This window comes from Lemur catta, chromosome 24 (assembly GCF_020740605.2).
Source record: "Lemur catta isolate mLemCat1 chromosome 24, mLemCat1.pri, whole genome shotgun sequence".
NCBI classification, from domain to species: domain Eukaryota; kingdom Metazoa; phylum Chordata; class Mammalia; order Primates; family Lemuridae; genus Lemur; species Lemur catta.
In genome coordinates, this window is record NC_059151.1 from 4886772 (window position 1) to 4996335 (window position 109564).

Here is a 109564-nt window from a genome sequence, read left to right on the forward strand (position 1 = left end):
ATGGCAAAGTAGTTGTGACAAAGACCATCATGGCCCACGAAGCCTAAAATATTTACTATCTGGCCCTTTGGGGGAAGTTTGCAGACCCCCACACTCGACCACTGGTGTCTGGTCCCCGTAGTTAGAATGCACGGCAGGACGCAAGGGGTACTGGCCTCTCTCAATGTCATTCCCATGAACCCATCTTTAGAAGTGATGCCTCCTGTCCCTGCAATTTTAGGCTCTGCTGGATGAGAGGTCCTGGATCCTCAAGAGTTGGGGGGACATGTCACCTTGGAATGCAGACAGGGTTCCATTGAATCTGACCCTTGGCCACTTAGTTGCAGCGGGGTTTCCACGCTGGTGGAACAGCAGGCAAAAGAGGTTGTATTAGTCATCCCTGTCATTCGGAGAGGCCAGCATCGCTGCTACATAACTGGGTCACTCTGTGTCCATGCTCCACAGCCTGACAGGGGCAAGGGAACCAAGGGCTCTGAGCCCTCGGGCCTGAAGGTGTGGATCCCTGTCCCAGGGGAGTCGCTTAGCCCTTACGACTTTCTTGTGAAGTAGTAGAGTAATTATCACCAGCATGTCCACATAATTTATCAAATTAGGTCACTAAAAATAAGGAGGCAGATACAGAACTTTGAAAATACATATTTACTGATGGACCTATAAAATGGTTTTATTCTAACTCTGTTTCAAAAATATCTTTCAGAATGCACCACAGGAAACTTGTTTGGATTGTGTGCATACACAAAGAAATGGCTTACAATATGAATTTTTTTTTTATCGTGGATATTAGTCAAAAAAGTTTGTTAAACACTGCAATGACTTACAGGTGCTCAAGCCAATTACCTTCTATAATCCTACTTCTCCAAAATACGTTAGACATAGAACAGCAAATGGTATCATAAAACACCATACAGTTCTGCCACAAAGGACTACAAAACAAAATAAATAGTATATATTTATCGTGTGAGTATAAATAGCAACTACCATTCATTTAATCCTGAAGTTTTATTTTATTTTAAACCAATTTGTTCCCTCCATTATAGATTAGCTCTGACATCCAAGAAAATAAACAAAACTTAAAAAAAAATACATATTCTTGAGTAAATTTCTACAAACTAACATCTTCTTTTCCACTTTATAGGAAAATAAACTACAGTTTTTTAAAGGTTCCTTAATTTTTAAAGGTTCCTTAATTTTTAAATGGTTAAGATGGTAAATTTTATGTCATGTGTTTCTTGCCACAACATAAAAAGCATATAAAAAGGGCAATTTTAATATAAAAAGAAGATAAATATAATAAGATATATTTAAATTCTCATTTATTTAAAAAGTAGATGTTAAAAATTTTGGCTGTTTTGTTCCTTTTGTGAAGTATATTATTTTGTGTATAAAGTATAAATATCTTTCTCTCTGTGTAATGAGGGAAAAGTATATACAGAGAACTGTAAGGCACTGTTAGGAAAAAAGCAGAAATTGTAACTAAAAACAACAAAAATTGATTATTAACCTTGATGGTCACATAATAACCAGGAAAAAAAGATAATGTGTTAACAGGATGATGCATTAATCAAATGTTAAACACTGTTCCTTTTTTTTTTTTTGAAACAGAGTCTTGCTCTGTCGCCCTGGGTAGAGTGAGTATAGTGGTGTCATCACAGCTCACTGTAACCTCAAACTCCTAAGCTCAAGAGATCCTCCCACCTCGGCCTCCCAGAGTGCTAGGATTACAGGTGTGAGCCACCGTGCCCAGCCAAAAACACTATTCTTTAAAGTTCAAAGATTAGGCCGGGCGCGGTGGCTCACGCCTGTAATCCTAGCACTCTGGGAGGCTGAAGCGGGAGGATCGCTCAAGGTCAGGAGTTTGAGACCAGCCTGAGAAAGAGTGAGACCCCCATCTCTACTAAAAATAGAAAGAAAGTAGCTGGACAACTAAAAATCGATAGAAAAAATTAGCCGGGCATGGTGGCGCATGCCTGTAGTCCCAGCTACTAGGGAGGCTGAGGCAGGAGGATCGCTTGAGCCCAGGAGTCTGAGGTTGCTGTGAGAGAGGCTGACGCCACGGCACTCACTCTAGCCCGGGCAACAGAGCAAGACTCTGTCTCAAAAAAAAAAAAAAAAAAAAAAAGTTCAAAGATTGAAATATGCTGACACCACACTGATATTACACTATGACAGGGCACCCACTGACAAGCTAAATGAATTCTAAGATGACCAGACACGGGGGAATTTACACTCTAGGGATGCCCCAGCCCACATAATTCTATAAGAATATTGAAAAGTATTGACTTCTAAAAAAGGAACCAAATGCAATGTGATCTCCTGAACTGAATCCTGGAACAATGAAAGAATATTAGCAGAAAACTGGTGAAATCTGAGCTGAGCCGGCAGTTTAATTAAGTCAGGTACCCAGGTTGCTTTCTTAGCTTTGACCCTGGTATATAAAATGTTAACACTGAGGGAAATTTTGCGATTTTTCTGTAAATCTAAAATTATTTAAAAATGTAAAAAGTCGGGGGAGACTTCATTTCGTATGTACCTCTGCACACAAGAATACAACACTGGGCTTTTGTAAGGTTCTGAGAAGAGCAGAAGGGAAACGCAAGTGTCATTTCAAAAATAACCCAGGGCAGACAGGGAGGAAGTCGTGGCTGCGAGGAGCCGGGAGGGGGCTTCCGTGTGCTGTGATGTTCTATTTTTTGACCTGGCTTGATGGTCGCACGCGAGGTTCATTTTGTGGTAATTCACTCAACTGCACTTTTCGGTAAATTACCTTTCAATAAAAAAAATTTATGAATACTTCCCTATTACTGGTAAAGGTTAGAATGAGGAGAAGAAATGGAAATAAATGAGGTGTATAAGCAGGGAAGGAAAAACCCTGCATAGGGACAGATGTAAGAGTTATTAAGTCGTATGTAAAATTTTGGGAGCTGGAAAGAACCTTTAAAATTACCAAATCCAGAAGTGGTCAGAGCTGTTTATCGAGGGAGATCTGGAAATCTCTATGCAGTGGGGCTGGGCAGAGCTCAGACATCTGTATTTTTAGCAAGTTTCCTCACACGATTTAGATGCCTACCCAGATTACAAATTATAAACCAAGGAACCATCCCAAGAAGATTAAGTGACTTTCCAGAGGGAGAATGTCCCAGAAATGGCACAAGAACTGTATCATCAGACTCCTGGTTTTCTATTTCACCTAAGTCCAAAACATCCAGCCAAGATTCCCGAAATATCATAATACCACTAGAAATACTGGTAAGTTCCATTAACCTTAATAAGCTTATCAAAGATTTTGTCTCTATCACAATGGCTTTTTTACGCTATGAATTAGACTGGTTTTTCCAACATATTTTAGATTTCATACTTCCAATACAGCATTAATACATTTGTTATTTATTAAATAATAGCAGGCCATGGAGTCACAGAATATTAAAACCGGAGGGCTGTTAACCTACCTATATTCATTTTAAAGACAAGGAAAACTGATACCAGAGATATTAGTAACTTGCCAGGAGTATCTAGACATCAATTCTCCTCTTTTTTAAGTCAATAAATTAGACTAGATTCCTTCCCCATGGTTACTATCTGGCGAGATGAATGTGCGATACGTAGTGTCATTCGTTTTTGACTTGGGCTTTTTTCATGTATAATTCAGTCCATTGTGATTTCTGTGAATGTTTCTGTTGAAAATAATTATTGCTGAACACCAGTACAATGGCAACTGAACGGAAGACAAGAAAAAACCTGATTGACTATGTAAGATAAATCAAGGTGCTCCTTTTTTATGTGAGGATAAATCCTAGTACATGAAAGGGGAATTTAAGAGTATTTTTTAAGAAATAACAATTTTAGGTAGGCAATTGTGAGGAAGATAACAATCATACAAGCCAAGGCCACGTGATTCCTCCACAAGCCCCAGGGTGAGAGATCGATGCCCTGACTTGCCAAATACTCTTCTCCCGTGCACCTGAAATTCAATGGAAAAAGAAGAAATTTCATTCTTACCATCTCTCAAATTTTACTCAAAACATCCACTGTTCCTTAGCTAGAGAAGGCTATAGGTTAACCAAGTCTTTAATGATTATCCTGTCATATATAATAGCTAACAGTCATTGTGTGCTTGCAATTTCCCCAGCTATTATGCAAGCATCTTGCACTTAATTGCTTAGTTAATTCCTAAAACAACCCAATGGAGTCGATATTATACACATTTAAAAGATGAAGGGACTGAGGTTTAAGGAACTTGGCCAAGTTCACAGAGTCACACTTTGAGCTAAGTTTTAGCCTCCTCAAATTCATTTGTTTCCAACCTATAGCGTGGTCTGTCTTCAAAGGGCAGAAAAATGTATCAAGTAATTTTTTAGTTATTCCTGATGGAGAAAACCTCAGGTTGAACAGATGACACCCATGACCCTCACTAAGATGATCAAAGCTCTCTGTATGTAGGGGCCGGGCGCAGTGGCTCACGCCTATAATCCCAGCACTCTGGGAGGCCGAGGCGGGTGGATCGCTCGAGGTCAGGAGTTCGAGACCAGCCTGAGCAAGAGCAAGACCCCGTCTCTACTAAAAACAGAAAGAAATTATCTGGACAACTAAAAATACATATGGAAAAAATTAGCTGGGCATGGTGGCGCATGCCTGTAGTCCCAGCTACTCGGGAGGCTGAGGCAGGAGGATCGCTTGAGCCCAGGAGTTTGAGGTTGCTGTGAGCTAGGCTGATGCCACGGCGCTCACTCTAGCCCCGGCAACAAAGCAAGACTCTGTCTCAAAAAAAAAAAAAATAATAATTCGAAATAGCAATTTGTCCTATTTTTAAGAATTATTTCTATTCTATGTGAACGTTTAGGAAAGGTTTAGAATTCCAACAACATTCTCTTTTCCCTCATTAATTTATGTATCAAAACGGAACCAATAACAACAATCACAGAAAAGGAAAGTGTCATTAAAAATTTTTAGAACAATATCCTCTAATTTTGTTAAAACCAGAATGTCTATGTTAATATTACGCAAAAATAGGATTTCCTTCTCAACTTTTGGAATACTTCCTATCCTCTCTCTAACAATGTATCCTCTTAAAAGAAAAAAAAAAAAGAAACACATATTTCCATAAAAAACCCCACAGAACTGTGTAGCCTGTGCTTTCATGACATCTCCCAAATGCACGAGGCAGACAAAGCGCCAGGGTCTTGGCAGCGAACATTCACTCTCTGTGCTACTGACACCTTTTAGCTCTTACTACTGGGTTGGGCTTGTAGTAGCCATGAGTTCATGGATGCCTATGTTTCATATAATCCATAACCTTCAAGACTGAAAGCTCTTGCTAAAATATCAAAGCACCTCATTTCAAACTCAAATGTTTTGAAAAATAATAACTCAAACCCACAATCAAAACATCAAAAGCACCCTTTAAAAGACCCAAAAGAGAGGCTCTTGATCCAAAGAGGATGAAAAATACATCAAGTAGGCCTGGACCCAACCTGAAGCTTAGAAGTAAACCCAGCTTAGACTTGTAGATGTGAGTGACAAATAAATGCTTACTGTTTAACATCAAAAAAAAAAAAAAAAAAGAAAAGAAAAAGAGAAAAGAAAAAGAAAGGCCCCAAACAAACAAGCAACACATAAGAAAGATTTCTTACATTAAATACGATTTTGACTATAACAGAATACCAAAGAGTTAGTTGTACAGCATGTTTACATGCATTAGTGCACAACAATTCACTTTATGGATGAAAAAACGTAGGCTCAGAAATATTCAGTGATCCTGGAAGAATTCTTGTCAGCTCCAAGCCCTATGGCCTTTCTACATCACACCACAGTTGTAGCAAACCCATTACGACAATGAACCCAGACTTACGTCGCGTAGCTACAGCTATCGTTTGCTGTTGTATTGAGTCCTGGGCAGAAGTTTTGTCCCAAAAATTCATTATGCTGCAAAGCCTATAACACACAAGTGGGAACGGGGCAAGGTAAACAGTTTTTAATTTCAGCAAGTTTCTTAAGAATGATCATAATCATGTCCTCCAAGTTTAACCTTGATTATTATTATTTCTAAAAACATACCAAGTTTCACATTCACAGTCTCTGTGACACCAAAGCTACTAAAGTTATTTTCCTTGGCAATCAGGGGACGTAAGGCTGGGATTTTGGCTTCTAATACAAAAAAAGTAAAGTATTTGGCCTCTGGCTATATTACGCCATAGCTCATAAGCACTGTTAATTCGTGGTAACAATCTTATGTTTTTGTTTGTTTCCATCAACACCGGCTGTAATTCCTGGGAGCTGGAAACTTGGTTATAATGTATTAAGACACAGACAGTTGTCTTTGGAGTTGATGAGCTTACAAAAGCCAATATGGCTATGAGTATTGCATGGTCTTTGTTTCTCCTCTATACTAATTTCTTTTTCAATATAAATTAGGTATTCTAGTCTCATCTCCCATCCTTTCATTTATTTTCTTACTGAGCTGAAACGCAACAATACGCTTCTCATGAATTAGCCAATCTTCCTTCTCTATGTGGTATCTTCCCTCATCTCCCTCAAAGGACGACTGACCGGGGAAAAGCCCAAATGATTTCCTGGCCTTGTGCTAACCAAAGCTAATAGGACATTCTCATTCTTTGCTCCTAAAAAGAAATTCCTAGATGGGAGACTTTCACAGCTCTTGGCTGGGGAAATGAGATGAGTGGGCTTTTTATTTTGGATGTTTCTAGATGGGGAACCCAGTCACCATGACAGACCGAGAAAACTTACCGTAAAGCCGTAGCGAGGAATGCTGAAGTACTGAAGCCAAGACAGCCAAGAAGCAATGGTTGTGAGATTTACCAGCAGACCTGAAAAAATCTACAAAAAGCAAATACCTAGAGTCAGAATCTGTCGAGTAATTTCACACAGAATTCCTCTCCGCGTCCCCTCTTCACCCTTCTAAACGTTTCTGCTAAGACCGACTCATTCTTGAAATATATTCCGCTTACTCTATACACTTAATCTTTCTCCTTGCATGTGTAGAACTCCATATAGCTAAAGCTGTTTATGGTTTCAAAGGAAGGACAATATATCTATAATATATATTCCATTTAATTGGAAGATCCCGAATTGTCAAGGCTGTGGACTCAGCTTTCTTTGTAACTGCACACAATGGAAGGCTAAGAAGTACTAACTGTTTTAATGATACAATAACCACTATGTGTTCCCACCAATACACCTGGCATTCTAAGAACCTAAACCAGAACAATTCTGAGCATCATACGCCCCTCCCTACTGCCACACTACAATAAGATTTGTGATTTACAAGGGTTTGCATTCTATATCCGTATGACTTTAAAGTTCAGAATGCAGGTTTAAAATAACCCAAAACCTAGAACTAATACACAGCATAATGTAGTGAGGTACAGCATAAAACAGGGTCAATTCCTTCACTTAAGGCTGCCAAAGAACTAATGCAACAGAGATGCCAGGAAGGACTGCTCGAGACTGACAAGAGACAGCTATGAGGCTCACAAAAAATTGTCCTAACTGCCACCATCGGGCAGTGGCATATGCGCGACAATAACAATGTTGCTTGGCAATGCATGCCCAGTGGCTCACGCCTGTAATCCCAGCACTCTGGGAGGCTGAGGCGGGAGGATTGCTTGAGCTCAGGAGTTCGAGACCAGCCTGAGCAAGAGTGAGACCCCGTCTCTACTAAAAATAGAAAAATTAGCTAGGCATGGTGGCACAGGCCTGTAGTCCCAGCTACTGGGGAGGCTGAGGCAGGAGGATTGGTTGAGCCCAGCAGTTTGAGGTTGCTGTGAGCTAGGCTGATGCCACGGCACTCTAGCCCGGGCAACAGAGCAAAACTGTCTCAAAAAAAAAAAAAAGAAACCCAGAAAGAAGCCAACTTAGTACTGTGTGGTGTGGGCTTTGGAATGTTCCAGTATTATAAAAACATTCCTTTTCAAAATACAAGAGGGGTGCTTGCTTGCCCTTTGGCCTTTCACCAGGCGATGATGCAGCAAGAAGGCCCTCACCAGATGTGGGCCCCTCAACCTTGGGCTTCCCAGCCTCCAGAACGGAAAGAAATCAATCTCTGATCTGTATAAATCAAAAACAAAACAAAATACAAGAGGGACCCAAGACAGACTACACATGCCACACACACACTTGGTTTACTTCTCATGGAACTTTTTTTCACTGTAGAGTAGTAAATCCAACCAAACCACTTCTGCTGCTGCTTAAACGACCTATCAGTTCTCTGAGACAGCATGAAAGTTATGTAAATTATCTGTCATTCTTATGAGGGAATCTGTAAATCAAATTTTTTTCTGGTTTTCAAAATTCCAATTTATCAGGGTTTCATAATATGTTACCAAGAAACATCTTTTAAAACCTCATTAGGGCCAGGCGCAGTGGCTCAAGCCTATAATCCTAGCACTCTGGGAGGCTGAGGTGGGTGGATCGCTCAAGGTCAGGAGTTTGAGACCAGCCTGAGCAAGAGCGAGACCCCGTCTCTACTAAAAAAATAGAAAGAAATTATCTGGCCAACTAAAATATATATAGAAAAAATTAGCCGGGCATGGTGGCACATGCCTGTGGTCCCAGCTACTCGGGAGGCTGAGGCAGGAGGATCGCTGAAGCCCAGGAGTTTGAGGTTGCTGTGAGCTAGGCTGACACCACGGCACTCACTGTAGCCCGGGCAACAAAGCAAGACTCTGTCTCAAAAAAATAAATAAATAAATAAATAAAAATAAAAATAAAAAAAACCTCATTAAGCCAGGCACAGTGGTCTCTTGTGCCTGTAGTCCCAGCTACTTGGGAGGCTGAGGCAGGAGGATTGCTTGAGTCCAGGAGTTTGAGACCAGCCTGGGCAACATAGCAAGACCTCATCTCTAAAAAGAAATTAAAAAAAAAAAAACACTTTAGTGACGACATGTTAACTAAAGTTACAGTGACTTCATTAGAACAGTAGCAAAAAAGTCTGGATAAGGGCAAAGAGGAAAGCTGGTATATTCTCTCCTATAAGCTGTATTTCAATATATGGCATCCTTAAAGCACAGAGTCCTGTGTACAGAATCCTCAAAGCAGATTTGACATGACAGGGGAATGTAAACGAAGAAACAAAGGGGGAAAATTTCCTTCTCAGAGTAGCACAGTTCATACTCACCATCATAAACACGAAACAGATGGTCATGAGAAGCGTTGCTATGGAAACCACACTCTGACCTGCTGCGATGGCCAGCGCCATGGAACTGGCCGAATAAGCCACCATCATAAGGGTGAATATCATGATAAAGAAAGCACCCGCCTGTGGCTTCAATCCTTGGAAAGAAAAAAAAGGGGTTAATCCAACTGCCTAGGTTACCATGTGTTTGGGGTTACTTCCTGTGCAAATAACACTGTAATATTTTCAGAAACTAGTATTAGAATGAAAATAAAAAAAACAGTCATCCACTATCCAACTACCCTGCATCATCAAATTCGATGTTTCCCTCCATGTAACTACGTAAAGTTATGCTATGGTTGTCTTTTTTACACTCAATGCATAAGCACTTTTCCACATAACACCTATACGCTTTCATGTATAATGATGAACAATTTCTGAGTTCCCGACATGGGGAGCTACAGGCAATACAACTGGCCAAGATTCCAGCACCTTCTCTTCTCACAGGAAACTTATCCATAGCACGTTCATTTCCCATACGTTTCACTGTGTGCCGTGACCGCACTAGGGAAGAAACTGGGATGGTGGGGGTGACATGGCCTCACGGTGGTTTTACTATCTGGGGGCGGGAGGGGGGCCTCCATCACCCGAGACTCCCTAGACAAATCACCACATAACTCTGTATTGAGAACAAAGCTAAATTAAGTTTCACAAAGCTACTTTCTAAACCATCATGAGCTAATACTACGGGTCACACAATCTGGAAACAGCCACAAGAACACCAATCAAAAGTACCTAGAGCCTATGTCTGATTGTTTACACACCTATTATTTGTAAAATGGAAGGTTTAAGCTCAATCAGTGGTTCTTATTCTACAGTGCTTTGGCAAAAAGAGATTATTTTGGGGGTGGGATGGGTAGCGCATGAAAACCTGAGCATCATGCACAAATGAATCTCTATAGCTATCAAACGTGTATTTTTATTAAATCAATAAGCCCCCAAAGTCACCATCTTTTTCTCTCATTAGAGAGAGGGGAGTAGGGAATACATATATACTTTTTGTCTCTCTATATACCCCTAAATATCATAGAGAGATAAATGAAAATATAGACAGGCAATAAAATATCCCAGCTCCTCCAGCATAGTCTCAAAGTTTTATAAAGTCTTTTCATGTTTGTGTATGACATACAGCATCTCTCAGTAAAATCAGTTTTATAAATAGTTTTAGAAGTTCAGTTGGAAAAAAATCTTGACAAAAAAATGTCCACAGTGAACAGCTATTTCAGAGAATGCACAGTGGATAGGTGATTCCTCATCTCATGGCTTGGTTTGTAGTTGGTTTGGGTTTGGGTTTGGTTTTTTTTTTTTTCAAACAGGGTCTCACTGTGTTGCCCAGGCCAGAGTGCAGTGGCATTATCATAGCTCACTTGCAACATCAAACTCCTCAAGTGATCCTTCTGCCTCAGCCTCCCGAGCAGGTAGAAATATAGGCCACTATGGCCAGCTGGCTCATTTTTCTATTTTTTGTAGAGACGGGATCTCACTATGTTGCTCAGGCTGGTCTCAAACTTCTGGACTCAAGTGATCCTCCCACCTCAGCCTCTCAAAGTGCTAGGATTACATGTGTGTGTGCCCAGCCTTTGGTTTGTAGTTTTGAGAACCAAAAATATGCAGGAGGAAATCTGTTTCACTTCAGAGGCAAGACTAAAGACACATCCTTTTTGTCTTGTTACTTACCTAACATGAAGTACGTTATACAGGTAAATATAATACTTGGTAACATCCTCATGGGCAGTAAATCAGATAACAGTTTTCCGAAGAAATAAGATGACACTCTGTAGTAGCCACTGATATATTCGTGTCTGTAGATCAGAAAGACATATCATGCATCCCAGATTAGTTTAAGAAGGCACAGACTAGAAGATTAGACTGCTTTAGTGCAGACTTCTGCTGCCACCAGGGGTCCAATACGACAGCTTCCCACATCCTCGAGGCTAACCCCACCACACCCTTCGCCATCTCAGGCAACAGCCTCTCTGGGACATCACCCCACGAAGCTCTGTGCTGTGACCCGTCTTCTCACTACAGAACTCCCTCTTGTCGCTCGTTCTGGTCCCCAAACACCCACTAAGGCCAACAGATTCTGCACATCCTGCCTCTCTGCAGAGAATGCTTCTTTCTTTCCCTTCTTCTGACACCAGCTGTCTTTGAAGACCAGCGCTTCAGTGACTCATCTCGGCAGTAACAGGGGCTTTCCTTTCCCCTGTGTCTGATGATGAAGAAAGTGGCATTGATATTCTCCAAGCCCCAGACCGCAGCTTCGGATCACTAAACTCGTTTTACTTCTTCTACTCTCAAGTTAAAAAGACAAAAAAGGTTTTCTCCTTCAATGACCACGCCTTCCAACCACACATCTCTGTCAAGTCTCAAATCCGAATCTTTCCTCTTCCTGACATGGTTTCCCCACCGTTCCAAACTTTTCCACCTCCTTCATTCTCTCCCTCTGTAATGACTTCTTTCCTGGGCTTAGAGATGTGGACAAATCTCATCCATCTTTGAAAACCACAGCAATCGAAAGCAGCCTGCTCCTCACGGTAAGGCTGGCTTCTGGTTCTTTCCATTCCCGGTGTGACAAGGGCTGAGCTTGGTCACCTTCCTTGTCAACGTCACCTCCCTACCTCTAAGGGGCTGCTTAGCCCACACTTCACCCCTGCCGAGCCCCCAGACTGCTCTTATGAAGATCATCAGTATTTACTAAAAACGAAGGATGCTTTTCAGGCCGGTTATCGCCTGCTTGCAGCACGGCGTTTGGATTTTCTGACCACGTCCTAACCTAGAAGCTCTGTTCCCCTCGTGTCAGGCCTCACACACTCATGATTTGCCTCCCCACTTCTGGCTGCTGCTTCTCAGTCCACATTTGTAACCCCTGTGCATTTTCAAAACATCATGTCATACGTGGTAAATATACACAGTTTATGTCACTTGAAAAAATGAAGTAAAATAAACACTGGCAATGCCCATGGTCCCATCCTTGGCCCGGTTCCGGATGTGACCAGTTTGGCCAACAGCCCCTGCTGCCGACAGAGACCTACTCACATAAAGAGCTTCTTCTCCACCACGAAGAGCTCCACGGCCGACACGCTGCTGAAACACTGGTTGGTCGTCAGGAAGAAGAGAACCCCGGCTCTGCCGTGCGAGAAAGGGGACAAAAGCATCATAGTCAACTGGACACTCTTCGCTTGATTTTCGACTCACAAAACTCCTGTACATGATACCGTGTAAAGTTCAACGGGAAGAAACAAGTGAAACTGTTCTGGTTAAAACCGAGGGAGACACGAGCCCCGTGCCCCTGGGACTCCGTATTATGACACATCTTCATTCACGGTCCTAGGCCGCTGTGTGAGGACTTGTGCCCCCCACCCACCCCTTCAAATTCCTGTGCTGAGGCCCAACCGCCAATGTGAGGGTATTTGAAGATGGCGCCTTTGGGAGGTAATCAGGGTCAGATGAGGTCATGGGGGTGTGGGGTGAGGCTCATGATGGGAACCGCCCTAGGAAGAGGAGGAAGAACACTAGAGCTTTCTCTCCGCCAGGTGAGGACACAGCAAGAAGGTGGCCTTCTGTACGCCAGGAGGAAAGCCCTCCCAGAACCCAACCACGCTGGCTCCCTGGTCTGAAGCAGTCCCAAATGATGAAGTACTGACATTCACCCCTGAACAAAACTTTGAGAACCTGGTTCCAGAGACGACATAGAAACATTTTTTTTTTCCTAATCAAAAGAATCAATCACTAATCACCCCAGGAAGGAGTAGATAAACCACCACACACAGGCTACTTTCATGCAATCCAAATTCTTACAAAAAATGGTAGCAAACTTAATGGTAGCAAAAATGCAAATTAAAATAAGATGAATGTCCTATTTCTCCAGAAAACATTTGAGGAAATAGCTAAAGCTCTTCTCTGGATTTTTCTACCAAGAAATGCAATGGCTAGATGTCCGGTCTTTAAAATTCCAGGTGAAGACAGGTTTCTCAATATTTTTTCCAAACGTTTCCTGCTACATGATATAGAAGGTCCACAGTCTCTAGATCCTGCAAGATATTCTGCTCTGGGTTAAGAAATAGCATCTACACAGGACACAAACCATCAATTTTCTAGCAAGTTTGGGGACAATCCAGATCCCAGTCCTCGGGGAAGATAAAAAGATAAACAATGACATAACTCTGGAACAGTGCTGTGTACTAACAATAATCTCATTGTAGAGCAACACTATCTGATCCTATACGGAAAAAACACTTCTTTTACTTGACAGAGGAATCAACTTTTATGCTTATCCTTTCAAAAATAATCAGCCTCTCCGGACATCAAAATTGATTTAACATAAGCTTTTTCAACTTTTCTCAACAGTAAAATGGGGATCCGTCCTCCCCCTCTGGCCCCTGGGAGTTAATCTAAGAATGTGGGTGTCAAACAGCACAGTGCCGGGCACCGAGTGGCTTTCAGTACATAAAATACAAGAACACTGAGGTCTGTGACATAGCTGGGCACCTGTGTTCAGAACATGACACAGACATTAAAGAATCTCATCATAAAATGAGATTTTTTAAAGGCCAATTATAACTAAAACTAGCTGAGGATCACAACACTAACATAAGTGCAGGTCATATAGTAGGGAAAGACTGCGTCCCACCCACACACCCCACCCCCAAGTCAAACAAATCAAAAACATCATGGAAATCAGCTCACAGGCTACAAAAGAAGCAATAGATAAATCAGACTACATCCAAATCAAAAATGTTTATGCATCAAAGGACACAGTGAAAAGACATCCCACAGAATGGGGAGAAATATTTGTAAATCGTATATCTGATAAGGGATTAATATCCCCCCCCCAAAATGTAAAGAATTCCTACAACTCCACTAAAAAGCAAACAATCCAATTTTAAAGTCAGCAAAGGACTTGAACAGTCATTTTTCAAGGGTCCAATGGATCTCTATTATTTTTGAAAAGGAGGAAATAGGAAAGACGTGTTGGTGAGGATATGGAGAAACCGGAATCCTTGCGCACTGTTGGTTAAGAATGCAAAATGGCATAGCCGCTGTGGAAGACAGTACAGAGGTTTCTCAAAAATTTAACAGAATTAATGTATGACCCAGCAATTCTACTTCTGGGTATATACCAAAATAATCGAAAGCAGAGACTCAAACAGGTATTTGAGCATTATTTACAACGGCCAAAAGGTGGAGGCAATCCAAGTTTCTATCAACAGATGTAGGGAAAATAAAATGCAAAATGTGATATGTACATGCAATGGAATACTACTCAACCTTACAAAGGGAAGAACATCTAACACATGCTACAACCTGGAAGAACCATGAAGACATTATGAGGCCAGGAACGGTGACTCACGCCTGTAATCCTAGCACTCTGGGAGGCTGAGATGGGTGGATTGTTTGAGCTCAGGAGTTCGAGACCAGCCTGAGCAAGAGTGAGACCCTGTCTCTACTAAAAATAGAAAGAAATTAGCCAAACGACTAAAAATATATACAGAAAAAATTAGCCGGGCATGGTGGCACATGCCTGTAGTCCCAGCTACTTGGGAGGCTGAGGCAGGAGGATTTCTTGAGCTCAGGAGTTTGAGGTTGCTGTGAGCTAGGCTGATGCCACGGCACTCTAGCCTGGGCAACAGAGTGAGACTCTGTCTCCAAAAAAAAAAAAAAAAAGACATTATGCTAAGGGACATACACTGCATGATTCCACTTATATGAGGTCCCTAGAGTCGTCAAATCCAGAGGCAGAAAGTAGAATGGGGATTGGAGGAGGTGGGTTGAGGGAGGTGGGTATGGGAGGTTATTATTTAATGGGTACAAATATTCCATTTGATAAGATGAAAAAAGTTCTGGAGTTGGATGATGGTGATAGTTGCACAACAATGAAAATGAACTTAATGCCACTGAACTGTACACTTAAAAACGGTTAAAGGGGTAAATTTTATTTCCTGTATATTTTACCACTTTATACATACATACATGTTTGTGTAAAACACTTAACTCTTCCATCCCACTTTCAAGTCACTGAATCATCCGACCCCTCCATAAAATAGTGACATTTACCCTGTACTTGTCTTAAATTCAAATTCTTAATGGATTTTTATAAACTTGAAGAAAGTAACAGCATTTTCTCAAAATCAAGATCCAAATTTACTCACCTATTCTGGATTCCCGCAGTATCATTTGTTAGCCCAAAGTAGATGGCACCTATAACCAGTCCCAGTACGATTGTGACAATTATCTTTTCAAACAGAAAAAAGAAAATACAAAAGGAAAGAGTTTCAATTAGAGGTTAAAAAAAAGTTATGCACACCATTAATTATTATAATATATGGCTACGTGATCAGATCTCCCCATTGAGAGGAACACGCAATGGCTTGGTCAAATGTCCCAGGGAGAATACAACAGTGTACATTATTTAAAACACTTTCTAAAGTTAAAAATTAAGTCATCTGTGGTTTTGAGGGGAAACTGGTAGGACAGCAGAGCAACTACTGGAAAAGCTAAGGTTCCTCCAGTTCTCCACCAGGCACTGCCAGTTCAGGGCCTGCTTCAGGCTCCTGGGCCCGCAAACGCCAGGCGTGGCAGAGCAACTCGAGCTCCTGGCAACATCGTTGCGGGAACAAAAGTCCAAGTGGTGAAGAGTTTTGACCTGAACTGAACTCTTAACCTTCCTGCCAAGGAAGGTGTGAACGTGCACCATTTTATATTCGAAGAGGTTCAAGTGAAAACAGGATATCTTTACTCTTAACATTAAAAATAAATAAAATTTTAAAAGCATACATACAAAAAAAAATCTGACAATGGAATTTTGCTCCGGAGGGAAGTAGGAGCGAGCTGGCACCCACCCATCTGACCTCTGGGGAAGGCCACACCTGTGCTGGAAAATGCATTGTCACCATTACCAAAGCATTCCATGGCTTTCCCTGAGCACGGTCCGCGTGCTGACGTCACACATCCTCTGTCACAGCTTATCACCCTCAGCCACGCCACCCACAGCCCACCCTGTAGACCTAAGCTACGATGCTTCGCCTTTTTTGTCCACCTTCACCTACTCGATCTGTCTGTACGGCCCCTAAGGAGACTGGACAAACATCACTCGTTTGTAGAACAAAAAGTCTCTTAAAGACACTTCAATAAGCAAAGGGTCAAGGGTTACATCACGATATGATTTATTTTAGGAAATTCTACTTACGATTATTCATGAGTGAAGGATAAAACTATATGAAATGGTAATCTAAAGAAAACAAAATATCCTACCATATATCTTGAAACCTTCAAAGTTAACAACAAAAATCTCACTGGGCATGGTGGCTCAGGCCTGTAATGCTAGCACTTTGGGAAGCTGAGGTGGGAGGATCACTTGAGCCCAGGTGTTGAAGACTAGCCCGGGCAACATAGTGAGACCCTGTCTCTACAAAAAATAGAAAAATTAGCCAGGCGTGGTAGTGCAGGCCTGTAATCCCAGCTACTCGGGAGGCTGAGGCAGGAAGATTGCTTGAGCCCAGGAGTTTGAGGTTGCAATGGGCTGTGATTGGGCCACTGTAGCCTGGGTGACAGTGAGCCCTGTCTCTTAAAAAAAAAAAGAAAAAAAAGAAATTAGTACTATAACAGTCCACTGGTATGGAGACCTGAAGTAACTAATCAGGGATATGTTTAGCATGAAGCAAACCAAAGTGGAAAAACAGGATCATGATCTCTGTTTGTGAAGACCCTAGTCTGGAAAGAATATTATTTAAGTGCTTCACTTACGAGATGTCCTTAACTTAAAAATTCAGTTAGAAATTTAGGGAAAACTCCGATTACCCTTGCCTATTTTCATTTCCCTCAGAATATACTCTACTTCAACATAGCAAGCTTCCAAAGTAAATGCTAATGACACCATCGACATTAATGCATGCACGTGTATATAAGAGTCTGTATTTTCACACAGTGTTGTTCAAACTTTTCAACTGGACACTCCACATGCTTTGTTTCTTTTGCATTCAAACTTGATATACTAACACTCTGAGTATTATGAGTAGGATGTTTCCTAAAGGTTTCAAAGTTCTAAAAGTTATTTTCAAAGTCAGCTTTCAAACATATTGACAAAACAATTAATCCCCTAAGCTTGATATGCTTTTATAAGGTGTGACTATGTTATTCTTTCTTCTGTTAAGGAAAAGAAAACAAACAGGCAAACTAAACACTGCACAATGGAACAGACCAACCCTATCTGCTTCCAAATTGATTTGACTAGGAAATGCCTGGCACATTAAATGAACATTAAATCATCTTATACACATAATCCATTCATTCCAAAATCATCTAAATACAACCTTCGGTTAAATGCATTATCAGAGGCTAAGTGGAATCATATATAAGAATTAATTACGTCCAACCAAAGGACAGCTATAGGACAATAAATACAAGAGATTTATCAGCAGAAAGCTGTAAGACTTTTTAACAACCCCATGTTCAAAAACTTAGAGACGTATTCTCTTTTGATGCAAAAAAAGAAAAAAAATTAGAAGTGAAACAACATACAAGATTAAAAACCCTAAGCCGGGAGTCAATAAGCCATGGCTCTCAGGCAATAACAGGGCCAGCCACCTATTTTTGTTCAGCCTGTGAGCTAAGAATGGCTTTTACATTTTTTAATGGCTGAAAAAAAGCCAAGAAGATTAATGTTTCTTGCAATATACAACTTACATGAAATTCAAATTTCAGGGTGATGAATAATGTTTTACTGGAGCATTGCCAAGTTCATTTGTTTACGTATTAGCTCTGGCTGCTGTCACACTAAAATGGCAGAGTTGACTACCCAAGACAAAGACCACATAGCCTGCAAAGCTTAAAATATTTATTATCTGGCCTTTTACTAAAAGAAGGTTTGCCTACTCCTGCCCTAAGCTAACATTCCAGTATTTACAAATCTGAACGAAACTTGCCCTGCAAGCAGATGTTCGAGGAGATACAAGGTTCTATCCTTGTTCCACGAGCCTGTCACTGCTATGAACATCACTGGAACTCGTTTTGTGGAACTAAGTTCACTGATGACACAAGTAGGCTGAACATACAATCTGGAGGCACCAGGACTAGTGTTCGCATCGGACTAAAGCCTCGCACCTAAACGTGCAGAATCCCAGTACGTGGGAAATAGCTCTGTATTCTAATCACGCCCTGCCCAGAACTACCCTATGCGAGACTTGGACAAGATGCTTCTAAACCACGTTTAGAGGCAAGAGAAATGCAAGTTATTTTCCAAGGAAGAAAAATGTAATGCTTAAATCACACTAAATAAGCAACTCATTACACATCTCACTGTTGAACAACAGGTAACCCACGTTGGTCTAACTCACCACTCTGGTTTCCAAATGACATTAAATCCACTCTCAGGGAATAAAACTTGACCCTGAATTAATAATGTACAAAAGTACCCATGTTCTTACAGAAAAGCGAAATTATGAGTATCAAAAACATCTGGGGCAATTAGCAATATGGCTCAAGTGGTGACATAGGCTCTCGGATACATTTAGAAGCCACTGTTAGTTAAACATAAAAATTACAGTGCACAAATTAGAAAGTCAGTAATATTTCATTAGCGCCAACACGGTGCCATTAGTACTCAACAGAAACTCAATATTGGTAATAAAAATAACAACCCCAAAATAACCAGCTAAACTGATTTCCTTATAAAGGATGGACCAAGGAACTGGGAGTACAGTGTTTTGTGCAACAGAGGGGTGAAGAATAAAAGAAAAGCCACCAAGGAGTAATAACAACTACCACAGAGCCAACCAAAAAGAAAAGACCACTATCTCATCTTCATTAAGAGAAAGTTCAGCTGACAGTGACTAGCCTTGTTTTATGGAACTCAAGGTGGTCTACTACCCTTGTATCTACTGCTTTCCTAAGATTAGAGACCCAAGATCAACGATAAGGAGCAGCAGTTGGCACACAAGCTCTTCTCTCGGACAGTGGCCAGCCCATACTACCTCCAGGTGTATTCAGGGACCGTAGGTGAAGGTTTCCCTAACCACCTGATGTCAACTGCAAGCCTACTCTCTTCTCCCCACCTCCCTCTCCCTCCCACCCCTTTCTCTACCCCTTCTCTGCTTCAACTCTCTCCATAGTCCCTTCCACCATCTAACACAATATATATTTAACACATTGACTGCCATGTGAGTTGTATTTAACTCAGGCTAGTTTTGACCCCGGGACCTCATGAAGCAAAACCCTGCAGTTGGTTTGTGAAAATCTTAACTTGTTGATGTTCTTGTTGTTCCAATTAACAGTGACAATTTAATTCTAAAAACGTGGATTTCGTTGCATATAACTCATGCCCAGAAAACAAACAAAAAAAAATAACAAATTAGAAAGGATCATTTTGTTTTAATAAAACATCATTGCCCCAGGGAAAAAAGTCTTTTTTTTTTTTAGTGTGGCAGTCAATGTGTTAATTTCTTTATTCATTTATCATGTTTGTCCTCATAAGAAAATAAGCTCAATGACAGCAGAGATTTTTATTTTTGTCTGTTTTATTCGTTGGTATATATATGTGCCCCAAATGCTGAATGAATCAGTCAATGAACGTGGAGAGCTATCAGAAAACCCCAAATATGGCTGATATTTTCTTTACGTTTTTCAAATAAAAAATGTTTCTACTAAGATTATTTATTACAGCTTGTTTAAATCAACAAAAATTCTGACTTAGGTAGTTCAAGAAACCACTAAAAAAGAAGCTTTCCGGCCAGGTGCAGTGGCTCACGTCTGTAATCCTAGCACTTTGGGAAACCAAGGTGGGAGGATCACTTGAGGCCAAGAGTTCGAGACCAGCCTTAGCAAAAGTAAGACACCATCTCTACTAAAAATAGAAAAATTAGCTGGGTGTGGGTGGTGCACCTGTAGTCTCAGCTACTTGGGAGGCTGAGGTAGGAGTCTGGCTTGAGCCCAGGAGTTTGAGGTTGCTGTGAGCTATGGTGATGCCACTGCACTCCAGCCCATGTGACAGAGCTAGACCTTGTCTCCAAAAAAAACCTACTTCATTGTGTTTTACTTGTTCTATTGACTGTTTCCAGATCCCAAATGGAATGGGGATAACAAGGAACTAGAAGGGTAGGTAGAAGATAAACATAATCCTGAAGTAGATTATATCAGAACCAAACAGTTCCCCATGTGAGTATTTCAAAAGAAGCTGTCTTGGTACCTGAGCTATAGAGGCCTGGGGATTACCCAGTAAGTTTTTGAATGAACGCCTGGAAATCCATCTGAGTTGATGAAAGAAGGAGGTGGCATAAGTGATGTCCTTGAAGACTGTGTCCTTCTTCCTTTTCCGAGTCCCTGAGAATTGATCTAATTCTGCCTTTGTTTCTTTACAGAAGGAGGAGTTGATATAAAACTCAGCTAATTTTTCTATGACTGGTGTTTCTCTCTTGGACGGCTCTACGGTCTCTGTGGCTTTAGAATAAAAGTGGATAAAGAAGGAAAACACTATGAGCAAGATTACAACTTCTTTGGCCTATCCTGCTACGAATCCTTTCTTGGATTCTTCCCTAACACCTTAATTCTAAAGCTTGAGTATAAAAAAATTACTGGCTCTGCAATGCTTTACACCAAAGAGAAATATAGCAAATTAGCTTCACTACTGCTGTAGTCTTATGGATACAGCAAACCCACTGGTGTTTTCCTAACCATTTAGACACTGATTCTTCTAAAATAGGGTTCTTATCCAAGGGAGTTATAATTTTTAATATAAAAATCTGGTCCTCGTTTCCTACTATGTGCACACGCATAAAGTGCCAGATCTCTTATTTTAAAAACACTACATAAACAATGAGCATATGTATTCTTTTAATGAAAACTTCTCTTAGAATTAACAATATCAGGGCAGGTGTGCTGGCTCACACTTGTAATCCCAGCACTTTGGGAGGCAGAGGTAGGAGGATCGCTTGAGGCCAGGAGTTTGAGACCAGCCTGGGCAACACAGCCAGACCCCGTCTCTACAAAAAGAACTTAAAAATTAGCCAGGGCATGGTGGCATACACCCGTAGTCCCAGCTACTCGGGAGGCTGAGGCAGGAGGATCACTTGAGCCCAGGAGTTTAGAGTTACAGTGAGCTATGATAATACCACTGCACTCTAGCCCAGACATCAGAGCGAGACCCTGTTTATAAATGCTCATTTATAAATTAAATCAAAAACACCCGCAGCACTCACAGACAACAAAATCTTTGTGTTGACTGATATCAGAGGACTGCATTACCTAAGCCATGTTTGAGCCACCTCATGGCTAAACTCCAGCCAATTTAATTAGGCAAAAAAATCTGTGACTCTAACAGATTCACATACCTTCATCGTTGTTTTCCTCTCTGTTTAATGTCACCGCAGTCGAATCTCCATTAATGACATCCAGGAAGAAGTCTGCGGGGTTATTGTAGGGCTCACACTGGTAACCTAAAGGAAAGAAGACAGCCCATGGGCACACAGTGGATGGTCTTGGAAAATAAAGAGGACTCACTTTTAGAGGATGAGGGAGCTGAGGCTAGAGAAGACAGGATCTAGCAAGGTCTCCCTCATTTCCTTTCTCCCTTCTCCCCACACTAATTTACCCTTTCCTCTTGTGTATTCAGTCATACAACATTTCAACAATTCTCGGTTTTCCAGACCCAAAAAAAAAAAAAAAACCTAAACCTTGGACTCTCGGGAAATCTTACATTATAAGTGCTTAGTCCTTAGCTATCATAATTCCTGAGACCTGAAACAGTTATCAATATGCTCTGGTACTTAGTAGTACTTCTTCAAAATCTAAATACAGGTGCAAGAAAAAAATACTAAAAATCCAAGTGCATTGTGCTCTCTGAGTTCGCCCAGAGAATGCCAGATGGGCAGTGCCAACATTAACAATGACTGCTTCTCCGCATACTAAATTCAGAGGTCCAAATTAACTGTCACGCTGCCATAATCCCAAAAAGAGAACAAGTCCCCGGAGCAGCACTCTTGAGAGAACGTGACCAGCACAGCGCACCCGAACTCTCACCTCCACTTCTGTGGTGTGATAACCTGAACTCAACTCGGCCTGGAGTCTGACTCCTAGGTTCATCTCCCCTATACTCCCCAGACCCATGGATGCTTGATTATTTTAAATGACAGAAATTAAACAAAAATGAATTAAGAAAAAATAGCTAATGAATATTTCAAGCTGTATCTGAGGTCCTGGAAAAATCATCTATCATCGTATCCAAATATCTCTAAAATGAACCAGACCACACGAGCCATTAAAAAAAAAAAAAAATCCCACGTTTCAATCTGAAACATAAAGAACCAGGCGGTCCAGAATCCTTAGAAATGTTGACCCATCAAAGTCAGATTCGGGACTAGCCACTCTATGGACTGATGGGTGACTCACTCCCACTCAAGGCCTAAATCTGCAGTCTAATGTTACTACAAAAGTTAAGTTCCATCTCCACAAGCTCTCATCAAGGGAGACCAACATCACATGTAAGGGGGAAAAAAATGAGAATGGCTGGTCTATTATATGTTCAAGAAAACAATGATACTAGGCCTTTCCAAAAATGTTCGGCTGACGGAGTAGCTGGCTCTGAAGCCAACATATTAAGTATTGAGCTGACAGGGAAAGGCCACCATAACTGGGAAGCAGAACAGATATAAGCCCAGTGAAAACACCCAGACACACACACATGCACACATACTCAAACAGGGCAGGAAAGAGACCTAAGAGACCTAACAAGCTTGTGCTGTAAAATGAAGAAAAATTCCAGCACCAAGCAGACCACAGATGTTTTGGAGTGGTGGGACCCACGGCATGTCCACCCAAAGATGGAACAGGACTCGCGACGACCCCCTCTGCTCTCCGTCGGGACTGCGCTGATGAAGGGCCTTAGTGCAGTGCACGGAACAGTCAACCGTACCAGCTGATGCAAAGTACCCCAGGGCCTCCTGAGCAGGCCCATGGAACATGAGTCTTCCTGAGGCCAACAAGGTGAGGCTATCAAACAACTTGAAGATGGAATATCGAGGCTGATGGATGGAGAAGATGATTGTTCGTCCCTGCTTAGACATCCTAAGTTAAAAGTGAGAAAATAACAAGTCATTAAACATCCGCGAAACGTGTACTTCTTGGTAAAGCACCTTATTCCTGCCTTTAGGTCATTCGTTCCTAGTTCAACTTGATTTTCTTTTGCGAACTCTTCATCTCATATTGTCTACCTGCTGGTTAGGAAACTTGAATTCGATGCTTTTATTTAAAAAGAATAGGGATTCTCAAAATGGGTTGCACATCAACAGTCTAGAGTCAACTAGGATGTTTATTTAAGATGCAGATTCCTGGGCAGTCTTCCCAGACACTGAATTAGAATGACGTTATGGAATCCATGTTTTTAATAAGCACCCCAGGTAATCTGGACATACACTCAAGTTTGAGAACTAACTATGGTCTAAATATTTTAAAAAAAAAACAAAAACCAAACAGTCATATGCCCCATTCTCATTTATCACTTAGGTCTTTTGGCTGCTTGGAAATCAGTTTGCATTCTTGTGTCCTAACGATATAATGAACATTACTGTGTACTTACTATGTCTTTACTAAGTACTTTAGAAACAACCTCATTTCAATTTCCACAATATTATTATTACCTTAATTTTACAGATACAGCTTAAAGGGCTAAGCAACTGGCTATAGGGTGACAGTGAGGGGCAGGGCTGGGATTTGATCTCTGGTCTAATTCCATGGCCAAGACAGTGCAAACTACCTTTTCGCACAAGTTATTACTTACGAGCAAAAGAAACAAAGGCCAAAATCACTGTTCAAAACTGTTACTGTTAAAAATATTTAAGAGAAGACTGACTTCAATTTAAACATTTTCTAAGCACCTACTGTATGCAAGCAGTGTACACAGGGTGTTCTGCCTCAAAGAGGAGCAGGCAGCAGGTCAGCAATTTCAATGCACTGTGGACTAGAAGTAGCCAAGGGCTCCTCTGTAAGCAAAATGGGAGACTTACAGCCCAGTCTGCAGACGATCTAAGTAGAGTGTCAAAAGGCCCGACAGGATGAAGCTAAGAAAAAGTACTGAAGGTGAAGGAAGAAGGTGAATAAAGTGTGAAATAAAAAGGTCTATGCAGGAAACCGCAAGATGCTCAGTGTTCCATACAGAACAAGAGGGTGCATGGTGCGCGCGCGCATGCGTGGTGCGTTGGGGGAAGAAGAAACGGAAGAGACTGCAGCAAAACGGGCCCATGACGAATGTCACTCTGAAGCTGAGGCTTCCGTCTGTGGGCAACAGGAGCTGGTGAAGGACCTGAAGCAGGCTGGGTGGAATCGTGTGCCAGCCCTGCTGTTCAAACGTGGCCTGAGGATCGATGGCATCAGTACCAGTGTCTCCTATTAGAACCTCCCCCGGAGAATCACGGGCTCTACTTCAGACCTACAGACACGGGGTCTGCATTTAACGAGACCCCAGAGGATGAGAATGCACAGCGGAGCTTGGGAAGAACTGAGTTAGAGCTCTGCTGAATGAAGAAGGAAGCTCGTGTGCTAACCAGATCAAAACCTAGAGAAAATATTAACAGTATTCCCTATCAATGCATCATTCTCTAATGAACATTGTTCAAATAGTTACAGATAATTAATCGGGCATGGATATCTCGTCTAAATGAAGCTGAACTCCAGACCCAGTACTTGGCATCGTCACTATCCTGTGCAATTGACATCTGAAACCTGGGGTGTCTGAAACCTTAGACATAGACACCTTCCCATCTGGCCATTTCTCCTCTCCTAACAAAGAGACTTGCTTACGAGGACATGGGCGTCAGAGGAAGCGAGGTAGTGACAGGGAGGGGAAGCTTTATGAAGGCAATTATGTCTGGCAGCTTAAAAAACCGGGGCAGAGGAGAAGGTTCCAGAGGACAGAGGGAGTAGCCAGAGCGAATGGGAGATTGGTCACATTGAACAATTTACTTAGCTGATGGAGCAAGAAGTAAACATACTGAGATAACGGGAGCCAAGTCTCTCACTGTCTGAAGAGTCATTTACAAACATGGAAAGAGTGAAGAATAAAAAGAACAGTGAGGTATTAGATTGGAATGAGAAATGTGAACTCATGGGCTTTTTATAGACACACCAACAGATACAGCAATAGTTATAGGTGTATGTTTACACGTGTCTTTCTGTTCAAAATATATTTGTATATATAAAAACACACACATTTACATTTAATATATTTCCAAATAAAATATAGAAATATCTATTTTACACACACACACACACACACACACACACGTGTAATTCCTAGGTCTGTCTACTAAGAGGGTCTAGAAGCAATGACACTCCAGTAGCAATTAGCCAACTAAGAAATCAGATTTCGGGTTTCTAAGAATTAACTACACGAGAAAGAAACAGGGCTCCTTGGAGAAAGAGCTGCCACAGGACAGTACAAGATGAGCCTGGAACATCATATAGACAGCAGAATACAGAAATGATTGAAAAATGATTAGGGACAGGTTAAAAGGACACAAAAGTCACAATGAAGGGACTTCTGGCCAAATCTGGGTTAATTTTAGCACTTAAATAGTTAAGAAAAACAGATTACAATCCACTGAATAAAACAGGAACATGAGTACATAAACAGGGACAGAGAAAAACCTCTTCCTTACGTAGAACATCAACTATGACATGTTTAGCAACTGTCTCCCTAGCAGCTTATGCAGGCAGGAGTTATTAACGTATACTAAAACTGGTGGGTAGAGATTAACGAGAAAAGGAATACGGGCATAATAGCTGATTATCTCCCCCCACCAAATACCAATCAATTACAAAGGGAAAAACAGGAATTTCCCAGCAGAGGAACTCAGCAGACACCGACATGATCAGATGACATTGGTGAGCGTGACCCACGGTGGGAGAAGCCAAAATCACGCAGTCCCAGATGTGTTGGCGAAGGCATCGCCGCTGACTTCCTGACTGGGAGGTTACATTCTAGAGGATTTAAGGCCGATGGGGCACAATGTCAGAAAAATACTATATAGCGGGGAGCAGGAGGGGGAGAAAGGAGGAACAAATGCTGTAAAATGGTAACAGTTGGAGAATCTAGGTGAAGGGACGAGGGGTTTTCTTTGTACTGTTTTTTAGCAGCTTTTCTCTAAGTTTGAGCTTCCTTTAAAAATTAATTTTAAAGATGTCCAAAACTTAGCTTTTGAAATGTCTTCCATAAACCTGTTCCTCCCAGTCTTGATAAAAGGAAATGCCATTTCTTTTGATTCTCTCAATAATCACATCCCACGTCCAGTTCATGAGCTAATCCTGTTGGCTCTATTTTCACAACAGATCTAGAGCCCACCCACTTCTCACCACCTGCCACTACCCCCCTAGGCCAAGCACGGCTGTATCTCAACCGACCTACTGCAAACAGCCTCCGGACTGGATTCCTGGCGTCCACCCTTGCCCAATTACACCATCCTTCGCAGCTGTCACTCCTCTGTTCTAAAACTCTCAAAAAGCTTCTCCCACATCACCTGTCGACAACAAAAGCCATAGTTCTTACAGAGGCCTACAAGGCCTATCTAATCTGCCACCAACCCACCTCCATCTCACGTCCTGTCCTGTTGTGGAATGAAGTGTCTCCCCCCAAAATTCGTATGTTGAAGTCCTACCCTCCAGAACCTCAGAATGTGACTGTGTTTGCAGACAGAGTCTTTAAAGAGGTAATTAAGGTTAAAAGGCGTGGGTACGTCCTAATCTGACTAGTGTCCTTATAAAAAGGAGATGAGGACACAGACACACACAGAGGAAAAGGGCAGTGAAGACACAGGGAGGAGACAGAGATCTGCAAGCCAAGGAAGAGAGAGGGCCCAGAAGGAAGCACGCTGCGGATACCCTGAGCTCAGGCTTCTGGCCTCCAGAGCTGTGAGCCACCCGGGCTGTGGCGGTGTGTTGTGACAGCCTGAGCTCACTAATACACCAGCCAACCTGCATTCCTCCTCATGGGTTCTAGCCCCTCTGGCCTCTCTGATGTCCCACACACACCGGGCATGCTCTGCCTTGGGACCACTGGCTGTTCCTTCCGACTAGAACTCTTCTCCCCAGGTCTCACTCACCCACAGTCACATCCGTGAGGTCCCTCCAGACCATCCTGCTCCAAGAAACAACGCCCCCACCCCACCACAGCCATCACTGCCTACACTCTTACCTGTCTGGTTTTTCTTGGTAACACTTAGCATTTGTTAACTGTTTCCTTCCAATAAAGAAGGAAGAAATCGTTTGGATCTGAATCCCCTCCACCAAGAATACCTGGTACATGGTGGCAATCAGACAGTACATGAAGAATAATGTCCCCACAGCCATTTACCTTTTCAGGAGTAAAAGGACAGCATTCGCTGTGCTTGAGTCTAAGCCAGTCGTGGGCTCATCCAGGAACAAGATGGAAGGATCAGTAATCAGCTCCATTCCTATACTAGTCCTTTTTCTTTCTCCTCCGGACACACCACGGATAAACTGAGTTCCAACCTAAAATGCGAACATTATCGTGATTAGTAATAACATCCAGTCACTACTGTTTGGTGAGCTCCCAACACATGCCATCCCTGGGAGAAGAAGTGGGCTTCTCTTTTATCACATAGGTAAACTGAGGCTCAGGTCAGAGCTGATATAAGCGGCTAAGCCTGATACGAAGCCCATGCTTTTAACAGTCATGTAGGTTCTTCATCAAGTCAAATATTTGGTTTGAAGGTTAGAACGCTCAAAGATCTGGCCTTGACTCAGTGAAATCACAGTCTAGAAAGGGAGCTGGAGACGGACGAGGAAAATGTGAAAGCACCTATGATTTCTTAGCCTTCTAACACCTCCCACCCCCAAAAGTCTCCAAGTGGACTTACGAGACGAGCATGGGCTTGGCAGCGAGGACAGTCCACTCTCTACCCTGCCACGTCAGCAGCTTTTCAATCACCCTGAACCTCCCCAAACTGAACCTGTCTGCACCTAAGGTTAATAACTGGGGAATCTGGGTGAATGGTATTAGTAGTCATAAATTATGTTATAATCATATAATTACCATAATAATCAGATACTTCTCTCTATATTTCTGTTATGCTTAAAATGTCATAGAAGGTAAAATTTTTAGATGCATCGTTTCAATCATTTGGATAAATGAACTCTGGATAAATGAACTCTAGGAAGTCAACAACTGTGCCTTGAGTCTATTTTCCCTGGAAATCCAAGCAAGCAATTTAGAGCAATGACTGCCCTAGAAGTAAAGAACAGAGTGAAAGGCGGCACCTCACTGGAAAGACAAAATCAAATAAATAAACAGAACGAAAGCAAAGAAACCCAATCGCTCATAAGACAAAAAATCAGTGGCAAATGGTGGCATCTCAGACTTATTCTTCCAAACAAAATAAAGCAAAATACACTTTACATAAAAGACTGTCAGAAAGTATAGTATGAAGTATGGATGAGAGACAAAACTGGGAAAAAAAAGGCTATACAAAAATAACTTGGACACTACTCAAATCAGAAATAAATCCTAATTTGACTAAATATAATTTTGGAAGCCAAACCACAGCAAAGTGGAATATATAGAGCAAGAATCCTATATTGTCATCATTTATCAGTTTCAGAAATATACCTCAAAAGCAATGGAACAAAGCACCCCGGAGGAAGAAGGGCTAAAAGGAAGAAGTGAAAAATAGGAAGACAAAAAGTTAATGCAAAGATATCATATGAAGGCCGAGCGCGGGGGCTCAGGCCTGTAATCCTAGCAGCCTGGGAGGCCGAGGCGGGAGGATCCCTTGAGGTCAGGAGTTCGAGACCAGCCTGAGCAAGAGCGAGACCCCATCTTTACTAAAAATAGAAAGAAATTATATGGACAAATAAAAATATATATAGAAAAATTAGCCAGGCATGGTGGCGCATGCCTGTAGTCCCAGCTACTCAGGAGGCTGAGGCAGGAGGATTGCTTGAGCCCAGGAGTTTGAGGTTGCTGTGAGCTGGGCTGACGCCACGGCACTCTAGCCCGGGCAACAGAGTGAGACTCTGTCTCAAAAAAAAAAAGAAAACTTCTGAATAAAGGTCGTTTCATCCACACCAAGGAGGTCCTATCTGCTACGGTGTTTTTCAGTTTTCTCCACGTTACCTTGGAGTCTGCCACTTTACTCAGACCCAATTCTTGAATGACCTTGTTAATCCGTTCATTTTTTTCATGATTCGGCATAGTTGTCGGAAGTCGAAGAGCTGCCGAGAACTGTAAGTTTTCTCGCACCGTCAGAGTGCCCATCACGACATCATCCTTAAGGCAAAATGGCATTTTAACAAGACTCTTTAGTATATGTAAACTTAATCCACATGAATCACACAGCTAAGGTAAAGTTCGTTAACCATGAACTTCCAAACTGCAAGTGGCAATAATTCAGTATACAGACAGCTGCAAAGGCTCATGGAATCATCTCCATCCCCTATCTGTACCCCCAAATAGAAGACAGGTAATTATGATGACTACCAGAAGACATTTCCAGACTGCTTTGTACAAGGACTTGCCAAAAACATCTTTCTAAGCTAGAGGGGAAAAGGTGAGGGAAGGGCAAAAACGGATGACAATAGTATCTTCCAGAAATGGTATAGAAACTAGCATTGCCCTTACCAGGGTTATATTCCAGATCCTCCCTGCCTTCTCACTTAACTCCCCTCTGAATCTTATGGGAGACTATGAAAAGCTGGTGTAAAGAAATTTGGTTCTGGCCGGGTGCGGTGGCTCACGCCTGTAATCCTAGCACCCTGGGAGGCCCAGGCGGGTGGATCGCTCGAGGTCAGGGGTTCGAGGCCAGCCTGAGCAAGAGCCAGACCCTGTCTCTACTAAAAATAGAAAGAAATGATTTGGACAGCTAAAAATATATATAGAAAAAAAAAATTAGCTGGGCATGGTGGCGCATGCTTGTAGTCCCAACTACTCTGGAGGCTGAGACAGAAGGATTGCTTAAGCCCAGGAGTTTGAGGTTGCTGATGCCACGGCATTCTAGCCAGGGCAACAGAGCGAGACTCTGTCTCAAAAAAAAAAAAAAAGAAAAGAAAAGAAATTTGGTTCTACGAGCATGTCACATAAACAATTGGAAGCACACTGAGCTACCAGCCAAAGCGCATGCCTATGCAGAAACAGAAAAAACTAAAAATGAAAGCCCACTAATACTTACTTGTACCACATAACCTGAATTACATTTGAAATTGGCAGGTCGAGGTGCTCCATTTATCAAAACATCTCCAGATAATCCATGTGGATCTTTCCTTGCAGCTAAGACATCTAATAACCTGTAAAAGGAAATATATGTTGTGGGGCCTTTTTCCTCCAACACTGGCCATATCTCTCAGCTACTCTGAACCTAAATTCTGATCAAGTTAGAAAATTAACTGGTCAAGAAGTTCCACAGTTTAACTAAAATTGAATATATTTTTAAGTTCTCATCTTCCTTTTTTAAGGTTTGCTACAATGAAGGCCCTAAACGAAAGACACCATTGGCTAATCCAGCACAGAGCTCCCAGCTGGCCCTCCCAGCTGTCTGACCTTGGTGGTCCCAACAAGGGCAAAGTGCTCTTTCATCTAGGACTCAGGCCTTCACTTACACCTTCTGCTCCATCTCTCCAGGCTTATTATCCCCTTCCTCTTCCTCCCCATTAGCTCATAACATGGTCAACCACTATGTGCTAATCGCCGTATCATGCCCTATTAGTGAAGTTGACCTAACACGACTTCCTGGTCCTTGAGACATAACCATAGGTCAGCACAACTGCATGTCACCCACAGCGCCTAGGACTGGACCAGACACGCACCGCAAATGCTCAACAAATACCTGCGCACCAAAAACGGATTTTTAAATGCACACTAAAGCCACACAGAAAAAGCTTACTTATACTCTCTCTCATACTCACGAAGATTTGCCTCCACCTGTGGGTCCCAGGATGGCATTGAGGCCAGGTTTCATAATCCCACTGTAACACAAAAATGCACTGATTTATTATTCTACTTTAAATTGGGTTCTATTAATTTAGGATCTGTTCATAGATGTACCTTCTTGCTAGGAATTTTAGGATCTGCACTGATTACATTCAATGAAAACTGATGAAATCACAGACAGAAAATAAGCACAAAACTGTTAAAGAAAAAAAAGATTAATAGAAGTGTGATACACAAAGAATGTTAATCACTAGTGAGAACCTTGAAGAAAAATGGCTCAGGTCTTTCTAAACACCTTTTACTTATTCTCTAACCCACTTATACTTTTTGGAAAATGACACATCCGACATTCGAGGGTCCTTGAATTAAGTAACATTCTTGAGAAGCACTCTGGTTACACTTAGTCCTCTTTAACACTGTGAAGTACCTTACAGGTTCTGAGTGACATCTGGGGATCAGTACTGTACCTTTAAGTAGCCTCCTCTGCTTCCTAGTTAAGTCTACACAATATTAATTAATAAATCTGAGTTACAGAATACAATCAGACCGAGAAACAACACATCTTAAGCAGAAATCCAAAGGTCAGAATAAAGTACTTCAGGATAAAAAGAAAACACGATCATAGTTCTTAATTGTCAAAAAAAAAAAAAAGGTCTTAATCCAGCTGGAAAAGTATAATATATGCCCTCAAAATATATCATTTCCATCCTTGTTAAGTGTCAGGTAACTGGACTGGAAAATTCTCAGTTTAGAAGTGGGAGACAGCACTTCAGGAGGGAATGTCCTTAAAGAATGCACAGACATAGCACAAACTAAGTGGATGTTTGGATGTTTGAGGATCGTGAACATTCAGGCGGAAAAAATTATGGCAGTGTTGACTGTCCCGAGAGCCTTGATGAAAGCAAATGGTTTGATTTTATCCTAAAGGTAACAGGTAGAATGGTAAGTAGAAAGAACCTGGGAAACGTGAGTTCAGGGTGCAGTTATACAAGCATGATAAGGCCTGACTTAGTCCTTTGATAACCCCTGAGTCTATGCCAGTCTCTCTTTAGAGTAGTGCTAGGGTCTAAATGTACTCCACAGAGAACGTAGTGTCTACTCCAAAAGTGGAAGGTTAAAGCCAAAGACTACCTCATTCTTAGATAATGATTACCAAAGAGGTCAATTCTATGACCCCATACAATGGTCATGAGTAATCAACTGCCCAATGCAGCCACACCGCAGTGCTTAAATCCGCCACGATCATTTACTGCCTGTTGTACCCGAACTGTCACATTGTAAAATGGGTGGTGAGTGCCAGGGTGAAGTGCAGCTCTTGCTTTGCTCATTAATTGAGGTACCTCTCACTGAAACACTGGACAAATACAATGGAAGTCAGGTAAACCAGGGGCAAGCTGTGACAGACAAATCTCTTATTCTTTCAGTGACCAGACGCGCTCATGATGGGGTAAACTTATAAAGCCCTTGGTGCATCTTCTTTATTAATAGCTACCTAATTACTGCTTCTAAAGTGACCATAAATAAGCTTCTTATTCCCTAAGGCTTCATTGTCAGAAAATCTTCCCAGGTCTCAAAAACACTTATTCAAATAAAGACCAAGCAATCCGGCATGATTAACCCAAACCTGAATAGGAACACTCGAAGACAAAGAGTTGGCTTACTTTGGCACTAAACAAACGCCAAGAGTTCCAATTTGGAGCACTGGCTAATTCCAACTCCATGCTCTCAACACAATTATCAAATGTCTACTATGTACGCACAAAATATTCTTGTAGGACATGGGATAGAGCTGAAAACAAATCAAACAGACAAACAAAAAACAAAGTCCAGTCCCTCGTGGAGTTTACATTCTAGTCCAGGGATCAGCACGCTACAGCTGGTCGTCTGTTTTTTCTTTCCATGAACAAAGGCTTATTAGAACAGAGTCACGTTCGTTTGCTGACGCATTGTCCATGGCTGCTTTCGTGCAACATAGTTGAGTAGCTGCCACATAGATGTATGGCTCATAAAGCTGAAAATATTTACTCTGTGAATCTTTATGGAAAGAGTCTGCCAACACCTGTTCTAGTCTGTGATCTGTAGTTCACTGGTCTCCCCATCCTTTCCCTCCACCCTTCTATCACTCCTTACACCTCACTCCCCACCCTTATTTACTACTTTACAGCATTTGTGTCCCTCACGACACCATAAAGACCTGCCAACAAAATTATTTCTTATTATCTCCACCTCTCGCACCCTCCCTCCACCCATAACATGCAGCACAGTGATCTACAACCACTGAATAATGAATGCTGAACACGTGGAATGAAACTCACCCAAAGGATGTGTGTCACATCTATTACACTTTCATGCATAATGGGCAATCCCTTGGCCTTGTTTTGTCTATGGACAAGAGAGGTCAATGCCACCTCCCCCATCGCCACCCCCCAACACACACACGCACCATCTTCCCTTTCTCAATCTCCATGCTCCAATTTAGCTCCTCCAGTTTAGGGTTGGGAATTCTATTGTGTCTTCTAATCCTTCCAGAAGTAGAACAGTGAACATGCTCTAGTTTTCTGAATCCCCCATTAGGCTATAAGGTTTCTGAGAACAGAGGACCCATCTGTGTCCATAACATCTTGTGCCATGCCCTGCACCTGGTAGGCATTCAAAATTTGGTGAATAAATGAACCTCTACATTTTTATAAGTGGGAATTACTTCTAAGAAGACAAAAAAAGAAGTTTTTAATAAAAAACAGAAGTCATGAAGTAGGGAACAACTTCTTGAAAATAGATATATTTTGTCTGGAAAGAAAGCTTAGTAACATTCCATGTTCAATTAATGTGCCAATCATTTCTACTGGACTTCCCCTTCCCCTGCCTTTCTTAGGGGGAATGATGAAAATTCTGGTTGAAGGTGCAGCAATGCCAGCACCCAGAAACACAAGCTGTTGAGGGGGTGGGAAGGAAAGGAGAGAGGAGGATGGGGTGATTGCTTATACTGGGGAATAAGAAAATTAAACAGATCGGTAAATATATTAAGGATTATGTGAGCCAGGTTTTTCACTTTTTGAGAAGATTTTTACAAACGCGGGAATGTGGAGAGAATCCTAGGGTGTCAGAATGGAATTGGAGGTATTAGTGAGAAGTCATAGGTTTTAACCTACACACACAGACAGCTACAGCAACAGAGGTAGATACAGAAAGCTCCCAGCGTGCTATGAGCAGCCGCCCACCACTCCTCTTGCTCCTTCTGGCCAGGTCTGCGTGTGAGGCCATTTGAAAAAGTTATACGTGGCTGGGCACAGTGGCTCAAGCCTGTAATCCCAGCACTTTGAGAGGACAAGGTGGGAGGCTCGCTTGAGCCCAGGAGTTCAAGACCACCCTGGGCAACATAGTAAGACCCTGTCTCTACAAAATAAATAAAAATAATAACCAGGCATGGTGGAGTACGCCTGTAGCCCCCGCTACTCAGGAGGCTAAGGAAGAAGGATCACTTGAGCCCAGGAGTTTGAGGTTGCAGTAAGGTATGATGACGCCACTGTACTCTAGCATGGGCAATAAAGCTAGACCCTATGTCAAAAAATATATATATTTTAAAAGAGGGGGAGGGGAGGCAGGTATGGCAGCTCACACCTGTAATCCCAGTGCTTTGGGAGGCTGAGACAAGAGGATCACTTGAAGCCAGGACTTCAAGACCAGCCTGAACAAGATAGTGAGACCCATCTCTACAAAAAAAAAAATAGAAAACTTGGCAGGTGGGGGGGTGGAGTGGCACATGCCTGTAGTACCAGCTACTCGGGAGGTTCAGGTGGGAGGATCACTTTGAGCCCAGGAGTAGAGGCTGCAGTGAACTATGATGACGCCACCGCACTTCAGCCTGGGTGACAGAGCAAGATCCTGTCTCAAAAAAAAGTTACACGTGTATGGGATGCACACGTGTGTGTACATATATGCATGTATATATCCATTAGGTCTGTCCACTGAGAAAGCCTAGAAGCAATGACATCCCAGTAGCAGTGAACATTCTAATCACCCAGATTTGGATTTTGTAAATACCATCCTCCATGAAAAGGAACTGTTGCTTCCAGGTCTGAGGCAGGGTGAGTAAATAGTGAGTTCTGGACCCTCTTATTATGCCAAGGAAATACTCAGAGAATGAGGAGATATGTCAAAATAATGAGAAAGGAAGGAAGAGAAGGAGGAACCTACTTTGAAAGGTCTCCCATTGATCCAATCAGAAATAGGAGTATCAGGATAAATAATAATGCATTGCTATTGAATGCGACTGAGTAAAATATGAATCCGTTGCTGATGATGGATGAAGCTTTTTCCTTTTAGTAGAAAGCAAATGAAGAGCTGATGAAAACAGAAAATCACCCTTTGGCAACCATCACATAGCGGTGGGTGATTCAGGCAGGAGGCATCGGTGGAGGCTGAAGCTGGTAAGTTTCATGTGGAAAAGGATTCTGCTCACGCCTGTAATCCTAGCACTCTGGGAGGCCGAGGTGGGTGGATCGCTCGAGCTCAGGAGTTCGAGACCAGCCTGAGCAACAGTGAGATCCCGTCTCTACTAAAAATATAAAGAAATGATTTGGACAGCTAAAAATATATATAGAAAAAAAAATTAGCCAGGCATGGTGGCGCATGCCTGTAGTCCCAGCTACTGGGGAGCCTGAGGCAGAAGGATCGCTTAAGCCCAGGAGTTTGAGGTTGCTGTGAGCTAGGCTGACGCCACGGCACTCACTCTAGCCCGGGCAACAGAGCGAGACTCTGTCTCAAAAAAAAAAAAAGAAAAGGATTCTGGAACGATGCCAGGGGGAAATGGTGACATTATGGTGAACTTTGACAGACACCACCATGACCAGGGGACCAATTGTATTTCTGGCAACCACACACTGGAGCAGGATGGGATGAGGGAGTGCCATGAGGACAGCCCACTCCCTAACATTCCAGGAAAAATGCTAATGACAAGGGGAACAAAACAGACAAAGTGATGGGAGCAACTGCAGTGACATATTAACAGCTGGGGATCTGGGAGAAAGAAAAGGTTATGTTCCTGCCAGGTTTAAATCTGGAATCATTTCAAAATAAATTAAGAGCTAAAAACTCCCCAATCCGTATAACAAATTTCCCTGAAGATTACAGGATAACCACACATCTACTGGAATGGACAGTTTTTTCCAGAGATCTTCAGCATCGATGAGGGAAATCACAAATGCTGGGTATGGCGACAAAGAAATCATAAGAGAAAGATTCTTCCTAGGGTAGCAGAATCCTACCTTTCTGAATTCTCCGGGTCAGAGTTTGTTTTATCTTCCTCCCCACACCCACAGAGGACATCCGGTTATAGTTACTTAGTTACTACAAGTGAGGTTGCAAAAAGTCCAAAGGGAAAATAAAAATCAAGAGCTCATCTGCTCTTTTGGAATATCCTTAACTATTTGAATGGCGATGGTGGCTACCAAACACGAATCAAAAATAACATAAATGAGAGCAACCCTTCCCTACCCCAGAGTTGAAGCCAAGAGAAAGATCGCAAAAACTACAGCCAAAAAAGGGATGATCTTGCTAACAAATATCTAAACCAGAAATGTAAATAAGTGAGAACACCAGTCTTCAGTGTCCTTTCAACCATAAAATCTGCAAGGTTTAAGCGTGTTTTATGTGTCCACGACTGCACCTAAGGATGAACGCATCCACTGCTGAAATGCATACCATCCAACCATAAACAACGATGTGAAGCCTTGAGTCGATGACACTTCTAGTGTGTCAAGTTACTAATTTACTAGCTTTAAAAGATAAGCAAGATAAATGTACCCTGACACAGTATGCATCTTAAATATATTCAACCTGCACATAGTCACATCATTTGTTACCTTCCACCTCTCTTAGCACAAAAATCTGATGTGGACCAATATTTTCTTGATTATTATCTTTCACAAAAAGCTTGTCAGCTTTTTCAAAAAAGTCAGTCAAGGCTGGGCGTGGTGGCTCACACCTGTAATCCTAGCACTCTGGGAGTGCCAAGGCGGGAGAGGATCGCTTGAGGTCACGAGTTTGAGACCAGCTTGAACAAGAGTGAGACCCCATCGCCACTAAAAATAGAAAAAAAAATTGGCCAGGTGTGATGGTGTGCGCCTGTAGTCTCAGCTACTCGGGAGGCTGAGGCAGGAGGATCACTTGAGCCCAGGAGTTTGAGGTTGCTGTGAGCTAGGCTGATGCCACGGCACTCTAGCCTGGGGGACGGGCCAGGCGACAGAGCGATACTCTGTCTCAGAAAAAGAAAAAACAGAGTCAGTCAATTCTATCTAGGAATGTAAGCAAAAGATGAAAGCTTTGCATCACCATTCTTTCCTTATCTTTTAGTCAGGGTTTCTTAACCTACTGTTCACACTCCCCTACCCCCAGTCCATGGAAAAATTATCTTCCAGGAAACCAGTCCCTGGTCACAAAAAGGTTAGGGACTGCTGCTATCCAAGAAAGTGACAAGGAAATAGGTATGAAAGCAGGTGTTGCTGTATGCAGAAGGTTCTAATCCTGCACAGCTCCTAGCCTCAGCCCAGTCAAGTCTCAGATCCCCATGTTTCTCTCTCACCTACCCCCCAAAATTTCCTCTCCTCTCTTGTAATTTCCCAGTCCTCCAAAAGAGCTTGGCTGCTATTAACAGAAAAGGCCACAGTCCCATATAAAACATCAAGAAAACATGAGAAACATCTGATTCCATAAACCTCATAAAGGTTTGCAGCCACACTAGGCCAAAGGGCTCTTTTGTACAACCACTCCTGCAGCCTTGCAGAGTCAGAAAAAGTGGCTAGCTTTGTCTAGGAGGAAATACTTCCCCCAGTAAACAAACAACCAAGACACACAGGCCATGCCGTCTGAGTAAACCCCAATTCACTCCCCGTACCACGGAGGGGATGAATCATGTTCAGTCCTCTAGAACCCAGGAAAACATGAACAATCGCAATGGCTAGCGTCTGGGAAATAACAGAGATCGCTGGGAGGAGCGGGTTCTGTAGAAATGCTCCCTTCCTTCCCCACTCACTTCACCACCACATGATAAATTCGGTGCTGGATGAAAAGAATGAAAATCAGTTACTAGGGGCTTTTAACATACAATTAAACGTACTGATTTGGATCCCAAATTCTCATCACTTTGGACTTCAACTGCATAACTTTTAAGCTAAATTCTAGTTATCTTACACTGAAATATTTTCTGTCTGTCTAATAGAGGGAAAGCATTAAGTAAATTGTTGTTGAGTATAAGCTACTATAAACAGGCCACTCATTTAAAACAAGTCTATTTGAAAAGCAATATATTTTCACAATATATTGTCATTTCAACCTCCTTGCTTCTAGAACATAAAGGACATAAAGCGCACAAGTACCTAATAAGGTGTCTGCCTCAGAAAGCATATCAGCGGGTCTTCCATTCACAGATTAGAAAACTGACACTCAGAGACTACGATTATATCAAAACGCAGTACATGATCAAAACCGTGATCAAAAAGCAGTAAATCATATACCGCCAGGCCTCTTTCCACCAAACCACAAGACTCACCCAGGAAAAACTAATGACACATTAATTATTTTCTCAAGCAAAAGTGGATGCACACGGTACAGCCATTTTTAAAAACTTTTTTGGCAGTTCCTTTGAGAGTTAAACGTATACCTAACATGTGATCCAATCACTTCACTCCTACTTTAGCCAAAAAAATTAAAGGGTGCGTTTGTATATCTGTACAAAGACTTGTACACAAATGTTCATACCAGCTTTACTGGTAATAGGAAAAACGTATGACATTCACTGTAGGTTAATAAATAAAACTATCTTTTAAAAAAAAACAAAAAAATAAAATAAAAAGCTCATGCACATACTTGATATTTGATAGTATTTCTTTTTCAACCGTTTTTCGACCACATAGAAAGCCACTCTTCACTTTTACTCGATAGCAGATGTTATGAAAACTTAACACCGCTCCTTCACTGAATGCCTTCAGGTCATTGGAGGTTGTTCCCGGTATGCCATTGGTGTTACTTTGTGACATTGGGATAGAAACTTCGACATTACTAGAAGACATCTGGAGAGATTTTGCCTTTCTGTAGAGAGAAAAGCAATAGTAAGTTGACATCCAGACAAATGAGATTGTAAACACTAGATAACAGTATTTGCCTACATATACACACATATATACCAGATGATGTGTAGCATATACTAGTACTCTAGTACTACTAGAGATTAGCCTATACTAATCTCTCTGAATATAGATGCAAAAAGTCTTAATAATATTAGAAAACTGAACATACCAATATATAAAAAGATTTATACTTCATTACCAAGAGAGATTAAATCCAGAAAAACAATGTTCCTTTGACATCTGAAAGTCAGTTAGTGTAATATACCATACTAATAGAATACATTTCTATGCTCTGTTGCCTGGGTGAAGAGTGTAGTGGCGTCATCATAGCTCACAGCAACCTCAAACTCCTGGGCTCAAGCATTCCTCCTGCTTCAGCCTCCCAAGTAGCTGGGACTACAGGTGCAGGCCGCCATGCTCCACTAATTTTTCTTATTTTTTTGTAGAGATGGGTCTTGCTATGTTACCCAGGCTGATCTCTAACTCCTTGGCCTCAAGCAGTCCTCCCGCCTCAGCCTCCCAAGTAGCTAGGCTACAGGCATGCGCCACCATGCCTGGCTAATTTTTTCTATATATTTTTAGTTGGCCAGATAATTTCTTTCTATTTTTAGTAGAGACAGGGTCTCGCTCTTGCTCAGGCTGGTCTCAAACTCCTCACCCTGAGCGATCCTCCTGCCTCGGCCTCCCAGAGTGCTAGGATTACAGGTGTGAGCCACTGTGCCCAGCCAAACCTAGTTTTAATTTTAAAAGTCAAAGTAATCCTTGAAGAATTGTCTCTCTGCCTATGTCTCTCTGCCTAACGACAACTATAAAAGTATATAAAAAATATAAGATGCAACTGTTGCAAGAGTTCCATCTGATGAGGTCAACCAAAGGAGCCAGGACTTGAGGAACCAAGATCCTGGAACGGAGGGGACAGCACTGAAATAAACTCCAAATTCTATGTGCCCTTTGCTCTTAAGGAAAGGTAGGTATTTACATGCACAAATTGTACAGGCCTGGGGCGAAACGCAGAAACCAAGCAGGAAGTAGCTGCTAGTCTTTTTCCTGAAGCCTCTAATATTTCTGAGCAAGTATTTCAGCAATCTCTCAGCGCTAGGAAGACAAAATTGTGTTGGAGTTGTGGGTCTAGCAAAGAGAAGGCGTCCCCTAAGCTTTTGAGATCCCAGAAGGGCTGTGCCCTGGGAACATGGGCAAACCAAAAAACCAGCCTCTACTTGACCAAAGTGATCTGTTCAGACTCTGTCTGCTAGAAGAAAGTTAAATCCATCCTCCAAGAAGATATCATCATCCAAATTTTCAACCAAAAATTACCAGGCATGCCAGAAAACAGGAACTAATGTTCTAAAAATGAGAAAATAGAAACAGACTCACAAGTAATCCAGACTCAAGTCATCAGACGTTAAAAGAACAGATGAATATGTTCAAGAAAATAAATGAAAAGATAGACTAACACCAAAGAGCCAGAATCTATAAAGAACAATCCATCAGAATTAAGACCTTAATAGATGAATTTAACAGCAGTTGAGACACAGATTAGAAAAGAGAATTAATTAGTGAACTGGAAAACTGCTATGCAGAAAACATCCAGAGTGAACATTATGAATGATGAAAATTATCACCATGAAAAAGAAAAAAAAAAAAACACCTCCAGATTGAAAAGAATTCGAACTATTAATATACTAAAAACAGCAGAACCACCATATAGGACATAATGAAAAAGGTCTGGCATACATGTAACCGGAGACCTGGGAGAAAAGGGAAAATGGAGCAAAATCAGTATTTGAAGAAATACTGGCCAAGTATTTTCCAAAACTGACAAAGTTATCAAGCCACAGACTGATGCTCTAGGAACACCACGCAGGATAAATACGAGAAAACCATGCTGGCTGCTGGCACCTGTAGTCCCAGCTATGCAAGAGGCTGAGGAGGAAAGATTTCTTGAGTCTAGGAGTTCTGGGTTGTGGAGCACGACGTCAATCCACCAGGTGTCTGCAACAATTCCGCATCAATATGGGGACCTCCGGGGAGTGGGGTTCCCACCAGATTGCTTAAGGAGGGGTGAACTGGCCCAGGTCGAAAATTGAGCAGATCAAAACTCCCTTGCAGATCACTAGTGGAATCACACCTGCAAATAGCCACTGCATTCTAGCCTGGGCAACAGAGCAAGACTCTGTCTCCAAATAAATAAATAAATAAGTTAAAAAAGAAAAATAAGTAACCTAAAGATGATTTAAAGTGGATGGGAGGATGTGCACAGGTTATATGCACATACTACAGCATTTTATGAGAGAGACTTGAGTACCCATTGGATTTTGGTGTCCCAGGGAATCCTGGAACCAATCCTCTGTAGGTACCTAGGGACAACTGTAATGTACGGACTTCACACTTTTACTTTAAGAACTTCTTAAACCAGCCGGATGCTGTGGCTCACGCTTGTAATCCCAACACTGTGGGGACTGAGGCAGGAGGATCGCTTGAGCCCAGGAGTTTGAGAGTTTAAGTGTTACAGTGAGCTATGATCTGCACTTCAGCCTAGGTGACAGGGTGAGAACCTGTCTCAAAAACACAAACAACCCCCCTCACACACTTCTTCAGCCATTTCCGCATGTCTTCAGAATCCAAAATATACTAATTCCAACACCAGCAATCACTTCTATTTCCATCCCCATTTGACATACGTTCAGCCACTGGGGACACTTTCTAACCTTCTCTCAAGACTTATTAAGACAATCAAATGCTTCCCACCAACAAAGGTAACAACTAGAGCTAAAGTACCCAAGAAAGACTGATCATCCACACCCATACAAGACAGAGGGCCACAACTTACAAATACAATAACAATTTTAGAAGTGTGAGTATAGAAAGTTTGCCTTCCTTGTGATAGGATTAAAGTTTGTGATTCACATTGCCTAAGAGCTGCTTAGTTTTTTTTTTTTTTTTGCTAAGATTCTATCTTCCTCAGGAAGATGCAAGCCCTTAGTAATTTATGAGTCATAAACGAAGTCATTAGACAGATATAACCTAGGCACGCCATCCAGCTGAAGCACGTTATATTAAAAGAAGGGAAAACAAAAGAGGAAGGAAGGAAGGAAAGAAGGAAAGAAAGAAGGAAGGAAGGAAGGGAGGGAGGGAGAAGGGAGGAGAGGAGAGGAAGAAAACTTTAATTTTAACACCAATAAGGAACAACACACTTACTCTAAGATAAAACAAAAAATATAGAGTAAGGTTTAAAAACTAAAGAAAATATAGCCCAGGCACGGTGGCTCATGCCTGTAATCCTAGTACCCTGGGAGGCTGAGGCAGGTGGATCTTTTGAGCTCAGGAATTTGAGACCAGCCTGAGCAAGAGCAAGACCCCGTCTCTACTAAAAATAGAAAGAAATGATCTGGACAGCTAAAAATATATATAGAAAAAAATTAGCCAGGCATGGTGGCACATGCCTGTAGTCCCAGCTACCCTCCCGAGGCAGGAGGATTGCTTGAGCCCAGGAGTTTGGGGTTGCTGTGAGCTAGGCTGACGCCACAGCACTCTAGCCTGGGCAACAGAGCGAGACTCTGTCTCAAAAAAAAAAATTAAAAAAAAAAAAACTAAAGAAAATATAAAATCTCAGCACCAGACTAACCTCAAAGTACCCAACATCTAATTAATACACTATGCTGGGTTTAGGCAACTCCCTAAAAGTAACAGCTGCCTTCAAGTAAACATTAATCTTTTCCTAGGGTCAGAAGCTTTCTGGTCCCATGTGTTCCTCTCATTGGATTAGCATCATCTTCTTTTTATAAAGAAAAATACCCAAATCCTATCTAGATTTCCCTCTAACACAAATCTGTCTGCCACCTTGTTGTCCCTTGCTTCCAGAGTGCCTGATAATCCTAATTGGGTTTTTATCACTTTCTGTGTCCTAGATCCACGACAAGGGACCTTAACTAAAAAGAAGCCTCCAGTGGCTTTACAATCTGAACCCAGCCTACTCTTGTTATCTTGGCCGATTAGCATCTCAGCCAACTTGAAAAGTCCTTTCAAACAAGACCTACTGGCTTTATCCACAGAGATTCCTTCTCCCTTTCAGCCATGGCTTTCCTGATCTACCTACATCACTTCTCTCTTCTTGTAGCTTTCTTAGTGAGGCCACATTTTTACTTTTTTGAAAAGATTTAAACGTTTATCTTCAATATATGTTGGTAACCTATTGTAAAAATGATAATCTACATTAAAACTACCATTTTTCTCTATTTTTTACTCTTCATTGTACAGTCCACTCTTACCAGGGCCCCAAATTTAAAGTTTTCATACAATGAAAACTGCATGTAGGTAAGAAAAGTACCCAGGTAGATTCTAAAGTCCTCAGCCAGCTACCTGCCCAGTTATAATGATGACACATAGTGGTAGAAGCCAGAGTTGCCTCGAGTCAAGAATTCTGGGCCCTACCCTGTCCTGTTTATGGAGTCGCACTCTGCCTCACAGCCATAGGGCATGCTGCCTAGTCCGTACCTCCCTAACCTGTGTGCTGAGGTTAATGCTAAGAGATTACAATCCTGAGCAGTTAGGAGGCCCCAGGTCACCATCAGGTGATTGCTACCAATTTATCAATGGAAACGAAAAAAAAAAAAAAACCTGAATTTTAACCTGCACTTAAAATGTGTCATACTGAGCAACAAACAGGGTTTCCTCTTATCTCTGATTTGATGGATCCACCCTGAAGAGTCAGCCCGGTGTTGACCCTGTCCCAGGTCCAAAGGCTGCTCAGTAAAGGAGTCCCGGAGTCAGTCTGCTGCGGGGCTCTAGGACCCCACCTCACTGCAGCACGGTGACCCGGGGACCATGGCATGATTTCGCACAGACAGGAAGAGACCCCATCACGGAAGGGCTGCGTGGTCAGGGAGAAGCCACCCAGGCCTTTTAATCAGGACAGGCTCATGACACCAATTATGTTTTGAAAGGAACACTCTGGCTGCTGGGTGGAGGATGCCGGGGGAGGGAGCACAGGTGTGGAAGCCAAGGCTAGTTGGGAGGCTATTGCAGAAAACCAGGGCAGACAACCTTGGACAAGGGGGGTGGTGCCTGCGTAATGGTAGAGAGGACATCAAAAGTTCAAGGGCTCAGACAGGAGCTAACTCTTGTTGAAAACAAGGCTCTCAGCCCGGCATGGTGGCTCATGCCTGTAATCCTAGCACTCTGGGAGGCTGACGTGGGAGGATCGCTCGAGGTCAGGAGTTTGAGACCAGCCTGAGCAACAGTGAGACCCCATCACTACTACAAATAGAAAGAAATTAGCCGGACAACTAAAAAAATATATAGAAAAAATTAGCCGGGCATGATGGTGCATGTCTGTAATCCCAGCTACTGGGGAGGCCGAGGCAGGAGGATTGCTTGAGCACAGGAGTTTGAGGTTGCTGTGAGCTAGGCTGATGCCACGGCACTCTAGCCCAGGCAACAGAGTGAGACTCTGTTTCAAAAAAAAAAAAAGATGAAAAATTTCTTTAGATTTAAAAATATACAGTCAACCACCACAATCAAGACCATTTTTATCACCCCAAAGAAACCCCCACTCTCTACCACAGCCCCAGATAACCACTCTGTTTTTCATCCCTTTAATTTTTCGACATAATCTGATCCTCTCTTTCAATAGATACAAATGAAAATAAAACTTTTTTCACTTTACATTCCCAGAAAATTTGCAAGAACTTTGCCCAAATTAGTTTTAATGTGTGATAGAAAACCAAAATTTTAGTCTAGAAAATATTTAGTCAAATCAGCCAGGCACAGTGGCTCATGCCTGTAATCCCAGATGAAGTAGGAGGATTGCTTGAGGCCAGGAGTTTAAGACCTGCCTGGGATCCTAGCTCTACAAAAAAAAAAGAAGAAGAAGAAGAAGAAGAAGAAAAATTAGCCATGTGTGGTGGCACACATCTGTAGTTCCAGCTACTTAGGAGGCTGAGGTGGGTGGATCCCTTGAGCCCAGGAAACTGCAGTGAGCTATGATGGTATCATTGCACTCCAGCCTGGGCCACAGAGTGAGACCCCATTTCTTTAAAAAAAAAAAAAAAAAAATTAGTCAAATAGTAAATAAAATGGTTAAGGCCAAGTGCAATTGATTTGTGTTACATCCAAACTTTCTTAATCTTGTCTGCAACTTGGTCAGCAGTTTCCCAGAGAAAACAGAGGTTCAATTCCTAAGGCTGCCCATAAAATGCTACCTAGCCCATCACAGAATGTACAGGGTTTGAGTTCCTTCTGCACTTAAAACTTCCATGCCATGACTTCTATCAAGCCATGCACCCTTGGAAGAATTGCTTAGCCTCTCCAAGCCTGTTTCTCATCTGTAAAATTAATTCAATATTTACTAGGCTTATATTACATGGCAAGCACTGGAGTTACAGGTGTGAACAATAGCAAAACAACAGATAAACACTCCTGCGGTCAATGAGGTTACATATGAAAAATATCTGTCAACAGTGCTATGGAGAAAAAAACAAAGCAGTAAGAGGAAGGGTGATCAGGGAAGTCCTTTCCAACAAGGCCTCTGAGCAGACACGGGAAGGGGGCTATCTACAGGAGCAAGACAAATCCAAGTGCCAGTCTAGGAACAGCAAAGAGGCTGGTGGGGCTGCTGAGCGAGGGAGGGCAAAAGTATAGGGGATAAGGTCAGAGGAAGGACAGCTTAGGCAGCGCCCATCACTGACCCCAGTAAGGACTTTGGCTTTGACTCTGAATGAGACTAGAATGCACAGGAGAGTTCTGAGTGAAGGAATGGTATGATCTAAAAGTGTGTGAAGGATCACTCTCACTTCGGGGGAAGGGACGTGGGGACAGGGGTAGGGACGGAGCAGGGAAACCACATAAGAGACGACTATAATCCCAAGAGCCAAGACAGGGATGTAGTGCTGTACCCCTGCTCCACAGGTTATGGGGGCTCCCTGAAGCCTTATTACCTGGGTATGTTCCACAAGGTCACAATCAATGGAAGTTTTGTAAGGATTCTAGATAGTTTTACCTGGTCCCAAACAATCCCACTTCCCTACCTCCCCCGACACTGCTCCAACTGGGAAAACAAGGGTAAGAACAAATAATAATGGTTTCGCTTCAGACCCACAGGAACTGAGGAAGAACTCATTTACACTTGAGAGGAAGCTCCCATGAATTTAAATAGAAGGAGTAGGAGGAAGACTAAGGGCAGGGGCTCCAGGAGGCAGGGAGGACAACTCCTGCAGAGACTCTGGGGAAGTGGTCACCCCTCCCCCTCTCTCTTCTCCCTCAAGACAGGCTGACCCCCCAAGCTGGCCCTATGGGAAGATCAGCAGCAGAGGGAGAGGGGTGAGTAGAGAATTTGGGAATGCTGAGCCCCCAAGAGGAAAACAAAAGGAACAGGCAAAAGTCAAGCTGAGTCAGAACTTACCCTAAGCAACACAGCACTGGGTCTACAACCCAGCCCTTCTTCCAAGAGTCTAGTACCTGCTAACTGTATTAAGATCAACATCCCTGTTCCCTTCCAGTTTCTAATTCAATAATCATTATTGCAATAAGAATTATGAACAGAAAATCAGAGGTGGACAACAGTGTAATTACTTCTCAAAATTCTGAGACCTACAGTTAGAGACACATTTTACATCATGACCCCAGTATACAAAGGTGTAAGAGTGTGTGTGAGAGAGAGAGAAAGAGAGTGCATGTATGCCACCAAATCATAATTTGGGGGACCCATAATTATTGCACCTCTAATAGACCAAATGTCTCATTATATATGCAATACTGTGCCATTCCTAGTGTGACTAACAAAACTATGCTTATAAAATTTAACTGAATCCGCCCAGGCATGGTGGCTCACACCTATAACCCCATCTATAATCCCAGCATTTGGGGAGGCCGAGGCTGGAGGATCACTTGAGCCCAGCGGTTCGACGTTGCAGTAAGCTATGATCACGTCACTGCATTCCACCCTGGGGGACAGAGCAAGACCCCATCTCTAAATAAATTTAAAAAGAAAGAGAAAAGAAATTTAACTGAATCCTTTTATCACTGTGAATTCAACAGATACTAAAATTATAACAGTTATTAGTCAGAATGTAGTTAAGCCATTCAGCTAATAAAATATAACTGTTTCTTTACCAGTGCCTAACAAAGAGAAGCTCGTCTGTGCATTGTTTTGTAAGCTCTTATAGGCCGTCATTTGAGAAAAACTGGGAGCTTTTAAAAACTCCTAAGAGACTGAATCAAATTGGCAACTACAGATAGGTCCTCTATGATGTTGGAAATTTAAGGCAATACTAGTCTTCGAAGAGATGTATTTGCTGGGTCACAAACTTAAATGCTCAAAAGTAACTCCAAGAGCACATCTAGTGCCCAGATCTTGGTTCCAAACACCATTCTAAATAAAATTAACCACAGTGCTTTGGAGAAATGGATCATTCCAGGGTAGGGACATGGAAAATACAAAGGGAGCCTGGAGTATTTTGTGATACCAGAAAGACAGGAAATGCTTACCAAAAAAAAAAAGGAATGTGTATGTCAAAATGGAACAGAAGCCAACCTGAAAGAAGAGGTACAGATGGTGAAAGCTGGAACAAACTGAGCAGCAAATTGAATAACGATAATATTGGACTTTAACCTATGTAATAAAATAAACATCCATAATTATGTACTAATACAAACAGTTGAACAGAGAAGGGGCAACTCTTCCTTACAGAAGAGAATTCTAATAAAAAGATGTAACAGGTGTGAGTTTCTTTTTAATAATACACCATTAGAAAAAAAATCACCATTAAACAATATCATAATGTACGTGTTCCACTAAAGATAGTGAATAAAGTTGAAGGAGAGGCCGGGCGCGGTGGCTCACGCCTGTAATCCTAGCAAGCTGGGAGGCCGGGGTGGGTGGATCGCTCGAGGTCAGGAGTTTGAGACCAGCCTCAGCAAAAGCGAGACCCCCGTGTCCACTAAAAATAGAAAGAAATTAGCCAGACAACTAAAGATAGAAAAAATTAGCTGGGCGTGATGAGCATGCCTGTAATCCCAGCCACTGGGGAGGCTGAGGCAGGAGGATCGCTTGAGCCCAGGAGTTGGAGGTTGCTGTGAGCGAGGCTGACGCCACTGCACTCTAGACGGGGCAACAGAGTGAGACTCTGTTGTCTCAAAAAAAAAAAAAATTAAAAGAGAAACAAATTTTCTCCCAGCGGTAGAAATTTCTGGGCTCAATAACTATCCAATCCCAACGCCGGCCTCCTACACTTGGGGAGAGGCAGGAATTCTGCCAACCGAGCCTTAACCCGCTTCCAGCCCTGAGCGAGCTGCCCCAGCGCATCCTTTTCTGGACACCCGGGCTGGACGGTCACCTTGCATTTCCCCTTTGGAGTGCAACTGGGAGACGCCGACAAGCCACCTGACCAGCGCTCTGAGCCACAGACAGACGCAGGACACCCACCGCCCTGCCCAGACTCGCGCCCTCGGCGGGAACGGCCCCCTCCACCCCCGTCGCGGGTCCCCGGCGGCCGGGTCCCACCGAGGGCCCCGGGGACCCGCGTGCCCAGCGGCAGAGCGCGGACGGTCGCGGGGATGAGGCGGCCGGATGTCCCCACAGCGGCCCTAAAGAGGCAGATGCCGCTTCACCGCGACACCGAGCGTCTGCGCTACGCTTTGCAGACCGTCCGGAGCTGTCCCCAAATCCGCTCTGCAGGCGGCCTCCTCGCCGCGTCCCCCGGCCTCAGTCGGATCGTCCGGGGACTCCCTCTCCCCTCCCGCGCCACAGCCCGGTCCGCGGGGACACGGGACACGGCCCTCCTGCGCCACAGCCCGGTCCGCGGGGAAACGGGACACGGCCCTCCTGCGCCACAGTTCGGTCCGCGGGGACACGGGACACGACCCTCCCGCGCCACAACCCGGTCCGCGGCGACACGGGGACGCGGCCCTCCCGCGCCACAGCCCGGTCCGCGGGGACACGGGACACGACCCTCCCGCGCCACAGCCCGGTCCGCGGGGACACGGGACACGACCCTCCCGCGCCACAACCCGGTCCGCGGCGACACGGGACGCGGCCCTCCCGCGCCACAGCCCTCAGGCCGGGCACTCACCGCGCGGCGACCGCCGGGGAAGGCGCGGGTCCGGCTGTGGCGGCGGCTCCTCAGCCGGCGGCGGGCGGAAGGCGTGGCGACATCTGCCCGGCCCGGATAAGCGCCCCGCGACGGGAACCCCCGCCCTCCGCGGGGTCACCGGGACGGCCACCCCGGAGCGCTCGCGGCCACGCCTAAAGCTCCTGCCGCCGCTTCTGTCACGCAAGCGACGGGGACAGTGAGCTCTGGAAGTCACCGCGCGCCCCCGCGGCTGAGCAGCGCCTCAGCTGCCTGGGATGGTTTGGTCGCTGCCGCCGGCCGGAGCCCCCTGGGTCCCCCGGGACGCCGAGGCCGAGGGTCCCCCCCACACACACACACGGTGCCCACCCCGAAAGCAAGGAGAAAGTTTCTGGAAAATGAGCTTCTAAGGAATTAGATGCTTTGCGCCCCCCCCCCCCGGGGCCAAGGACAATCAGGGACTGAATCTAGTGGGGGGAGGGGACGGGGAGCAATTTTTTGAATGAAAATATGACTGTGAACAATTGAAATGTCAAGTCTTGCAGGCCAGGAGCTAGGGTGGAAAAGAAAAAATAAAATAAAATAAAATAATAATATAAAATAAAATAAAATAAATAAAAGTCAGTCTTCACGTGCCTGCAGTGAGTGCTTGTCTGCAGCAGTCGGAGGGTGTGGAAAAGCTCGAAAGTGACCGTGCAGGTTCAGGAAAAGAGTTGCTGATCAGGCCTTGAGAAGTTTGTGTGCCCCTCATTCGCCCCGCTGCATGTCCCCTTGCAAATCAGTACCTGCGCTGAGATTTTTCCCGTTTGCATTCACAAGCAAAAATCATAATATCAGTTAAGTTGTTTAAATCAACACTGGGAATTACTGTTCATGGTTTACCCAACACGGGAAAGTTTTAGCCAAGAAGCCTAGATTTTAAAAACTGGTGACACAAAATTTTTTTTGAGTATTAAAAATACTAGACTGGATACGTTTAAAGGACTTTGAGATATACGTTCGTGATGCATCCAAACATTTCGGCAAAATTTTTCTCTTGGACTCCTTTCTGCCGGTTTAAAGGCCGCTATAGAAATACATTTTAGTCATACTTCATCTTAGGCCAGAATTAGGGCAGATTCTTCCCATCTGACTCTTAATGATTGGTAGCAAAAATTGAAAGACACTCTCCAAAGAATAAAATTTTAGGATACCAGTAAAGATGAAAAATTTTCCAACAAGCTCTGAAGGCAATTCTAGGAGGAGACTTAATGAAAATGAGAAAACACACATGAAATTGATAGAAAGCACATTTTTTTAAAAGGATACTGAGTTGAATATAGCATTCTTTAATTATGTACCGTAAAAACGAACCAAAAGCCTATACATAGAAATAGCTGGGTAGCAATGTTGTACAGGAAAATGTTAATTTGTTCTCGGTAGTAACATAGATGTCTTTTTTTCCTTCTCTTTTAGTGTGATTTTTCTAAATTTGCTCTAATGCAGATATATAATGAACAATCAATTTTGTTTAAAAGTAAAATAAATTGATAAAATGTGCATATAAAGACACATAATACTTAGTCATATGTCACTCAAAATAGAGCTAAAAACCACTAAAACACACAACAAAAAAAGTTTCTACCTTATTTTATGTCTAATTTTTAAAATATTTGAGTTTGTGATTTTTCATATAGATAGGTCAGTTTATTTGGGGATGAACTATTTTCGAATGCCCTTTTTTCACTTTTAGTGTTTGGTCATTTTAGGTCCCAGAATTTTAGGGAGAGAGGAACCTCACAGATATCCAAAGGAGACTAATTTGCACAAAGTCAAAAGTTAGATGACTTATACAGCCTCCCAGGCCATTGCTCTCTGCCCTCCGTCACATGACCTCTCTTTTATTTTGCCTAATAAGAGTGACTTCCCAGTATTTACAGAGCCCAGTATTGGAGCTGCCACTGAATGCCTGTGCACCAGTTGGAAACAGCTGGTAAGGGCCTAATATAGTACATTTCTTAGTGCTTATTCCAAAGGTGAACTTTCAAAGGTTAATATTCCCCTGGCGAGTCTCCAAGTTTCAGAAAGGGCTCATCACAGGCCTGGGGGCATTTGGGCTACATATATAACATATTTATTGGGTCCAAGCGCATTTATTTTCACTACCACTCCAAGTTTAAAAAAATAAAATATAGTAGAAGACAGGCCATATGCAGTGTTCCTCCATGGCTCTACTCACTCCCCGCGAACAGGGGCTTCTGATGAACATGGTGAGACAAGTTTAGTCTATAATGGCCCAAGCAGTGATAATAAGGAAAGGAATGGAAACAGTTTAAACTCTTCCTAAAGCTTTTAGTACAAAAGCAAGGTGAGAGAATGGGATATGGCTAGAGGCTATCTTGGGGTTCAGAGAAAATATTTCTTATACGCTTTGCATTAGACAGGCCAGCACACGTGTGCATGCCCAGAGGACAAGCCACGAAGAAAAGGTGGTTGTTAGTAATATCAGGAAGCAGGATGGAAACGAGATCCAGAAGAATTAGAATTAGAAAAGGAAAAGGAAACTTTTTAAAATATTGTAGCAGAAGGGAGTTAGGATGTGTATCCTCATGGAGATAAACATTTTAATTAGAGAAAATTGAAATAAATATCTGACCCATAACTAGACTTTCTCTTTGAAACTGGGGGATCTGCTGAGGGTAGGGGTGTGAATGGTAAGAGTGGGGATTTGAGAAAATGGTGAATATTGGAATAGACTTGTATTAGTTTTCCATCGCTGCCTTAACAAATTGCCACAAACTTAGCGGCTTAAAACTACACAAATTTAGTATCTTATATTTCTATAGGTCAGGCCAGGCACAGTGCCTTACACCTGTAATCCCAGCACTCTGGGAGGCCAAGGCGGGAGGATCGCTTGAGGCCCGGAGTTAGAGACCAGCCTAGGCAACATAGTAAGACCCTGTCTCTACAAAAAAATTGAAAATTAGCTGGGCCTGGTGGCGCATGCCTATAGTCCCAGCTACTCAAGAGGCTGATGCAGGAGAATGACTTGAGCCCAGGAGTTTGAGGTTGCAGTGAGCCATGATCGTGCCATTGCATTCCAACCTGGGCACTGGGCAACGGAGAAAGACCCTGTCACCAATAAATAAATAAATCTATAGCTCAGAAGTCCAACGTGGATCTGGTAGGCTAAGGTGGAGATGTCAGCAGGTCTGTGTTCTCTTCTGGAACCTTTTCCAGCTTATAGAGGCCACCTGCATTCCTAAGCTCATGGCCCTTCCTCCTCTTCAAAGCCAGCAAGGTAGCATCTCTGTGACCCTGCTTCCATCATCACATCTTTGGCTTTCTTCCTTTGCCTCCCTCTTCCACCTTTAGGGACCCTTGTTATTACAATGGGCCCACTGGAGCCAGGTTAATCTCCCTATTTTAAAGTCAGCTGATTAACAACCTTAATTTCGTCTTCAATCTTAATTCTCCTTTGCTAGGTAACCTAACATTCACAGCCCGCGGATTAGGACATGGGACATCTTTGGGAGGTCATTCTTCTGCCCACCACAAGGCCCTAAGGAAATAGAAAAGGATGCTAATGTAGAGACCCACTGGGCCCCACAGGGTTGCCATGCAGATAATTTTAAACTGAAGACGGTTGAGGCACAGCCGATGCAGAAAGAAGCCTTTTTGAAGCGTCCCTTATTTGACTAAAGGCAGAGATTTCTGAGAATGAAGCTGCCATAAATCCCCTCCTGGGGAACTTGACTGCCATGAAGGAGACCACTTGCCCCTGAATGAGAATTGCGTAACTAAACATTATCGCAAACTGCCATACCTTCATTTGTTTCCCTAAAAAGCCCACTTGTCTTTCCTTTAAAAGTCCATTAGTTTTCCCACAGAAGCCCTTTCTCTTCTCCCTCCTTTCCCACATTATTATTGATTTTAAAATAAATTTTTTTTTCAGAGATAGGGTCTTGCTGGGTTACCACCCAGGCTGGAGTGCAGTGGCCTGCTCATAGCTTACTGCAACCTTGAATTCCCAGGCTCAAAGAGATCCTCCCCCTCAGCCTCTTGAGTAGCTAGGACTACAGGTGGGTCCCACCACGCCTGACTAATTTTTTTTATTTTTTGTAGAGACAGGATCTTGCTATTTTGCCTGGGGTGATCTCGAACTCTTGGCCTTGAGCAATCCTCCCACCTTGGCCTCTTGTGGGCCTGGCCACCATATTAAGTTGGCAAATAAACCCCTATCTCTAGCTGTACAAAGCCTCTTCATCTGAATGCTCCTGCGTACATATAAATAAGCTTTTTCTATTCTCCTGTTAATCTGTCTATTGTCCATTACTTTATAGGCCCCTAAGCACTGGACCTAAGTTAGAAGAGGAAAAGTTTTTCCTCCCAACACTAATAAGGGACATAAAGAGAGATTGTACAGCAACACTGAGGGCCCCTAAGATTCGATTCTATAAACACAGTGGCTTGAAAGCCACCAATGGTCATGGCTTTCTCATTCACAAAGATAGAAGATAAGAGATGAATCATTTCTAGGGTATGGTTTTGCTGGGTGGGTAAGGCAATAGAAAAATGGAGCAAAACAGTTGAGTGAGTGACGTGACTCATCACAGAAGAGTGAAGGCAGGAACAGGCAGGTAGACAGAAAGCATATGGCGGGGTCGCTTGGAGCTGAAACAGGAAAATGACGTCACCGAGGAGGATCCAGGCATTTAATATTGACCTTCAGGTTTTTACAAGTTTTGAGCACGAAAATGGGATTATGGAAGTGGAAGGGAGGTGTATGTGTTTTCTATTGCTTGAGTAACAGATTATTATACCATGAAGTTAGTGTCTTAAAACAACATCCACTTGTTATCTCCCAGTGACAGAGGTCAGGAGTCCAGGCTCTGTATCCTCAGGCCAAGTCAGTATCAGCCAGCTGAACCCTTAGCTGAGGGTCTTATCTAAACAATCTGCTTCCAAGCTGAGTCAGGCTGTTGGCAGAATCCAGTTCCTTTGGTTTTAGAATTGACTTCCCTGTGTCCTTTCTGATTGTCACCCGGGGGCGCCTTCACCTCCTCCAGGCTGCCTGCCTTTCTTCCTCTGTGACCATCCTCACCCTGAAAGCAAGTTGAGCCCTTCTCAAACTTCCAATCTGACTGTTCCTTTGGTCTTTTGAAGGGCTTATGTGATTAAATCAGGTCCACCTCTATAATCTCGCTATTTTAGAGTCAACTGATTTGGGGCTTTAGTTATAACAACAAAATCCCTCAGATCAGTACCTAGGTTAGTGTTGGATGCAATAACCAGAGGATGAACTGGAATCTTAGGAGTTGGGGGAGAGAGAGAGATCTCTAGAATTCTGCCTACCCTAGAGGTGTAGTTGAGATCAAAGAACACAGAAGATAAGGTGATGGTTGTTCATCCAAACAAAGACAGTGCCAAGATAATGATGATCTTGGAGAGAAAAGAAATACCAAAAGCCTGTTGTCAAAGTCTTCCACAGATATGGAGAGTGAGCAGAAGATGGGATTTGATGGCCTTAACACAGAGAGGGACAGCCTAGTAGGGGGTGGGGAGAGATGGCAGGGGAGGGGGAGGATGGGAGGGTTTTATGAGCCCAGATGCTAGAGCCAGACCACCTTGGTTCATATAAATACTGAGACCATATAAATACAAGAGACCAATTAAGAAATAATTCATATGGTTACAAAGTTCATTTGGCTACAAAGTTTATTGGGTTATAAAGTTCACTCATAAAAGAGTACAGTGGGGGAAAAAAATCTAAGTACTGATAATTAACTTGCAGAGTCATATAGTACAGTACAGTATATCTGAAAAAAAGACTGAAAGATTAAACATTGAGAGTTCACCAAACTAAATTGCAACACCCATAAAGGTCTTTTGTTTAAGTAAACTTTTTTTGTGAAGTATAACACACATACAAAAAAAGGACAGAAAATCTAAGTGGACAGCTTGATATATATTTACAAGGTGAACACACTTGTTTATCTGCCACTCAGATAAAAAAAAAAAAAAAGGGGGGGAGTATTAACAATACTCCATAAGTCTCCATCACATTCCATCCTAGTCATTACTCCTTCCAAAGGTTACAATCATTCTAAATCTATCATTATACATTAGTTTTGTCTGTTTTTAAACTGTATAAATAAAGCAAATACTCTCTGAAGCCTGGCTCCCTTTTTTTCAGTATTATTTATATGAAATTCATCCACATAATTCGCATCCACATGCTAGTCATCTTAATCTCTATTGCAGAATACTCTGCAATTTATCCATTTACTATTTATTTTAAAAAGTTTTTCTTTTTAGAGGCAGGGTCTCGCTCTGTCACCCTGGCTGGAGTGCAGTGGCCCGACCAAGAGCTCACTGTAACTTCAATTTCCTGGGCTCAAGTGATCCTGACTAGCTAGGACTATAGGCACCACCATGCCTAGCTAATTCTAAAGTTTTCATATTTTTGAATTCTGAAATTTTTGTGGAGATGCGACCTCACTATGTTGCCCAGGCTCATCTCAAACTCCTGGCCTCAAGCTATGCTCTTGTCTCAGACTCCCAAAGTGCTGAGATTACAGGTGTGAGCCACTGTGCCAGGCCCCATTTACTATTTTTTTTTTTTTTGTGGAAAGATGCCATCATGATCCATTTACCATTGATGGGCCTTTGGGTCATTTCTAGTTTTGCAATACACTCTCCAATGTCAGATTGGAAAAGAGTTTGAATGGTCAGTTAAACCCATCATCCACTAGAATGGCACAAATGGAGGCCCAAAATGTGAGATTATCGTCTTCTTTGAATATGCTTGACACAGCACAAACAAAACAGAAAACTAGCAAGAGGTTCAATGTTGGGGGAGAGTGAACAGGTTAGCAATGGTCCCATTTCTCCCTTCCGCAGACATTTATTTTCCAAACCCACCCCCCCAACACACACATTAAGCAACATAGGTCCCCTTCGAGTCAGGTCCCACATTTGGCATTAAGGAAGAGAAACACACAGAGGTCTTCCATACTAATGGCAGTGTGAAAGAAAACTGTGAAGGCCTTGAGTGTCAGACCAAAGAGTAAGAAACTATTGAGAGTTTAATGTAGTGTAGAAAGTTGACATTGTCAAAGTAGTGCTTTAGAAACGTTCACCTGGCCAGGTGCAGTGGCTCACGCCTGTAATCCTATCACTCTGGGAGGCTGAGGCAGAAGGATCGCTTGAGCTCAGGAGTTCAAGACCAGCTTGAGCAAGAGCCAGACCCCATCTCTACTAAAAATAGAAAAATTAGCCGGGCATGGTGGTGTGTGCCTGTAAGCCCAGCTACTCGGGAGGCTGAGGCAGGAGGATGCCTTGAGCCCAGGAATTTGAGGTTGCTGTGAGCTAGGCTGACGCCGCGGCACTCTAGCCCAGGCAACAGAGTGAGACTCTGTCTCAAAAAAAAAAAAAAAAAAAAAGAATTTGCCAAGAGGTACAATTTGTTCAAAAAAGGCAGAATAACAGCTGGGTCTCTTCCTTTATTTATCAGTTCTTAAAGTAACAACTTGGTTCTGTGTGATTCTCCAAAGGCAACTGGCCAGTGAGTTATTTATCTTAATGGACTCATAGACCTGAATGTACGAAGTATTTATTCCATTGCAGTTCAGTCTCCAGTTGCATCCTTGCTTTCTAGCATAACAAAATGTTCCAGGCTCATTTTTTATTTCCTGTCTTTGATCTGGGATCAACCATTTATCTAAGGACCTCTGATGTCTTTGAGTGGGAAATAGGACTTAGGAAGCATAATTTGGTACTTGTGTTTTATTTCTTAGATAAAAAGATCTGAAGCAAACATGGCATTATGTTATGAATGGATGACAGTTGTAGGGCTACTGCAGGCATTTTCTGTGTTGTTCTCCCTTTGTTGGTGTTTGTCATGTTTCCATCGCTCCATATATAAAAACCCTTGTGAAAAATTCCTCTCAGGGGTCTCTACAGGCAAATTTTCTTTTCTCAGCTATATTAATACTAGAAATGATTAGAAAAGTAATCCTTTATGCTCTGTCTACAAAGAAACACAGAGCTAATCTTTGTGTTTAATTATGATTATTCTTAACAAGTATTTACTGATACCATTTTCTCCTCTCCTGCTCTCTTAATAATTTTCATATTTATCTCATGTCATCTTTTACCAACTCTTTTTTTTCTTTGAGACAGATAAAAGTCTCTTTAGTTTACCTTTTCTTTCACTCCCACCCAAATTCCTTCCACTTAGTAGGATATGTTTTCATTTAATGAAACTACTTGGGTGTTCAGCAAAACACCAATAAAAATGGGATTCCAACTTGTAGCCAATGAAACTCTAAGGTGATTCAAAAGATTGTATTGCAGATTATTTAGGAACTGGAGAGGTGGGAATGGAACAGGGGATGCAACAACTGAGGAGGTAAAGAGATAAGAGTACTGAAGGAAAAGGCAGAGAGAGGAAGTACTTGTCTGTTCTTTGTGGTTTTGTAAATTATGAATGGCGACTGGATTTCAGTAACTGGATTCAATGACCCAGTTGAGGGGTTAGTTCTGCAGCTAACTGACAGTTATAGCTGGTTTCCATAGTTAACAAACTTTGGGACTATTTCTTCAAAGTGGTTTAATTAGAATGTTCCAATATTGTAGGTCCCACATAAAGTAAGAGCCACACCTAGGAAACTAGGCTTTCTTTAACCTTGAGAAGGCAAAAGGCCAACTAAATGCTCTGATGTTAAAAATAACATTTTTATCTGCATGGTAGGTTTTTTTAAAGATGACCCTGAGATACTTACTCTCTATTTTTGCACCAGAAGGTCTTAAAGCAGTAGCTAGACCAAAGGTGTTTCAGTTCCAAACTTGAAAAAAAAGTCCTGCCAGTTATTAGTCTCTAAATACAGTTATTTCCTTTTAATTGCTTTGTAAATCCTCTCTTTCCTCTTCTTTGTTTCTCTAGTTTTCTTCTCTTCAAGTAGGAAATGGTTTTGTTGCTTCTGACCAAGAGAACATACCCCCCCAGCTGTAAAGAATTCAAGCCAGGCCATCCCCTGCTGCGACAATAACAGCTATGAGACATTGTATTTTTTCAGTGTAGGATCTGGACACAGAGAATGACTTTGCTGTAGCTATTCTATATATCAAACAGTGTGGGCATAAAGTTGCTCACCCACAGTTGGCACAGGGGTCCAAGTATACGCAAAGGTTTTGTACATCTTCAGATTTTAGATTCTGGATCAATTGGCCCCACTCGGCAAAGCAAGGAAGCTTTATTTTATTGGTTCTGTTGCCTATAAATAAAGGAAGACAGTTAACAGAGAGTGTTTTCAAGGAATCAGATGACTTTGGTTGCTTTCAGCAGAAGGGGATTTGTTACACTCTCCATTAGAGAAGGATTCATTGTATCATTTTGCAGGCATTGGCTGTGGGGATTAGGATGCTTATGGGAGTATTTGAATTTCATAATTAAAGTAGGTGGGTTCTCTCTGGAAATAGATTTGAAACCAAGGTCCTAAGCTGCCAAAATATTTGCCAGTTAAATACAAAATATGTTTGCAAATCCCACAGAACAGGAAGACCAGGCTGTCTTAAACAATGTTGCTCGGTCTCTTAAAAGTCCTGCCAGTTATTAGTCTTGGCTTTGCTTTCTTAAAGCTGCTTCCTCTTTGGCCAGGAGCTGTCCGCCTTTTCCTGAAGCACATCTAGGGACACATTAGGAAATGTCCAAAGAATTCCTGTAGTTCTTTTTCCTTCAAATTCCACTGACAGAGAACTTGACTGGTGACTGAAGTATAATCACCGATCACTTGTGCTCTTCTTTGCAAAATCATTGAAGTCTTTCAAAGACTCCAGCAGATTGCAACATACCAATTCATCAGTGTGTACATTATCCCTCTAGCTATGGGTTGCTTGACCCTCTAAAAGTTTATTTGGTAAAGCCAAGATTCCAATCGTAAAATGCATAAGCATTAAACCCCTAGGGTATACGTTTTCCAACTATGTTTTGAGTTGCAAAAGTTTTCTTTTTTGAAAAAGTAGGGATCTAAACTTTTCTTTGCACGCTCCCTTCCTATATACACGACTATTACAACTCATTTGATGTTAACAAGAAAAACTAAAAATATAAATGACCCACAGATGCATTCTTCATTCTGAAAATTTTACCCTTCTCTTCCACTTTCATAAGGGTACTTTTATCCTTCTTATGTGGTCATCAGTCCCAGCAATTCTTCCTTTCCAATGTTTAAGGACTCTCTTTCCATAACCTTTGACTTTACCTTCTCTTAACTGTTTATCATTTTTTATCTGTATTGTCTTCTAACCCAGTCTCTAACACTCCATTCTTTACTTTATTTATTTATTTGTTTGTTTATTTATTTATTTATTTTGAGACAGAGTCTTACTCTGTTGCCCCGGGGTAGAGTGTAGTGGTGTCAGCCCAGCTCACAGCAACCTCCAACTCCGGACCTCAGGAGATCCTCCTGCCTTGGCCTCCCAGAGTGCTAGGATTATAGGCGTGAGACACCACGCCCTGCGGAGCATTGAGTTTTACTGAGGGTTTTTCTGGGATAAGGAAAGTGAGTTCCCGTCTTGCATTCCATTCCTTTATCTCCCTAGGGAACAACTGGGAGGGATAAGCATGAGCCATCGCCCTAATCAGGAGTGATAAGGAAAGTAAGTTCGCCTTTTGCATTTCATTCCTTTATCTCCCTAGGGGTCCGGCAAAGGCTACTGCCTAACACACCCCTAGGACGGGGAGAGGGGTGGGTTTTATAGGAGGTTTGGATGGAAGTTTGGGGAGGGTGAATTCTTTAAGCCAAACACAACTCAGAAACAGCCAGATGGAGGAGGTGCATAAAATACCATCCGGAGGAGGGTGCAGAGCTTTCATGGCTCCTCCTGGGGCACCGCTGCCCCTGCATTTTAACGTTTTCACCAACCTGGGACATCTCAAATCCATGGTTTAGGAGACTTCTGGGGGTCCCACGATATAGAGATGATTGATTATGTCATTGGACATTTGTGATTACCTCTGAGAGATAAAAACGAAATCTTAAATCTCCCAACCAGCTGAACAAACCTTCTCTTGGGCCAAGGAGATCCCAGAGAAATCTTAAAACGGAAATCCCAGCCATGAAGGGATGGGAGGGATAATTATCATGTCATTAGCTTAAATCTACATTGCAGCTCACCTCCCCGCCCCAATGGGCTTCCAGGGAGACTCCTGGGAGATCGGCATGTGCAGTAAGACTCAGGTTATATAACTCCCAACTGTCCATTAAAGTGGTTCGATGGAGAGGTTTGAACCATGAGGAGAGCCCGGCCCAGGCAGTATAAAACAGGACCCCAGACCATAACTGGGGCTCTCCTGTTATATGACAGGGGATGTGTTGGTTGTCTGTAGTGAACACATCTTCCTTTACTCAGTAAACTTCACCTCGTGCTTGCTTTACTTTGGAGTGTCTAGTCATTCTTCAGCCAAGAACACACCAAGAACCGAGAACAGACAACTACCACCCGACAGAGGGCTAAAAACTCCACCCGAAGATAACATTAACGTGGCTGTTTTTTGAATGTGGTTCCCATGAAGCACGAAGGTCAATTGCATATGAAATATTAGCATATGGCATGAATATTCATGATTCTCATATAGCTTGTTGAATATGTATATTCAGACACCTCAGCATAAATTCCTGATCCTTTTGTCCTTCCCTCAGAGTACCCCTTTCCAGCTTTCAGACCAGAGGCTATGCTTCCCAGCCTGTCCCAACGGCCATCCTGCAGGCTGCAATCCTTTATAAGTAGAGCCCTCCTTTCCAAATTCACGAACCTTGTCATTTTTCAGTTGACACCTCAATCTCAGCCTCTCTTCCCTCGGTAGAGGTCTGGGGGTGGGGCTGAAAGTTCCAACCCTCTAATCTTCTGGCCAAATCCCCTGGCAAAGAGCCCCCATCCCGAAAACTATCTAGGGTCCACCAGGAGTTACCTTATTAGCATAAGGTTGAAAGGGACTTGTTCAGAATGACAAAAGATGGTCCTATCACCCCAATCACTCAGGAAATTATAAGGGTTTTAGAATCTGTGCCAGGAACTGGTGACAAAGACCAAATATATATATATATATATATTTCTAGCTTTATTGAGGTATACTTGACAATTAAAATTTCATATATTTAAGGGGTACAACTTGATGATCTGATATATGTTTATATTGTGAACTAACCACAACAATCAAGCTAATTAACATATTCATCACCTCACAAAGTTACATCATTGTGTGTGTGGGTGTGTAGAGAACACTTAAAATCTACCCTCTGTTAAATAAAAAGTATAGGATTAGAAGAAGCCATTGTTTTGGACTAAATTTCTGCCCTAGGCCCCAACAGACCAGAGGAAAAAACAAAATGGAGTCATCCATGCTAAAGTTCCAAGTCACCAAACCCAAACTAAGTTGCTATCTGACCTTCAGAGAAATGGGGGGGGGGAGGGAAGAGATAACAGCCAATTTTGCATAGAGGCCAATTTAAATCTGCAATCCAATTGGCATGATAATGAAGTCTGCTTTAATCTTCACACAAAGAGGTAGCCAGGCCTGCATGGTGGCTCATGCCTGTAATCCTAGCACTCTGGGATGCCAGGAGGGGGGATTGCTTGAGGGCAGGAGTTCGAGACCAGCCTGAGCAACAGCGAGACCCCTATCTCTACTAAAAATGAGAAAAATTAGCCAGGCATGGTGGCTGGCCCTTGTGGTCCCAGCAATTTGGGAGGCTGAGGCAGGAAGATCGCTTGAGCCCAGGAATTTGAGGCTATAGAGGGCTATGAATACATCTGTGAACAGCCACTGCACTCGAGCCTGGGCAACATAGGGAGACCCTGTCTCTAGAAAAGAAAAAGAAGAAAAGAGAATAGTTTGGCTGATTAAGAAAGGAGAGTCTGGGCGTGAATCTGAGCACTTTGGGAGGCTAAGTCAGGAGGATCACTGGAGCCCAGGAGTTTGAGGTTTGCAGGGAACTGTGGTGACACCATTGCACTTTGCACTCTTGCCCAGGTGACAGAGAGAGACACTTTCTCAAAAAAAAAGAAAAAGAAAAAGAAAAAGAAAGGAGAGAATGTGCTAAACAGAGGACTTAGAAAAAACATTTTCAACATGTATTTTTGAATGTCCTCGACATGTAAGTTATATATAAAAGAAATAAAACAAATAAAAAATAATTGACATATAATATAGAAGATAAAACACGGACATAAAAAGAACTTGGAGAATTTAGAGAACACTGTAGACTACTTTCAAATGACCAAGATACTTTGGAGAGTAGAACAATTCTCTTACTTGAAGACATAGTCAAACCAGAATTGTACCGAAGGGAAAATGGGACAGGCATTAAATATAATTATCGATGTGGGCCGGAAGGGAAAGTTTTTGTTGACCCTCTATATGAAAGCAAATTTGGCCATTTTTTCTCTTTTCTGTTTGCATGTCAAAAATATTCCTAGGGATTTACAGGAATTAGAGCTTTTAGTGCAGAGCTAGATCCTTCTTAATTTGCTTAAGTTCATGTCATGTAGGGCAGGGGTTGAGCATATGTCTCAGTTTGGGTGGAAAAGTCCCAGTTTATACGTATTGCTCCAAAATAATTATTAGTAGTGGTCTCTTCCTCGCTTAAAGGTATGGTTGTCAGAGCTTTAGATGAGAAACAAAAACAATCATATTCTGGACTCTGGCGCCCTCTTTTGATTAACACACAAAAAAGTTTCTAAGGAAAGGAGGTTTTTTTTTTAAATAGGTTTACATCCGGGCATTTCACATTCTCATAATGCTGTTTCTAAGAGGAGAAACTACTGCAAAACACGAATTCCCAAAGTGGATCGTCTACTAACTTCCTCCCAAAGATCTGAGCTTTGAATTTCATGTCGTTAGACTTGATCACTGACTACCTTTCCTGGTTGCTGCCATCCTTGGGCTCCAGAACCCTCCTCCTGAGTAATCGTAGCTCCTGGTACACTGTCACTCTCTCTAACACTGTGATACTTCGCACGTACGTAAATGATCTTCCCAGCACTCTGGCATCTGACTACCTTGAACTTCTCTTCTCCAGTGACCTTATTCTGCACCCTGCCTCAGCTCTGCACTCCTATGTCATGCCAGAGACTTTGTCATCACCAATCTCGTTGTATACACCCCACCCTCTGACCACCCTGCTCCGTCTTTTCGCCTAACTCCATTGAGTAATGCAACTCCTGCAAACCTTTGACCCCCACCAGGTAGCGCAATGCATTAATTATGCCAATATTTTCACTGTGCTTCACCCCTCACTGCTTTCTTTGGTCACCATACCTGCTGAAGTCCCATGACCATTTATTATAATCACACCCTTGCAAACACCCTCCGCTACTTTGCTCCTCTTTTGCTTTGCCACCCACAAAGCCCAGTGAAATCCACATCTCCCCCCGCTCTATGCTTATACCCCCGCAGTTGAATGTGGGTGGAGAAAAACACCTAAGAGTAATGAGCCATCTGATTTTAAAATGTTCAAGAATCTCAGTGCTGGGACCCTCAGTCATGCCCAGCAACGCATCCTGTATTTCCCTAGCTCCTTCACTCTTCTATTTCCCTATTTCACTGTTATCCCATTTTCTTCAGCTGATAACCTTGTGTCCTACTTTACTGAGAAAATGGAAGCAAGCAAAAGAGAACTTCCAGGTCCCCTTCACCTGCCCACCTACCAGCACACTCTGCCTTCCCTCCTGTTACTCTAACCCAGAGGGACAGTCCACCTGCCCCAGGCGTAAGCCACGTCCTCCACTTTGCATCAAATCCCATTCCCTCTTTCATAGTTCAAGGGCAGCACTTCCCCGCTCCCAGGGCTCCCCATAAGGATGATTTTTTTTTTTTGGAGACAGAGTCTCGCTCTTTTGCCCTGGCTAGAGTGCCTTGGTGTCAGCCTAGCTCACAGCACCAAGCACGGGTACGGGAACCCGGGTAGAAATGGCTCCTCTGTCCACACTGGTCCCAGGTGTTTCTCTAGCATGCTAGACATACTCCTGCCTCTGCTCCCTCCACCTGCAAGGCTTCTGAGACCCTTCTCACCCTGTAACATACTATAATATTTATTTGTTTGTAGTTTATTTGTCTTCCCCCCCTCTAGAAGGTGAGCTTCCTAAGAGCAGGGATTTCCACCTGCCTAAGACAGTGCCTGAAACACAGCAGGGGCTCTGTGAGTATTTCCTGATTGACATGAATCAATAGCTTCATTGACATGAAAGTTCTTAGAGAAGCATAAACGAGTATCTCTTCTCTATTATCTTTACCTACGTCCTGGGTTGGTTGGCAAAGGCGACAGTACATATTTTGGGCTTGTGGGCCATGCAGTCTCTGTCCCCACCACGCCTCTTTGGTCACTGTCGCACAAAGGCAGCCCCGGACAGCAGGCGAATGAACAGGTGTCAGTCACATAAAAAGGAAAGCAAGGAATTGCTGAGGTCCTGCCTGGGAACTGGGAGCCCGAGAAGGGAGCGGATACGGAAAGTTGGCGAAGGGAAATATTTTTCACAAATATGCTTGATACATTTGTTTCTTCACGCCCCCTCACTCCGCTATCACACGTTGACGTCACATTTTCAGTGGTACTTTCACTTTTGAATACTGCCCATTTGAAAGTCCCACAGAACATGTTTGCGAATACAGCCTCTAGGTGGAGGCCTTTCTTTTTGCTCAGTAACTTTGTTTCTTTGTCGGTTTTTGTTTTGTTTTGTTTTTCATTTCAGGAAATGTTTATTGCAAGTCTATTCCATGCAAGGCAACATGCGGGATGCAGAAGACAGATCCAGAGTTAGACTTAGTCACTGCCAACCAGGAGTTTAGAGCCTAGAAGATTTGTAATTAAAAATCTAAATGATCAGACGTAATGAGATGTGGTCTGGGACTTAATGGTTTATTCCACAAATATTCACTGAACGTCCCTGTGTGCCAAGAACTAAGTGTCAGGATTAAAGCTTTGGATTAGGCAAAGATCTCAACCTTGAAAAGATTATATGTATATATATATTTTAGAAAGCGTTTATTTGACGCAGATTTCAGGACTACAACTCGGGAGACAGAGATTCAAGTTGCCCTGAATATATGCTCCCCAAAAGCTCATATTCTAATGGAGAAGACAGACAGTAAGTACGTAGATAAGTGTATAAATAAGATAACTTCAGATAGTGACATGTCCTACAAGGAAATTACATAGAGTAATGGGAGAGCATCCCTAAGGAGATACTATTTAATCAGAAAACTGAAGAATAAGTAGGAGCCAGCCATGCAAATACCTGAGGATAGAGTTGTTATATTTTCTTCTACTGCAGTAAAATATTCATAATATAAAATTTACCATTCTATTCACTTTTCAGTGTACTGTTTTATGGCATTAACTACATTGACATTATTGTGCAACCATCACCACCATCCATCTCCAGAACTTCTTTCACCTTGCACACTGAAACTCTGTACCCATTAAACAATAATTCCTCACTCCACCATCTCTGTAATGGCAGCCATTCTACTTTCCACCTCCATGGATTTGACTGCTCAAGGTAAGTGGAATCTGACAGTATTGGTCCTTTTTGCGCCTGGCTTATTTCACTTAGCATAATGTCTTCAAGGTTCATCCATGTTGTGCCATGTGTTGGAATCTCTAGATCTGGGGCCCAGGGGGGTTGAGTTTTGGCAAACTCCCCAGGTGACTTTTAAGCAGGATAAAGTTTGAGAAGCATACTCTAAACCATTCTTTCCTGGGGAATAAAGACCTTAATGGAGGCAAACTTCAGATAAACACGAGTAATTTTGACCATGTAAGGTTTAAGACCAGAGTCCACGGGAGGGGCAGCGCAGCCAAAAGTCCAGGCCGGGCCGGTGCGACTAAAGTACCCTCCCGGGTATCAAATGTAAGGTTTTTTTGGATTTGTCGCTACCAGAGAAAGAAAGATGAGTAGAGTTGAAAGGGATAAGTAAAGAGGTTTTATTGGAGTGTTTCGGGTGAAGGTAATGAATCCCGAGAGGGGCCCGGGTGAGATTTTCGGGTCTCAGGAGAGAGAGAGAGAGAGAGAGAGAGAGAGAGACCCGAAAAGTCACCCTGCCCAGAAGTCTGAGTGGGTTTATATATGTTTTTAGGGCTGGGAGATAGGGGTTTTTTTGGCGGGAAGATTTCAGTGTGAAGAGTGAGGAATTTTTTTGTTGAAGTTTTAGGGTGGGCAATGAGGAATAGGAGGGGCTTCTTTTTTTTTTATTAAGGAAGGGAGGGGTGCCTGCCACCAGCCTTACAGACCATAGAACTAGAACTAGGATTATTTTTAATGCGAAGTTTTCAAATTATGACATAAAAAGAAAACAAACCCTGGTGCAGAACAATGTAGGTCATCATAAGAAAACAAACCCTGGTGCAGAGCAATGTAGGTCATCACAGGTTTCGAGAAGAGGACCGGGCAAGGAAAGTACAGGATACACCTGGACTTAGAGTAAGCAGGCTCAAGAGTTCAAATCCCCGCACGCCCACCTAACCCAGCTGTGTACCTTTTGGCAAATTGCTGAACTGGAGCCTCTGATTCTTTGTTAAAAATCTAAAGGAACAATCTCCTTGACTCATACCCCGGGAGTGTTGGGAAAGATCGAGTGGGCTAATGAATGGGAGGACGGTGTGGTAATCGAATTTCATTTTCTGCTGTAACTCTTGACAAAGCAATGAATGCATCGTCTCTTCTCCCACTCAGGAAGCGGGTAGGATTTTGAGGCTTGCAGCGATGCAGCAGAACTCTGTTTTCTATTGCATGGGCTGCGGGAGGCAGAGAGCTGGACTGAAGCCTTACGCTGGGCTTGAAAAGAAAGGAAAGTGGCCTCTTCTGGGGAATGTGGCCAGAGAGTTGGCAGATGATGGTAGGAACCAGGTTATACGTCTCTGTCGCTCTACAGTTCCCGTCCCCTGCAAAAACTATCATTTAGACCCATGAGAGCTGAGGCCAATGTTCAACCCATACTCGCTTACTGCCCACCAGCCGTTTGCTGTTGGGTGGGCTGGTTACAGCTAGCTTGTGTTCTGATCGGTCAATGCTTGTGCTACAGAGTTAAGTTTTTTAATAACACCTCTGGTTACACCCCATAACAGAAGGGGATGCTATCTGAAGCTTAGTTCATTTTCTTCTTTTTTTAGTAGAGACGGGGTCTCGCTCTTGCTCAGGCTGGTCCCGAACTCCTGAGCTCAAGCGATCCTCCCGCCTCGGCCTCCCAGAGTGCTAGGATCACAGGTGTGAGCCACCACGCTCAGTTCAAACAGAAAAGATTTCTGTCTGTCCGGGACCACTGGATGGATTCACACTGGGCCTCACTAGGCCAGTTCACTCTTCTAACTATTCCACTGCGCAGTCCCTCCTTGGTTTAATGACAACGACGTAAGCATGTTCATTAGAACAACAAAACTTGCAGCCTAACCTATTCTGTCTCCAGCACGTGTCTTGAACGAAGGAAGATACAAGCTACTACTCTGGAACCGCCCCCTGCATGTGTGGGAAAGAGTCTATTTCCAGGCTAGCGTTTCTTTTATTCACTATGTGAAGCTGTGACTCCTGTCACCTCCTGGACAACACTTTCCTTTCTCCCCTGACCCACCACCTTTTGTTTTTTTTTTTTTAATAACAAGGCGGTGCTTTTACTCAGATCTTTCCTCTTTTTGTTCCCATCGCTGCTTCCTTCCTTCAACGAGGGACAGAACAGGTGTGCTTCCTCTCTGGTCATTGTTTGTCCTCTTGGCTTGCAGATACATGTGTGTTGTTTGGGACAGGGAGCACACTCGGTTTAAAGAGGGATGTTCTCAGGCCTCTCACGAGAAGATAGAATACCCCAATTATATTCCTTATTCAAAATGATTTTCAACAATGTGATGGATGCCTATGCCTTACAAGCTTCAATTCCAAAGGGTAGGAGAAAGAAACCAGCCATTTTTCTAGCCTGCATTATTTTTAATTGAAGCTAAAATGTTCAAAGTGACCGCCAGCCGCAGCAGATGCGACAGGATAGGGACAGTTAATCCCAAAATTCCAAAAATTACAAAAAGGCTTCTGGCTGTGCTCAAAGTGGCTGGAGAAGCCCTCAATGGGGGTGACCTGGCTCACCATAACCCCCAAAACGTAGAGACAGTTCATCAAAGTAGGTACAACCAGGGCGGAGCTGTTGTCTGATTTGCTTTTCATGTGCTCTACATAAATCATGCGCTCAGCCAAATACCCGCATCCTGCCTGTATCCCCTAATCCCTTCCAAAAAAAGCCAAAACTCTAGAGGGTTTAAGCCCCTGTCACTCAAGCTGTGGTTATGAGGGAGGTCCTCAGACATGCAGAATCTCAGCCCACCCCAGACACACTCAATTCTGCTTTCTGACAAGGTCTCCAGGTGATTCCAATGCACGTGGAAATAGGAGACGCACTGGCTTGAGTGACACATTTATACATGGATCGAATTCACAGATCGAATTCACAGATTTCGATTTCACAGATCGAAAAAGAATAAAAAAGTAAGAATCGAGGCTTTCTACTCAGGGTGAAGATTTGAACAAACAAAAAACAAACGACCCACCTCAATTCTGACGCGTGACGTTGGAAGCAAAGTGGCGCAAACCTCCGTGCAGAGGCAGTGGTGATAACCGAGACGATTTCCACACTCGTGGGTTTTCCTGGACGGTCTCCAAGCAAGATCCAGGCCTACGAAACAGGCGAATATCGGCCCAGGAGCTCCCCTTCCTGCCGGCTCTCAGGGGTCAGGAGAAAGAACCAGAGAGGAAACTTGTCAGCCCCCAAAGCAGATCGTGCAGCAGCTACTCGGGAGGGCTGCGGCTTTCCAGATCAACTAGCCTTGAGGAAACGTCCAGACTGAAATTAACAGCTCTCATAGCTCCCCTGAGTTCCCTTTTCCCCCACCACTAGCTAGGGATCGCTCACGTTGCTTTCTCGACCACTGGGATTCAAACTGACAACCTAATGCCTCCAATCAGCTTGGGATCCTTTAATGGCGTTTCTGGCTAAGGGGATAAAAAAAAGGAGGAAAGTCATGAGTCAGAGAAATATATTTATATCTTTCTCTTTGTGCAGCAGAATCCGATGACAGGATCTCCAAGGCTGACAGCAACTTTATTTTGGAAACGGAAGGATCAAAACCAATTCCAGCCAATGGTTTTGCTCTGTGTGTAAACTTCCTGTCTTTTGCTAGCCCGGAGGTAACTGACGATCTCTTTTTGCAGGCCCTGCCTTCTAAGCAAGAAAAAAAAAAAAAAAAAAAAACAAAGCAAAAGAAAAGAGAAAGAGAAAGAAAAAAATACAAGCAGGAAGATGACACAGATTTGAAAAAGCAGCAGATGCAACCCAGGCAGAGTTTGGTTTCAGTGCAAAGGCGCAGCAGAGATTGCAAGAGGAGAGAAGCTGTACTTGGAGTGCGCTAGCCTTTCAGTGTTATCCTGTCCAAAACCAGAAGTAGAATACAAAGTTAAGACTGTATTAAATTGGAATTTCATATTCTGAAAATATGGTAGATGTTAAGTGAAAAAATATAACATTTACTAACAGTGAATTTCTAATTCCTCTCTTTACTGGCCTTCCCAAGTTATTTATTTTTTTTACTCTCATCCTCTAGGAGATGGTATTGACAATTTTTTTTTTTTTTGAGATGGCATCTCGCTCTGTTGCCCAGGCTAGAGTGCAGTGGCGTCAGCCTCGCTCACAGCAACCTTAAACTCCTGGACTCAAGTGATCCTCCTGCCTCAGCCTCCCGAGTAGCTGGGACTACAGGAATGGGCCACCGTGCGCAGTTAATTTTTCCTATTTTTAGTTGCCCGGCTAATTTTTCTTCTATTTTTAGTAGAGATGGGGGTCTCACTCTTGCTGAGGCTGGTCTCAAACTCCTGAGCTCAAGCGATCCTCCCGCCTCAGCCTCCCAGAGTGCTAGGATTACAGGCGTGAGCCACCGCACCCGGCCCTGGGATTATTCTTTATTCCAGGTAGAAACAAAGTTTAGAACAAACCTGGGAATAATATTTCTGCCATCTCTATGGATATTGCTGAAATTCTATTAAATGTGCTGTACCTTTTAAATTCATAAGGTTAATTACTTCCCTTTTGAAGGGAGAGGGAGAGTAAATAGTATTTGTTGGTACCTACTAGGTACTGGGGAATATTCAAATCTCATCTCATTCTTTATCATAAATATCAATAAGTGTGAAAATTATTTATGGAATATGACTGTGATCCTGGGTGATGATTTTCCTAGTTATTTCGCGGTTGATCATTTTGTCGTGATGGGAGCAAGGGACAAAGCAGGGAGTCCTGTGCCCTGCCTGGTATTTAATGGAGAAAGGAACTTGTGCATGAGGCTAGTACAGTAGTGCCGCTGTACATAAGCAAGGCCTGAGGTCGGGGTGAGGGGTAGGAACAGATCCACAGAAAATTACAAACTTTAAACAGTGACATGTTTAAAAGAGGTTCTGACACAACTATAGAGATGGCAGAAATTGCATTCCAAGGTTTATTGTAAACCAGATAAAGCTCAGCCAGGTGTGGGAGCTCACACATGTAATCCCAGCACTTGGCTGAAGTAGGAGGATCGCTTGAGGCCAGGAGTCGGAGGTTGCAGGGAGCTATGATTGCACCACTGCACTCCAGCCTGGGCAACAGAGTGAGGCATGGTCTGTCTTAAAAAATAAAATAAAATAAAAATAAACCAAATAAAACTAACTTGGTAAGTACGGTTTTAAGGATACTTAAAACATATACATTAAAAATAAATAACCATGATTCTAGGGGTCAGCTAGACGATGCTGGGAGAAAAGGTTGGGAAGACCAGACTAACACACATGACCTAAAAAGTGCTAGCTGAATGTCGTATTGGTTCAGGTTTGGCTTTTGCTAATAGATAAGAAGGTACAGTGCACAGATACCCTATAAAGATATACAACTGTAATGTACCCGTAATAACTAAACATTAAAAATTGAAAATAGAAGGTATAGTAGATTTCCTCCTCTATAAAAGTGAGAACTAGAAAGGGTCCCCTTCGGGGTGGTTGTGAAGAACAAATGAGGCGATGTGTGCAAAGGAGCATGGCACAGACAAGACCCTCAACACTCATTTCCCCTCCTCCACCTTCTATGGCAGCACTGCTCTTTTCGGTTTTCATTTTCTTTAAATGAGTTTCAGAACAAGACTGTGAACTATATTTATACTAACTTGTACTTTACCTAATGGACCCACCAACCTGAAAGTAAGGAAAGTATAATTCAATGCATTAATTTTCTCACTTAGCCAACATAATGATTGCTCCTCATTGCTAAACATATAGTAAGTGCTAGGTATGGAGTTTGAACAAAACAGGACAGGTCTCTGCTGCCAGTTTACTAAGCCACATTCAGGGAATACACTCTGTAAGAGGTCTTTGTCTCTATGGAATGCAAACTATTATTAATACATTTTATTCAATCAATAGGACATTAAAAACTGCTTGTGAAATGCATAATGCTAAGTTCTGCAGTAGCACTGCCAAACACCTGTTTCTAATTTTTAATATATGGAAATGCCACATGAAATGTATCACAAAATTTCTGGAACGACAGGCAAACCATTGTAGAAATCGTTGTGACCTTTTTCCTCTGACATACCATCAAATATTTTAGGAAAGTGAAATAAAACAGATGAATTTTGCTTTAGATCAAAGCAAAATGATTTGGGCCGGGCGTGGTGGCTCACGCCTCTAATCCTAGCACTCTGGGAGGCCGAGGTGGGAGGATCGCTCAAGGTCAGGAGTTCAAGACCAGCCTGAGCAAAAATGAGACCCTGTCTCTACTAAAAAAATAGAAAGAAGTTAGCTGGACAACTAAAAATATATACCAAAAAATTAGCCAGGCATGGTGGCACATGCCTATAGTCCCAGCTACTCGGGAGGCTGAGGCAGGAGGATCACTTGAGCCCAGAAGTTTGAGGTTGCTGTGAGGGAGGCTGACGCCACGGCACTCTAACGCAGGCAACACAGTGAGACTCTGTCTCAAAAAAAAAAAAAAAAAAAGATTTGAACAGGTAAGAGTATATCTTTTTTTTCCCCAAAGATTCTTCACATTAATTCTGCAAACAGCTAGAATTTGAAATTTCCAACTATTCACTGACTCTTTAGCACTGTTTCATAGGGTTCACAGGATCACATACATAATGTTGAACAGTCTGGATACTAAATAAGTACAGTCAGATTTTAAAAAGTGTTTAATACATATATTTTATTAGAATGATATTTTGAACACTGAGATGTGATTTTAGTCTGCTCACAGTCACTCTTGATGCATACATTGAAAAACAACAGTCAAAGCAGCAATGACATCAACTCTTACAGGAGTTGCTATACACTCAAGTAGCACTTTGGTAAATTATGAAACAAATGTACACAAGAGCACTTTAGTAGAAATTAAATTAATTTGGGAAACACCAGGCTGCTAAATTCTGTACTGGAATCCAGTTCAGATAAGTCATTCATGGAAGTGGAAGAATTCCACGATTTCACAGCCCAGGACACTAAGTATGGCCGTTTCAACTAATAACCAACAGGAGCTGCCAGAGAGTTGACTGGTCTCATCCCAGATGCCAACAGCAACAAGCAGGCCATCACCATTTGGCTTGTTTACTTTGTCAAGACATCACTGTATTTCTGCCTAAGTCACCCGTAAGTGAATCTAATAAATACAATAAAATGTCACCCAACCAAAATCTCATGTCACTTTTGACAAGCATGGCTGTACGAGAACCATGGAGGTGCTTAAAAAAAACCCCAGAAATTCATGTTTGTGTTGAACTGTTCAATGCTACACTTTAACTTCCCCCTGCCTGCAAGCGTTTTCTTACTATCATATTGCCATGAAATGAAATCCATGTCCATTCTTAGAAAGGAAACTAAATGTCCTGTTTGATATTGAAGAGTTAGCATAAGCTTACTCATTCTCTGCCAAGAGGCTAAAAAAAAAAAAAAAGAATCACATTTCACTTAAAAAAAAATTCTTTTAAAATGATGTGCTCATAATTGAAGTCATTGCTTTTTCTTTTTTTTTCTTTTTTCTTTTTTTATAAATCTAGATTCCTTTTTCTTGTTCCAGCTCTTCTATGGAACATTGCTTTTTAAATGTAAGAATATGGAGAAAGTTCACATATAGAGTACAAACAATCAAAAGCGATCCCTTCAAAATTGATTTTTTTTTCCCAGAAAAATGCACAAGGCTTTGAAGTACTTAAGAAACACAAAGATCTACAACAAACAGCTGGTGGGCAGCAGGGCTGTCCTGTTTACTTTTGAATATATAAAGTACTTAAGCACTTATGGAAAATGACAATGATTTTAAGATATTTCACCAAATAAATGGTGGCAAGCAGTTTGGCAACACGTTAGAAAGGTGATTTATATACTACACATAAATGAAAGGCAAAGATAAATACAACTGATCTGTCTTAATACATTAATATAATTTACACTGTACCTATACACACAGCAAATTCACAGTTACAACTCAAAAACTATATTTAGAACAGTCCTTTTTTTTTTACTACTATTTGCATAATTTCCAGTAATAGATTTAGAAGCCTAATACATGTATGCTTTATCTTTTGTGGATTACAATAGTCTACATTTTAAATTGTGCTTTAATTTTGTGGCATGAACAACGTAAACTCCAGTACCGTGTGCTTTATGCTTAGTCCAAGTTAAGTGGCTTAGGGTTTCAAAAACTTTTCTAGGTGAAACGGTCAAGTCCACCCCAGATCCCCATCCTGCAAATTCCTCTTTGTGACATCTGCCCATCTACCTCCAGCCACCAAAGAGCCTCAGGCCTTGGAACTTGACCACCTCACTCCCAACCTCAGTTTGAAAGTCAAAGAGAGAGGAGGAATAATGTGAAGAATTCAAAACAAAACTGAAATCTGCATCTTCTGAATGTCATTTTGTGCTTTAGAGTTTTCCTTTGCCTGTTAGCTTGGAAATTCTCCATGCTAAACGTAGCTTTCACATTTTTGTTCTAAGACCTCAGAGCAAGACAGTTTCCAGCTTTACTAGTCTGTCTTTAGTTCCTCACCTCTCAGACAATGAACAGAAGACAATCACCTTTCCTGTGACGTCCTTCTTTCATCTAACTTCCTTGGGGAAAAAAATAGAAATATTTATTTAGCACTTTTTTTCCAAAGGACAATTCCTGATGAATATAGGCAGGAAAACTCAAGATTTATTTTCTTCCATTCCCAAAAAAAGGTGAGAAGGTGTGAATATTTATATTGGGCCCTTTTCCTTTTAATCAATCTTTAAGTAATGCTTAAAGAAGAAAAAAGTCAACTGTGACAACTGAGAGTTGAAAGAATATTCTACATCAACGTTTTCTTTTTGGTTTCTTTTTCTTTTTTTTCTACCACAAAATTCCATGTCATTCTTAACATTCAGGATTTTTTTTTCACATCTTATTATTTTATACACAAATAGTCACATAGCAATGCAGCTTCAACATGCTGGCTCTGTTCCTAGGTTTTCCAGATAAACTACCCACCATAAATCATGCCCTACAGCCATTTTTAATCTATTTCCTCATTCGCCCATAACCACTCGTTCTCCACTGTAGGAAAACTGCCCTCAGTAGGTCAAAAGTCCTTATGCAATCAATGTATCAATACGTCAAAACTAATTGCTTAAGGAGTTATGCAAGATTGTTCCCTTTCATTTTATATTACTCCACAATTTACATATGTACACACACCCACACATAAAACAAATTTACATGGCTTGCAGAAATAAACTGCAGATACGATTCCAAACACACCTTTAGAAATTCACATTTTAACAGAAAACTTACATGCAGGTAAAAAGAAGTATAGTTTTATACTCCTACATTCCACAGCAAGCTGAAATATAGAATGTTTTAATGTTTGTTTTAGATGTATTCTAAGTCTTAGGAATGAGCAAAAATGAGACATAAACCTCAAGCTCTGTCTATGGCAGCATCAGTGAATGTGGCATTATTTTTACCAGCAAATTATTTCACTTGTTTACTCTATACAGAACTGTGCTAAACACATACTATATACAAAACACAAAACATAGAGGTAACAAATGAAAACTTTATACAAAATACTCGATACCGTCGGTATTTAAGTTTGTATCGATTTGGCCAAAAGACCCATATAACCTGTGCTTTCTTTTCTGATATTAACACATTCATTGATTGCCACACTAGAAAAAAATTTTTTTTTCCCTTGGGGCCACAGTGTTTTATTACGAAAATAGAATAAAAACTTCAAAAAGAAAATGATCCTTTCTAATTTAATGAAACATTTGTTATTTTTTATCATTTTCTGTGCGTGAGTTATGTGCAATTAAATTGTCAATATTAATTGTAATAATAATAGCAGCAACAAGTAAGATTTTCATGAACCAAATACAGGGTTTTGCCCAGGGGGCCACCAATCATGTGACATGTATGCTACAGCATGGGCACGTGAGTTGCCTGTGTACCATGAGGCTCCCACGGTAAAGAGATGTGTGAGTTAAATATGCTTCACGAGGCCCTGGGCTCAAAACCAGCGTGAGTTAAATATAACTACATGGCAGTACTGTATTAAGGAATAGTCACATCTATATAGGATTCTTAACTATAGAAAAATAGGAATGCATGGGGCTGGGGGTTGGTGATACAGGTGAAACACACAAGTGTGCTGTTTATAAATATGCATACAATTTAGCAATGTCATATTATCTGAACTAACTGATTTTGCATGGTTACAGTTACCAATAAGCGGTCCAGAATACAAAATACATACAGTACCAGAGAACTCAGTGTTCACACTTACTTCTTGGTACAATCATTAAAAATAAAAACTTGCATCCTAGGCATAGGGAAGTCTGGAAAAAAAAATAAAATAAAATAAAAACTTGCAGATGACACATGGAAAAGCTGTCCACATTCAAGCTGTAGCGGAGAACGTGTTCAAATGCATCAAGAACAAACATGACAAAAAGAAACCCAGAGCTGCCTACGAGTCTTAAAATTAGAAATTTAATACCCTCTCCAAGTGTATCAAAACCACTTCACACTTGCTCACTCAGCTTAGACACTCACAATAGCTTAATTCCATATATATTTATACGGAGAACATACAGTTGAACATAAATAGGAGCATTTATGAAAAAAACTACTATGCAAGTGGTTATTGACACTGACTTGTGCACTGAGCTAGTGAATCACAGGGTCACATGGGCAACAGGTGACTTTTTTTTTTATCTCATCAGTTTCTGGACTCGCTCGGTGAAAAACTGTCGCACAGAAACCCGAAAGTCCCAGCCAGCAATCAGGCCCATCGTCCACTGGAGGCAAAGCCTCTGCTGAATGAGAAGTTGATTTCAGAGTTCTTGTATTTTCCCCAGGCACCGAAAGGCACTACCACGGCAGTGCTGTTGTCCTCGGTCCCGTACTGTATTGCCTGCAAGGTTTGGCAACGGGCAGAGAAAGACATTGGCAATCAGGGTCTGTACGAAGAGCGATCACTCTTCCCCTGGAAAACCAAACCGATTTTACATTCAAGTTACTGACCTAATCACTTCACAATAGTTTGTGATTCCATCACCCCGTATCAAGGCCCACAAGGTTTATTGAATTGCACATGAAATAACAGAGGACCCCAAGCGACCACGGTGACTATACTCCGCTGTAGCAATTTTAGCAGCAGAAACACCAGTGCTAAGGCACAGTGAGCATGTGCAGCTGCTGAAGGTGAAGACATATCTATAAAGCATTTAGCACAGCGGCTAAGACGTGGTAAGGACTTGGTAAATGTTAGCTCGGACCAGCAATTCTGCTTCTAGGACTTTAACCTAAAGGAATGAAAACCCTGGAAACGGACATGCTTAAAACATACAACTGCAGGAATATTTACTATGCTTCTTACAAAACGGACAAGTGGGTGTAAACTAAAATTCCTGCAGTAGGAGAATTGTAAATCAATTGTAAGAATTTGTCCTTTGTTCCTGTTCCACTGGACCAGCCTTAGAAAAAAAAAAAAGAATTTGTGCAAATAGAAGGTGACGGAGTTAGCATTTTCAGAAGTGCTTGGGATTATACTTAGCATCCAATGCATTTCAAAAGACCCCACAGCCTGATGCCAAACTGTGAAGGTAAGGGTTGATAAAAACATCTGATGTAAAAAAACTCCAATAAATGAGAAAATTTTACAAACAAATCGAAAGACAAAAACCTCAAACTATAATAAGATAATAAATACAAATGGCTAATAAACCTATGCAAATGGTAACTCCACTAAAAAAAAAAAGATGCAAATTTCTACAATAAAATTTGATTTTTCTATTAAAATTGGCAGAGAAAAACACTTATGATAAGAATTTGGAGAAACACAAACTATAGAATATGCATGGTGATTCACACTTGTAATCCCAGCACTTTGGTCTCGAACTCTTGACCTCAAGCAATCCTCCTGCCTCAGCCCCCCAGAGTGCTAGGATTACAGGTGGGAAACACCATGCTGGCAATCCCAGCACTTTGGGAGGTGAAGGTAGGAGGATCGCTTGAGAGACCAGGAGTTTGAGACTAGCCTGGGCCACATAGCAAGACCCCCTTCTCTACAAAAAATTAAAGGAAAAATTTAGCCAGGTGTGGTGGTGAGTGCCTGTAGTCCTAGCTACTTGGGAGTCTGAGGCAGGAGAATGGCTCAAGCCCAGGAGTTTGAGGTTGCGGTGAGCTATGATCACACTACTGCATTCCAGTTGGGTGACAGAGCAAGACCCTGTCTCAAGAAACAAACAAAAGAACATGCTAGTTAAAGTGTAAATTGGTATATTATTTCTGGCAGGCAATTTGGCAAACATTAAAAGCCCTAGACACATGATGTGTCCTTTTATGTAGAATTTAACCTAAGAAAATGATACCTGAAGGAAACAGATTTGCACGAATAGATATAAGAATGTTTATTATAGTGAACACAAACTAAATTTGCTGACTGCAGGAATTGTTAAATGCACTGGGGTACGCAAATAAGCTGGAATACTATGTAGTCATTACGAATATCATTGCTTTCGTGAACTGGAACACAGTTATCTATAAGACAGGTAGTTGAAATTAGGAAGGATGTGTTTGTCCATGGCATTGGGCCCATTTCCCGGATTTCATGAGCTCCTGTTTAGCACCGGATAAAGTAGTAACCAACTGAATAATTCAAACATTATGACTACACTTGCCCATCTATTTTCAAGCAAATACTTTTAAAGTAAGGTCTGTTGTCTTAATTTGGGAAATGCAAAGGCAGCTGTTGAATTAAAGCATCCCTCTGATGAGCAGTGATGGCTACAACTTAGTTAAGCAAAAGAGAATATTAAACAGCACGAGGCAAATTTTACATTCTCTTTCCTGGTTATTAGCCGGCTTTCAAATTTGAGCTCTGAGTGACTCACGACCTCATCCATGTCCCTTTGTTGTTGTTGTTTTGGTTTCTTTTTCACATACCCATTTTTTATAGCCAGAAGATGACTAGGTTATAGTGTTCCTCACATCGGATATTTACTTGGAACAGTCTGGTTTCATGGTCAAGTGGTTGGACTTGGGAAGCTGGCTGGCTGAGTTTGAAGGCTAGTTCTGCAACTTAATAGTTTGCGGACCATCAGTGAGTTACTTAACTTTGTGGCCTCCAGCCCAGTTTTCCTCATCTGCGAAAAGGGACTTAATAGCCCCAACCTTATCAGGTTATTGTGATGATCTCCTGAGTTAATATATGTGAACAGCACCTGATCCACAGTAAGGGATATATTAGTTTATTATTATGATAATTTACTACTGCTGTTATTATCATTTCAAGGTATGGACAAAGTAAAAACATAAATAGCACATTTCCTTGGCATATTCATTTTACTAACTACTTGAGGGCATTGTAAAAATCTTCTAATTGGAAATAGCATGGACTCAAGTGTAAAATTCACGGTAACACTCAAGCTAAACCACAAGACTTCCAAGAAATGTCCAGCTTGTGGCAGCCACTCCAAGCCCTGCCAAAACCACCCGCGTAGGGTTGCCCTTTACTCTCCTCCCTGCTTGAGATTTTTCTAGCAGAAGTTCTGCTGGCTCACCTGTTCAGTCACCATGTGGGCTGCTTCGTTGGGATCGTGGCACTGATTGACAAAGTCACAAATCTCTTGACTATTCACCATGAAGTTGATTCCATCTGTGGTGAGTACCAGGAAGCTGTCATCGGCATGATGGAGCTGCAGTCGGAACCGAACGCATGTGATTATCAACTAGACTCCACCTTAGAATAATCTTGCTAATGCAAAGATTTTATCTGTTTTGCTGAATGATCATCTGTGCAAGAACTTGCAGGCAAATGGTGAAAATGTAAAGCCTATATGATTTGGAGGGCAAAGTAGCAACATTTAGTACTAACCACCAAGGGTAGACCTCACACTCCTTTAGTAACACCAGAGGAAGAAGCCAGACAGCGGAATGCTGAGAGGTAGCAGATGCGATAGTTAAGAGTGCTCTCTCTGCAGCCAGGCTTCCAAGGTTTGAATCTTGCCTCTGTTATCTGGCCGAGTGAGCAAAGGTGAACTGACCTCTGTATGCTTTAGATTTGTTGTCCTTGTAAAATAGGGATAGCAGCACTTATTTTGAACAAAGCTTGGCACACAGTAAACCATGCGTAAGTATTTGTTAGATAAAATGACTACAAGTGGGCTATGTATAAGACACGAAACCCTTCATGCAATTAATTAACAACTGTTTGCTGCCAGTGCTGGAAGCCTACGCTATACTATGCGAGGTTCTACAGTTGACTTGAAGGTTTCGGAGAAGGAAGTGTCAGCTCAAAGACGGGGAGTGTGTTGGGGGCAGTTTAGGGTAATGGCGGCACTGGTTAGTAGCATGCAAAGGATGCCACAGAAATAGAGGCGGGAGATTATTTAGCTCTTGGTGGATAAGGGAAATCAGGGGCGGCTTCCAGTCAGAGGTGACACTGGGTGATAGTGAGGTTATAGCAGAGCCATTCCACCAGGAGAATTCCACAGCTGGGGTGAAACAAACACCAAACACTTCTTCAAACATTAGGCCAGAAGAGTAGCAGCTTATTTTCTCTAAAAAGTTTATTTATCCTTTTATAAGTTACTTATCCTTTTATAACTTACTCCCTGTTAAAAATCATTTTGGCTTTAGTAAAGGCTTCCAAGAAAGCCCGCAGCTAGAGACATGCCTAAGTTCATTCTCTGCATGTGGATCAAGTGTTCGCAGGTCTTTTCTTACCGTAATCCTCTTTGTTTCAGGTTCTGCTATCACACCGCTGGTTTTAAGATCCAGATCTCCAATACTCCTTGTCATTGCAAGTCTGCCATTCACGTGAGGCTGCCCCACGCTATTCCAAGCTATAAAGCCACCGCATTTCTTGATCCTGGTCAAGAAAAAATTAAAAGACAATGACGTGATATGCAGAAAACCAAGTCACTGTTAAACTTAAGCATGACATCTATTTAAAATGCAAAATTTCGGCCAGGTGCAGTGGCTCACACCTGTAATCCTAGCACTCTGGGAGGCCAAGGTGGGTGGATTGCTCAAGGTCAGGAGTTCGAGACCAGCCTGAGCAAGAGCAAGACCCCATCTCTACTAAAAATAGAAAGAAATTATATGGACAGCTATAAAATATATATATGTAGAAAAATTAGCCGGGCATGGTGGCACATGCCTGTAGTCCCAGCTACTCAGGAGGCTGAGGCAGGAGGATCACTTGAGCCCAGGAGTTTGAGGTTGCTGTGAGCGAGGCTGATGCCACGACACTCTAGCCCGGGCAACAGAGTGAGACTCTGTCTCAAAAAAAAAAAAAAAAATACAAAAAAATACAAAATGCAAAATTTCATTTCCATGATGAACTAAAAATAAAAACATCATCCCTATAGAACGGTTTCTCAGTGGTGGGGTAGTACCTTTCTTTTTCATCTTTTCTTTCTGGAGTATGGTCAGTAGTCAGCTTCATGGGTTTTCCTTTTCTGCACAAAATAGCCCGGCTGTCCCCAACACTGGCTACAACCAGTTCAATACCATCTCGCAACAGGGCTACCGTGGCAGTAGTCCCAGAGGTCAGAAGGGTTGCTACAAACATTGTGAAGAAGAGTGCACGTTAGCGACAGGCAAATGATTCGACATGGAATTTTTCTTACAAAATAAAATACAAGCATGAGAAACTAATGCTGGAATGTATCATTCTAATTTAACTAGAGCTGTGCAAAGAAAATGCAGATGAACTATGTAAGTAACAGCATGCAAGCAAACAAGTGTTTAACTCTGTAACAAGGCTCCATGCAAACAGAAGAGGTTGCTAATCTAATTTGGTAAACAAGGCATCACTGTCTCCAAATGGCCTCTCTATACATCCAATAGAGCTGACTTGAACTTACAATGACAAGACAAAAAGTCTTAAAACTTAGTTAGACTGGTAATTATGGCAGGATGACTTAGGTCATCTATAACCTATAGATTTAGAAGGTTTTCTCTTCCATTTCTTACATCTGTCTTGTGAAAGTATTATCGGTTCATAGGTCAAGAGCATACTATTTGCTCTTCAAGTGCTATATTTTAATGTATTCTTTTCTTCTACAGCTCTTTTAATTTTACAAATGTTCACCAAAAATTCTAAAATGGCGAAAGGCTCACTTTTTTTCTGTTTATCTTTGTCCTCCCTAAACATGAAACAAAGTTACAGCCATCATTGTATTCGCTAAAAATTTGTCCTGTGGGGAATGAAATTCATTCTATTAATAGTTGTTCATAAACTTGGTGTAGTTAACACTCTTAGCTCCAGACAGATCTAACACAAAGAGTCTGTATCCAAATGTAGGACAGGACTGCCAACTGCTACTCCTGTGGTCCTGGCTGGGCCCAGAACATGCCAAGAATCTTCCTTTTCTCTGACTCATAACAAATAAAATTCAATGTTACTGGGCTCGAGGTCGCCACTATTTGCTCCATGCAAGTCAAACTGCATTTTTGCATCTTCCTTTGATTCTTTTTATTTTTTGGAGACAGAGTCTCACTCTGTTGCCCAGGCTAGAGTGCTGTGGCATCAGCCTAGCTCACAGCAACCTCAAACTTTTGGGCTCAAGCAATCCTCCTGCCTCAGCCTCCCGAGTAGCTGGGACTACCGGCATGCACCACCATGCCCAGCTAATTTTTTGTATATATTTTTAGCTGTCCAGCTAATTTCTTTATATTTTTAGTAGAGATGGGGGTCTCGCTCTCGCTCAGGCTGGTCTCAAACTCCTGAGCTTGAGTGATCCTCCCACCTCGGTCTCCCAGAGTGCTAGGATTACAGGCATGAGCCACCGCGCCTGGCCTTTCCTTTGATTCTGACAGAATCTGTCCTAAGTATTTTACCACTTGTTAAAAATTTTTAAGGTGCATTGAGCCTTGCCAAAAGTGAAAATATTGTGAAATTATGGGATAAAAAATAAAGCAAAGTGGAAGACATTGAAAAAGATTTAAAGCAGGTATCTTCTCTAGTAACACTGTTAATTCTTTAAAACACCTAAAATAAAATATTCAGGTGATCATCCAAAGATGATTTTGACTTTATTTAAAGTGAAGTGCTATTGATTTGACTCAGTCTTTCCAAGCATTTTTCTTTTTCAAAAAGACAACTTTAAAAACTTCATCAGTAATGCATTGGAAGGAGATATGTACATATATAGATTTTCCAATCAGTATATTTAAATGCCTGCTTTAATTAGAAAAGTAAAATGGAAAAACACAGACAAACTCTCCTTAATCTTTTATAGTCATGCTGAATTCACTTTCTTCAGAAATAGCATTTGTAGTTGTACTATCTTCCCATTTATCTCTTGATTTTGGAACTGTCATGCCAAAGTAATAATATCTCTCCAACACTGAAATATGTATTTGTCATTGTATAACATAATATTTTATAAGTATCAGTGATGTTTATATTATATATTTTTTCTTATTTCTTCTTTTATTCCGTCTCTGGCCCTCGATTCAGGATATATTACAAATATTAACTCTTAACTTCAGATTACCCAAACGACTATACAATAATGTAATCTTTATAGTCATAATATTTTCAAATGATTTAAAGAGTCAGGCAGGAAAACACAGGCATTTATTTAGATGCTGCCTGTCCAGGGAATTTAGTATTCTTTCCCTTTGTTTAAACTGTCAGCAATAGCTTTTTTAAAAAGGGGCTTATAATTGGCCGCAACCAAAGCGTTAAAATTTCATAAGGGAAAGTTTAGTTGTTTAGGCTTGTAATTCATGGCTCTGCCATGTAAGAATTTAAAAGAGCTTGATTTTTCACCAACCCAACGTCACAGTTCCAAAATTCCAGGATTTATGGGAGAGTTTTCAGAACTAACTGTTGATTCTGGTTTGCTAAGCATCTAAGAATATAAATATTAAATCAGCATTTATTTTCATTTAACATTTATTAATAACAGGGAAGTAAAACTTCTCACTTTGTGCCCTAATAATGAAAACTATAAAACTACGATATCTTTCAATAAGTTCTTAACACTCACTGGACAATTTCTACTGCAAGTCATCTCAACTAATGGGACAAAGAGGATGAGGGAACCTTCCAGTAGTCCAGGCTAGGAACCGCTGGACTCCTTCACCTGGGACAAAATTAAGCAGATCTCTCTTTCCACTGAAGCCCAGCATATAGTGTCCACGGGCCCCAGGTCTAGAGCTGCTGACCGGGCACAGTTCTCTGCCACAAATAACACGCACAGAGGCAAATAGGAAATTCACCCAGGAATTGTGCTCAGACATTACAAACCTGCAACACAGGGGAGAGCAGAGAAAAAGCTGCAAAATAAGGGCACAATAAGGGGAAGCGTTTCTATTTTGGTGAAAATCTCACTAGCAAATTACATAATATTCCAGGAGATGCCAAACCAACGACTCTAAAACTCAGTTTGCTCCAGTTGATGGTATTTTGTAGTTGACTTGACTTTTTTTTTTTTTTTAAATCAGAGTAACTCTTCTTTCTTTGTTTTATGGCTTCCAAGGTAGGATAACACTATGCACAAACTTATTTGTACTAAAACACGTTAAGTGGAGACACACACACACACACATTCTCTCTCTCACATACACACTGACACACATATACATACGCTCAAACAGTTGGTCTTAAACACAGCAAATCAGTACCTACACTGAGTTGAAAAAAACGCACTGTGAATTTGTCTGCAATACCAGAATTGTCCCAATAACAAAAGGGTAAATCCATGGTTATAGCACTGAATGATTTGTATCTGACAAGCAGTACACAGAGAGAATGCAAACTACAGTATACCACCAAATTACTGGGACTTAAATATCTACCAAGAAGGAATCAAAGCACCTCCTCTACCAGATACAAGGAGTAAACACATTTGTTAACACGGCTTAATGCAGAGATTTAGTATCTAGAAGGCATTTTTTGAGTGGAATGATTAAATGCATTGTTTAAATAAAGCCTAATAAGGCTCTCAAGTGCTAATGCATGTTTATAATGTTATATAATTCGCAAAACAGGTATTTCTGCAGCTTTCTCTTTCCCTCAGTGTTGCAGGTCGACACATAGAAAGAAAAATGATCAAGATTGTGAATGGCAACATAAAGACTAAAAGCTGTACTTTTCCAAGCATAACGACCCCTCGTAATTATTCAGCTGTGCAAATAATAATATGTATAGACCGATATAGTTTCAAAATTTATTAAAAATGGGTATCCTAGACATGTATGAGTCGTGAACACCGAAGCCAAGAGTAATGAGCTGAAGCAGTAACAGCACAATAAGAGCATCTCTTCGACGCTGCCCCTATCTTTTTTTCTTTTGGTTGTCCCCAGAATAAGAAAGTAAATCCCCTTCTTAAAAAAATGCTGCATTTATAGTCCTGGTTATTTTGCAGTCTAATTCTTCCATAAAGAAATCACAAAATATGACGCACATGGAAATTTCCTATGAAATTCACGATGCCATCAACGTCTCCCACTCTGAACTTAAGAGCAAGTCTTGGGCCGGGCGCGGTGGCTCACGCCTGTAATCCTAGCACTCTGGGAGGCTGAGGCAGAAGGATTGCTCAAGGTCAGGAGTTCGAGACCAGCCTGAGCAAGAGCGAGACCTCATCTCTACTAAAAATATAAAGAAATTAGCTGGCCAACTAAAAAAATATATATAGAGAAAAAAATTAGCCGGGCATGGTGGCGTATGCCTGTAGTCCCAGCTACTCGGGAGGCTGAGGCAGGAGGATCACTGGAGCCCCGGAGTTTGAGGTTGCTGTGAGCTAGGCTGATGCCATGGCACTCTAGCCCGGGCAACAGAGCAAGACTCTGTAGCTTTCAAAGCTTGAGCAATCTTAAGATTTGAAGAGTTTTTAGAATACATAGGATTATAATCTGCTTTTTCTACCACTTAGTTTTAAGTGATTGTTTATAAACAATAGACTGATGGGATATCATCTGAATTTATTGGCTGGTTTTATTAATTGTAAAAGTAGTAGGTATTATTGGTATGAATTGAATACAAAAAAATTCAAAGATGGTGATGAAATTAGCTACTCATAACTAAGGATAAATTTAAAATGTAGATAACAACAACAACAAAAAAAATCAATAAAAATAGCCAGCAAGTTCTTCAGGGAAAAGGGATCTTGTTATTGCTGTTTCTTGGTAAGTGGCATTCCGATTGTATTCTCTTGAAATTACCCCCAGCTAAAATGAAAATAGTATATATTTTATTTATTTGTTTGTTTTTTTCTTTCTTTCTTTCTTTTCTTTTTTTGAGACAGAGTCTTGCTCTGTTGCCCGGGCTAGAGTGAGTGCCGTGGCGTCAGCCTAGCTCACAGCAACCTCAAACTCCTGGGCTCAAGCGATCCTCCTGCCTCAGCCTCCCGAGTAGCTGGGACTACAGGTGTAAGCCACCAGGCCTGGCCTGAAATAGTATGTATTTTAAATGCTAATGAGATAATTTGAAGTTCTTTATGTAGATGTGACAGCTTTGGAACTGAAGTCTAGAGGGGATAAGAATATTTTATTTTCACTTAATTTCTCTTAAGAAAGCTAATACGGTGTGATTGGGGGCACTTCGTTCCTATGGTTTAACCAGTCCCTTTTCAGGTTTTTCCTCCTTAAAATTCAAATCTCCTCAGGAGAGACAACTCATTAAAATGCTTACATTTTATTAATAATTTAGTTAAATCAGCTACAGGATAATCAAGGAATAAGTTATAACAACTTCAGTGAGAAAGAGTAGGCAGTGCAGATCGGTTCGGTCCAAACAATTATTGAGAACCTTCCAGATTCTATGCAGGGTGCTGCACACTCGACATTCAAAAATGAAGAAGCCACAGTCCTCGATCTCACAGGAAGGGTTCAAGAGGAGAACAATGGGATTAATGCCACAAGAGAAAAGATGAAAGAAACTAGAGAAGTCAAACTGCTTACTACACGATTTTGTTTGGCTAGCACTGGTTCTACACACACACACACACACACACACACACACACACACACACACACACACACACATGTATATATGCCAAAAAGAATATTCTCTACTCTTATAATACTGATACTGCTTCAGTTCTTCCTAAAAAAAAAAAAATTTAAATTTAAATAAAAACTTTGAAAATCTAAAATAACATTTTTTTAAATCCACAAATTGAAAAGTTAAAGAACACAACATTCTATCTTTAGTAGCTTTAATAGATTTGATTAAAGTAAGCTCCAAATATCAAAAAGCACTTTTTGGCATCTTTTAAAAGCTGTGGCAACTTATTAGCATACTAAGCATCATTCCGTCCTGCTTTATTATACTTTCAAACAAATGATCATTAAATGAAAAATAAATTTTAATATATCTTATGGAAGTTCTGGGTTCATTGCCTCAAAGCATACGACAGAGAAATGAAATCAAATAATGCATCTTAATTTCATTATTAGAAATGAATTACACTTTTATGATTAATTTCTTTAAACAACTATTTGTTTTTGTGATAAAGATTTAGAAAGTTCAAGATAGGCAAGTTCAAAATTGCTTTGAATTATAATTGATTATTAATAAACAAATGGAGTCCTCTCACATTTTACACCAAATCTATCAGTGATTGTTTTAAGGATGTACATTGATTAGATCTTTTACAAAAAGGCTGACTTGCACCCATGAAGGGTTAATGGGGTTGGTTCTTGGCCACGTGCATGTGATGAACTTGGACATTCTCTTCTGAAAAGCTTGTCCAGCAAGTTACAGCTGTTCACACTTGAGGCACATCAGGGCCGAAAAACACTGTGGTGTGAGACACAGCCAAACTCACAGCCAACCTGGCTCTGGATAAAATAAGAGCATACCAAAATTCAGGAAGTTATAAAAATAAAACTGTAAGACAGCATTTTATTTCCTCTTCTCCTTCATGTGTTTTATCCATTGGGAACAAGGGCTAAATCTTATGCACACAATTTACCCTCTCTCAATGCCTATCTTCTTAAAGGTGAGAGGCCAGTTGGAAGGAAAAAAAGTCCAAAGGAACGAAGGAAAAGAGAAACAGGTGTAAGTAACCTACAAAACAGAAAATACGTCACTGAACAGAGCGCGGATTGTAACGTTTTTCTGATGAGGGTGATACTGAGGTTCTCAAAAAAGGGCATGAAAAAGGTCTCGGTGCATTTTTTTTTTTTTTAAAGAAAAGGACAAACCAAATACAGATCAAGATTATTGCATGATTCATTTTCAGTCAGTTATAAGATTTATGTGTATACATTCACATGGCTGCAGAAGTTTCCCAGGCTAAGAGCCAAAGATTTCAGGGCCAGCTAAGTAGAAAACATTATAGTTCTCTTCTCCTGAAATGGTTTTGATAAATTTAGTCAGAACCAGAAACATACCACTTTCAAAATTTAAGGACACACAGTGCACAAAATTTAAAATTCAGCTGGCATGCCCTTGTGTTTAAAATATCACTAGTTATCACAGGAAAGCTGCAGGAGTGAGCTTTTTAAGAAGGGAGAGAAAAATACCTTCCATCTAATTATACAAACAGTGCATATTAACCATTGTCTTTTCCTATTTAGGATCTATGAGCAATTTTCTTCCTGTTGGACAACTACTGTCTAGATGTGATTACCCCTAGTAGTTCAGTACTCGATCATCAGCTTCATCTTTAAAAAACCAAAACAAACAAACAAAAAAAACCCTTAAAATTCATAGTATGGACATCTTACCCATAAAATGAACAAACAGATTAAAATTTTTGTTTAATATTTTAAACATTAAAATACAATATCAGAACTATTTTGGAGCTTCTCTTTCTAAAAAATTCTCCAATATATTTTATTTAAAAGTGAAGTACTGACATTAGTTTGGATTTCTAATAGCATTTAATGGGATTCTTTATACAAAATCATTTCTACATAAATCCTTACAAACAATTGTACATTAAAATCCCCTCCCTCCAAAGGCTTAAATTGTTTCCCTTTTATTCTGCCCTCCCCCTCTTAGAACCCTCAAGAATGTGATTTTTGTACATACCATCAGCAGACAGGTGGGCATGACTTGAAAATGCTTTATCTATTTCTAGAAAAGCCAACGTCAACACAGTTTCCAAGTCCTTCTCCTTAGGAAGCAAATCCCTTTGTGGGGAGGAAAAAAGAGCCCCAAAGAATAATTTTACAATAGGTTTATTTCTTCACAGTCGCTCTATCTAGCAGTCATTCTACGCAATGGACCTCAAGAGTTCTCTGTCAGATGCTGACAGTTCACTGGTTAAGGAATGCTTACTGAGCATCCACTAAGCATCAGGCACTGTGATAGGCTTTTAAGGGCACACACAAAAAAGTGTAAGTCCTCGCTCGTCCTTAAAGAATTAGTCCTCACTACCACAACCCTGAGAGGTCACATTAACTTAAACCACTGAGTTACTTTTGTGGCATGAGATGAAATATGCATAAATCAACGATGAATAGTATAAATAACTACACAGGAAGACAAGAAAGAGTCATATGAGGCTGGGCTTGGTGGCTCACGCCTGTAATCCTAGCTCTCTGGGAGGCTGAGGTGGGAGGATCGCTTGAGCTCAGGAGTTGGAGACCAGCCTGAGCAAGAGTGAGACCCTGTCTCTACTAAAAATACAAAGAAATTAGCTGGATGACTAAAAATATATAGAAAAATTAGCCGGGCATGGTAGCACATGCCTGTAGTCTCAGCTACTCAGGAGGCTGAGGCAGAAGGATTGCTTGAGCCCAGGAGATTGAGGTTGCTGTGAGGTAGGCTGATGCCATGACACTCTAGCCTGGGCAACAGAGCAAGACTCTGTTTCCAAAAAAAAAAAAAAAGAAGGAATAGTCATATGGTCATAATTCTGTCACACGTTTTCCCCTTCTTTTAATCCCAGCAGTAATGTGATCCTTAAAAGTGCATTAATAATTGGGATAAACTATTTAAAGAGCTCCAAAACATCTGCATTAAATGCATTTTCCCCACACTAACATCAATCATCCGAAGCTATTTTCAACAAGTCAAGCATTCAAAGCCACTTGAAGGAGTAATTACCATTTCCTGAAGCACTTACTACATACATGTCCCGCACTGATAGGAGTAAAGGCTTCTCGTAAATTATCTCATATGCACTACACTACTTCACTTGAAATGAACGCCAATCAAGTGCTGTAGAGTCTGGCCAATGCTTTCCCCAGGGAAAGTTGTTAAAACACACATTCTGAAATGGTAATAACCATCAGGAATCAATGGCATGCTCAAACTACTGCTCATTCAAAAAGTGGCAGCATGAAGCCACTGGAGTGTGGACGTTTATGTTGGCAGTCTCAGCCAAAGGGTGCAAGTGTAAACCTCAAATGCAGGAGAAGTGCAAGGTCAAGGGTGAAAGTCATCGTACGTACATAATGCATTGCTCCATGTGGCTGTGACAGAAATCAGCAGCGGCGGGCCCGCCGTGTCCATCGTACACCGCGAAGTACAGGACCTCATCGGTCAGCTGAGCCGAGTCAAACCGATCCTCGTTCTCCTTCCGTTTGCCGATCTGCGAGGCGCAGCCCACGTTGGCCGGGCTGATTTTGGGAATGGGCTTGCCATACTTGATGCTGGGTGGCAGCAGAATGGGCTCCTCAATGCGGTTATCCCAGATCCCGAAACTGTCCCAGGTGGCTGGACGCCCACTGCCGTCGGGGTCGAAGCGAGAACACCGGGGCTGGGAGGTGGAGCCGCGGCACCTGGGCAAGGCCCGGGGGTCCTCCTGCAGCAGGCGGGAGCTGAGCAGCGCGCTCCGTCTCACCTGGCTGCCCCCGCTTCTGACCAGAGAGATCAAGGCAGCTGTTGACATGCCGCAACCCCACAGGCGGCGGTAGTGACCGGCAGGTCAATGCAACAACACAGGAGAAACGATCAACTAGAGAGAGAGAGAGAGACTCTTCATCAGTCATTTTGAATATAACTGACATATCATCAGATAGTACCAAAAATGAAGGCCATAGGCATCTGCCAGAAAACATATATTTATGGTACATATTGGGTAGGCACCCGACAGCCTACTTCTAAAAACAGTGCATGAAAAATGAATCAATTTATCCTATTCATGGTGTTTAAATTCTATGAAAATCGACAGTGTATTTACATATATAGAACGTGTGCCTCTCGAACTTGAACCTGCGACCTCGGGGAGCTTGTTAAAATGCAGATTCTGATTCAGTCGGTGTGGGGTGGAGCTGGGAGTCTGCATTTCTAACCAGCTTGCTAGTGGTACCAACAGTGCTGGTCTGCAGGCTACACTTTGAGTAGCAAGAACATAGCATACATGCCGGGCGCAGTGGCTCACGCCTGTAATCCTACCACTCTGGGAGGCCGAGGCAGGAGGATCGCTCGAGGTCAGGAGTTTGAGACCAGCCTGAGCAAGAGCAAGATCCCGTCTCTACTAAAAAATAGAAAGAAATGATCTGGACAACTAAAAATATATAGAGAAAAAATTAGCTGGGCATGGTGGCACATGCCTGTAGTCCCAGCTACTCGGGAGGCTGAGGCAGGAGGATCGCTTGAGCCCAGAAGTTTGAGGTTGCTGTGAGCTGGGCTGACACCAGGGCACTCACTCTAGCCCAGGCAACAGAGGGAGACTCTGTCTCAAAAAAAAAAAAAAAGAACATAGCATACAGGTGTGAATAGATAATCTTCCCTTCATTAACCCCATTGCTCTGAAGAAAAGCTAGGAGCACATATTAACAATAGCAAAAGTCTCTTAAGAGCGAGAAATAAAAGAAAAAAATAACTGGTTAATAGAATCTTTACGATAGTTCTCTACTCAAAGAGTGGTCAAGTTTTAGCAAAGACGTACTGTAGGATCTAAGTTTTGCTTTAAGATTTCTCAACTTACTGAACTTTACGGATGGTGGATGGCGTTACCATGATTAATGTAAATTGGTTCATGCCAACACCGCACAGGCACGAAGATAAGCCAGTTCTTAGGCTTCCCTTTGTGGCAGACACTCTCCTAGGGAGGGTGTGTGGGTCTGTGATCTTGGGAATTTGGCACCAGATTTATGAGCAAGTGATCTATGCACTTACCTTACAGCTACGGCTCTCCTTTCCCCCATCCCAGCAAAACACTCACAATTGAGATTGTACCTCCTGGAAACTATGACTCCACACCCCTACTTCTGGACTCCACCCCAAAACTCAACCCTAAAGCCTTTCTTGGCATTACAGGGTGTTTTCAGGGGAAAATTCCTATACTCTTGCAAGAACTGTGTTTCTGGCAGTCATCCATACAAATAAGATTCTAAGCAGAAATTCATCTGCATGGTATTTTGTTATTTTATGAATTAAAAAAAACTTGAAAAAAGGGCATAATGTTAAGATTTGATAATGCTGGTAGACAGTATACAGGTGTTATATTAGTCTCAATTGTATGGTTGAATTATTTCATAATAAAAAAATGAGCTTGAAAAAAATTTATCCTTCTAAAAGGCATAAACACACACACACACAGAGTCCAGCTTGAATGCATCGATGAGAAAATGCATTACAGATTTCAAACAATCACTTTCAGGTGAATTTTTGGAAATCAGTCTCGCTGTGTGGAGGGAGGGCTGCTATATCTTTCAGTGGGTAAAAGAGTCAAAAGAAAGAGGAGGGTCCAAAAAACATCGTTAGATATTTAAGCCATAAAAAATATATGAGCCCAGCCTTCATGGAATTTAGAATTAAGATGGACATCAAAACAATGCATCATGAAAGACATAGGAAGCCATCCCTTCGTGGTCTTTTGGCCAAGGCTGAAGGCTGTGCAGAAGGCTGAAATTCACTTCTTCGTAAGAAAATATTGGGGGTAGAGGAGAGACACAGCACCTCCGGTTATCAAAGAGAAGTAACACATTGCATTAGAAAAAAAAAAAGGTATTTGTTCCTTTGCTTTTGATTGGAGGTTATATTTTATTCAGCAACAATATGTCAAATATAGGTGATGAATTGAGAAATTTCAAACATGCAATGGAGCAGGTAATAAAGGTACTAATTATTGATAGAGATAATTCCCAAAGCAGCTTAATACCATATAGGAAAAACATTTAAATACATACATTTATTAGAAAACACATTCATATTTGAAAAGTGAACTAGAAATTAAGCAAAGTACTATCCTTTTGGCTCCTGTCTGAAAACATGCAAGCCATACTTAGCCTTGGGCTATTTTTCATCATGCATCTACTTCAAACAAGACTTCTGGAATTACGAACAAATAAATATTAAATAAGTTTTCCTGCAGCTCTTCTAGTATATTCTCGCCTTTCTTTCCTCCCTCTGAACCCTCCAAAACCTTTTTTTTTTAATGATAAAATAGAACAGCATTCTCAGCAGTGAACAAATCTCTACTGGAAACATTTTTAAAAATGAGATAAAATGCAAGCTGGGCACAGTTTCTATAAGCCTGCATAGACTAAAATCAATCATCAGTCTGGCCTCCTTCCTCATGTAGTATCTGCATAATCATCTCAGAAAGGAGGTAGCACAGTCATAGGAAACATTTACTTTAAGGCATATTATTGGCAGAATTGAAATGTGACCCGGATTTATAGGTCAGCATCACTTAGGCAAACAGGAGACATGAAGTGGTTCCATTTCCTTTTCCATCTGCAATATAACTAAATCCTACCACTCCCTCCCACATTCCCAAGAAAACAATGCAAAGGCAACTGGTGATGCCAAACTAAATAACAACTTTGAATTAAATCTGCACATCAACAAGTTTCCTCCAGGGCTTCAAAATGGGAATCTGCCACCTTAGGCTCCCCCCACAGCTCTCCAGATGCCCATGGAAATAACAATGTACTAACAGGCAAGGGGAGTAGAATTTTTGACGTGAAAACCCTTAAAAGAAAAAAAAAAGCAATCAGTGTTCTCTATAACAAAAAGAGTGAGAACAAACTGACAAACACCTAAGGACTGTCTTCATTCTTTAGTTCAGTAATTATGAACTGGGTTGAGTTTATCATTCTGCAAACTAAGAAACACAGCCAGAAATCTTTTCTGAGTAGGCAGGGGGGATTTATGTCAATCTTTCAAACAGAAATCAAGGCTAGCTTATTTTTACAAACCATGTTTGGCAATTACAGTCAATCGTTTGAAGTTAAGGCATGTAAAACAGAAGCACTGGCCGGAGAGGTGGCTCAGGCCTATAATCCTAGCACTTTGGGAGGCCGAGGCGGGAGGATCGCTCGAGGTCAGGAGTTTGAGACCAGCCTGAGCAAGAACGAGACCTCATCTCTACTAAAAATAGAAAGAAATGATCTGGACAGCTAAAAATATATATAGAAAAAAATTAGCCGGGCATGGTGGAAGTTTACTTTGTCATGTTAAGCATATGCCAAAGTTAGTTAGGACTTCTAAAAATCAGTATTACAGGAATCTGCTTTGATTTCATCCCTGTAGAAAAAAAAATTTTAAGAAAGTATTCCTATCTGCCCATTATAAAGTGGCACTCAGGTATCTTATTCTTTTTAAAAATTTTCTGACAAACGTGGCCATTCAGAAGTACTTGGGTATCTTTATATGAGTAAGTTCCACAATGAAAACACAGAGGCATTTTTAATACTCTTAAACCAAATATTTCTTTATCGACCTTTAAAAAACAAACAAACAAACAACCAATGCATCCCAATACACTCAAATGGTATGGAAACTTCCAGAATGTATTTCAGCAAATTCAGACCCCAATATCTTCTTTATCAATACCCTGCTAAGAGAAAGGGAAAGAAAATTTACTAGTCTATCTGAGTAAAAAAAGAAAACAAAACTCCCAAAGGATTCCCCTCGGGTTTGATGTGAGTATGTGTATGTTTAGATGTGTGGACGGAGAAAAGAACATGGGACCAGTGAAAAGTACCCATTACTCTAATTCCCTGGGTATCTTTTAAAACATTTTGGCTAAAAATGTGCACAGGCCACAGACCATATTTTAAGCCGATAACTTTATGCTGCATTTAAAAAGAATTTTCCTTTACATTCTATAGTATGTCACCAGCACCTCTCCCCTATTTTTTCCTCCTCTCTAAAGATTCCAGATGATCTGTAGTAAGCGACGAAGGTTGCAAGAAAAAAACCCATTAGTTAGAACTCACACCACTCAAAGATCTTAACTAAGGTAGGCCAGCGGAGCTTTCCAGACTCCAGATTCCCTGGCTGTTTCCACCTGGAGCGTCATCTTTGTCACCTCCAGTTTTTTCTCTCATCTACAGAAAGCGGCTCCTAAAAAAAGACATCACCAGCCACAAGGCCTGGGGATTACAGCGCTCTCCCGGCAAAGCAAACCCTCCAGGTAAACCAGAGTCTCAGATCAAAAGCAGCCAGGGCTCTGTATCCTTCTCTCTGCCGATCTCTGAAAAGCTCACCTTTGGGCAGTTCAGGGTCCCGGGCTCGGTCCCCCGGCCGGGACAGATGCGTGCCACCCGGCGCCGGCCTCCCCGCGGAGGGCTGGGCTCCCACCGCACCTTCCGCCGCGCGGTCTCCGCCTCCCCGCCGCCCTCCCGGCGCTCACGCCGCGGTGTCGCCACGTCTCCCTCTCGCGGCTGCGGCGCAGCGCTGATCCCTGCAGCATCCTCGCGTCCCCGGCTTCGGGGACGGAGCCTGCGGGGCGTTGCTGCCGGGAAACGCGGGCAGCCGCCACCCCCCTTCCTCTGCCGGATCCCGGCCCACCCAACGAGCCCGGCTGGCGCGGCACACGCCCCCCGCCGGCGGTCAAGTTCAAGGCCGAGCGCCGTCTGGGCGCAGCCGCGGTGGACCGCGCCCCGACCAGCCGCTGCCGACCTCGCGGGGAAGAAAGCAGCGCGCGGAGAACCCAGACACGCCGGGCGTGGGGGCCGCGGAGCCCAAACCTCATTTCCTCTGCGCCTCCCCGGGAAACCGTCCTCGGTTTACTCTGCATCCCGGGGGGGATCGCCAATAAATAACACCGGACACGGCCAACAGGAATAAATGAATCGCACCTCTAGGCTCCTACCTCGTGATGGTTATGTCCCTGGAAATGTTAGAATTAGCTAACGGAGGGGCTCAGTCGGTAAGTAAGACCGCCTTCCCCGCCGTCCCGATCTCCGGAGCACGCAGTCAAAGTGGCCACGGCCCTGGCGGCTGGAAATTGGCGAAAATTATTCGCCCGCAGTTGGCCAGATGTAGAGGGGGAGGTCCGTTCCCGCTGACTGACGGACGCCCCGGCCAATCGGCGCGCGGCAAGGAGGCTCGCCCGCTCCCCGCCCTCGGCGGCAGCCAATCACAGACCCCGCTGGGAACGAGCCTCCCTGCGACTGCAACTTGACTTCCCAGACTCGGAGCAGCGCTCGCGGGCGACGTCAGCGCGGGCCAGTAGCCGCTCGCGGTGGCGCCTCCCAACCCCCAGGCGGCGCCCGGGCCAAAGAGGGGCCGGGAGACTTGGTACCTCGTCAGCCGGCTGTCGCTTCGGGCAAGGTTGTGACACTAGGAAACCGAGAAGGGAATGCCAGCTCTGCCCGGGCAAAGAGCTTGAAAGCCATGCGGGTTCGTTTCTCTTTCTTGGAAACATTCATTGCAGCGTTCTTCATGGCTGAACAGGCATCTTGTGATCCCCTGGGGAATGATTCATTCATTCAACAAGTATTTCTGTGTTTATTAAAGGACATCTTGTACATGCCAGGCACTTGCTAGGCACTGGGCATACACTTCTGACCCAGATAGACATGCAAGCTGCCTTCGTTGAATTTGCAGTCTAACAGGGGAGAAGAGGGAGAAAACCAACAAGCAAACAAGCACGTGAAATAATAACAAAACATGTCAAGGGAAGAAATAGACAAGGAGTGGATATAGAGGAGAATGTGGGGTTGACTTTAGATAGGGCTGTTATATGAGAACTTTATAGGATGGCGTTTAAACTCAGTCGGTCATTCAGCCATGGAATCGGTATTGGTTCCATAAATCCAACTGATGGATTGTCCTGACCAGAGCAGACAGCACACGAAGGCCCTGAGGTGGGACAGCTCGGCATCTTGGAAGAACAGAAAGAAAACCAGTGTGGCTCGAGCATAAGGAGGGAGGGGAGAGTACCACCCCCAGAGGTAGAAGAGGCCGGCAGAGGCCTTGGAGTTTGCATGACATTTAAAATTGAATGGGCCTCAGCAGAGGCTTTGGGAGCAAAGGAATGGAAGCATCTGGTTTAGATTTTCCATCACGTTGGTTAACTGTGTAAAGAACAGGTAGAAGAGACTACTGGGAGACTGGTTAGGAGAATATGGCAGATGTAATTTAACATAAGGAGATGACATGGATTAAACTATGGTGACTGAAAGGACGGCCTTGCAAAAATAACAGGAAAATGCCTAATCGCGAAATTTCCCAGTAACAGTTAAAGATCAATCCTGTGAGCTCTCCCGCTAACAGGCACCCGGCGGGAGTTCTGTTTTGCACAACTGCTGAATAGAGCTGAGACCGGAGAAGAGATGTTAATCTTTCTCTTTAAAATTGGTTTTTGAGAATCTGCTTTGGCAGAGTTTCCGAGTAAACAGCAGGAGAACAGGGCTACAGCCTCAACCGTAATTCCTGGGGATAATCCCCCGCTCCAAGGAAAGGTGAGGAAAACAACTCTTGGACTTTGACATCCTGCCACCGCTTTTGTTATCAACTGACGGCCATCACTAATTTTTTCTCTTTGTCCCCATTAAAATCAGCCAGCCACTTGGCCTCAGCGCATCTCTTTCTTTGGGATGCCACACCCACTCCCTGCCTCTCTCTCTCTTTCCTCTCTCACTCTCTCATTCTCTCTCTCCTTCTAAAAAGATAAACTTTTGTACTTGTATATATCCTAATCTCTGCGTGAGAGACTTTTCTCCACCCCAGCTGTGAACGCCTGCTAGCCTTTCCACCCTAACAGTGATATCACGGAACATAAAGGAAAGCAGAGTGATTGGAGATTTTAAAGGTAAATGATTAACTTGTTTTGACGTTTTAGGTATTCTAGTGCAGGGACAACTGTTCTGAATCCAGCGCATTTAAGAATCTGGTTACAGACTGACTCTCACATCCATCGATGGCTCACAAATTCTAATAGTGACCTTGAGGATTATGATGTTGGACTGACATTGAACTTTCATAGACTTCCTGGAATTTTCTTTCTTTTTGTAACTTTTTTTGAAATATACCTACAGAAAAGTGCATGTATCCCAAGTGGACACAGCTGAATGAATTGTCACAGACTGAACACACTTTTGTTTCCAGCATCCAGATCAAGAAACAGAACATTATTAACACCTGAGAATCCCTCCGACCTGCCTTCCAGCCACTGCCTCCTTCCAGGAGTAGCCTGTGTGCTGACTTTCAACAACATAGTTTTCCCTACCTTTCTACTTGGTATATTTAAAATCACAAACTATGCATTCTTTTGTGTTTGGCTTCTTTAGGTCACCATTACACTTGTGATATCCTTCCATATTGTTGTACATAGTTGTAGATCATTCATTTTTTTTTCCAGTCTGTGAATATGCCATAATTTGTGAATTCATTCTTCTGATGGACATTAGGGTAGTTTGCAATTTGGAGCTATTACAGATAGTGCTACAGTGAACATTCTAGTACATGTCTTTTGGTGATGGCCTTTTCTTTTGATGGAGCATTTTGGTAGCTGAGTTACAATTAAATTTTTTAAAAAATCTGTTCATTCATAATGTAGTACCATGTACTGCAGTATCTCAGGCATTTGGACCAAAGTCTGGGGCAGATAATGAATGACTTTCATAGATGTAAGAATTTTTGGCAACAACAAGGAATTGTTGACGTGTAAAATATTTTGAATTATCCTTGAAGCTTTGACCTTCTTTATAAACATTTGCAAACTGCATGCCCAGTGTCTGAGAACATCGTGACATTGCCATATCCTTTTACTATAATAGACTATAACCCACACTCATATGATAAACAAAGCCAGTTAGACTGTCCTGAAGAATATCTTTCATACTAACACAGTCCTTGGAATTACCTTTGAAGATCATAGCATTTCACACCCTACCACTGCTCATTAAAAATAAAGTCAGCAGTTTACTTCTTTTGAATTCTATACTTCTGCTTTTTGAATTTCTGAAACATAGCTAAATATATTACAAAAAGAATTCACCACGAGGCTGAATTGGCATGACAGATCACTGCATAACGTCCAAAAGAATCAAGCGGATAGAGCACTCCATACCTTCACTAAGCTGAGCTGCTTCTTTTTTCAGTTTATATTTTAATTAATTAATTAATTTTTTTTTTTTTAGAGGCAGAGTCTCCCACTATTGCGCAGGCTGGAGTGTAGCGACCATTCACAAGCATGATTATAGCACCCTACAGTCTTGAACTCCTGGGTTCAAGTGATCTTCCTGCCTCACCGGATTAGCTGCGACCACAGCTGTGTTTCACCACATCCAGCACAGTTTATATTTTACAGAATTGAACCATTTGCTGAAAACCAGTGGCTTTCAGGAAATTATATCCAAAACAGATCAGAAGGCTTTGGATAGGTGAGTGGTGTGGGCTCTTATAAAATAAAAAGTGAGGCCCTATGAGTCTTGAGTAACCCATTTGACATTTAGGCTAATGAACCACTAGAATTCTACCTATTTTCCTGATTAGTTATCAATCCTTCTGGGAACCAAAAGCTGTGCAATAATGAATTGATAATTGTATTAATATTCACTAATGAATAATTAATTTGTTTCTTATTAAAAATTTGGAGATGAATATTTTTGTATACTCAGAATCAGCAATTCTTCAGGTAAGTATCTGTATGCTACTTTTGGCCTCATGCCTAAAACATGGTCTTGGGACACTAGGATGTATTTTTCCACAGTTCAGGCTGTTCTGTTCTCAGTTGCCAGCCCAGATGTCCCTTCTCGGTGTCACCAGTATAATTGCCAAAACACTGACATAAAGAATTTTTCAATCTTGTCCTCATACCCAATTAAACTTGCAGTAATTATTTTATTTTAAAATATGATTGTTCCTTGCTCCCAACCCTGCATAATTTATCCCCACTCACATGGAACAAGTAAACTTCGATTAGTAGCAGTGGTACAGAGATTTGAATTATCTTTCCATTTCCATCTCTGATTATTTGACTCTTATTCTACTTGAAATATTTATTCAAGTACTTAATTTCACTAAGCATCACTTTCTCATCAGAGGTATTGTGAGGACAACTGCATTTTGTAAATGTATTTTGTAAGAAAGGTTATAATCAAAATTGCATTTTGTTATTTAAATCACAAAAGCTCGATATCAAGAAATGAAATGTGATAGTCATTATTAGCTCTGTTTGCCAAATATTTCCTGCTGTCCGTCACCCAGGCAGTTCCTGGCCCCCTTGTGGGTGGTGTCAGGGGAGGGCACACACCTGTGGCTAGTTCCACTTTCAATGAATTGTGCGTGGAAGTGACAGGGTCATTTCTGAGTTTGAGCATCTCATGTCCCTATGCAAGACCCTCCAAGGCTCACTTTCCCCTGCCATTGCAACCAACGATGTTCCAGATAATGGCTCCTTCAATCTGGGCACCTGAATGACTATGAAGAAGACAATCCTGCAGCCAGCCTATGATGGCCATGTGGCATGAGCCAGAAACAAACGTTTGTTGTTTTAAGACAGTATCTATTTTGATATTGTTTGTTACTGCATCTTAAACTAACTTCACCTAGCCTTTCTCAAAGGATGCAAATATTAACTCCAACTTAAAGCCATTTGCTTGAATGGCTGGGGGGTGCAATTTTAACCTAAGAGAAATTGTCATTCATTTATTCACTAAATATTCATGAAGTGTATACTATATATGAGGCACTACATTAGGTTCTGGGTTTATGGCAATAAATGAACAATATAAACATGGTCTCTGTTCTTATGAAAATTGAGAGGGCCAGAGGGAGACAATACACATATATCTAAGCAGGATGAATGCTACAATTGGGGAAGTGTCTATATAGTGTTTTGCTGAATATTATATGAGGCTACCAAGAAAAAATGGAGAAAGAGAAAACAAATTTTTAACTTTTTCTTTTTTAAGATCCAGGATCTTGCTATGTTGCCCAGGCATGTTTCTAACTTTTTTTCTTTTTTTCTTTTTTTTTGAGACAGAGTCTCACTCTGTTGCCCGGGCTAGAGTACCGTGATGTCAGCCTAGCTCACAGCAACCTCAAACTCCTGGGCTCAAGCGATCCTCCTGCCTCAGCCTCCCGAGTAGCTGGGACTACAGGCATGCGCCACCATGCCCGTCTAATTTTTTCTATATATTTTTAGTTGTCTGGCTAACTTATTTCTCTTATTTTAGTAGAGACAGGGTCTCGCTCTTGCTCAGGCTGGTCTGGAACTCCTGAGCTCAAACCATCCTCCAGCCTCAGCCAGCCTCCCAGAATGCTAGGATTACAGGCGTGAGCCACCACACCCGGCCTGTTTCTAACTCTTAAGAAGTATCTTGAAAACATAGAAAATATACCTTACACTTGAGTCTGGAGGCCTCTAGGGCTCCAACATTGCTTTTGACCAATGTGGGTCCTCAGGCAAGTAACTAACTTCCCTGCGCCTCTGTTTCATCATCTGTACAAGTAGCACTAAACAGAACCTGCACTGGCTGACTTACATAATTACTGCAAGAACCCGATTAGGTAGAGAATATCTGTCCCATAAAAATAAGCAGCGTTATTATTCTTTGAAGATTTTACGATGCATTGAAGAAGCCCATAAATACGCAGTTTAAAAAAATAATGAAAACACTTGGAAACCCCATTAAGCAACAGATAAACAAATTGAAATTAATATTGTACCTTCTAGCTGTGGGAAATGGTACAGAATGACACAGTGAAAATTATACCTTTGATAAGCTAAAGCTCAGTGTTTATTGCCAGGCAACATCTGCTAATGTACTGCTGTGAGTATATGGCTGAAAGAGGCCAAAAATTTCCTTGTCATCCTCATAAAGAATATGCAATAAATATTCTTCTTGTCAGTAGAATGAAGTGAATGTATAAACATCTAGTTTTATGCAAGTGGACAACAATACAAAAATGCACACAGTTCTAAGAAAAACTGTTGTTGTCCTTGAAAACTGTAATATTAGAAGTGTGTACGCTTATGACTTGTCGGAAATGATATCTGATTTTTAAACTCACTGCTCTCTTCTGAGTTTCCTTTAGATTAGAGTTTGACACGTCAAGATAACATTGTAAGAGATGATGAAAGGCATGTTTGTCACCGATTGCCAAGCAACCAAGCCCATGATTTTATTGGCCTGCACGAACACACCTCCTTGTTTTCTACCGAGTGGGTGTAGGTGCTGAACTGATTTTCTATTGGTCAGTTTCTCTTCCAATGGCAGAAAAGAAAATATTATCTTTCCTGCTAATTAGCATACTCTGGGAAAGTTACCAACTGTGTTTCTATTCCCTAGCAGTGTTAAATATAGGCTTTAAAACTGGGGTTAGTTTTATAAGTCATTTTGGCTTCGAGGGATCTAGGTTGTATACACAAAAATAAGTCCATAAAAAGTTTTAAAATTCAAATAAACTAATAGCACATAATGGTTATGCTATGAGAAGTATGCAAAAGAGATTTTTTTTTTTTTTTTTTTTTTGAGACAGAGTCTTGCTCTGTCACCTGGGCTAGAGTGCCCTGGCGTCAGCCTAGCTCACAGCAACCTCAAACTCCTGGGCTCAAGCGATCCTCCTGCCTCAGCCTCCTGAGTAGCTGGGTAGCTTCTTTGTAGATGGAAGCCCACTCAGAGGGAGCCCAGCCATCCCAACTGGCTTGGCTCAGCTCCCAGGTGACTCTATAGCTGAATGTAACTTCATGAGTGAGCCCAGGCCCAGGTGAGAGCAGCAAAAAAAACCCATTATCCAACCTGCTGAATTGTTACATTGTTGTTTTAAGCCACTCAATTTGGGGATGGTTTGGGATGCAACAATAGATAAATAATCCATATGGCGAAACCCAAAGTCAAGAGGCAGGGAAGTATGCTCTGCATAAGACAAGTATGTGGACACAGGAAGAGTGGAGATTTGAAACCAACAATTCAATCCACCCTCGTGTCTAATATCTGAATTTTAATTACTTTTACTGTAGATTGATCTTCAGTTGTTAGTGGCTTCTAACATATTAAATCTGTTTTCTAGCTCCCCAACCCTTTCTATTTTTGTAATAGCTTATCTCCAATTCTTCCCTGCTGGTACTCACATGCTATTCCTCTGTCAAGAGATGAAATCTATTTATGTACATCCTTCAATCTGGGCTGGAGTGTGACTGCTCTGATCTCAGCAACAGAGCGATAGTCTGGCTCAAAAAAAAAAAAAAGAAACAGCTAGAGGGACCACTCTCCCACTTCATCCAGGTCTCTGATCATTTATCAGTGTATTTGAAGGATCTTCTCTCCTCACCTGCCTGAAATAACTCTCCCTCCCCACCTACCCGCTTGCCAATCCCCATCTTCAGAGCACTTATCAGCACCTGAGATGTTTACTCATTTATTTATTTATTATTTATGTATTTATTTACTTATGTCTGTCATTCCCCAGACTGGGAGGAGGTGGACCTTCGTTTTATAAATTGCAATACCCCTAGCACCTAGAGCAGAGCCCAAGTGCTCGAATATATTTTTGTTAAATGAATTAGTGAATAAGTGAATGAATAAATGAATAAAGAATCCTCAGTTTCCTTCAGCAGCCTTGGCTGCACTGAGGACTGTCCTATGGGAAATGACGTCGAGGAAACACCATGCAAACTTGGCTGCTATCAGAGAATTCCAGGGGACATTAGTGGGCCTACCTCTGAGTCATGAAAGCAGAAAAGAAAATAGAACTTAAAATTAATCTCAATACTTCTGTTCTCCCTTCATATCATTGTTTCTGCTGCTTTCCTCTTGTTTAGGGAAACATTAGGCCTTTTATAGCCTTCAGTGCTTGCTGTTCTTTAAACATTGTGTGGCATAGAACAGTGGGACTGACCAGAAGCCTCAGATCCACTGAAGCCTTAATTGTTGGTGCAGAGAGAGCTGCCTAATTCTCTCTAAATAGTGCTTTTGAAAATCCGTAATCCCTGGAGAAATATGTCTACCTGGGTTTCCTCTCTAGGTTTTCTTCATCACCCCAGTGGTCTCCTTGATGTGTGTGTGTGTGTTTATTTCAAAGTATTACGGGGGTCCAAATGGTTTTGGTTCATGGATTGCTTTTGTAATGCTTGAGTCACAGCTGTAAGTGTGCCCATCACCCAAATAGTGTTCACTGTACCCATTAGGTAGTTTGTCCCCACTTCCGTCCTCCCCACGCCCCCTGTTTGATTTCCACTGAGTTTTACATTCCTCTGTGCATGCGTGTGTTCATCAGTTAGTTCCAATTTAATAGTGAGTACATGTTGTGTTTGTTTTTCATTCTTGGGATACTTCACTTAGGATAATGGTCTCCAGTTCCATCTAAATTGTTGCAAAAGGCATTAATTCATCCTTTTTATGGCTCAGTAGAACTCCGTTGTTCCACCCCACATTTTGTTAATCCACTCATGAATTGATGGGCATTTGGCTTGGTTCCATATCTTTGCCATTGTGAATTGTGCTGAGATAAACATTTGGGTACAGGTGTCTTTTTGATAAAATGACTTATTTTTCCTCTGGGTAGATATTCAGGAATGGGATTGCTGGATCAAATGGTAGGTCTACTTTTAGTTCTTTGAGGAATCTCCATACTGTTTTCCATAAGGGTTGTACTAATTTGTAGCCCCACCAATGGTGAATAATATAAGTGTTCCTTTATCTCTGTATCCACACCAGCATCTATTGATTTTGGACTTTTTAATAAAAGCCATTCTAACAGGGGTAAGGTGATACCCAGGAGTATCCTATGAGTAGTGGTGGAAGTGGTTCCATTTCTTATATTGAAGCTAAGCTAAGAGGTAACGTGCCCACAAAAATATTTGTAAAACATAATCTGATAAGGGGCTTGTATTCAAGATATATAAAGAATGCTTGAAACTCAATAATAAAAAAAGAAATAATCCAATTAATAATGGGTGAAGGATCTGAACAGATAGTTCTCCAAAAGAGATATACAAGGCCAGGTTCAGTGGCTCACACCTGTAATCCCAGCACTTTGGGAGGCCAAGGCAGGAGGATCATTTGAGGTCAAAAGTTTGAGACCAGCCTGGGCAACATATTTAGACCCCATCTCTAGAAAAAATAAAATAAAATATATATATTTTTAAAAGATATACAAATTGACAACAAGCTCATGGAAAGATGCCCAACATCATTCGTCATTAGGGAAATGCAAATAAAAAAACCATGATGACATACTTCACACCTACTAGGATGGCTATAATTTAAAAAGAGGGACATTAACATGTTGTGGTATAATATGAAATACATTTGCTTTTTGTCCCTAATTCCTATCACAGAGCACCTAAAACCCCTGGAATCTCCTGAGTGATAGGACTATCTTTTTTTACTCATAATGAACCCCTTTGGATGATATCTGAGACTATGACAATGATGGGACTTAGGGTGGGGCCCCTAGAAAGCCTCAGCATGGGGCTGATCACCAGAAAGACCAAGTGGTTAGAGATTTGGAACTTTCGGTCCCACTCTCTGACCTCTGGAAGGGAGTTGGTAGACTGGAGATCAAGCTCCATAGAACTATTTGTCTTTACTATATTTACTCTCCTGCCAGTGTAGATGATACCTGAGGTATTATACTAATCCATTCATTTACTAATTCACTCACTGGCCACATAGTAAACATCTTTGATGTCCTGGCTGGTGAGGATCTCTCTGGGTAAACAAAGAAATCTGCACAGTCTGTGTCATCGAGTAGCTCCCAGTCTATGGAGAAAGACAGACTCATAAACACGTAATGCCAGCACACCCTGTCCTGAGTAAAGGCCAGGCTATGTATCAAGCGAAATAGAAACAGAGAAGGAAATGACTAACTTCGCCTGGGGCTGCTGAGAAGGACTTCATAGAAGAGAAAATTTTTTTATTAGTGTCTTGAAGGCTAAATAGCCACTCATTAGTTAAAGAATTATAGGAAGATCAATCCCGAGAAAGGAAAGGAAACATGGGTGGGCCCAGAGTCACACCAGTGCAAGGTGGATACTGGCAATGATGATGTCATGGGTGGGGAGTAGCAGGACTTGAGAATGAGAGGTTGAGTTGGAAACAAAGAATCGATATTGATCATACTCAGCAGGGTTTAAGCTGGGGAGTAATGGATACACATCTGTATTTCTAGAGACTCTCTGGCACCATCTTGAAGGACATCAAGGCTAGAAGATGATGAAGAAAGGAAGAACAAGGCAGCAGCTATTGCAGGGATCTAAGCGAGAGTTAATGAATCAGCTAAGGCATTGGAGGGGAGAGGGATATTTAGGAAGAGGAATCAACAGAACTTGATTAAGTTTGGGGAGAAAGGAGTGATTGAGTGACCCGGTAGATAATGGCGACAACCAAAATAGTATCTCATATTCTACACGATTACCTTTTAGCCAGCATCTGCTCAGAGTACAAAGCAGCACCAGTTGAACTCTGCAGGCCCAGATAAACAACAGCTAACTCATGCAGAGCTACCTATCTCTTAGACATTGTTTCAGTTATGGAAATGGATTAATTCAGTTAATCCACACAACAACTCCATAAGGCAGACAGGACGATATCCCCATTTTACAGATGTGGAAATCAGTTCAATGCAAAGAGAGGTGAATTGTATTACCCAAGGTGATGCGGCCAGTAAGTGGCTGATGTCAGGTTTCAAACACAGGCAGTCTGTCCTCACGCTGCTTTTTCAGAGGCCTGGGGGGAAAGTGGAGCTCTGTGCTGGGGGTGGGGCTGAGGGATTCAGCACATGCCAAGACAAACCTTCCTACCAATCCCAGTTAAAAATCTCTTTCCCTTCCCAACGTTTGCACTCACCCTGGTTGTGCAACCCTCCCTGAGTCTAGAGGCTGTTGCCTCTGCCCTGTTCTGCCTAAAAGCTTCCTCCTTCTGCCTGGCAGTTTCTGTGCCACGTGGCTCTGGGAATGTCACCCTCTTGGCCTTGCCCCACACCCCTAGGAGAAGTGAAGTCCCCTCCAGATTGGTCTGTTTTTTTTTTTTCCTGGAGGAAAACAAACACTGCATTCAATTTGGGGGGAAATGGGAGGAGGAACAGAATCTGGGCATGTAAAGGAGCTACAATGTTGCGTTTGGTTTGACACTTGTTTTGTTTCTGGTGTGTCAGGGACAATCAAGGGAAAATGAGAAGAGACACCACAGGGAGAGGAAGCCCGAGGAGGTTTGAAATTACCAAATGTTTGGTTTCAGACACTTCACAGGAGTATTCGAACAGCATCTCTCTGGCTATTATTAATATTTCTAGCATTTTGGAAAGCAGCCCTTGTACACAGCTAAATGTTTTTTCTAAGTAACTTTTGAAAAGGAAACTAAACCAATCATGTATCACTGGCCAAGATTTTGAGCCTTTTTTTTTTTTTTTAAAAAAAGAGGATTTGTTCTGAAAATAGTTTGTGATGCACCTTCTGAAACTTCAAAGTTTAAAGACCCATGTAGGACCATATATCAGAATGTGTACAAAAAAATTGGTAATCACCTATATGTAAATGTTGTCATTTTCATTTTAAGTTTTTCATGATTATGAAAATAGTGCATGTTGACTATAGACTACTTTTTTTTATGTCAACCTGAAAGGAGAAGACTGAAGCACAAAATGTGATTTAAAGAGTTTATTTGAGCCAAAGTAAGGACAGCTGCCCAGAAGACTCAAGACTCCAGTAACCTTAGTTCTGATTTCCACTTGGCTTTTATTACAAGCAGGTTTTTAAAGGCAGAAAAGGGGCTCTGGGGAGTGGACTGATACAAAGTAGCTTGTCAGAAATGCTCACTGGTTTGCAGAAAGATCATTTATGAGTGATTGGCTATACATTGTTAAGCTACAGGGTATGGTTTGGCTGAGATTGGGTCCATTCAGTCAGAGAGGGGCTTAGGATTTATTTCAGTTCACATCTGTTTTAGGATCTAATTCAGGACATCTTAATACATTTAGTTACTTTACCTTTTAAATTACATTGTTTCGTTGCCTCTCTGTGAAAGATGGTGGGAATGGGAAGGGGTTAGAGACAGAACACGTACTAATTCATCGGAGATTGAAGGAAGTCAAACTATTTCACCCGAAAATATATTTCTTGACATAGTTCAAGATAGCTATTCAGAAGGGCCGGGAATATTAAGAATAGCTGAAAAGCTGTCTTTTGTAGGGGAGATTGGCCTCTGTACAGAAAATCTGCACTGATGTAGCCAGGCTTTATCCGAGGCCCTCCATTGTCAATCTGGGAAAGATTAACTGAGAATCTCACACCTTTAAAGGTCTGAAAGATTCACCATCTATTCTCTCAGGGGGCTGCAACCTGTGGGGTTTCATGTGCATAACAAGACCACCTTTGCAGATGGTTCTTCAAGACCACCTTTTCGAGGGTATGTGGGTTAGCACACCTAACCCCACATCATTCAACGGTCAATGGTAATTGTTCCTTACCTGCTGTCCCTAATGGAGTTACTGTCATATATATATATTTTTAAAATTACCTATGACACCCAGTCTAGTGATTTACAGAGTGGATACTTGATACACAATTACTGAATGAATAATGAATGATGACGGTAACTTCATAAATTAGGGAAAACTGTTCTCTTTCTCCATACCTTCTCTAAGAAGGCTACAGAAAATCAGTAGCTACGTTCAAAAATTCTACTCATCGATCTTCCATCCTATGAGCCACACTTAGAGATGAATACTGACCAATGGAAGTATTCACCAGCTGCCCCCAGGTGTGAAGTGTTGAAAACATGATAAATAAAAAGTAATCGAAGAAAGAAGAAAATTAGGATTTAGGGCAGAAAATATTACTGTCTTCAAATATTTGAAGTGGCTGGGAACCGGGGCACAAATCAGGCCAATACATTCAGACTGAAGTTCTTCTGACAGTAAAGACCTCTAACAATGAGGGCCGTCAGTGATAAAACCAGCTGCCTGGAACTCCCTGAGCTTCTCTTTCTGGGAGGTGCCGCGGCAAAGGTAGAACCCAAAGAGCATTTGATGGAGAATCTGTAGAACACATTCCTGCATTAGATGGAGAAGGTCTAGAATTCAGATATCTGGCCTTTACAAAGGTCTTCTGCCACCTCGAGAACATTAAGTTTTCAGATGCTTTTTAAGCATTCTAATAATCACAGAAAATTTTAAGAATATTTTTTATTCCACTGACCTCTGCTTGTTGTTTAATGAAGCAGTTACAGACGAAGAGTTCTCCCCACCTCTTGCTCCAGTGCAATGCTGACGGACAAGGCCGCCAGGTAGGCCAAAGGTGTGGCCCTGCATTTGATTAGGACAGGGCCCAGCATGGGATCGTCCAACATATGCCCTGCATTCTGCTCAAAGCCAACCTTAGGGCTTTATCAGCAAAACCTTTGCTCTAGTATGTGTGCATGTTTGTGTGCGTATGCGTTTGTTTAATTTTTGCTTGTTGTCTTTGGGTGGTGGCTGATTCATTAATGACATAAGACCTTTACATCAGAACTAAACACTGTGTTTGGTAAAAGGATAGAAGGACTCCCTGAATCAGTTTCTCAGAATGCTGTACTCATGCATAGTCCTGGGTCCCACCCAGACTTACTCAATCAGACTCTGGGCATTGGGCTCAGGAATCTGCTTTTTAACAAGCAACCCTAGGTACT

The 109564-nt window shown here is 42.0% G+C and overlaps 2 protein-coding genes and 1 long non-coding RNA gene across 6 annotated transcripts; 1 reads left to right on the forward strand and 2 right to left on the reverse strand.

Moving 5' to 3' along the window:
- Nucleotides 1-3363: 3363 nt before the first annotated feature.
- On the reverse strand, nt 3364-69328 carry ABCG2 (ATP binding cassette subfamily G member 2 (Junior blood group)). Of its 4 annotated transcripts, none has more exons than XM_045536803.1 (16): nt 68865-69328; nt 38973-39194; nt 31085-31144; nt 30352-30466; nt 29301-29453; nt 27519-27676; nt 23088-23239; nt 21508-21612; nt 20367-20617; nt 15337-15419; nt 12224-12313; nt 10865-10989; nt 9131-9285; nt 6742-6831; nt 5846-5928; nt 3364-3958 (listed from the first exon to the last, which is right to left on the reverse strand). In XM_045536803.1, the coding sequence occupies exons 2-16, from the start codon at nt 39173-39175 to the stop codon at nt 3811-3813; spliced, it is 1971 nt and encodes a 656-aa protein (XP_045392759.1). In that variant the 5' UTR covers nt 39176-39194; nt 68865-69328; the 3' UTR covers nt 3364-3810. The 4 variants fall into 4 exon arrangements, with proteins under 4 accessions (XP_045392759.1, XP_045392761.1, XP_045392762.1 ...); XM_045536805.1 differs by lacking the exon at nt 68865-69328 and adding an exon at nt 49300-49362; XM_045536806.1 differs by lacking the exon at nt 68865-69328 and adding an exon at nt 49300-49322 and having other exon boundaries at nt 38973-39190.
- A 6989-nt stretch (nt 69329-76317) lies between these two features.
- Nucleotides 76318-95937, reverse strand: PPM1K (protein phosphatase, Mg2+/Mn2+ dependent 1K). The gene is made up of 7 exons (XM_045536807.1): nt 95818-95937; nt 90218-90723; nt 88851-88951; nt 81253-81418; nt 80579-80723; nt 79414-79548; nt 76318-76763 (listed from the first exon to the last, which is right to left on the reverse strand). Exons 2-7 carry the CDS (start codon nt 90655-90657, stop codon nt 76632-76634), a joined length of 1119 nt encoding a protein of 372 aa, XP_045392763.1. The 5' UTR covers nt 90658-90723; nt 95818-95937; the 3' UTR covers nt 76318-76631.
- A 1333-nt stretch (nt 95938-97270) lies between these two features.
- On the forward strand, nt 97271-109184 carry LOC123627318. The gene is made up of 3 exons (XR_006731240.1): nt 97271-97411; nt 99092-99334; nt 109121-109184. It is a non-coding gene; the product is annotated as an uncharacterized LOC123627318 (long non-coding RNA).
- The last annotated feature ends 380 nt before the right edge of the window (nt 109185-109564 follow it).

Coding starts and splice junctions, on each gene's coding strand:
- PPM1K (XM_045536807.1), bottom strand. CDS start 90,657: ATGTCAACAGCTGCCTTGATCTCTCTGGTCAGAAGCGGGGGCAGCCAG. Junction 80,724..81,252: donor AGAAAAGATGAAAAAGAAAG/GTACTACCCCAC, acceptor TTTCTTGACCAG/GATCAAGAAATGCGGTGGCT. Junction 76,764..79,413: donor CCCACATGGTGACTGAACAG/GTGAGCCAGCAG, acceptor CAAACCTTGCAG/GCAATACAGTACGGGACCGA.
- ABCG2 (XM_045536803.1), bottom strand. CDS start 39,175: ATGTCTTCTAGTAATGTCGAAGTTTCTATCCCAATGTCACAAAGTAAC. Junction 30,467..31,084: donor ACAGGTGGAGGCAAATCTTC/GTGAGTATGAGA, acceptor TTCCTTTTACAG/GTTATTAGATGTCTTAGCTG. Junction 15,420..20,366: donor CCCAGGCCTCTATAGCTCAG/GTACCAAGACAG, acceptor CTGTTTGAAAAG/ATAATTGTCACAATCGTACT.